At 52.4% G+C, this 129519-nt stretch overlaps 3 protein-coding genes and 1 non-coding gene across 4 annotated transcripts; 1 reads left to right on the plus strand and 3 right to left on the minus strand.

Moving 5' to 3' along the window:
* The first annotated feature begins 38378 nt into the window (after positions 1–38378).
* Positions 38379–69408, plus strand: DIS3L (DIS3 like exosome 3'-5' exoribonuclease). The gene is made up of 16 exons (XM_048482020.1): positions 38379–38530; positions 41475–41603; positions 43260–43395; positions 44047–44223; positions 46228–46306; positions 48141–48320; positions 51949–52118; positions 53603–53764; positions 54996–55243; positions 57359–57451; positions 59211–59744; positions 60926–61080; positions 62527–62705; positions 64731–64876; positions 67033–67207; positions 68641–69408. Exons 1-16 carry the CDS (start codon positions 38487–38489, stop codon positions 68947–68949), a joined length of 2916 nt encoding a protein of 971 aa, XP_048337977.1. The 5' UTR covers positions 38379–38486; the 3' UTR covers positions 68950–69408.
* Positions 69409–71232: 1824 nt separating this feature from the next.
* On the minus strand, positions 71233–89850 carry TIPIN (TIMELESS interacting protein). Its single transcript, XM_048482094.1, has 8 exons — positions 89701–89850; positions 88004–88123; positions 85998–86082; positions 84322–84397; positions 79224–79346; positions 78752–78815; positions 74612–74818; positions 71233–71785 (listed from the first exon to the last, which is right to left on the minus strand). Exons 2-8 carry the CDS (start codon positions 88113–88115, stop codon positions 71664–71666), a joined length of 789 nt encoding a protein of 262 aa, XP_048338051.1. The 5' UTR covers positions 88116–88123; positions 89701–89850; the 3' UTR covers positions 71233–71663.
* Positions 75622–75756, minus strand: LOC125424789. The gene has a single exon (XR_007243288.1). It is a non-coding gene; the product is annotated as a small Cajal body-specific RNA 14 (non-coding RNA).
* A 38760-nt stretch (positions 89851–128610) lies between the features above and the next one.
* LOC125424510 (translation initiation factor IF-2-like) lies at positions 128611–128905 on the minus strand. Its single transcript, XM_048481818.1, has one exon. It carries the CDS (start codon positions 128896–128898, stop codon positions 128611–128613), a length of 288 nt encoding a protein of 95 aa, XP_048337775.1. The 5' UTR covers positions 128899–128905.
* Positions 128906–129519: the final 614 nt, after the last annotated feature.

Consider the following 129519-nt stretch of genomic DNA (forward strand, 5'->3'; position numbering starts at 1 on the left):
TGTAGTCCATGAACATATGGAGTGCCATAGGTTCACCACCACTGGCCTAGCCAGAAGAAACGGCTGCTGACAGAATTAAATATATAAAGATGGATCATTAACCAATGTAGTCACCAAATGGAAGGCACCAATTTTTTGAAATCAATATTTTTGCCAATCCCGAACTCTCAAAAACAACTTTACCAGAGACTCTCCTTTGAGCAGCTGGTAAAATTGAGATTCACCTTCATTAAAGATGCCATCTTTCATCTCTGCCGACGATTAGCATAATTTCATTGGAAAATGATGCCAAATTATGTGAGGCCCTGGGGAAAAGACTCCGGGGAATTAGGCAGCGAACAGATTTGGGATGAAATCTGGAGAGCACAACCATTAACTCTGAGGTATCTCGGTGTTAAGGAAAACGCATTTACCAAGCTATACAAATGGCATCTTTCTTCAAACAGACTCAAAGCATTTTCAGCAAACAAAATGGAGCTGTGTTGGAAGGAATGTGAATGAAAAAGTGCTCGTTAACCATGTTTGGTGGATTGTCATAAAGTAAGAATATTTGATATTAAAGTCCTCAAATGTAAGCGGGGGAAAGGTGATTTGAGCCCAAAAAGCTAGAAAAGGAAGGAAGGAAGCAAGCAAGCAAGCAAGCAAGCAAGAAAGGAAGGAAGCCAAAAATGATTCTTAGAAACATGAAGTTCAGAGTCTCCCCAGGTATGGCTGATATTATTTCCATTTTGCCAATGGCTGTGAAGCTATGGGTTATTTTGGGTTAGCACTGGTGAGCAAGGTGGGATAGAAATGAAGTAAATACCTTAAACAAACAAACAAACAAATAATGGACAATGAAAGGGGTGTATCCCCATTAATCCAGAAATGGGTTAGCAAATGATTCAATTGTCCTTCAGAATCAGCACAGGCCAAAATGAAGAAAATCCCACTCACAACTCTTCATGGAAAAAGAGAATCCTATTTCTTTACCGTTAGCTGAAAACAATCTAAAATTTAAGCAAACTGTGCTGAGCCCGGCAGAGCTGAAGGGGGCGGGGGGGGGGGAGGTCAGGTTACGGCTTGAGGCAGCTCCAGAGCTGGGGGAAGACAGAGTAGACAGCTGACTGAAAGGCTCATTCCGCACATGCAGAATAATGCACTTTCAAACTGCTTTCAGTGCTCTTTGAAGCTGTGCGGAATGGCAAAATCCACTTGCAAACAGTTGTGAAAGTGGTTTGAAAACGCTTTATTTTGCGTGTACGGAAGGGGCCATATGTCACAGATGTCAGGTACTGAAAGCCAGAGCAGGACGGGTCCAGTTCAGGGTCTGGTTGGGGAAGCCAAAGGTCATAAGTCAGTCTGGTCCAGGGGTCAAGAAGTCAACGAACAGCAATCAGGAAGTGGCGAAAGGCACAGGCTATCTGCAAAGCGGTTTCACCGATGCCAGCTTTGCCACGCCCACCTTTTGTGAAGCTTACCTTTTACTTCCTCTTGGGAAAACTCCATCTGCTCTATACAGCGTCTCTGGGCTTCCAGTCGGGCCCTGCGCCTTTTAGATTGTAACTTGCTTCGACCACATATCTGACGTTGCCTGACTGGTTCAGGTGAGCTGGGTGGGCTATTCGTTCTAAGGCAGTGATGGCGAACCTTTTCGAGACTGAGTGCCCAAATTGCAACCCAAACCCCACTTATTTATCGCAAAGTGCCAACCTGGCCATTTAACCTGAATGCTGAGGTTTTGGTTTAGAAAAAAACAGTTGGCTCTCTCTTCCTCCGCCCCACCTGCTCGAGCAGGGGCCAGCCTGCTCTAGCCACCAGCAAGTCCCACGCGCACCGCTCTGTGCCTCTCTAGCATCTCTGCCCCCTCTGTGCCCCCCCCCCCCCCAGGCAGCAGCCACCCGGAGCACAGGCACCAGGCTGCCAGCCGAGTCCTCCTACCTCACCGCAGTGCGCACATGTCATGCTCAGTGGCCCAGGCCAGCCTAGATGTGTGTGTGTGGGGTGGTGGTGGTGGTGATTTTCCGCCCCCCACATGACGAACTCTATGTGTGCGTGCCCACAGAGAGGGCTCCAAGTGCCACCTTTGGCACCCGTGCCATACGTTCGCCATCACTGTTCTAAGGTGTGCAACTGGATCTCTAGATGCAGGAACCCTGACCTCCTGTTCCTTGCTCGCCTGTTGGTCAGCTCCCTACTGAGCTGAGCTACGTTTCCCTTCTGCTGAAGCTCTGGTTGATTTAGGACTTCCTCCAGTTGGGCCGTTAATGAGGCTGAGCTATCCTGACAATAGTCTGCCTCTGAGGATTCCTCGACAGCTGAGACTGGGCCCATGACATAATCGGCAACTCAGGAGCAGCAGTAGCGTAGGAGGTTAAGAGCTCGTGTATCTAATCGGGAGGAACCGGGTTTGATTCCCAGCTCTGCCTCCTGAGCTGTGGAGGCTTATCTGGGGAATTCAGATTAGCCTGTGCACTTCCACAAACGCCAGCTGGGTGACCTTGGGCTAGTCACAGCTTCTCGGAGCTCTCTCAGCCCCACCTACCTCACAGGGTGTTTGTTGTGAGGGGGGAAGGGCAAGGAGATTGTCAGCCCCTTTGAGTCTCCTTACAGTAGAGAAAGGGGGGATAAAAATCCAAACTACTACTACTACTACTACTACTACTACTACTACTACTACTACTACTACTACTACTACTACTACTACTACTACTACTACTACTACTACTCCACCTCTTCTTCTTCTTCTTCTTCTTCTTCTTCTTCTTCTTCTTCTTCTTCTTCTTCTTCTTCTTCTTCTTCTTCATCCTATGTTCATTTCCCTATATTAAGATCTTTTCATTTTCAGCCTGTGTTCAAGATAACTCTGCCAGGATATCCCGAGAGCATATATCATCCCCATGATTACAAATGTATGCATCATTAATGTCTACATACATTTATTTGGTGATGTTAGCATTATTAATTTGTTGGTTCCTTCTTGCACTTATTTTTGTATTAGCACTGTTTATCTGAAAACAAAATTAATTGACAAAAATAAAGAGATGATTTAGTTTCTAGACAGCCACTTCGGGTTTCCATGAAGCATAGCATGTGAATTAAATAAATAAAAACATTTCCACGTGATCCAGGAAGGTGATGCTGACTGAGAGTCACGCTAGCCCTGCGCGCATGTTACGGTGAATGTACATACTGGAGAACAGGAGAAGTCCCAGTGGACTGGAGGAGGGCTAATGTTGTCCCCAGCTTCAAAAAAGGGGGAATGGGGGGTCCAAACAATTGCTACCCAGTCAGCCTGACATCTGTACCAGGAAAGATTCTTGAACAGACCATTAAACTGACAGTCTGTAAGCACTTGGAAGGGAATGTCACGATCACTAAAAGTTAACATGGTTTCTCAAAAACAAGTCACGCCAGACTAATCTCATCTCTTTTTTTGACAGAGTGGCAAGTTTGGCAGATGAAGGAAATGGATGTAGCACACCAAGATTTCAGTAAGGTCTTTGACAAGGTCCCCTATGATATTCTTGCTAAGGAAGCTAGTAAAATGTGGGCTAGACAATGCAATTGTTAGATGGATTTGTAATCGCTTGACTGACCAAACCCAAAGAGTGCTCACCAACGGCTCATCTTCATCCTAGAGCCGCGGTGGCTAACCTTTGGCACTCCAGATGTTATGGACTACAATTCCCATCAGCCCCTCCCATCAGCCCCTGCCAGCATGGGAATTGTAGTCCATAACATCTGGAGTGCCAAAGGTTAGCCACCACTGTCCTAGAGAGAAGTGACTAGTGGGGTGCCACAGGCTCTGTCCTGGGCCCAGTTCTATTCAATATTTTTATCAGTGACTTTGATGATGAAATAGAAGGTACTCTGATCAAATTTGCAGGTGATGCCAAAGTAGGAGGGGTAGCTAAAACCCCAGAGGACAGGTCAACATTCAGAATGACCTGGGCAGATTAGAGCACGGGGCCAAGAATAACAAAATGAATTTCAACAGAGATAGATGTAAGATTCTTCACTTGGGCAGAACAAATGAAATGCACAGATATAGGGGAGGGAACTCTGGCTTGACAACACTACATGCAAAAGGGATCTGGGAGTCCTCGTAGACCACAGACTGAACATGAGTCAGCAGTGTGATGTGGCAGCCAAAAAAGCCAATGCAATTCTGGGTTGCATCAATAGGAATATAGTGTCTAGATCAAGAGATGCAAGTACCACTCTTTTTTGCATTGTCAGACTTCACCTGGAATACTGTGTTCAGTTCTGGATGCCACAATTCAAGAAGGAGATTGATAAGAACTAGCCTGCTGGATCAGACCAGAGTCCATCTAGTCCAGCACTCTGCTACTCGCAGTGGCCCACCAGGATAAGCTGGTGATAAGCTGGAACGGGTCCAGAGGAGGGTAGCCAAAATGGTAAAAGGTCGAAGAGATAGAAAAAGTGCAGAGAAGGGCAACGAGGATGATTGAAGGATTGGAGCACCTTCCTTATGAGGAGAGGCTGCAGCGTTTGGGACTCTTTAGTTTGGAGAGGAGACGTCTGAGGGGGGATAGGATTGAAGTCTATAAAATTATGCATGGGGTAGAAAATGTTGACAGAGAGAAATTTTTCTCTCTTTCTCACAATACTAGAACCAGGGGGCATTCATTGAAAATGCTGGGGGGAAGAATTAGGACAAATAAAAAAAAACACTTCTTCATGCAACGTGTGATTGGTGTTTGGAATATGCTGCCACAGGAGGTGGTGATGGCCACTAACCTGGATAGCTTTAAAAAGGGCTTGGACAGATTTATGGAGGAGAAATCAATCTCTGGCTACCAATCTTGATCCTCCTTGATCTCAGATTGCAAATGCCTTAGCAGACCAGGTGCTCGGGAGCAGCAGCAGCGGAAGGCCATTGCTTTCACATCCTGCAGGTGAGCTCCCAAAGGCACCTGGTGGGCCACTGCGAGTAGCAGAGAGCTGGACTAGATGGACTCTGGTCTGATCCAGCAGGCTAGTTCTTATGTTCTTATGTTCTTATGTCTGGATTCCATGCTCTGTGAGTAGAGACTTAGGGAGCTGGGTATGTTTAGTCTGCAGAAGAGAAAGTTAAGGGATGACATGATTGCCATATTTAAATATTTGAAGGGATGTCATGTTGAAGAGGAAGCAAGCTCGTTTTCTACTGCTAGGACAAGGAGTAATGGATTCAAGGTGCAGGAGAAGAAATTCCATCTAAACTTTAGGAAGAACTTCCTCAGAGTAAGAGCTGTTAGACAGTGGAATACTGTTAGGACTCGAACCATAAGTTGGCCAACCCTGGTCTATAGGCTAACAATAATGAAATATGTAGTTGCACATCAAAGCTGCATGGGTATGATTAATTTTTCTTTTTACTGTATTTACACTTGAACATGCATAACATACATCTCGATAATTCTCCCAACTGTGAACTAATATAAACAATCTTACGCCAATCTTATAACTCTAGCCAAGTGTGCTATAAACTTATCTAAACATCTGTATCAACATCACATGTGATTACAGAATCATACATTAATATTTATCTGTCTATTATTCCTCTTTAGGTAAGTTCTGATACTGTTCTTGAAGTACAACGTGCCTCCGTTGTGGTGTATTTCACAGTTCCATTAATGTACGTTAAACTTTCCGCATGAGCACGGACGGTTTCAGTTTTCCGCAATTGCAAGTTTCCGGACTAGATATAGAGCATCACAATGAGAACACCTCTGTTTCTTTCCTCTCCAAGAGTTTCCAGCATCTATAACCAGGGGAAAGAAGAGCATGATTAGAATATGGGGCAGGGGAGCAACACAACTTCTTCTGCACTCGCCTTCAAAGAAGCGGATCCTTTAAGACATAGGTGTCAAACTCGTGGCCCTCCAGATGTTATGGACTACAGTTCCCATCATCCCCTGTCAGCATGCTGCTGGCAGGGAATGATGGGAACTGTAGTCCATAACATCTGGAGGGCCGCGAGTTTGACACCTGTGCTTTAAGACAACGATTGCCGGGAGCAGGAAACAGATCTTGCAAGGAAAAAATTGTGCTGTCAAGAGTGTCGTTTGGAAAATGCATCAGTTCTCCCCTTAATAAATTTTATCATATCTACAATATCAAAGCAGAAGTGATTAAATACACACAGTTTCTTGAAAGAGCAAATAACATCTGACAATAAAGGAAAGAGAGAAAAACAGCCGGCACAGTCGGGGCTCTTTCCCTGCGTTTTTGCCTTCTCTCTTTGTTTTCCGCTAAGAAAACTCTCTTTATGAATCACTCTATTCTTTCCAATAAGATACCGTCTCTGCAATCGGGGATGATAAATGACAAATAATTGTAAACCTGATATTGGTTTTCAATATTGAATTTATCATGCTGTCCTCTTAACACATATTAAATACTTTAAAGAATTTATATATTTGTTGGATAACTCCAAGAATTTTTCCCCCAATAAGAAAAAAATTATTAGTTTTCTAGTTTGGGGGAATCTAAGAGTAGACAACATCATTAATAATACTGAATAATGGCGCTACTCTCCTTTACGGCTAATCCCTTCTTGCTAATCCAAAGAACCCAAATCAAATAATATATATTAAATTTAGGGGCTGAGACCAAAGGAAACAAAATTAGAAAAGCAAGCTCACTTTCCTCAGAGTTTTTTCCCTGAGTACAAAAAGCAGGATCCTGTGTTGCAAACTGGCAGCCATTGAGATCCGTGCCAGGAAGTTAAAAGATTCCTGATCAGCCATGAAGATCACTAGATGAACCTAGTGAGGAAGCAGTAGGACCAGGGGAAGCAGTGGGGCGCCTCCTCGTATGTAAATTAGGAAATGCAGGCAGGTGCACATTCCTGCTGGTGCCAAATAGTAATCAGGTTGAGGCATTCTGCATGAACTAGAGTTGTCTTCAATGGCCGCTCTACGTTGAATACATAGCAGTAGTCAAGCCTCAGGGTAAATACCAGGATCTTGAGTGATTCAGGCACTACTGAAACAGTACAACATATTTTATTCTTCTATTCCTTCTGTGCTGAGATTCAGGCTAAGTTCTGAGATTCAGGCTAAGGAGCAGCAGTGGTGTAGGAGGTTAAGAGCTCGTGTATCTAATCTGGAGGAACCGGGTTTGATTCCCAGCTCTGCCGCCTGAACTGTGGAGGCTTATCTGGGGAATTCAGATTAGCCTGTACACTCCCACACACACCAGCTGGGTGACCTTGGCCTAGTCACAGCTTCTCGGAGCTCTCTCAGCCCCACCTACCTCACAGGGTGTTTGTTGTGAGGGGGGAAGGGCAAGGAGATTGTAAGCCCCTTTGAGTCTCCTGCAGGAGAGAAAGGGGGGATATAAATCCAAACTCTTCTTCTTCTTCTTCTTAACCCCTATTCTTGCACTGAGAGCCAACTCCTCTGTTGTCGGTTTGACACCCTTTTTATTAAATAGCCCTTCCGCAGATCTGTGAGAGAGGGTTGCTAGTTCCCGACAGGGTGCTATAAACCTTCGCGTTGTAAGGATAAGTGTTAATTTTAGATATTGTAAAATATATATTATATGGATTTGTCTAATTTTGTTTTCTACTCTGTTTTCATAGAATCATAGAGTTGGAAGAGACCATAGAGGCCATCAAGTCCAACCCCCTGCCATGCAGGAACACACAATCATATTTGCTTAGCCATGTCAAGTGCAGCTTGTTTATTTCCCATGCTCTGTGCACTAGTGATAGCAGCAGCAAGCCTTTATTGGCACAGACAACAGTATAACAATAGTAAAAAAACTGATTAAAAACATATACAGTACAGGAAATAAATGTTAAGTCGAAGGAAATCTACTGGCATTTAATAATTTCCAGGAGAAAGTCTGCCACTGTCATACAGAGAGAAGGATCAGGATTGTTCAGCAAGTAGTATAATCTAAATAAATCAGGGAGATCGGGTAAATGTAAAGGAGTAAGGCCCTTTCCGCATGGGCCATAAACAGCGCCCTGGGGACGGCAAAAACGCCGTTCCCAAGGAGCTGTTCGCACAGGGGGCGCAGTTGCTGCGCAGCCGCGCCTCCCGAGCCGTGCGAAGCCTCCGTTTTCTGACCTTGCTTCCCGAGCGAGGTTTACAGAAAACGGCGGCTTCCAGCCGCTGCCGTGCGAACGGTAGCGGCTCAAAGTCGCCATCCCTCCCCCCTGTGACCGGTCGACCTACCGTCTCTGCGGCCGTCTGGTGCGTCGCCGAGGCCTGGGGACACGCCCCCCTGCCCTGCGATGCTGGAGCGGTCGCGCAGGGCAGCGGGGGCGTGTCCCCAGGCCTCGGCGATGCGCCGGACGGCCGCAGAGACGGTAGGTCGACCGTGCGATGGCGCTCCGCGGCGCCGTCTTCCTGGTAGTTTCTGGGACCGTACATGCGAACGGTCCCAAGGGGGTTGGGTTGGTGTCGTGTACGTCGACCCAACCCCCATCATGGTCATGCGGAAACGGCCCATGATTCACATACTTGAATCTGATTTCCTTGAATCTGAAACAGTGTAGTAATTGGTGGGCCAGAGATTCAACTGAACCATCATTACGCAGGCACAATCTATTAGCCTTTTCTTGCTTGTTCGCGCACTAGTGTAGAGACATCGAAAGCCACGGTTCATTCATGCCCTGTGCCTGCTTTATCCCTCACACTGGTGGGTCCATGAACTACTCATTCAGTTCTCTCCATAACCTTTGGACAATAATCTTCAGCACCTGATGAACTCCTGCCCACTTGAATACTGTCTCCCTCCCCAACATAACTCAGTTTAAAGCCCTTCTGATGAGGTTTGTGAACCTCTTAGAAGAAGAAGAAGAGTTTGGATTTATATCCCCCCTTTCTCTCCTGTAGGAGACTCAAAGGGGCTTACAATCTCCTTGCCCTTCCCCCCCTCACAACAAACACCCTATGAGGTAGGTGGGGCTGAGAGAGCTCTGAAGAACTGTGACTAGCCCAAGGTCACCCAGCTGGCGTGTGTGGGAGTGCACAGGCTAATCTGAATTCCCCAGATAAGCCTCCACAGCTCAGGCGGCAGAGCTGGGAATCAAACCCGGTTCCTCCAGATTAGATACATGAGCTCTTAACCACCTACGCCACTGCTGCTCCTCCTCAGCAAAAGTGTTCCTACCTACAGGTGTGAGGTGTAGTCCTTCTTCATGAAACTGCAGGCCGTGATCCAAGAAGCCAAAACGTTCCTGGCGGAACCACCTGGGAAGCCAGATGTTCACCTCTACTATTCTTCTTTCCCTGCTTGGGCCATGTTTTTCAACGGGGAGCAGAGATGAAATGACTACCCGTGCCTCCAGATCCTTCAACTTCCTTCCCAGAGCCTCAAAATCCCTTCTGATGTCCCGAAAGCTATCTTTAGTAGATATGCCCCTGGAGGGGCGGCTTAGAAATAAAAGTAGAAATAAATAAAATAAAGGGTTGCCCTGGACAAAAGACCGGACAAGCACGGGGACAGAAGACAAAGGGACCCAGAGAAAGAAGCATTTCACATTTGCGGCAGATAATTCTGCCCCGGACGAGCCCCGTTTGCTTGATCTTTCCCTCCTCCAAAACACTTGCTGTTCCGCTTGTGTGTTGCCATTTTCTTTTGAGCCTTCAAAGTCCAATTTTTTAAATGTAATGTAAGTGGTGGCGGCGTACAGACTGTTTCAAAGCCTGCTACCCCCCTCCCATCTGCAGAAACCAGATTGCTAGTGTGAAAACAGGTTGCTCGAAAGAAGCACAGTCTTAATATGTGGGAACAACGGTTCATGGTCACTTATTTTTAGCAAGATAGTTTTTCCTGGGGGGGGGGAGGCATCCTCAAGGGAGTTTAAAACCTACGGTGGGACCAGGTGACCCCCATTTTCACTCCCCCCCCCCTTGCTTTAGATCTGCCTGCTCTCAGACAGAAGGCAAGAGCAAACGCTGCCAGGTAAGCCATCTGTCTTCATTATGTCGTAGGATGGATTCCAGTGCAAAGCTTTGGGAGAATAGGCAAGCAGGAAAATCTACATGCAATTTCTGAATGCAACATTCTCACCCACGATACTACCCTGTTTCCCTGAATATAAGTCATCCCCGAAAAATAAGACATAGTCGAGGTTTTGCTGAAGTGCGAAATATAAGGCATCCCCCGAAAGTAAGACATAGCCAAGTTTTGATTTGGAAGCATGCCCGACGAACAGAACACAGGAAAAATAAGACATCCCCTGGAAATAAGACATAGCACATCTTTGGGAGCAAAAATTAATATAAGACACTGTCTTATATTCGGGGAAACACAGTAGGAGCCGTTTCAAAGGGAATTATGGCCTCTTTGCTCTTTTCCCCTTGGATATTTCCCCTTACGTTACATCTGTTTTTTTGCCAGATTAACTCCTCCCTGTCCTTGCAGACTGAACCTGAACGTGAGAAAGCTCGCAAATTACATTGCAGGAGCCAACGTCTCTCTCTCTCTCTTATCTCCGGACGAATTAATTATTCATTCATTTAATTTATTCCAATCCAAGATCAGCTGACACCAGCACAAACAGCACCAGCGAAGCACAAATAAAACATATAAAACAATTATAATTCTTTACTTCTTCGAGCATGACTTGCAGGAACGGTGGTGGGAAAGGGGCAACCAACTTACGGCGTAACAATTTCAAGGCAGGAGACCCTCAGAAGTGGTTTGCCGTTCCCTGCCTCTGTGTAGGCCGAGAGAGTTCTGAGAGAACTGTGACTGGCCCAAAGTCACCCTGCAGGCTTCATGTAGAGGAACGGGGGAATCCAACCCAGTTCTCCAGAGTGCGGAATTTAACCGCAGTTCTCCAAATTAGAGGCCACTACAAATGTGGAGGAGTGGAGAATCGAACCCAGTTCTCCAGATTAGAGTCTGCCAATCTTAACCCCTGCACCAGTGATGGCGAACCTTTTCAAGACCGAGTGCCCAAATTGCAACCCAAAACCCACTTATTTATTGCAAAGTGCCAACACGGCAATTTAACCCGAATACTGAGGTTTTAGTTTAGAAAAAACGGTTGGCTCTGAGGCGTACTTTACTCGGGAGTAAGCTTGGTGGTAGTCGGTGGCTTTGCTTTGAAGCAACTGTGCAACTCTTCCAATGGGTGAATCACAACCCTAGGAGGGTTTACTCAGAAGCAAGCCCCATTGCCAGAAACAGAGCTTACTCCCAGGTAAAGGATCACGCTTTTGTTCTTCGCATGAAAATCAGTGAGGTTTACCAGCGCTTAACAGGGTTACCGACACTGCTTCCCCAAAACTAGGTCTTAGGTTTAATGCTAATAATTGAGCCCAGCGGCCCAGGCCAGCCTAGATGTGTGTGGGAGGGGGAGGGTGACTCTGTTTGCGTGTGCCCACAGAGAGGGCTCTGAGTGCCACCTCTGGCACCCGTGCTATAGGTTCGCCACCATTGCCCTACACCATGCTGGCTCTCTAGCTCCAGCCGTTCGAGGCAGTTAATAAAAGGACAATTGTCTTAAGCATCTGCTTCCTTGTAGACGGAGCCAAAATGCAACATTTGGCTACCTTAAAAGTGGTTTCGTTAAGGCAGGCTGCAAAGAGAATGGTTATATAAACATTTACCAGCTCTACCTGGAAATGTAGAATAAAACAGGGGTACAAGTATCCTTGCAAAACGAACAGTGAAGTAACACGTGTTTAACTGTTTCTACAGTGTTCAGTTTGCAAACTGCGGGAATAAGGGATAGTTCAGGGGCGTAACGAGGCAAAACCCTGGGCAAAACCTAAGTTAGATGCCGCCCCCCCCCCCCCTGGGCAGCCACTCTACCAAGACCAAAATTTTTTTGCACCAGGACATTGGTGCCTGCAGGGGGTGCATTTTTAGACATATCAGCACCAAAATTTCAGCGTATCATCAGGAGAATGTCCTTATTCTACCCCCCAGGTTTGGTGAGCTTTGGTTCAAGGAGTCCAAAGTTATGGACTCCCAAAGGGGGTGCCCCATCCCCCATTGTTTCCAATGGGAGCTAATAGGAGATGGGGGCTACAGTTTTGAGGGTCCATAACTTTGGCCCCCCTGAACCAAACCTCACCAAACCTGGGGGGTAGCATAAGGAGAGTATCGTGATGATACGCTGAAATTTTGGTGCTGCTAGCCTAAAAACTGCGCCCCCTGCAGGCCAAAAATGGAAAACCACTAAAAATACCCCCCAACGAACCCTGCATTTTGATGCCCCCCACAAGGTGGTGCCCTGGGCAGCTGCCCACCTTGCCCCATGGGCATTACGCCCCTAAGATAGTTAAATATTTGCCTTGTATCAGAACCAGTTCTACTGACTTTCTGGAAGGGAGAGGGGAAAAAGGAAATAAAAATCAGACTCGGATAAATCCTCTGTCTCTGCTGCCATTTCTAATGCAAGATCATGGGGTGGGGGGGTGGGGGGGGGACTTCTGCTTATCCACAGCAAGTCCAAGGAGCAGGAAACAAAGCAGGAATGAGGATTTACGAACAGCCTCATGGAAAACTGTGGAGCCATTTGGAAGACTAGACACTGGAGACAGCAGCCCTTAAATCTCCACCTGCTCACAGGGAATTCAATCCCACAGCCAGTTATATTCGCCTGAGTCTACTGAAGTCAGATAGCCTTTAAAGGGGTTAACTCTGTTTAGGGTTGCCTTAAACTGAAGTCGTTACGGACGACACAATGAAGAGACGAGACGCAGCGATATCAGGATCCGGTGGAGAGAAGCCAGTGGCGATCTAGCGCGATCCGTGGATCTGGCTCATTTGCCGTACTGTGGTCCCTGGCACCTTTTATTAGGGTTTGGGGAAGGCGGGAGAGCGGGAGAAAGTTGCGCAATTCATGGCCTGCGGGGGCAGTGTACGTGCAGGAAGAAACGTCTCCGTCTGGGTCAATTCCACATCTGGGGGTCTTGTGACCCATGACTCAGGCATCTGGTGACCTGTGAGTCAGGGGGATCTCGTGATGTGCGTACGTGGGAGCCCAGGAGGGCACAGATGGCGCAGGCATTCCTGTGCACTTTCTAAGGCTCTACTGCAGACCTGGGCATTATATGGCCCGGGGGCCACATCCGGCCCGCCGGATGACCCTGACTGGCCCCCCTGCCTTGCTGGGGAGCAAGGCGCCTTTGAAAGCCCCGCAGAAGCCGGTTGCCTTGGCTGCCGGCTTCTGCGGGGCTTTCAAAAGCGCCTCGCCCCCCTGCCTTTTGGCCTGGCCCTCCACAATGTTTTCTGTTTCTTATGCGGCCCCATGGAAAAAATAATTGCCCACCCCTGCTCTACTGGGTCCGCTGATGCACCCCTACCTTAAACAAGACATTATCTCCTAAGCCAGGGAAATTTTTTGAGCCTGTGGCCATCTCTGAAATTCTGACAGTGTCGTGGGCCACCCCCTGGAGAGCGATGAGTCCCCAGAGGATGAGAGGAGCCCGGTAAGCCCAGATCTGGTTGGGAACCAACCAGCGCTGGGCTTGGAGCAGCCAGGGCCCCTGCAGACTCTACACCAGGGGTGGGCAATTATTTTTTCCATGGGGCCGCATAAGAAACAGAAAATATTGTGGAGGGCCGGGCCAAAAGGCTGAACTCAATTCTGCATAATAGGGGCTGATAAGTGACAGACAGGTGCACAGATCAACTTGGAATCAGTGGCAACGGTTCTGCATACAACACTATTTGGCACAAAGAATCACAGGCTTAACCTACCTGCATAGTTGTCCACTGTGACAATCAAGCAAGTGCGGAAACTTAAGTCCCTTGACCTACTTTTTTCATTGACTGGCACTTTTGAAAGCCCCGCAGAAGCAGGCAGCCAAGGCAACCGGCTTCTGCAGGGCTTTCAAAGGAAGGGATCGCCCCAGAAGCCACTGCGCGAGGGGGGAAGGGAGATGGTTAACGTGAGCAGCGCGGTTCTAAACAGGTCCTCTTAGGCCAGGGCCAAGTCTATCATAAGGGCCGGTCAGGGTCATCCGGCAGGCCGGATGTGGCCCCCGGGCCGTATAATGCCCAGGTCTGCTCTACACGGTGAACAGCAGGCAGGTCAGGACTCAGAACTATTCCGGATCATTTTCAAGGTGCTGGTGATGACCTTAAAGGCCTTTCGTGGCCTGGGGCCATTTCAGCAAGCTGTATTTTCTGCCCCAGCCTGACATCAGCAATCCCACAGAGTTTGGTGCAGGGGTCTGCAACCTATGGCTCTCCAGATGTTCATGAACTACAGTTCCCATCAGCCCGTCAATGGGAATTATATAGCAAGCCTTTATTGGCATAGACAACAGTACAACAATAATAAAAAATGGATTAATGATGCGGCTAGCCTCCACCCGGGCCAGAGCCTTTACAGCTCTGGCCCCTGCCTGGTGGAACACTCTACCTCCAGCTATGCGGGCCCTGCGGGATCTTAATGATTTCCGCAGGGCCTGCAAGACAGAGTTGTTCCACCGGGCCTTTGGAGAGGCTGGCCGTTGATGGCCCCCCCCCCTTTAACATCTGTGGACCCTGCTGTCCCTCTTCTCTTCTTCCCCTCCCCCCTTTTTAGGGGATCTATTAGTAGGACGCCATTGCTTTACCTGATGTTAGAACGCTGCATTTTAATGGGGTTGATTTTAAATATGTATAGAGCCGTTATTTAATGATTACTGATTTTATTGTGCTCTATCTATTTGTTTGTTCACCGCCCTGAGCCCTTCGGGGGAGGGCGGTTTATAAATATAATAAATAATAATAATAATAAATAATAATAATACCTGCGAGACCGCCTTATCCCATATGTCCCAACTCGATCTCTGTGCTCAGCAGAGGCGAATTTATTGGTGGTTCCCCGCCCCTCTATGATGCGGCTAGCCCAGTGGTGGCGAACCTATGGCACGGGTGCCAGAGGTGGCACTCAGAGCCCTCTCTGTGGGCACGCGCGCACGGAGTTTGTCATATAGGGGTGCTTGCTTCTCAGTAAACCCTCCCAGGGTCGTGATTCGCCCGTTCGAAGCGTTGCACGGTTGCTTCAAAGCAGGGGTCTTCAAACTATGGCCCTCCAGATGTTCATAGACTACAATTCCCATGAGCCCTACCACTTGGCCATGCTGGCAGGAGCTGGTGGGAATTGTAGTCCATGAACATCTGGAGGGCCATAGTTTGAAGACCCCTGCTTCAAAGCAAAGCCACTGACTATCACCAAGCTTACTCCCGTGTAACGCGTGCCTCGGAGCCAACCATTTTCCCTAAACTAAAATCTCAGTATTCAGGTTAAATTGCCGCGTTGGCACTTTGCGATAAATAAGTGGGTTTTGGGTTGCAGTTTGGGCACTTGGTCTCGAAAAAAGGTTCGCCATCAATGGCCTAGCCTCTACCCAGGTTTTTTATCAGCCCTGGCCCCTGTCCGGTGGAACACTCTTTCTCCAGCTGTTAGGGCCCTGCGGGACCTGAGTGAGTTCCGCAGGGCCTGCAAAACTGAGCCGTTCCACCGAGCTTTTGGGGAGGCTGGCTGCGGAGCGTCCACCCCCCCCCCCCGGATGCCCCCTGTGCTATCTGAAAATGCCATCTCCGGCAAATTGCTGGCCCTCTCCCGGGGGTGGACCGGATGCTGTCAAATAAATTATGGGGTGGGTTACCTCGGCTGCTATTGATTTTGGTGAATTTTATTGAGTTTTAATGTTTTATTTTCTGTTTATGTTTTTACTTTTAGGTACTTTATTATATATTGTCTGTTTATGTTGCATACTGCACACCGCTCAGAGCCCCTCGGGGGTAGAGCCAGGGGTGGGATTCAGCCGGTTCGCACCACTTCGGCAGCTGTTAAAATGGTGCTTGTAAACAACCAGTTGTTAAATTATTTGAATCCCACCGCTGGGTAGAGCAGGATACCAAATCGAATTAATAACAACAACAACAGCAACAACCAGACGCGCCTCCGGAACAGGCCGTGCTTCCAGCCCTGCTCCAGCTGCAGACACTTCTGTGCCTGGCTCACCTGAGCCCCCATGTCAACAGAGGCAGAGACGCAGGGAGATTTTGCAAGTTAGACGGAGAAGTGCACGCCTGCTAGCTCAAAGAGGTTGCCTACTGGAGCAGCAGTGGCGTAGGAGGTTAAGAGCTCGTGTATCTAATCTGGAGGAACCGGGTTTGATTCCCAGCTCTGCCACCTGAGCTGTGGGTAGCGATTGTAGTCAGAGGTATTGAGATTAGCCTGTACATTGACGTTGCTGGGTGACCCGCCAGTCACAGTTCTTCGGAAAGCTTTCTCAGTTCCCACCCACCTCACAGGGTGTTTGTTGTGAGGGGGGAAGGGCAAGGAGATTGTAAGCCCCTTTGAGTCTCCTGCAGGAGAGAAAGGGGGGATATAAATCCAAACTCTTCTTCTTCTTCTTCTACTGCAGCAATGGGAAGTAGAGTCTTCACAAGGTGAAGATTAATGTGCTATATTGAGCAGGTTCATAGATCGTACCGGCCTGGACACAGCAAGGCACATGACTGGGGCAATGCTTCCTCTGACTTGTTGATTTGGTGTATTCTGACCCTTGGGTCAGACCTGTGATGTTGAAATTGCTTGATGGACTCTCTGCCTAGATCAGGGGTCTGCAACCTGTGGCTCTCCAGATGTTCATGGACGACATGCTGGCAGGGGCTGATGGGAATTGTAGTCCATGAACATCTGGAGAAGAAGAAGAGTTTGGATTTATATCCCCCCTTTCTCTTCTGTAGGAGACTCAAAGGGGCTGACAATCTCCTTGCCCTTCCCCCCTCACAACAAACACCCTGTGAGGTAGGTGGGGCTGAGAGAGCTCCGAGAAGCTGTGACTAGCCCAAGGTCACCCAGCTGGCGTGTGTGGGAGTGCCCAGGCTAATCTGAATTCCCCACATAAGCCTCCACAGCTCAGGCGGCAGAGCGGGGAATCAAACCCGGTTCCTCCAGATTAGATACACGAGCTCTTAACCTCCTACGCCACTGCTGCTCCACAGGTTGCAGACCTCTAGCCTAGATGCAGCTCCCTGCTGAAACTCGATACCTCTGCCTGCAGCCTAATCCAGGACAGGCACAATCACCAAATGGTTGCCACAGGAAGTGGAACCAGCCACCAAACAGATGCCGAAGCTTGCCTTCAGTGAAGATCTTCGTGCTGCCAGAACAGTGCATTTAAAAATCTGCCCAGCTAATCAAATCTCTGGTGGTCAGTCGGAAACCTTGCTGGGTAAAAACGCCAACAGGCGCTGTCCTTGGTGGATGGAAGGAAAAGGGTGGGCAGGGCACCACGTTGGGGGCAGTGGTTCTAAACTACCCACACCTCCCAGCTGTGGTAAAGATGAAGTGAGGAAGTAATGTACTGTAACCCACCCTGGACTCTTGAGATCTGGTTTGATGGAAATCTCAGCCTAGTGAGGTGGGGTCATTGGGTAGCAAGCAACACAGAGGAAGGTCTCAGTGGGAATGAATTCTGCTATAGTTGGTTTGCATTATTGAGAGAGTCCGGGAGAAAACCGCAGAGCTTCTGGCCAACAGAAACCTTTGTACCAGGAGAAAACAGCAATATCTGTACCGCAGAGCGCTTTCCGTTTTGCATTTGCATCAGTGCCGAACAATAATAAAAGCAGACTAACAAAAAATAATAATAATAAAGACCGCAAGAAAATCCTGTGGATACATAATGGAAATGTTGTTATGGACTTTTGTGAATGTAAATAGTTTTCAGAATGAAATTGTCAAGGCCGGATCCGTACTGCACTCAAAGTAAAGTCGTTTTAATATTCAAGAGGGCCTCAGCCAGTATGGATTGCTGCCTTCTCCAGCCCACTGCTTGGTAATTTCCATTTTTTTAATTATCCAACACATGGGGAGCCATTCAATGGAGAAGGAGGGGAGACAGAAGAAGATAACTCTGAGGGTGCAGGGGAACAAAAGACAGGAGAGTATTCTTAAATTCCCGAAGAGGAAAATGGTGAGGATGGGAAACACGGCAAAGAGAGAAAAGGATAAATCTACCCAGTAGTTCTCCCTAAGGGGATTTCTCAAGAGAACATCTAGGCCAGTGGTTTTCAACCTTCCTAATGCCGCGACCCTTTAATACAGTTCCTCATGTTGTGGTGTCCCCCAACCCTAACATTTATCCATTTTACAGATGGAGAACACTGATGCAGAGAGTCTTAGGCGACCCCTGTGAAAGGGTCGTTCGACCCCCCCAAAGGGGTCCCGACCCCCAGGTTGAGAACCACTGATCTAGGCGACCTGGTGCCAGAGAATGGAGAAATTCTCAAGATCACAAACTGCTATTTGGAATGAAATTACTTATTAGTTAATGAATGAATCCGTTTGTACCACTGAGGTCAATTCTGCACAGGCCAAATGTTAGTTAGTTAGTTAGTTAGTTAGTTAGTTAGTTAGTTAGTTAGTTAGTTAGTTAGTTAGTTAGTTAGTTAGTTAGTTAGTTAGTTAGTTAGTTAGTTATACATACATACATACATACATACATACATACATACATACATACATACATACATACATACATACATACATACATACATACATACTTTGGACTTTTATACCGCCCCATCCCCGAAGGGCTCCGGGCGGTGTACAACATATAATAAAATACAATCATAAAACCATCATAAGTCAATTAAAATCTATAATGGGTGTAGGATGCTATATAACCCATCGGGGGGGGGGTTTGCCCTTTTTTATTTCCTGTTACCTGAGATTTTTGAAAATCCCAAACAGTCAGACAGGAGGCATTTTATTTCCATCCCATCCATGGACAAAGAGAATAAACCTGCCATTGCAGGGAGGCCTCATTTTGTTTTGTTTTTTTATTTTGCGGGCTGCATCTGCATAGCTACGCAGATGCAGCTGGTCGTATCATGGAACCCTCGGTATGGCTGTGGGGGTTCATTTCTGCAGGCTTGCATAGCTGCGCATGTGTTGTGAGAGAGAGAGAGAGAGAGAGAGAGAGAGAGAGAGAGAGACATCTCCATGTGAAGGCACAAAAGCGAGCTGGATTATTTCCATGGGCCCCAATCACGAACAAGAAAAAGAAAAACGGGTTCCTTTATAATGACCACAACTTGCTGTATATTTGCTGTGTAGAATCGGCCTGTGGGTGCGGATATAGTGCCCTTAACTTGCAGTCAACTTATGGTGACTCCAGCAAGGGGTTTTAGAGGCAAGTGAGAAGCAGAGGTGGTTTGCCATTCCCTTCTTCTGCAGGTTTTTCCTGAGAGAGCTCTTTTCCAAGTACCACCTTTGCTTAGTTCTGAAGATGTGATGAGATGAACTATACCAGGGGTCTGCAACCTGCGGCTCTCCAGATGTTCATGGACTACAAATTCCATCAGCCCCTGCCACCATGGCCAATTGGGACTGATGGGAATGGTAGTGCATGAACATCTGGAGAGCCGCAGGTGGCAGACCCCTGGTCTAGTTGAAGCCATGAGTTTCCTGGATGCAATAATGTGACAGGGCAGTAAACTAAATCTGCATCCAGGTCAATTGGCCATGCTGGCAGGGGCTGATGGGATTTGTAGTCCATGAACATCTGGAGAGCGGCAGGTTGCAGACCCCTGATCTAGTTGAAGCCATGAGTTTCCTGGATGCAATAATGTGACAGGGCAGTAAACTAAATCTGCATCCAGGCCAATTGGCTATGCTGGCAGGGGCTGATGGGATTTGTAGTCCATGAACATCTGGAGAGCCGCAGGTTGCAGACCCCTGATCTAGTTGAAGCCATGAGTTTCCTGGATGCAATAATGTGACGGCAGTAAACTAAATCTGCATCCAGGTCAATTGGCTATGCTGGCAGGGGCTGATGGGATTTGTAGTCCATGAACATCTGGAGAGCCGCAGGTGGCAGACCCCTGAACTATACCATACTGCCTTCTTTCCAAGGACTTGCTTTCAGCTCCAAATAAAGAGCCCACTCACCGGGATCAGTTACTAAAAAATCAGCAATGTTTCCTAGCCTATGTTTTGCTTAAACAACCAGTGGTAACACGCCAGAACTTTTTAATCATGATAAAAGGACAGCTGTTCTTTCCTCTGTGTTCGACACGTGTACAGAAGCAGAAAGGACAGAAGAGGCGGAGGGCGGCTACACCTAAAGTCATTGTGTAAACAAGGAAAGGACAGGACTGCTGCGGTCAGAGGAAAACAAGACAGAACTTCCCGAGAGAATCTGGTCAGGATATAAAGGCAGCCTCAAAGGCTTCGTGTCATTTTTCATGCGTGTTCCTGGCATTTTGCCAGCGCGCTGTCAAAGCAGCCCTCGACGTCCTCCCTTGGTTTCTTTAAAACAGAATCAATTATTGCCAAACTGCATGAAAACATTTTGCTTTGGGGGATGCGGGACTGATGGGAAACCAGAGACTCCGCTCTGACTCTGATGGGCAGTAAACCTAAAGGAGGAAAACTTGGCTGAGACACTCCGCTCGGTGGATGACCTCCGGCAAGTCATTTGACCTTCACGTGCCTTATCAGGTTCAGCTGAGAGACTGCCAAAAAAAATTAATCCAAACCCCAGGCCTTGGTGAAATGCCCATCCCGCCTCTGCATGAGTGAACGCCGTCCTTAAAAATGCAAGCAGAATGACACAGCTTTTTTTGCTTTCTGGAAAGATCAGCAGCTCAGCCTGCTCATAGGTCACCCTCAAACATTGAGAATAGATGACAGTCTCATTGCTTTCACCAGCATAACCGATGTTTTTATTGCTCTCCAGGAAAGTCCACAAAGAGCAGATGGGGGAATCTGTGTACTGTGAAGAAAGAAAGAAAGAAAGAAAGAAAGAAAGAAAGAAAGAAAGAAAGAAAGAAAGAAAGAAAGAAAGAAAGAAAGAAAGAAAGAAAGAAAGAAGGAAAGAAAGAAAGAAAGAAAGAAAGAAAGAAAGAAAGAAAGAAAGAAAGAAAGAAAGAAAGAAAGAAAGAAAGAAAGAAAGAAAGAAAGAAAGAAAGAAAGAAAGAAAGAAAGAAAGAAAGAAAGAAAAGATGGGGAACCTGTGTACTGCAAAGGAAGGAAGGAAGGAAGGAAGGAAGGAAGAGGAAGGAAGGAAGGAAGGAAGGAAGGAAGGAAGGAAGGAAGGAAGGAAGGAAGGAAGGAAGGAAGGAAGGAAGGAAGGAAGGAAGGAAGGAAGGAAGGAAGGAAGCCAGCCAGCCAGCCAGCCAGCCAGCCAGCCAGCCAGCCAGCCAGCCAGCCAGCCAGCCAGCCAGCCAGCAAGCCAGCAAGGAAGCAAGGAAGCAAGGAAGCAAGGAAGCAAGGAAGGAAGGAAGGAAGGAAGGAAGGAAGGAAGGAAGGAAGGAATCCCCACCCCCCCCCCCCCCCACCCCCCCCCCCCCCCACCCCCCCCCCCCCCCACCCCCCCCCCCCCCCACCCCCCCCCCCCCCCACCCCCCCCCCCCCCCACCCCCCCCCCCCCCCACCCCCCCCCCCCCCCACCCCCCCCCCCCCCCACCCCCCCCCCCCCCCACCCCCCCCCCCCCCCACCCCCCCCCCCCCCCACCCCCCCCCCCCCCCACCCCCCCCCCCCCCCACCCCCCCCCCCCCCCACCCCCCCCCCCCCCCACCCCCCCCCCCCCCCACCCCCCCCCCCCCCCACCCCCCCCCCCCCCCACCCCCCCCCCCCCCCACCCCCCCCCCCCCCCACCCCCCCCCCCCCCCACCCCCCCCCCCCCCCACCCCCCCCCCCCCCCACCCCCCCCCCCCCCCACCCCCCCCCCCCCCCACCCCCCCCCCCCCCCACCCCCCCCCCCCCCCACCCCCCCCCCCCCCCACCCCCCCCCCCCCCCACCCCCCCCCCCCCCCACCCCCCCCCCCCCCCACCCCCCCCCCCCCCCACCCCCCCCCCCCCCCACCCCCCCCCCCCCCCACCCCCCCCCCCCCCCACCCCCCCCCCCCCCCACCCCCCCCCCCCCCCACCCCCCCCCCCCCCCACCCCCCCCCCCCCCCACCCCCCCCCCCCCCCACCCCCCCCCCCCCCCACCCCCCCCCCCCCCCACCCCCCCCCCCCCCCACCCCCCCCCCCCCCCACCCCCCCCCCCCCCCACCCCCCCCCCCCCCCACCCCCCCCCCCCCCCACCCCCCCCCCCCCCCACCCCCCCCCCCCCCCACCCCCCCCCCCCCCCACCCCCCCCCCCCCCCACCCCCCCCCCCCCCCACCCCCCCCCCCCCCCACCCCCCCCCCCCCCCACCCCCCCCCCCCCCCACCCCCCCCCCCCCCCACCCCCCCCCCCCCCCACCCCCCCCCCCCCCCACCCCCCCCCCCCCCCACCCCCCCCCCCCCCCACCCCCCCCCCCCCCCACCCCCCCCCCCCCCCACCCCCCCCCCCCCCCACCCCCCCCCCCCCCCACCCCCCCCCCCCCCCACCCCCCCCCCCCCCCACCCCCCCCCCCCCCCACCCCCCCCCCCCCCCACCCCCCCCCCCCCCCACCCCCCCCCCCCCCCACCCCCCCCCCCCCCCACCCCCCCCCCCCCCCACCCCCCCCCCCCCCCACCCCCCCCCCCCCCCACCCCCCCCCCCCCCCACCCCCCCCCCCCCCCACCCCCCCCCCCCCCCACCCCCCCCCCCCCCCACCCCCCCCCCCCCCCACCCCCCCCCCCCCCCACCCCCCCCCCCCCCCACCCCCCCCCCCCCCCACCCCCCCCCCCCCCCACCCCCCCCCCCCCCCACCCCCCCCCCCCCCCACCCCCCCCCCCCCCCACCCCCCCCCCCCCCCACCCCCCCCCCCCCCCACCCCCCCCCCCCCCCACCCCCCCCCCCCCCCACCCCCCCCCCCCCCCACCCCCCCCCCCCCCCACCCCCCCCCCCCCCCACCCCCCCCCCCCCCCACCCCCCCCCCCCCCCACCCCCCCCCCCCCCCACCCCCCCCCCCCCCCACCCCCCCCCCCCCCCACCCCCCCCCCCCCCCACCCCCCCCCCCCCCCACCCCCCCCCCCCCCCACCCCCCCCCCCCCCCACCCCCCCCCCCCCCCACCCCCCCCCCCCCCCACCCCCCCCCCCCCCCACCCCCCCCCCCCCCCACCCCCCCCCCCCCCCACCCCCCCCCCCCCCCACCCCCCCCCCCCCCCACCCCCCCCCCCCCCCACCCCCCCCCCCCCCCACCCCCCCCCCCCCCCACCCCCCCCCCCCCCCACCCCCCCCCCCCCCCACCCCCCCCCCCCCCCACCCCCCCCCCCCCCCACCCCCCCCCCCCCCCACCCCCCCCCCCCCCCACCCCCCCCCCCCCCCACCCCCCCCCCCCCCCACCCCCCCCCCCCCCCACCCCCCCCCCCCCCCACCCCCCCCCCCCCCCACCCCCCCCCCCCCCCACCCCCCCCCCCCCCCACCCCCCCCCCCCCCCACCCCCCCCCCCCCCCACCCCCCCCCCCCCCCACCCCCCCCCCCCCCCACCCCCCCCCCCCCCCACCCCCCCCCCCCCCCACCCCCCCCCCCCCCCACCCCCCCCCCCCCCCACCCCCCCCCCCCCCCACCCCCCCCCCCCCCCACCCCCCCCCCCCCCCACCCCCCCCCCCCCCCACCCCCCCCCCCCCCCACCCCCCCCCCCCCCCACCCCCCCCCCCCCCCACCCCCCCCCCCCCCCACCCCCCCCCCCCCCCACCCCCCCCCCCCCCCACCCCCCCCCCCCCCCACCCCCCCCCCCCCCCACCCCCCCCCCCCCCCACCCCCCCCCCCCCCCACCCCCCCCCCCCCCCACCCCCCCCCCCCCCCACCCCCCCCCCCCCCCACCCCCCCCCCCCCCCACCCCCCCCCCCCCCCACCCCCCCCCCCCCCCACCCCCCCCCCCCCCCACCCCCCCCCCCCCCCACCCCCCCCCCCCCCCACCCCCCCCCCCCCCCACCCCCCCCCCCCCCCACCCCCCCCCCCCCCCACCCCCCCCCCCCCCCACCCCCCCCCCCCCCCACCCCCCCCCCCCCCCACCCCCCCCCCCCCCCACCCCCCCCCCCCCCCACCCCCCCCCCCCCCCACCCCCCCCCCCCCCCACCCCCCCCCCCCCCCACCCCCCCCCCCCCCCACCCCCCCCCCCCCCCACCCCCCCCCCCCCCCACCCCCCCCCCCCCCCACCCCCCCCCCCCCCCACCCCCCCCCCCCCCCACCCCCCCCCCCCCCCACCCCCCCCCCCCCCCACCCCCCCCCCCCCCCACCCCCCCCCCCCCCCACCCCCCCCCCCCCCCACCCCCCCCCCCCCCCACCCCCCCCCCCCCCCACCCCCCCCCCCCCCCACCCCCCCCCCCCCCCACCCCCCCCCCCCCCCACCCCCCCCCCCCCCCACCCCCCCCCCCCCCCACCCCCCCCCCCCCCCACCCCCCCCCCCCCCCACCCCCCCCCCCCCCCACCCCCCCCCCCCCCCACCCCCCCCCCCCCCCACCCCCCCCCCCCCCCACCCCCCCCCCCCCCCACCCCCCCCCCCCCCCACCCCCCCCCCCCCCCACCCCCCCCCCCCCCCACCCCCCCCCCCCCCCACCCCCCCCCCCCCCCACCCCCCCCCCCCCCCACCCCCCCCCCCCCCCACCCCCCCCCCCCCCCACCCCCCCCCCCCCCCACCCCCCCCCCCCCCCACCCCCCCCCCCCCCCACCCCCCCCCCCCCCCACCCCCCCCCCCCCCCACCCCCCCCCCCCCCCACCCCCCCCCCCCCCCACCCCCCCCCCCCCCCACCCCCCCCCCCCCCCACCCCCCCCCCCCCCCACCCCCCCCCCCCCCCACCCCCCCCCCCCCCCACCCCCCCCCCCCCCCACCCCCCCCCCCCCCCACCCCCCCCCCCCCCCACCCCCCCCCCCCCCCACCCCCCCCCCCCCCCACCCCCCCCCCCCCCCACCCCCCCCCCCCCCCACCCCCCCCCCCCCCCACCCCCCCCCCCCCCCACCCCCCCCCCCCCCCACCCCCCCCCCCCCCCACCCCCCCCCCCCCCCACCCCCCCCCCCCCCCACCCCCCCCCCCCCCCACCCCCCCCCCCCCCCACCCCCCCCCCCCCCCACCCCCCCCCCCCCCCACCCCCCCCCCCCCCCACCCCCCCCCCCCCCCACCCCCCCCCCCCCCCACCCCCCCCCCCCCCCACCCCCCCCCCCCCCCACCCCCCCCCCCCCCCACCCCCCCCCCCCCCCACCCCCCCCCCCCCCCACCCCCCCCCCCCCCCACCCCCCCCCCCCCCCACCCCCCCCCCCCCCCACCCCCCCCCCCCCCCACCCCCCCCCCCCCCCACCCCCCCCCCCCCCCACCCCCCCCCCCCCCCACCCCCCCCCCCCCCCACCCCCCCCCCCCCCCACCCCCCCCCCCCCCCACCCCCCCCCCCCCCCACCCCCCCCCCCCCCCACCCCCCCCCCCCCCCACCCCCCCCCCCCCCCACCCCCCCCCCCCCCCACCCCCCCCCCCCCCCACCCCCCCCCCCCCCCACCCCCCCCCCCCCCCACCCCCCCCCCCCCCCACCCCCCCCCCCCCCCACCCCCCCCCCCCCCCACCCCCCCCCCCCCCCACCCCCCCCCCCCCCCACCCCCCCCCCCCCCCACCCCCCCCCCCCCCCACCCCCCCCCCCCCCCACCCCCCCCCCCCCCCACCCCCCCCCCCCCCCACCCCCCCCCCCCCCCACCCCCCCCCCCCCCCACCCCCCCCCCCCCCCACCCCCCCCCCCCCCCACCCCCCCCCCCCCCCACCCCCCCCCCCCCCCACCCCCCCCCCCCCCCACCCCCCCCCCCCCCCACCCCCCCCCCCCCCCACCCCCCCCCCCCCCCACCCCCCCCCCCCCCCACCCCCCCCCCCCCCCACCCCCCCCCCCCCCCACCCCCCCCCCCCCCCACCCCCCCCCCCCCCCACCCCCCCCCCCCCCCACCCCCCCCCCCCCCCACCCCCCCCCCCCCCCACCCCCCCCCCCCCCCACCCCCCCCCCCCCCCACCCCCCCCCCCCCCCACCCCCCCCCCCCCCCACCCCCCCCCCCCCCCACCCCCCCCCCCCCCCACCCCCCCCCCCCCCCACCCCCCCCCCCCCCCACCCCCCCCCCCCCCCACCCCCCCCCCCCCCCACCCCCCCCCCCCCCCACCCCCCCCCCCCCCCACCCCCCCCCCCCCCCACCCCCCCCCCCCCCCACCCCCCCCCCCCCCCACCCCCCCCCCCCCCCACCCCCCCCCCCCCCCACCCCCCCCCCCCCCCACCCCCCCCCCCCCCCACCCCCCCCCCCCCCCACCCCCCCCCCCCCCCACCCCCCCCCCCCCCCACCCCCCCCCCCCCCCACCCCCCCCCCCCCCCACCCCCCCCCCCCCCCACCCCCCCCCCCCCCCACCCCCCCCCCCCCCCACCCCCCCCCCCCCCCACCCCCCCCCCCCCCCACCCCCCCCCCCCCCCACCCCCCCCCCCCCCCACCCCCCCCCCCCCCCACCCCCCCCCCCCCCCACCCCCCCCCCCCCCCACCCCCCCCCCCCCCCACCCCCCCCCCCCCCCACCCCCCCCCCCCCCCACCCCCCCCCCCCCCCACCCCCCCCCCCCCCCACCCCCCCCCCCCCCCACCCCCCCCCCCCCCCACCCCCCCCCCCCCCCACCCCCCCCCCCCCCCACCCCCCCCCCCCCCCACCCCCCCCCCCCCCCACCCCCCCCCCCCCCCACCCCCCCCCCCCCCCACCCCCCCCCCCCCCCACCCCCCCCCCCCCCCACCCCCCCCCCCCCCCACCCCCCCCCCCCCCCACCCCCCCCCCCCCCCACCCCCCCCCCCCCCCACCCCCCCCCCCCCCCACCCCCCCCCCCCCCCACCCCCCCCCCCCCCCACCCCCCCCCCCCCCCACCCCCCCCCCCCCCCACCCCCCCCCCCCCCCACCCCCCCCCCCCCCCACCCCCCCCCCCCCCCACCCCCCCCCCCCCCCACCCCCCCCCCCCCCCACCCCCCCCCCCCCCCACCCCCCCCCCCCCCCACCCCCCCCCCCCCCCACCCCCCCCCCCCCCCACCCCCCCCCCCCCCCACCCCCCCCCCCCCCCACCCCCCCCCCCCCCCACCCCCCCCCCCCCCCACCCCCCCCCCCCCCCACCCCCCCCCCCCCCCACCCCCCCCCCCCCCCACCCCCCCCCCCCCCCACCCCCCCCCCCCCCCACCCCCCCCCCCCCCCACCCCCCCCCCCCCCCACCCCCCCCCCCCCCCACCCCCCCCCCCCCCCACCCCCCCCCCCCCCCACCCCCCCCCCCCCCCACCCCCCCCCCCCCCCACCCCCCCCCCCCCCCACCCCCCCCCCCCCCCACCCCCCCCCCCCCCCACCCCCCCCCCCCCCCACCCCCCCCCCCCCCCACCCCCCCCCCCCCCCACCCCCCCCCCCCCCCACCCCCCCCCCCCCCCACCCCCCCCCCCCCCCACCCCCCCCCCCCCCCACCCCCCCCCCCCCCCACCCCCCCCCCCCCCCACCCCCCCCCCCCCCCACCCCCCCCCCCCCCCACCCCCCCCCCCCCCCACCCCCCCCCCCCCCCACCCCCCCCCCCCCCCACCCCCCCCCCCCCCCACCCCCCCCCCCCCCCACCCCCCCCCCCCCCCACCCCCCCCCCCCCCCACCCCCCCCCCCCCCCACCCCCCCCCCCCCCCACCCCCCCCCCCCCCCACCCCCCCCCCCCCCCACCCCCCCCCCCCCCCACCCCCCCCCCCCCCCACCCCCCCCCCCCCCCACCCCCCCCCCCCCCCACCCCCCCCCCCCCCCACCCCCCCCCCCCCCCACCCCCCCCCCCCCCCACCCCCCCCCCCCCCCACCCCCCCCCCCCCCCACCCCCCCCCCCCCCCACCCCCCCCCCCCCCCACCCCCCCCCCCCCCCACCCCCCCCCCCCCCCACCCCCCCCCCCCCCCACCCCCCCCCCCCCCCACCCCCCCCCCCCCCCACCCCCCCCCCCCCCCACCCCCCCCCCCCCCCACCCCCCCCCCCCCCCACCCCCCCCCCCCCCCACCCCCCCCCCCCCCCACCCCCCCCCCCCCCCACCCCCCCCCCCCCCCACCCCCCCCCCCCCCCACCCCCCCCCCCCCCCACCCCCCCCCCCCCCCACCCCCCCCCCCCCCCACCCCCCCCCCCCCCCACCCCCCCCCCCCCCCACCCCCCCCCCCCCCCACCCCCCCCCCCCCCCACCCCCCCCCCCCCCCACCCCCCCCCCCCCCCACCCCCCCCCCCCCCCACCCCCCCCCCCCCCCACCCCCCCCCCCCCCCACCCCCCCCCCCCCCCACCCCCCCCCCCCCCCACCCCCCCCCCCCCCCACCCCCCCCCCCCCCCACCCCCCCCCCCCCCCACCCCCCCCCCCCCCCACCCCCCCCCCCCCCCACCCCCCCCCCCCCCCACCCCCCCCCCCCCCCACCCCCCCCCCCCCCCACCCCCCCCCCCCCCCACCCCCCCCCCCCCCCACCCCCCCCCCCCCCCACCCCCCCCCCCCCCCACCCCCCCCCCCCCCCACCCCCCCCCCCCCCCACCCCCCCCCCCCCCCACCCCCCCCCCCCCCCACCCCCCCCCCCCCCCACCCCCCCCCCCCCCCACCCCCCCCCCCCCCCACCCCCCCCCCCCCCCACCCCCCCCCCCCCCCACCCCCCCCCCCCCCCACCCCCCCCCCCCCCCACCCCCCCCCCCCCCCACCCCCCCCCCCCCCCACCCCCCCCCCCCCCCACCCCCCCCCCCCCCCACCCCCCCCCCCCCCCACCCCCCCCCCCCCCCACCCCCCCCCCCCCCCACCCCCCCCCCCCCCCACCCCCCCCCCCCCCCACCCCCCCCCCCCCCCACCCCCCCCCCCCCCCACCCCCCCCCCCCCCCACCCCCCCCCCCCCCCACCCCCCCCCCCCCCCACCCCCCCCCCCCCCCACCCCCCCCCCCCCCCACCCCCCCCCCCCCCCACCCCCCCCCCCCCCCACCCCCCCCCCCCCCCACCCCCCCCCCCCCCCACCCCCCCCCCCCCCCACCCCCCCCCCCCCCCACCCCCCCCCCCCCCCACCCCCCCCCCCCCCCACCCCCCCCCCCCCCCACCCCCCCCCCCCCCCACCCCCCCCCCCCCCCACCCCCCCCCCCCCCCACCCCCCCCCCCCCCCACCCCCCCCCCCCCCCACCCCCCCCCCCCCCCACCCCCCCCCCCCCCCACCCCCCCCCCCCCCCACCCCCCCCCCCCCCCACCCCCCCCCCCCCCCACCCCCCCCCCCCCCCACCCCCCCCCCCCCCCACCCCCCCCCCCCCCCACCCCCCCCCCCCCCCACCCCCCCCCCCCCCCACCCCCCCCCCCCCCCACCCCCCCCCCCCCCCACCCCCCCCCCCCCCCACCCCCCCCCCCCCCCACCCCCCCCCCCCCCCACCCCCCCCCCCCCCCACCCCCCCCCCCCCCCACCCCCCCCCCCCCCCACCCCCCCCCCCCCCCACCCCCCCCCCCCCCCACCCCCCCCCCCCCCCACCCCCCCCCCCCCCCACCCCCCCCCCCCCCCACCCCCCCCCCCCCCCACCCCCCCCCCCCCCCACCCCCCCCCCCCCCCACCCCCCCCCCCCCCCACCCCCCCCCCCCCCCACCCCCCCCCCCCCCCACCCCCCCCCCCCCCCACCCCCCCCCCCCCCCACCCCCCCCCCCCCCCACCCCCCCCCCCCCCCACCCCCCCCCCCCCCCACCCCCCCCCCCCCCCACCCCCCCCCCCCCCCACCCCCCCCCCCCCCCACCCCCCCCCCCCCCCACCCCCCCCCCCCCCCACCCCCCCCCCCCCCCACCCCCCCCCCCCCCCACCCCCCCCCCCCCCCACCCCCCCCCCCCCCCACCCCCCCCCCCCCCCACCCCCCCCCCCCCCCACCCCCCCCCCCCCCCACCCCCCCCCCCCCCCACCCCCCCCCCCCCCCACCCCCCCCCCCCCCCACCCCCCCCCCCCCCCACCCCCCCCCCCCCCCACCCCCCCCCCCCCCCACCCCCCCCCCCCCCCACCCCCCCCCCCCCCCACCCCCCCCCCCCCCCACCCCCCCCCCCCCCCACCCCCCCCCCCCCCCACCCCCCCCCCCCCCCACCCCCCCCCCCCCCCACCCCCCCCCCCCCCCACCCCCCCCCCCCCCCACCCCCCCCCCCCCCCACCCCCCCCCCCCCCCACCCCCCCCCCCCCCCACCCCCCCCCCCCCCCACCCCCCCCCCCCCCCACCCCCCCCCCCCCCCACCCCCCCCCCCCCCCACCCCCCCCCCCCCCCACCCCCCCCCCCCCCCACCCCCCCCCCCCCCCACCCCCCCCCCCCCCCACCCCCCCCCCCCCCCACCCCCCCCCCCCCCCACCCCCCCCCCCCCCCACCCCCCCCCCCCCCCACCCCCCCCCCCCCCCACCCCCCCCCCCCCCCACCCCCCCCCCCCCCCACCCCCCCCCCCCCCCACCCCCCCCCCCCCCCACCCCCCCCCCCCCCCACCCCCCCCCCCCCCCACCCCCCCCCCCCCCCACCCCCCCCCCCCCCCACCCCCCCCCCCCCCCACCCCCCCCCCCCCCCACCCCCCCCCCCCCCCACCCCCCCCCCCCCCCACCCCCCCCCCCCCCCACCCCCCCCCCCCCCCACCCCCCCCCCCCCCCACCCCCCCCCCCCCCCACCCCCCCCCCCCCCCACCCCCCCCCCCCCCCACCCCCCCCCCCCCCCACCCCCCCCCCCCCCCACCCCCCCCCCCCCCCACCCCCCCCCCCCCCCACCCCCCCCCCCCCCCACCCCCCCCCCCCCCCACCCCCCCCCCCCCCCACCCCCCCCCCCCCCCACCCCCCCCCCCCCCCACCCCCCCCCCCCCCCACCCCCCCCCCCCCCCACCCCCCCCCCCCCCCACCCCCCCCCCCCCCCACCCCCCCCCCCCCCCACCCCCCCCCCCCCCCACCCCCCCCCCCCCCCACCCCCCCCCCCCCCCACCCCCCCCCCCCCCCACCCCCCCCCCCCCCCACCCCCCCCCCCCCCCACCCCCCCCCCCCCCCACCCCCCCCCCCCCCCACCCCCCCCCCCCCCCACCCCCCCCCCCCCCCACCCCCCCCCCCCCCCACCCCCCCCCCCCCCCACCCCCCCCCCCCCCCACCCCCCCCCCCCCCCACCCCCCCCCCCCCCCACCCCCCCCCCCCCCCACCCCCCCCCCCCCCCACCCCCCCCCCCCCCCACCCCCCCCCCCCCCCACCCCCCCCCCCCCCCACCCCCCCCCCCCCCCACCCCCCCCCCCCCCCACCCCCCCCCCCCCCCACCCCCCCCCCCCCCCACCCCCCCCCCCCCCCACCCCCCCCCCCCCCCACCCCCCCCCCCCCCCACCCCCCCCCCCCCCCACCCCCCCCCCCCCCCACCCCCCCCCCCCCCCACCCCCCCCCCCCCCCACCCCCCCCCCCCCCCACCCCCCCCCCCCCCCACCCCCCCCCCCCCCCACCCCCCCCCCCCCCCACCCCCCCCCCCCCCCACCCCCCCCCCCCCCCACCCCCCCCCCCCCCCACCCCCCCCCCCCCCCACCCCCCCCCCCCCCCACCCCCCCCCCCCCCCACCCCCCCCCCCCCCCACCCCCCCCCCCCCCCACCCCCCCCCCCCCCCACCCCCCCCCCCCCCCACCCCCCCCCCCCCCCACCCCCCCCCCCCCCCACCCCCCCCCCCCCCCACCCCCCCCCCCCCCCACCCCCCCCCCCCCCCACCCCCCCCCCCCCCCACCCCCCCCCCCCCCCACCCCCCCCCCCCCCCACCCCCCCCCCCCCCCACCCCCCCCCCCCCCCACCCCCCCCCCCCCCCACCCCCCCCCCCCCCCACCCCCCCCCCCCCCCACCCCCCCCCCCCCCCACCCCCCCCCCCCCCCACCCCCCCCCCCCCCCACCCCCCCCCCCCCCCACCCCCCCCCCCCCCCACCCCCCCCCCCCCCCACCCCCCCCCCCCCCCACCCCCCCCCCCCCCCACCCCCCCCCCCCCCCACCCCCCCCCCCCCCCACCCCCCCCCCCCCCCACCCCCCCCCCCCCCCACCCCCCCCCCCCCCCACCCCCCCCCCCCCCCACCCCCCCCCCCCCCCACCCCCCCCCCCCCCCACCCCCCCCCCCCCCCACCCCCCCCCCCCCCCACCCCCCCCCCCCCCCACCCCCCCCCCCCCCCACCCCCCCCCCCCCCCACCCCCCCCCCCCCCCACCCCCCCCCCCCCCCACCCCCCCCCCCCCCCACCCCCCCCCCCCCCCACCCCCCCCCCCCCCCACCCCCCCCCCCCCCCACCCCCCCCCCCCCCCACCCCCCCCCCCCCCCACCCCCCCCCCCCCCCACCCCCCCCCCCCCCCACCCCCCCCCCCCCCCACCCCCCCCCCCCCCCACCCCCCCCCCCCCCCACCCCCCCCCCCCCCCACCCCCCCCCCCCCCCACCCCCCCCCCCCCCCACCCCCCCCCCCCCCCACCCCCCCCCCCCCCCACCCCCCCCCCCCCCCACCCCCCCCCCCCCCCACCCCCCCCCCCCCCCACCCCCCCCCCCCCCCACCCCCCCCCCCCCCCACCCCCCCCCCCCCCCACCCCCCCCCCCCCCCACCCCCCCCCCCCCCCACCCCCCCCCCCCCCCACCCCCCCCCCCCCCCACCCCCCCCCCCCCCCACCCCCCCCCCCCCCCACCCCCCCCCCCCCCCACCCCCCCCCCCCCCCACCCCCCCCCCCCCCCACCCCCCCCCCCCCCCACCCCCCCCCCCCCCCACCCCCCCCCCCCCCCACCCCCCCCCCCCCCCACCCCCCCCCCCCCCCACCCCCCCCCCCCCCCACCCCCCCCCCCCCCCACCCCCCCCCCCCCCCACCCCCCCCCCCCCCCACCCCCCCCCCCCCCCACCCCCCCCCCCCCCCACCCCCCCCCCCCCCCACCCCCCCCCCCCCCCACCCCCCCCCCCCCCCACCCCCCCCCCCCCCCACCCCCCCCCCCCCCCACCCCCCCCCCCCCCCACCCCCCCCCCCCCCCACCCCCCCCCCCCCCCACCCCCCCCCCCCCCCACCCCCCCCCCCCCCCACCCCCCCCCCCCCCCACCCCCCCCCCCCCCCACCCCCCCCCCCCCCCACCCCCCCCCCCCCCCACCCCCCCCCCCCCCCACCCCCCCCCCCCCCCACCCCCCCCCCCCCCCACCCCCCCCCCCCCCCACCCCCCCCCCCCCCCACCCCCCCCCCCCCCCACCCCCCCCCCCCCCCACCCCCCCCCCCCCCCACCCCCCCCCCCCCCCACCCCCCCCCCCCCCCACCCCCCCCCCCCCCCACCCCCCCCCCCCCCCACCCCCCCCCCCCCCCACCCCCCCCCCCCCCCACCCCCCCCCCCCCCCACCCCCCCCCCCCCCCACCCCCCCCCCCCCCCACCCCCCCCCCCCCCCACCCCCCCCCCCCCCCACCCCCCCCCCCCCCCACCCCCCCCCCCCCCCACCCCCCCCCCCCCCCACCCCCCCCCCCCCCCACCCCCCCCCCCCCCCACCCCCCCCCCCCCCCACCCCCCCCCCCCCCCACCCCCCCCCCCCCCCACCCCCCCCCCCCCCCACCCCCCCCCCCCCCCACCCCCCCCCCCCCCCACCCCCCCCCCCCCCCACCCCCCCCCCCCCCCACCCCCCCCCCCCCCCACCCCCCCCCCCCCCCACCCCCCCCCCCCCCCACCCCCCCCCCCCCCCACCCCCCCCCCCCCCCACCCCCCCCCCCCCCCACCCCCCCCCCCCCCCACCCCCCCCCCCCCCCACCCCCCCCCCCCCCCACCCCCCCCCCCCCCCACCCCCCCCCCCCCCCACCCCCCCCCCCCCCCACCCCCCCCCCCCCCCACCCCCCCCCCCCCCCACCCCCCCCCCCCCCCACCCCCCCCCCCCCCCACCCCCCCCCCCCCCCACCCCCCCCCCCCCCCACCCCCCCCCCCCCCCACCCCCCCCCCCCCCCACCCCCCCCCCCCCCCACCCCCCCCCCCCCCCACCCCCCCCCCCCCCCACCCCCCCCCCCCCCCACCCCCCCCCCCCCCCACCCCCCCCCCCCCCCACCCCCCCCCCCCCCCACCCCCCCCCCCCCCCACCCCCCCCCCCCCCCACCCCCCCCCCCCCCCACCCCCCCCCCCCCCCACCCCCCCCCCCCCCCACCCCCCCCCCCCCCCACCCCCCCCCCCCCCCACCCCCCCCCCCCCCCACCCCCCCCCCCCCCCACCCCCCCCCCCCCCCACCCCCCCCCCCCCCCACCCCCCCCCCCCCCCACCCCCCCCCCCCCCCACCCCCCCCCCCCCCCACCCCCCCCCCCCCCCACCCCCCCCCCCCCCCACCCCCCCCCCCCCCCACCCCCCCCCCCCCCCACCCCCCCCCCCCCCCACCCCCCCCCCCCCCCACCCCCCCCCCCCCCCACCCCCCCCCCCCCCCACCCCCCCCCCCCCCCACCCCCCCCCCCCCCCACCCCCCCCCCCCCCCACCCCCCCCCCCCCCCACCCCCCCCCCCCCCCACCCCCCCCCCCCCCCACCCCCCCCCCCCCCCACCCCCCCCCCCCCCCACCCCCCCCCCCCCCCACCCCCCCCCCCCCCCACCCCCCCCCCCCCCCACCCCCCCCCCCCCCCACCCCCCCCCCCCCCCACCCCCCCCCCCCCCCACCCCCCCCCCCCCCCACCCCCCCCCCCCCCCACCCCCCCCCCCCCCCACCCCCCCCCCCCCCCACCCCCCCCCCCCCCCACCCCCCCCCCCCCCCACCCCCCCCCCCCCCCACCCCCCCCCCCCCCCACCCCCCCCCCCCCCCACCCCCCCCCCCCCCCACCCCCCCCCCCCCCCACCCCCCCCCCCCCCCACCCCCCCCCCCCCCCACCCCCCCCCCCCCCCACCCCCCCCCCCCCCCACCCCCCCCCCCCCCCACCCCCCCCCCCCCCCACCCCCCCCCCCCCCCACCCCCCCCCCCCCCCACCCCCCCCCCCCCCCACCCCCCCCCCCCCCCACCCCCCCCCCCCCCCACCCCCCCCCCCCCCCACCCCCCCCCCCCCCCACCCCCCCCCCCCCCCACCCCCCCCCCCCCCCACCCCCCCCCCCCCCCACCCCCCCCCCCCCCCACCCCCCCCCCCCCCCACCCCCCCCCCCCCCCACCCCCCCCCCCCCCCACCCCCCCCCCCCCCCACCCCCCCCCCCCCCCACCCCCCCCCCCCCCCACCCCCCCCCCCCCCCACCCCCCCCCCCCCCCACCCCCCCCCCCCCCCACCCCCCCCCCCCCCCACCCCCCCCCCCCCCCACCCCCCCCCCCCCCCACCCCCCCCCCCCCCCACCCCCCCCCCCCCCCACCCCCCCCCCCCCCCACCCCCCCCCCCCCCCACCCCCCCCCCCCCCCACCCCCCCCCCCCCCCACCCCCCCCCCCCCCCACCCCCCCCCCCCCCCACCCCCCCCCCCCCCCACCCCCCCCCCCCCCCACCCCCCCCCCCCCCCACCCCCCCCCCCCCCCACCCCCCCCCCCCCCCACCCCCCCCCCCCCCCACCCCCCCCCCCCCCCACCCCCCCCCCCCCCCACCCCCCCCCCCCCCCACCCCCCCCCCCCCCCACCCCCCCCCCCCCCCACCCCCCCCCCCCCCCACCCCCCCCCCCCCCCACCCCCCCCCCCCCCCACCCCCCCCCCCCCCCACCCCCCCCCCCCCCCACCCCCCCCCCCCCCCACCCCCCCCCCCCCCCACCCCCCCCCCCCCCCACCCCCCCCCCCCCCCACCCCCCCCCCCCCCCACCCCCCCCCCCCCCCACCCCCCCCCCCCCCCACCCCCCCCCCCCCCCACCCCCCCCCCCCCCCACCCCCCCCCCCCCCCACCCCCCCCCCCCCCCACCCCCCCCCCCCCCCACCCCCCCCCCCCCCCACCCCCCCCCCCCCCCACCCCCCCCCCCCCCCACCCCCCCCCCCCCCCACCCCCCCCCCCCCCCACCCCCCCCCCCCCCCACCCCCCCCCCCCCCCACCCCCCCCCCCCCCCACCCCCCCCCCCCCCCACCCCCCCCCCCCCCCACCCCCCCCCCCCCCCACCCCCCCCCCCCCCCACCCCCCCCCCCCCCCACCCCCCCCCCCCCCCACCCCCCCCCCCCCCCACCCCCCCCCCCCCCCACCCCCCCCCCCCCCCACCCCCCCCCCCCCCCACCCCCCCCCCCCCCCACCCCCCCCCCCCCCCACCCCCCCCCCCCCCCACCCCCCCCCCCCCCCACCCCCCCCCCCCCCCACCCCCCCCCCCCCCCACCCCCCCCCCCCCCCACCCCCCCCCCCCCCCACCCCCCCCCCCCCCCACCCCCCCCCCCCCCCACCCCCCCCCCCCCCCACCCCCCCCCCCCCCCACCCCCCCCCCCCCCCACCCCCCCCCCCCCCCACCCCCCCCCCCCCCCACCCCCCCCCCCCCCCACCCCCCCCCCCCCCCACCCCCCCCCCCCCCCACCCCCCCCCCCCCCCACCAATTCATGAACATCTGGAGAGCCGCAGGTTGCAGACCCCTGCTCTTGTGAGTCTCTAAGGTGGTCCTGGACACCAGTCTAACTGTAGCTCTTGACTGTAACCAAGCCATGGTCCTGTACCAAGCAGAGTTTCCGAATTGACTTCAAGACCAGACCATGATCTCAGAAATGTTGCCAGAACCAGCTTTTGGGAATTTTAGGTTCTCCAGGAGGAGACTGTTGGCTGGCGTTAACAAAAAAAAGTATTTCAGTGGGAGATTTCACTATGAGCCCAACTCGGGTGCCCAGTTCAGAGGGACACCTTGTTGGTCTGCAGTAGAACACCTGGAATCCAGTGCAGGAACACCTTAGAGGTTTAAAAGATATTTTGGGTGTAAGCTTACATCCAGAATATCTTGTAGGTCTCTAATGTGCTCCTGGACTGGAATCTAGCAACCCTAACAACATCCAGGTTATACCTGGAGATCTCCCAAAATTACAGCAGACCTTCAGAACCATAGAGATCTATGACTGCTTTGGAGGGTGGACTTTATGGCATTATTCTTCCCTCCCTAAACGACACCCAGCCCAAGATCCCCCTCTAAAATCTACAGGAACAGAACAGATAACCCCAAGGTTCAGTGTTCAAATACAGACACACAGATACAGGCAGACATAACAAGCACCTCCCCCTGTTCCCCCCCACCCAGCCTTTCTAATGGCCAGGATTGATTGGATGATATTTCTTCATTAGAAATATTTACCTGCTGTCTTTCTCCCTGATACAGAGGCCCAAGGTAGGTCACAATTAAAAAGTGTGCCACTTTATTGCCACAATAGCCCACTTTTCCAGGCCAAACTCCATCGAAATATCTGTGCTGAATATTTGGATTGCGTTCACCAGTGATTGGATTACTGTGTCTGATTTCCCATACAGCTTCAAATCATCCATGTATAGCAAATGATGATGATGATGATGATTATCAATATTATCCTCCTCCTCCTTTATAGCCTGCCTTTCTTCCTAAAGGGGACTCAAGGCAGCTTACATTATACTTGTCGTCTTCATTTTATCCTCACAACATCCCTGTGAGGTAGGTTAGGCTGGAAGTATGTGACTAGCCCATAGTCATCCAGCAAGCCTCCATGGCACAAGTAGGGATTTGAACACAAGTCTTCCAGATCCAAGTCTGACACTCCGACGACCACAATTGGTGCAGCAGTGGCGAAGTGGTTAAGAGCAGGTGGATTCTAATCTGGAGGAACCGGGTTTGATTCCCTGCTCTGCCGCCTGAGCTGTGGAGGCTTATCTGGGGGATTCAGATTAGCCTGTGCACTCCAGCACACGCCGGCTGGGTGACCTTGGGCTAGTCACAGTTCTTCTGAGCTCTCTCAGCCACACCCACCTCACAGGGTGTTTGTTGTGAGGGGGGAAGGGCAAGGAGATTGTCAGCCCCTTTGAGTCTCCTGCAGGAGAGAAAGGGGGGATATAAATCCAAACAACAACTTCTTCTCTTCTCCTTCTCCTCTTTCTCCTTCTTCTTAATTGTGTTGTTTTTCATTGCAGGATTGGTTGACAGCGTCCTATCCGTTCCCCTTAGAGCCCAAAGGGCTCCTGCTACCTTTGTGGTCGCGAAATAAATCAGGGCTGCTGGGTAGTGATGTGAAGAAAACTCAGCATCATCACATTTTAATGTCATACGCTTTAGAACTTAAATAAAACCGCTGCCCTTTCCCCTGAAAATAAATTGATTGGGACTCTGCACTTTAAAGGGGTGCAGGTACCAGTATTTACTAATATGTTTTTTGTTGTTGTTATGGCACCTTCGAATTTGTGTGCTGCCAGAAATTGTTACTGCAGTGCACCGCCCTTCGGACTTTCATCACAAACCATGAAGTAAGAAAAGTGCAGGCCATGCAATCGTTCCCTGATATACTACAGCAGAGGCAGAGCCCAGGGCGTGTGTGCGCCCCGCGCCCCTGCTGCGGCGCAGTCCACCCCATCACATCCGCTCCACCCGGGGTGTCGCGCCCCACCTGGCTCTGTTGGCGCTGCGCCACTGTACTTGAGAAATATTGTGGAAGGAATTTGCAGCCCGTCAAGAAGACAGATTTTTGTCACTCCCAGAGTTTCGTTTTAATGAACTTTGAATTCTGTTTCAGATGGGAAACTGTTGTCCGATGACGTGACTCATTACGTTGTGCCTGACTGGAAGGTGGTCCAAGATTACCTGGAAATACTTGAATTCCCTGAGCTGAAGGGTATTGTGTTCATGCAAACGGCATGTCAAGCTATGCAACATCAGAGAGGCCGCAGGTATCTGACATGTTCCAAAGACTCAAGAGCAGTGATGGCGAACCTTTTCGAGACCGAGTGCCCAAACTGCAATCCCAAACCCGCTTATTTATTGCAAAGTGCCAACACGGCAATTTAACCTGAATACTGAGGTTTTAGTTTAGAAAAAAAGGTTGATTCCGAGGTGTGCGTTACTCGGGAGTAAGCTTGGTGGTAGTTGGTGGCTTGGCTTTGAAGCAACCGTGCAACTCTTCCAACAGGTGAATCATGACCCTAGGAGGGTTTACACTTTTTTGCCTTCACTTGAGTTCCTGTTTGCTGGCTTACACCTGAATGTACCTTGCTCGATCTCTTGCCAGGTGCTTGACGCTCAGTACGTACCTTACCACACCATTCAGTTGATGCTGTAATCCCATGCCTATCAGGCTAGTGAATAGTATTGTTAAGGTGGGATTTTCATGCCTGCTCACAATATAAAGATAACACCTTCTTTGTGCTAATAAACATGGTTCGCGTCACTTGGCTTTTTAGGACGGTTTATATTTAGCCGATTTATTTCAGCTTCACGGTGACATTTTAAATGCCAAACTGTACAAATCGTAAAACATGTTGCTACTCGAGTCCTTTTTTAGACTTCCAAAAGGTTAATAATATGCTGCAGTGATTCTGCGACGACACCAATGGAGCAAATGCCCTGGGACCCCAGAGGTTAATCGGGGATTTCCTCTAGCTGACATTAATTCTAGAGTCATTACCTAAGAATATATTTTGGAGGTAACGGGAGTATCCTAATCCTTTGCTCTAACAAGCAGAGTTAATAAGAGTGCTTAATTCTGTCTTGCTAGCTGCATTAAAAAAAACATGCAAGCCTCTCTCTTAATTGAGGTAAAATATTCCTGTGGCTGCCTTGCTTGGAACCGTCTGGATCAAGGGTCTGCAACCTGTGGCTCTCCAGATGTTCATGGACTACAAATCCCATCAGCCCAATTGGCCATGCTGGCAGGGGCTGATGGGAATTGTAGTCCATGAACATCCGGAGAGCCGCAAGTTGCAGACCCCTGGTCTGGATGAAGAGCATTTTATTCCACTGAAGATTCGCAATCTAGCCCCTGTTTTTCTATGTGGTTTTTGTGCAGTTCGAAACTTGTCACTGCCGTCATCAAACATCCCACATCAGCACTTTTGTTTGATAGAACAACTCCTGTTTTAAAAAAAATTCTGCCCTGACCTGTAAGCTTCTTAACACAGCTGACAAAAAATCAGATTTTAAAAATTGAGCCCAGAAGCACCTTGAAGACCATATTTCCTGGTGTAAGCTTTTGAGAGACGAAGCTCCCTTTATCAGATAAAGGTAGGACAAAGGTAACGTTGACTCTTGAAAGCTGGTACCCCAGAAGCGTAACTGGGCCAAACTGCGCCTGGGGTGGACTTTGCGTTTTCCGCCCCCCCCCCATGTGCCCCGCTCCTGCCCCGCGCCCCCCTCCCCGCTCCCCCCCCCCCCCACTTACTTAGTTCTTAGTTTCAGGCTGAAAAGCGGCCTGTTCCGTTCAGGCTGAAAAAAGTCCGAGTGGGAACTACAGTTCCCACAAGGGCCCATTTCAGCCTGAACGGAACAGGCCGCTTTTCAGCCTGAAATGAAACACTAAGGTAAGGGGGTGGGTGCAAAGGGGGGTCATGGGGGGAGAGAGCGTGATTCCCCCCCCCAGGCATGTGCCCAGTGTGAGGCGCGCCCCACCCTCGCCCGCTTGTAGCCTCGCCTATGTCAAACCCTGAACGTTTGTGGGTTTTTAAAGTGCTCGTGGACTTGAATTTAGTTGACCTCTTGCCGGCCAACATGGCTACCTGACAAAAGGAGGTTTCGACTCTCCAAAATTCATACCCTGAAAATCTTGCTGGTCTTTAAGGTGCTACTGGACTCTAATTTTGCTTTTCTACTCCAAACCAATACGCCCACCCACCTGAAAATATAACAATAGAATAGTGTCAAAATAATATAACTACAGAACGACAGCCAAAACTATTTTTTAAGCAAACAAAAGAGCAATTAAGACCAGAAATAAAACAGATCCATCAAAACAACAAAGAATCAATTACACAGCGCAACACAGCAGACTTAATTAAAATATGAATTAAATGACAAAATATGACAAAACAATAAATAATAAAAACAGTTTGTTTGTTTATTTGGCTTATAGGCTTTCCTTCCCCGTCAGATGGACTCAGAGCGGCTTAAACATCAACACACTAAAAACAATAGTTTCCATACAAAATCCCGGTGCCTTAATTACTACATTAACTCAGCCAAAGCAGAAATGAATTGATGAGAAAACATAGAATCACTAAACTAAGCGCAAAGAGACGAAGGAAAAAAGAGGAACGAAGGACAGGGAAAGGCAGGCCAACCAGCTGGATATCATTGAAGCTCTCAGCGTTAAACAACTGAATATAATCTCAGGTCTTCATCTGATGCTAGAAATTCATTCGATCTAGGACCAGCAAAATAGCCGAGGGGAGAGCATTCCAGACTTTTACGAGCGTAGCTGACTGCTGTACTCAAGGATATCTGGATGAGGGCTGGGCCCGTCATCTGAGCAGCAACTTTTTAATATACACGGGGTGGGCCTGAGCAATTCTGAGCATGAAAACTTTTCTTTATGTTGATTGTGCTTTGCTTCATTGGGTCCATTTTGTATGATGTATGGAAAAATAGACTTCTAATACTTAGTCTAGATTTGGATAATCCTTTTAATTTCATATATTTGGATTACTATATACATGTCCAAAGGGTCTTGTGACACCTTAAAGTCTTACAAATTTTTGTGACATAAGCTTTGATGAATCAGAGGCCGCTCTGTCTGGTGCGTGGGCTCTGCCACCGTGAGCTCATTAGCCTTTCAAGCATCACTGGACTCTTCAGTAGTCTTGCTTCAGTCACGACTCTCTGTTTGTTCTGTTTCTTTCCCAGGCAGTACAACAAGCTGCGAAATCTGCTAAGGGACGCCCGTCACGATTGCGTTAAGTTTTTCAATGAGTTTCAAATGCTTTCTTATTTACCAAGAGAGAGAGGAGAGTCTTTGGAGAAGTGGCAGACGAGGTATGAATAGACATATAACATTCAAGATGTCGTATTGGCGGTTGAAAATTCCAGTAACGCTGAGTGATAGAAATCTGTAGTCAGCAAGTGCCGACATATAGAACAGACCTGGTATGTGGACAACTGAGGCTAAATGGTTAAGAATGGTGGTTAAGAAGGCCCAGCATAGACTGTACTATCTTAGACAACAACTGAATGGAAAACTCCTGGTGTCCTTTTACCGCTGTGCTACAGAGAGTGTCTTAACCTACTGCATCTGTGTATGGTTCTCCAGTTGCACAGTGGCAGATAGGAAGGCGCTCCAAAGGGTGATCACTACTGCACAGAGGATTATCGGCTGCCCTCTCCCCTCCTGGGAAGAACTCTATAATTCCCGAAGCCTAAAGAAAGCCCAAAATATTCTGAGAGACCCGTCTCATCCAGCACACTCTCTTTTGGAACTGTTACCATCCGGCAGACGATGCAGGTCTATCAAAACTAGGACAAAGAGGCTTAGAGACAGCTTCTACTCTAGAGCTGTGGTGATGCTGAACTCCGCGGCTTCGTGTTGATGTGTTTGGGGCTGTGTAGGGATGGGTGGAGGAAGGGGAAAGTGAGGATGGGGTATGAGTCTGGAATTGTGGGCATCGAGGAATGCTGCTGTAAATTTTCGTTGTGCGTGCACAATGACAATAAATGCTTATGCTTATGCTTAAATGAGCTTGGAGGAAGGGAATGCCCTCAAGCTGCAACCAGTTTATGGTGACCTGGTATGGTTTTCAAGGCCGGAGAAATTCAGAGGTAGTTTGCCATTGCCTGCCTCCGTGTCACAACCCTGGTGGTCTCCTATCCAAGGACGAACCAAGACCAACCTTGCTTAGCTTCCAAGAACTCATGAGATGGGCTAGCCCAGGAACAAAGTGGGATCTTGATCTCATAGACCAGGGGTGGCCAACCTATGGCACTCCAGATCAGCCATTCTCAACCAGGGTTCCGTGGTACCCTGGGGTGCCGTGAGCATGTCTCAGGGGTACCGTGGCAACACTACCGCCCCCCCTCATTTTTGTGGTGTCTCCCACTGGTGCCAGCAAGGACATGGAGCTGGCCCATGGAGCAGGGCCTGCCACAAGGTCAGCAGCCACCACCACCCCAATGCTACCCTTCACCCTGGGAGGGGAAGGTGGGGTGTGTGGCAAGCAGGGGCAATGGGAGGGGAAGGTGGAGGGTGGTGGCAGGGGTACCGTGAGATATGAAGAGTAAGGTCAAGGGTACCCTGACCTCAAAAAGGTTGGGAAACACTGCTCCAGATGTTCATGGACTACAATTCCCATCAGCCCCTGCCAGCATGGCCAGTTGGCATGCCATGGCCAACTGGCAGGGGCTGATGGGAATTGCAGTCCATGAACATCTGGAGTGCCATAGGTTGGCCACCCCTGTCATAGACCAATGATATACAGCCTGAGAAAAAAGGCAATGGAGTGTTTGATGGTGAAAAGTGCTATCAAGTCACGTCCGCCTTGTGCCAGAGCAACGAGCTCTTGTGAATTGCACTAGGACAGTGACCTTATAGTTGCTTAAGCTCGCATGTTTGTTCTAGGCTGTTAGGACTGTCAGTGGATGCTAAGAATGGCCAACAGGAAAGACGATGCCAGTAGCTGAAAATTCTTGCTCTCCTAGGAGTATCTACAATGCCTCAGTGTGGTATTACAACCACTTCTCGTGTCAGATGCCAATTGTGATGGTGACAGATGACGAAGATTCTATCCAGCAACTGGGAAGTGAAACCGAAGGCGTCTTTGTAATTTCATTCAAGGTAACTTTTCTGGGCCACGTTTTAATGATAACCACAAAGCAACAGTTAAGGGCTCTGCTCTTTTTCAGGATGGCTTAATGCAAGGGTGCCCACCAACAACTTTTCTGGAGTCCACCAATGTTTTTTAGAACGTGGGTGGGGCCAGGTAGGGCGTTTCTCCAGCAAGGCATCTGATTGGCTGTTGGAGATTTGATTGGTTGTTCAGATTCTTTAAAATGTTGCTTTAGCAACAGCTGTCACCACAGCACAATAACACATGGTGTTATTGAAGTTAAGCTGTGGCAGTCATTTTGTGGCTGGCTTTACCTCTTGCGGCAACCAGGGCCACAGCAAGGGGGAACTGGGCCCAGGGCACATGTGCGCCATGCACCCCTGCCCTACCCCAGAATGCCCCCTCCACGCCTCTACACAGGCGTGCGCCTGGCACATTGCGCACCCCCCAGGCCCCTTGGCGCTTTGACACTGGCGGCAGCCATTTTGTGGCTTTGCTCATCATGTTGCGTTAGAATTCCTCATGTGCCAACAGGCTCAAAAAGGTTGGGGAACCCTGTTGCAACGTCTTTCTGCCTTTTGGAAGGGAGGGGGCAAATCCATGACTCAACAGTGTTGACAAAACCTCTCGCTAGTAACCTTCTTTGTTTGTCTGCGCAGAATTACCTGGACAACTTTTGGCCCGATTTAAAAGCTGCTCATGAGCTCTTCGATTCCATACTTCAGTCACGGCGCGAACGGGAGAGTGAAAGTCAAGAACACAGTAGGAAAGAATACCCTGAACATGTCCCCATGGAATCCTTGGCAGCCGGGATCAAGTCAGGAAGATACATACAGGTTATGTTTATAGTGTATACGTCAAAAAAAATCAAAGCCTGCCCTTAAACAGCTGGGGATGTTTCTATGAGAGTTAAAACATTTCCCAGAGTAGCCTGAAAAGAGTGTTGCCTTCCCAGTAAGTCATTACTACAGTTAAAGCGGTCTAAGTGTGAACATCGCCATAAGATCAGCACATCTTTTTGAACCCCTCTGAGGAGGCCTTATTAGGGAAAAAGTTCTTGTGATATAAGAACATAAGAACATAAGAACAAGCCAGCTGGATCAGACCAGAGTCCATCTAGTCCAGCACTCTGCTACTCGCAGTGGCCCACCAGGTGCCTTTGGGAGCTCACATGCAGGATGTGAAAGCAATGGCCTTCTAGGCATTGCTCCCGAGCACCTGGACTGTTAAGGCATTTGCAATCTGAGATCAAAGAGGATCAAGATTGGTAGCCATAAATCGACTTCTCCTCCATAAATCTGTCCAAGCCCCTTTTAAAGCTATCCAGATTAGTGGCCATCACCACCTCCTGTGGCAGCATATTCCAAACACCAATCACACGTTGCGTGAAGAAGTGTTTCCTTTTATTAGTCCTAATTCTTCCCCCCAGCATTTTCAATGTATGCCCCCTGGTCCTAGTCTCTCAGGCAGCAGAAAACAAGCTTGCTCCCTCACCAACATGACATCCCTTCAAATATCTAAACATGGCTATCATGTCACCTCAGCGAACAATGTAACGAGACACACACTGGGCTCTAGCAATACAATATTATAAACACATAAATCCAGAAGTAAATATAGTGCGACAGCACTTGTAAACCAATTATACAATCATGAATAAAGGCAACTGGAAGCAACAAATAATATTATCATGGTTGAAACACCTGACAAAACATAAATAATACTCCGTCACTGGAGTGTTATGGCCAGCAGAATTCAGTTCATTCACATCAAAGCATTCGTTAATCAGTTCATTCATAAAATGATAAGTAACGTCCGTTCCAAAGCAGAAGAGCTCTTGCTGGGAAATCTTCCAAAAGTAATCAGTTTTAAACGAAGTGAATTAGATAATAGAACCCTTTCTTGGGTAACCTCCAGCACCGTGGAGAAAATGGAAAAGTTTAAAAACCCGACGGAACTCTTATCTGGAGGACTGTACTGTGTGGGTAAGCCTCACCCTAACCCTCAATCTAGACCAGGGGACTGCAACCTGTGGCTCTCCAGATGTTCATGGACTACAATTCCCATCAGCCCAATTGGCCATGCTGGTAGGGGCTGATGGGATTTGTAGTCCATGAACATCTGAAGAGCCGCAGGTTGCAGATCCCTGATTAGACACTATACTCATATTGATACAGCCCAGAATCGCATTGGCTTTTTTGGCTGCTGCATCACACTTTTTAATATTTGTGCATCAGATCTGGAAACAGAAGCAAGTGGGTTGCTTCTTCAGCAGGTAGCCAGGAACCAAAATGCCAAGTCCCCAAAGAGTATAGGACAGTGGTGGCGAACCTTTGGCACTCCAGATGTTATGGACTATAATTCCCATCAGCCCCTGCCAGCATGGCCAATGGGCTGATGGGAATTGTAGTCCTTAACATCTGGAGTCCCAAAGGTTCACTCCCACGGGTATAGGACAAGCAAAGGCCGACTGGCACAGGAGGACATATTCAGCTAGGATCTCTCTCTCCCTCCACTCTAAAAAATACTCAAAACAGTGAGGAAATGTAATTCTAGGTAACGGTGTCACTGTCCCTATTGATAAGATCTTCCCCCTTCCTATCAATATAATGTCTCTTTTTGGCCTTGAAACCATAAAAATAGACATTCTGTCTGTGGGAAAAGATAAAATGTGGAGCCTTTTGCTGAAACGTCTCCAATGGCCTTTAGAAGTAATTACAGGAGAGACCTTCGGTGGTTGCGGGTGGGAGGTCTGACATGACAAAGCTCTCGCACTGAAATAAACAGATGCTGGTCTGTGTGCTGTGGAGTCACATCGTTCGCATGCTAATCTACCACAGGGAGTGCTGAATGTCAACAAGCATCGAGCGCAAGTGGAAGCTTTTGTGCGGCTGCAGGGAGCTGGCCACAAAGAGAAAGGTGAGAACCACTGCAAGTACCTTTGGTTCCTGGGATCCAGAAGAAGAAGAAGAAGAGTTTGGATTTATATCCTCCCCTTTCTCTCCTGCAGGAGACTCAAAGGGGCTGACAATCTCCTTGCCCTTCCCCCCTCACAACAAACACCCTGTGAGGTAGGTGGGGCTGAGAGAGCTCCGACAAGCTGTAACTAGCCGAAGGTCACCCAGCTGGCAAGTGTGGGAGTGCACAGGCTAATCTGAATTCCCCAGAGAAGCCTCCACAGCTCAGGCGGCAGAGCTGGGAATCAAACCCGGTTCCTCCAGATTAGATACACGAGCTCTTAACCTCCTACGCCACTGCTGCTCTACACATCTATGTACACCAGGGGTCTGCAACCTGCGGCTCTCCAGATGTTCATGGGCCCCTTCCGCACAGGCAGAATAATGCACTTTCAATCCACTTTCACAATTGTTTGCAAGTGGATATTGCTATTCCACACAGTAAAATCCAGCTGCAAAGTGGATTGAAAGTGGATTGAAAGTGCATGTGCGGAAGGGGCCATGGACTACAATTCCCATCAGCCCCTGCCACCATGGCCAATTGGCCATGGTGGCAGGGGCAATGGGCTCGTGTGAATCCATGAACATCTGGAGAGCCGCAGGTTGCAGACCCCTGAATTCTACACATACATTTTTATAAAAGATTTCCGGGTGACTTTGGCCAGTGAACCTAACCTGGGCTTCGTGAAAGCTTCTGCTGAAGACATTAGCCTTGCATGCTCCAGAAGCAGTTTGGTTATTAGGGAGAGACCCTGACTCAGTGGTAGAGCATCTCCTTGGCACGCAGAAGTTCCCAGGTTCGATCTTGGGCATCGCCCTTGAGGACTGGGTGGTAGGTGTCGTGAAATGGGTGACCTCAGGCTGAGGCTGTGGAAAGCTGTGACCATTCGGAGCAGACGGTGCTCCTTTCGGCATTGGTCAAGTCCCATGGCTATTGTCACAACCCCAGATTTGCTCAATGAAAAGAATCAGTGCCTTAAAAGTAGAATTCTCCTTTATTGGTGACAAGCATGGGAAGGTTGATGACGTTATTGTCTGAAATGAATACAGGAGAACAGACGAAATATTATATTCCCCAGCAGAGACCCACCCCTCTTAACCACTACACAGCAGTGGCGTAGGAGGTTAAGAGCAGATGTGCCTTAATCTGGAGGAACCGGGTTTGATTTCCCGCTCTGCCGCCTGAGCTGTGGAGGCTTATCTGGGAATTCAGATTAGCCTGTGCACTCCGACACATGCCAGCTGGGTGACCTTGGGCTAGTCACAGTTCTTCTGAGCTCTCTCAGCCCCACCTACCTCACAGGGTGTTTGTTGTGAGTGGGGAAGGGAAAGGAGTTTGTCAGCCCCTTTGAGTCTCCTTACAGGAGAGAAAGGGCAGATATAAATCCAACTTCTTCTTCCTTTTCCAAAAGTGAGAATGCACACGCACACGCACACGCACACACAAGCAGGCATTCCTTGAAGGAAGAGGGGGGATGGATGAGAGAAGGCCGTCACACACACACACACACACACACATTCCAGGGACAGTGATAACACCAGGCAAAGGAAATTTGGAGCTGTATTGTCAAAGGCTTTCACGGCCGGAATCACTTGGGTGCTGTGTGGTTTCTGGGCTGTCTGGCCGTGTCCTAGCAGCATTCTCTCCTGACGTTTCGCCTGCATCTGTGGCTGGCACCTTCAGAGGATCTGCTAGAACACGGCCAAACAGCCCGGAAACCACACAGCACCCAAGAAATTTGGAGCTGCCCCCAGCCCTGGCTCTGCCAAACCATTCTTCTCTCTTTGGAATGCAGATCTCAGAACTGACATCCTGATTCATGGTGCCAAAGCTCGGAACAGGGCCATCCACGGGGACATCGTGGCAGTGGAATTACTGCCCCAGAGTGAATGGAAAGGACGGACGTCTGCCCTCTGTGAGAACGAGAGCGAAGAAAAGGCCTCTGGAGACGTTTGCAGTTTGCCGATGCCGACAGGTGAGAAGTCGTGGCGCTTCGGCAGAGGACCTGCTTGGCACGCACGTCTCGGGTTCGACGCCCAGACTCTACGCTTAAAAAGATATAGGTCATGTGATTTGCAAGATCTCTGCCCGAGACCTGAGAGAGCAGCTGTCCATTAGAGTGGGCAAGATTGACCAAGGGTTTGATTCACTTTAAGGCAGTTTCACACATAAGAACATAAGAACAAGCCAGCTGGATCAGACCAAAGTCCATCCAGTCCAGCACTCTGCTACTCGCAGTGGCCCACCAGGTGCCATTGGGAGCTCACACGCAGGAGGTGAAAGCAATGGCCTGCTGCTGCTGCTGCTGCTCCCGAGCACCTGGTCTGCTAAGACATTTGCAATCTGAGATCAAAGAGGATCAAACTTGGTAGCCATAGATCGACTTCTCCTCCATAAATCTGTCCAAGCCCCTTCTAAAGCTATCCAGGTGAGTGGCCATCACCACCTCCTGTGGCAGCATATTCCAAACACCAATCACACGTTGTGTGAAGAAGTGTTTCCTTTTATTAGTCCTAATTCTTCCCCCCCAACCCCCCCCCCCCAGCATTTTCAATGGATGCTCCCTGGTTCTAGTATTGTGAGAAAGAGAGAAAAATTTCTCTCTGTCAACATTTTCTACCCCATGCATAATTGTATAGACTTCAATCCTATCCCCCCTCAGACATCTCCTCTCCAAACTAAAGAGTCCCAAACGCTGCAGCCTCTCCTCATAAGGAAGGTGCTCCAATCCTTCAATCATCCTCGTTGCCCTTCTCTGTACTTTTTCTGTCTCTTCGATATCCTTTTTTGAGATGTGGTGACCAGAAGAACTATCGAACTACAAGTACTCCAAGTGCTGGAAATTCGCACTAATGCTTTATATATAAGGGCATGACAATCCCCTTGCAGTTTTATTATCAACTCCTTTCCCTAATAATGATCCCCAAAGCGTAGAGCTTTGCCTTTTCACAGCTGCCCACATGCATTGAGTTGACATTCCCATGGAACTATCAACTAAGACGCCTTCAAATCCCGCTTTCCTGGTCCTGTGACTGATAGCACACTGACCCTTTGGCAAATAGCGATGTATGTGAAGTTTGGATTTTTTTGCTCCTATGTGCATCACTTTGCATTTTGCTACACTGAACTGCATTTGCCATTTCTTAGCCCACTCACCTAATTTATCAAGGTCCGCTTGGAGCTCTTCACAACATAACATTATACAGACAAAACAACTGCAGATTAATTCTTCGAGGGGATCAGCCGCTGCCTTTCTCTAATCCACAGGTGTCAAACTCGCGGCCCTCCAGATGTTGTGGACTACAGTTCCCATCATCCCCTGCCAGCATCATGCTGGCAGGGAATGGTGGGAACTGTAGTCCATAACATTTGGAGGGCTGCGAGTTTGACACCTATCCTTTCCAACCCTCTGCTGGCAAGTGGATTACATGAATTGTAATTCTGATGTTTAGCTGTCTTGTGAACCTGAGTGTGCTATCTTTTGTGTCTTTTGAAACAAAGAACCCAGTATAATGCAACCAAACTAAGCGAGAAAAATAAACACAATACGGCTGGCTACAATAATGCGTTCACCATGTGAATATGCGGTTGAAAAATGTAATGCAAAGTGCGGCTAACAAACATGGAATTATTGCGTCAGCATACGAATTGGTCCAAAAATGAACTAACATTTTAAATAATATACTAAATTTTCCTTCAAAGACCAAGAAGTACGATCCTTAAATAGTCCACACAAGACTGGGATGGCTGATCCAGTCAGGGTTCTGTCCTATGAAACAGGGAACTCTTGGGTACCCTGTGAGGATCTTTCATCCTAGTCTTGTGTGGATTATTCAAAGCCTGAACAAAAATTCGGAATCTTTGGTATATTGGTATGGTATGGTATATTTAATTTATGTACCGCCCTCCCCAGAAAGGCTCAGGGTGGTGCACAACAACATAAATAAACCATGTAACATGCGGTAGAACAACCCGCTTTCAACAACATAGGGGTCAATAAACACTTAAACATCATAAAATCCATAACTACGAAGCGTGATAAACATTACATCATAAATCATTGTCAGAATCCCAAAAACTGAAACAAACATGTATAAGAACAGCAGTTTATTGAGTATTGAGGATCTTCTCTGGTCATGCCAGAACTGAGATTTGCCCGCACAAAACCCAATAGTTAAAGTAGCTTGCACCCCCCCCCCCGCATCCTGGGAAAGCACGCCCAAAAGGAACTGTGAAAGAGATAACAGTAAAGACGGCCAGGCACTGACCTTGAGCAGCACCTGGTACAGCATAACATCATACAGAAGACAGTTGAAAGTCAGTTAGAAATGCAATTAACCCATTCCACCACCCCCAGCATACAGAAAGCAGCAATAGCAAAATCCCCATAATAACAGGCCTCCTGACAATCGTAACATCGGACAACAACCATCAATAATGGCAGCTAACCCAATTCTTCCAGGAAAACAAGGAGCATCTTTCACCATTCAGCTGTTCAGAAAGACTGTTTAAGGACATGGAGGTTTGATCTAGTGGCCATTTGCAGACCTCCCTCTCTCTCCAGAACTTATCCAACCATCTGTGAATGTTTCTCTGGCCCAATTATTCTGCTTAAATCCTAATTCTCCACCAGGGGAGCAGAGTTTTAGACATCGAGTGGGAGAATTCTTTCCTCCCCCTTCTTAGTCCACATTAAATTCCCCTTTGCTCAGATGTTTGAGGTCAGTTAAGTAACGTTAAGTAATTTCCTTTTCTCTAAAATTGGTGTTCACTGATGGAAGCCCAAACTGGGTCACATGTACCGTGTTACAGGGAGAAGGTATAGAGATGTCTGCTTGGATCTAAATGACTCAAGTCATGACAAGAGCAAGGTGCAACTCATTCCCCTCTGTCTATCTTCAAGGACGTTTCCTTAACATCCCACAAAGTGAGCGTTGCTGTCGGTACTGTCCCAATGCTATAGACTCAATCCCTCATATCCTGCTTTACTGTTCGAGGTATAATGATATTAGAACCGATCTGGGAGCTTTACTACCTGTAGAATTTATGTTTCTCTCAGACAAACTAAAAATGTCTAAGCTATTGAACAGCCCTAATGTAGAAATTTCTGAAGCAGTTGCTACATTTTTAATCCATGTTCTACATGATATATAACAATGATCCTGTTTTTGTATTTGGAATGTATGGTACTTCTGGTTTAGGCCTAATAAAGGTTTTTGGATTTGGATTTGGAACCACAAGTCATTCATTGGTGCTTTGGGGACTATGAGGACGATCTGTAATTTGACGAAGAGTCCCTGAAGTGATAGTAATCAAAGGCCTGGGTTCAAGTTACTAGACAAGGGTAACTCTAACTCCTAGCCTGCTGGTGGTAGCGGAAACGAATCCTGTACGTGTTGGGGGTGGTGGGAAACATTGCTACTGAGGTGAGCTTCATATTGAGGCCTAGTAGCTTGAGACCCAGGCCAGCTGAGTTAATTCCATATTCCTGGGGCGGAATGAAGTGCCTGTGGGGGTCATTTTGCCACAGATCTCTGTCATTACGGGCTTTGCGTCTCCTTCCCAGCCACTGATGTACAAGCAACATTATTTCCCTTGCAAAGGTAGAGTTGTTGGCATCATACAGAAGAACTGGAGGGATTACGTGGCCACTTTCCCATCCAAAGAAGAAATCCAGTCTCATGGGAAAGCTACCCAGAAGATCCTTGTGACACCTTGGGATTACAGGATTCCCAAGATCCGGATCAGTACGCAGCAGGCTGAAGCCCTACAGGTAAAAACACTTGCTTGGTGCACAGATATCATAAGAACATAAGAACTAGCCTCCTGGATCAGACCAGAGTCCATCTAGTCCAGCACTCTGCTACTCGCAGTGGCCCACCAGGTGCCTTTGGGAGCTCACGTGCAGGAGGTGAAAGCAATGGCCTTCTGCTGTTGTTGTTCCCGAGCACCTGGTCTGCTAAGGCATTGGCAATCTCACATCAAGGAGGATCAAGATTGGTAGCCATAGATCGACTTCTCCTCCATAAATCTGTCCAAGCCCCTTCTAAAGCTATCCAGGTTACCAGCCATCACCACCTCCTGTGGCAGCATATTCCAAACACCAATCACACGTTGTATGAAGAAGTGTTTCCTTTTATTCGTCCTAATTCTTCCCCCCAGCATTTTCAATGTATGCCCCCTGGTTCTAGTATTGTGAGAAAGAGAGAAAAATTTCTCTCTGTCAACATTTTCTACCCCATGCATAATTTTATAGACTTCAATCATATCCCCCCTCAGCCTCGTTCCAGTCTCTGTGTGGTAATGTAGTCACTGTATTGCCAAAGGCTTTATACCTGTAAGTTCCAGTTTGGTTCAACCCATAAATCCCCCCACCCTCGCATTCCCATAATATCAGCATGTGAAAGGACGGTGGGAGTAGAGGCTTTGTTTGGGACAGACAGTTCACTCCTTAAGGAAGGCAGATAAGGATGAACAGCTAAGCTCTATTGACTAGTTACATGCAAGCAGGGGGGAACATAAGAAAGAGCCTGCTGGATCAGACCAGAGTCCATCTAGTCCAGCACTCTGCTACTCGCAGTGGCCCACCAGGTGCCTTTGGGAGCTCACATGCAGGATGTGAAAGCAATGGCCTTCTGCTGCTGCTGCTCCCGAGCACCTGGTCTGCTAAGGCATTTGCAATCTCAGATCAAGGAGGATCAAGATTGGTAGCCATAGATCGACTTCTCCTCCATAAATCTGTCCAAGCCTTTTATAAAGCTATCCAGGTTAGTGACCATCACCACCTCCTGTGGCAGCATATTCCAAACACCAATCACGCGTTGCGTGAAGAAGTGTTTCCTTTTATTCGTCCTAATTCTTCCCCCCAGCATTTTCAATGGATGCCCCCTGGTTCTAGTATTGTGAGAAAGAGAGAAAAATTTCTCTCTTGTCAACATTTTCTACCCCATGCATAATTTTATAGACTTCAATCATATCCCCCCTCAGCCTCGTTCCAGTCTCTGTGTGGTAATGTAGTCACTGTATTGCCAAAGGCTTTCACAGCCGGAATCACTGGGGTGCTGTGTGGTTTCCGGGCTGTATAGCCATGTTCTAGCAGCATTTTCTCTTGACGTTTCGCCTGCATCTTCCAAGATGCCAGCCACAGATGCAGGCAAAACCTCAGAAGAAAATGCTGCTAGAACACGGCCATACCGCCCGGAAACCACACAACACCACATGTTGGCATTCTGATGTGTGAATGCGGTCTTTCTGCAGGACTTCCGGGTTGTTGTGCGAATTGACTCTTGGGAGATGACGTCTGTGTACCCAAATGGACACTTTGTGCGGGTCTTAGGGCGGATAGGAGACCTCGAAGGAGAAATTCAAACTATCTTGGTGGAAAACAACATTAACGTCAGCCCGTTCTCTGAAGCACAGGTTGGTTTTATGATTATTTTGAAAACACGGTTTGCTCAGTTGTTACTGTAAAGTTGCTTTTTTAAAAAAGGCCACTCTTCCTTCCTCATAACGGGTTCAGGGCAGCTGACAGGAAGTACATAACATTAAAACACAGAGTAAGAACATAAGAACAAGCCAGCTGGATCAGACCAGAGTCCATCCAGTCCAGCTCTCTGCTACTCGCAGTGGCCCACCAGGTGCCTTTAGGAGCTCACCTGCAGGACGTGAAAGCAATGGCCTTTTGCTGCTGCTGCTGCTGCTGCTCCTGAGCAGAACAGAGTATCTAGCTAAGGGGAAAGGGAAGGGAAGAAAAGGACAGGGGAAAGATAAGAATCGAGCAAGGGACAGGGGGCAGGAAGACCAGCTGTGCTGCAAACACATAGGCCTGGTGGAATAGTTCTGTCTTACAGGCCCTGTGGAACTGTGACAAGTCCCACAGAGCATTCCACCAGAGCATGCTGCTCAGTGGTGTGACATTAACATCAGTTGGCACCCTGAAGATCAGTTGCAAACAGTTAAGGAAATGTCGCATTATTTTGAGTACCTGGGATGAGGAGACCTAGTGGAGAGGAGCAGCAGTGGCGTAGTGATTAAGAGCAGGTGCATTCTAATCTGGAGGAACCGGGTTTGATTCCCTGCTCTGCCGCCTGAGCTGCGGAGGCTTATCTGGGGAGTTCAGACTAGCCTGTGCACTCCAACACACGCCAGCTGGGTGACCTTGGGCTAGTCACAGCTCTACAGAGCTCTCTCGGCTCCACCTACCTCACAGGGTGTTTGTTGTGAGGGGGGGAGGGAAAGGAGTTTGTAAACCCCTTTGAGTCTCCTGCAGGAGAGAAAGTGGGATAGAAATCCAATTCTCCTTCTCCTCCTCCCCCTCCTCTTCTCCTCCTCCTCCTCCTTCTTCTCCTTCTCCTCCTTCTCCTCCTCCTTCTCCTCCTCCTCTTCTCCTTCTCCTCTCCTCCTCCTCCTTCTTCTTCCTCTTCTCCTTCTCCTTCTTCTGCTTCTCCTCCTCCTCTTCTCCTCCTTCCTCTCCTCCTTCTCTTCCTCCTCCTCCTCTTCTCCTCCTCCTCCTCCTCCTTCTCCTCCTCCCCCTTCCTCCTCCTCCTCCTCCTCCTCCTCCTTCCTTCTCCTCTGTGTAATGCACTCTGTGTGTATGGGGAGGACACAGGATGCAGAGGGTGTGGTTTTTGTATTCACTTCCTTCTCCCAGATGAGCGAGATGCCAGCTGTGCTCCCAGAGAAGCCCTGGGAAGTGAGCCCAGAAGAGGAGCTGAAGCGGGTCGACCTCAGAGAAACACATTTAGTGTTCAGCATCGATCCAAAAGGCTGCGAAGACGTGGATGACGCGCTGTCCATCAGAACGCTGGCAAACGGGAACCTGGAACTGGGGGTCCACATTGCAGACGTCACTCATTTCGTGGCTGCAAATTCATACACAGATCTCGAGGCACGAGCCCGGTGAGCCGTTTCTGGGTAAAGCTGGGGATCTTTTTCTCCACGAGGGGCGCCACTCTTCAGAAATGTCACTTGTGGAGGCGCCGTTCAAAAGGACGGGAACGGTGCAAGAACATAAGTGGCGTAGGAGGTTAAGAGCTCGTGTCTCTAATCTGGAGGAACCGGGTTTGATTCCCAGCTCTGCCGCCTGAGCTGTGGAGGCTTATCTGGGGAATTCAGATTAGCCTGTACACTCCCACACACGCCAGCTGGGTGACCTTGGGCTAGTCACAGCTTCTCGGAGCTCTCTCAGCCCCACCTACCTCACAGGGTGTTTGTTGTGAGGGGGGAAGGGCAAGGAGATTGTGAGCCCCTTTGAGTCTCCTGCAGGAGAGAAAGGGGGGATATAAATCCAAACTCTTCTTCTTTTTCTTAATGATAAACCAGTGAGTTTATGCCAGGGTAGATTTTTTGAAAAAGAGAATTCCACACTCGCTCCCTGTGTTCATTTAAATGTGTTCTATTTAAATTGGAATTAAAATTAAAGCAAATATCGCAAACTTTGAGCATGGTGTAGTGGTTAGCGTGTTGGAGTAGGATCTGGGAGCCCCAGTCCCAGGCTCTGGGGGGCAGAGGCTTATTTGGGGGACCAGATGCGTTTCTGCACTCCTACATTCCTGCTGGGTGACCTCGGGCTAGTCCAGTGATGGCGAACCTATGGCACGGGTGCCAGAGGTGGCACTCGGAGCCCTCTCTGTGGGCATGCGCACAGAGAGTTTGTCATGTGGATGGTGGAAAATCACCCCCCCACACACACACACATCTAGGCTGGCCTGGGTCACTGAGCACAACGTGCACGCACCACGGTGAGCAGGGAAGACTCGGCTGGTAGGCCTGGTGCCTGTGCTCCGGGTGGCTGCTGTCTGAGGGCGGGGGCGCAGAGGAGGCAGAGATATTAGAGAGGCACAGAGTGGTGCACACAGAACTTGCTGGAGGCTAGAGCCAGGTGGCCCCTGCCCGAGCAGGTGGGGCGGAGGAAGAGGGAGCCAACCGTTTTTTTCTAAACTAAAACCTCAGCATTCAGGTTAAATTGCCAGGTTGGCACATTGCGATAAATAAGTGGGGTTTGGGTTGCAATTTGGGCACTTGGTCTCAAAAAGGTTCACCATCACTGGGCTAGTCACAGTTCTTTGGAAATCTCTCAGCCCCACTTACCTCAAGGGAAAGGAGCTTGTAGGCCACTTACAGGATAGAAAGGTGGGGTATAAATCCAAACTCCTCCTCCTCCTCTTCTTAGCTATATTTGAAAGCACTGGATCGCCTGCATTATTAACTTCACAGTTGTGCTGTTGTTCTGCTTAGGATCCCACTGTAAATGTGAGAGTTATGTTATTTCTCTTCCAGAATTTTCCCCTTCTGTTGAATTCAATGGGTTTAGAAGGGTGCAACTCTATTTGGAGTTGCCCTGTTTCCTGCCGAGGGCTATTATCCTGAATTAACAATGGATACTCTTGTAAAGGAGCAGCAGTGGCGTAGGAGGTTAAGAGCTCGTGTATCTAATCTGGAGGAACCGGGTTTGATTCCCAGCTCTGTTGCCTGAGCTGTGGAGGCTTCTCTGGGGATTTCAGATTAGCCTGTGCACTCCCACACATGCCAGCTGGGTGACCTTGGGCTAGTCACAGCTTCTCGGAGCTCTCTCAGCCCCACCTACCTCATAGGGTGTTTGTTGTGAGGAGGGAAGGGCAAGGAGATTGTCAGCCCCTTTGAGTCTCCTACAAGGAGAGAAAGGGGGGATATAAATCCCAACTCCTCTTCTTCTTCTTCTCTAAATAGCCCCACAGCACATAAAGAGATTAATCTTAAGTGGGTCTACTCAGAATCTCACCTAGGCCAGTTGAATTAAACACTCCCAGGAAAGGGTTCTTGGGGTTGCTCTGTAAATCTCGATCCAGCGTAATGGTGTAACTGGAATTAATGGCTGTTGTCGCTGTAAAAACATTATGGGAAAATGGTTCGTCCTAAATCGTTCTGTTGTTTACACCAGAAAAACTAACCGTCTGTGATACATTTTCACGTTTGCAGAAGCTTCAGTGTGTTCAACGCAAGCAAATTAACCGTAATTATTTGCATGTATCTTAGGGCCACCACTTACTACTTAGCTGACCGTCGCTACGACATGTTACCCGCAGTCCTCAGCGCCAATTTATGCTCCCTCCTTGGCCTCGTTGACAGGTGAGCTGATTAAGTCCGATCTTCAGTTTCTGCAACTGTCCTCCTGCTCAGCATTAGCCCTCCAGGTATCACTGGTGTGCATATATCCCCGGGCCTATGAAGAGAACCAAGAAATTTTATTTTTATTTATTTATTTATAATTGGTTTTATATACCGCCCCTCCCCCGAAGGGCTCTGGGCGGTGAACAACACAATAAAACAATAGTTACAATAAAACCCCATTAAAACAGCAATTAATAATGTTACATTGGCGTCCAATCGTAAAAACATAAACTTCATAGATCCACCCTGGAAAATTTAACAGAGAAGCGGAGAACCCAGAGTGTAAAGGAAAAGGAGGGGGAAAGGGGGGGGGCATCAGCGGCCGGCCCCTCTAAACGCCCGGTGGAACAATTCGGTCTTACAGGCCCTGCGGAACTCTCCAAGATCCTGCAGGGCCCAGATAGCTGGTGGTAGAGTGTTCCACCAGGCAGGGGCCAGGGCTGTAAAGGCCCTGGTCCGGGTAGAGGCCAGCCGCATCATCAAGGGGCTAGGGACAACCAGCAAATTGGCCTCTGCCGAACGCGGAGGCCGCACAGGGACATATGGGGTAAGACGGTCCCGAAGTTACGAAGGTCCCAGGTGCCTCAGCACTGTTTATTCATAGTGCATTTTATTTATACTCTTCAAACCTGAAGAATTATTTAAAAAAATCTAATGAGTTTAGGACGGATGCCATGTGTGCTTCATGGTGAAATGTGTCATCAAGTCCAACCCAGCTTATGGAGACCACATAGAGTTTTCTGTGCGAGAGGAGAATGGAGGTGCCATGGTCTATCTCAGGGGCCATGCTGGCAGGGGCTGATGGGAATTGTAGTCCATGAACTTCTGGAGAGCTGCAGGTTGCAGACCCCTGGTCTATCTCTACATGGCAGTCATGGGCTTCTTTGATTGGCTGCCATCCAGACACACTGCTTAGCTTCTGAGCCTGGGCTAAACCCTACTCAGCGAAAAATAAGTGGGTCTCCCTACTTGTGGCCATCCAGTGGTCCAGGCGCTGCCTAGGCTGTTTTCTTTCAGCCCACGAAGGTGCAAGGGTCTTGCTGTCCGCACCAGCTGTTGTATGTATCAAAATGAATGTTAATAGTAAGAAGCAAACAACATTCTCTTTTTCAAGGTGTCTCAACCTCAGAGGTGGAGCTACAAGGGGGGGAGGGGGGTGGGCATGCCAAGTTGCACCAGGCAAAGCACGCTCTTAGGGCGGAAATGGTTCCATGCCTCCCCATTGGCCTGCCCTGCCCCCCCTTAGTAAAACAGTGCGGGCTGGAGAAGCGGCCTGTTCTCTTCAGGGTGAAAACGGCCTGGTGGGAACTACACTTCCCAGGAAACCTTGCAAGCCCCAGGGTCTCATGGGAAGTGTAGTTCCCACCAGGCCATTTTCAGCCTGAAGGGAACAGGCTGCTTTTCTAGGTTGAACTAAGGGGATGGGGGCGCAGAGGGGCAGTGCACTGCGGAGGGGGGGGGGTAAGAAAACACAGAGTGTGCACCGGGCACACTATAGCCCAGCTATGCCTCTGCTCAACCTTTACCCATTAGAGCATAGGTGTCAAACTTGCGGCCCTCCAGATGTTATGGACTACAGTTCCCATCATCCCCTGCCAGCACCATGCTGGCAGGGGATGATGGGAACTGTAATCCATAACATCTGGAGGGCCGCAAGTGTGACACCTGTGCATTAGAGTATATAATGATCAATTAAGCAATTGCTTTTATTTTCAAGGTATGCTGTGAGCGTGATGTGGGAACTCGATAAAACCTCTTACGAAATAAAAAAGTTTTGGTACACCAGAAGCATTCTCCGCTCTTCTTACAAACTCTTCTACGAGGCCGCCCAGGCGCTGCTCGACGGGGACCCGGCCCCCGCAGCCGAAATCCCCGAGCTCCAAGACCTGGATGAAAATGCAAAGAAACGAAAGCTGGACGAGCTGATCTGGGCCATCGGGAAGTTGACGGACGTCGCCCGCCACATCCGAGCCCAGCGAGACATCTGTGGTGCTCTGGAGCTGGAGGGGGTCGAGGTCCGGGTGCAACTGGATGACAAGAAGAACATAGACGACCTAATTCCTCGGCAGCCGCTGGAGGTTCACGAGACGATAGCCGAGTGCATGATCCTCGCCAACCATTGGGTGGCGAAGAAGATCTGGGAGAGCTTCCCCTACCAAGCTCTCCTGCGCCGGCATCCGCCACCACGGCAGGAGTTTTTTGCAGAGCTCCAAGAATGCGCTAGTGCAAAAGGTTTCACAATCGATACGCGGTAAGTAGAGCAAGCACTCTTTAGGCCGAGGCGTTTGTTTGCACAGCTGTATTTTTGCAGCGATTTTCTGGGTGCGTTGCGTTGTCTGTGCGATCGGTGCTTTCCAACAGTGAACAACTGACGCTGCAGCATTACGGAAGCTATGCAGGATTTATTGTCGAAGGCTTTCACTGCCGGAATCACTGGGGTGCTGTGTGGTTTCCGGGCTGTATGGCCGTGTTCTAGCAGCATTCTCTCCTGACGTTTCTCCTGCATCTGTGGCTGGCATCTTCAGAGGATCCGATGGTAGGAATGGAAAGCAAGTGGAGTATATATATGTTTTGACCTCACAGTATATATACTCCACTTGCTTTCCATTTCTACCATCAGATCCTCTGAAGACGCCAGCCACAGATGCAGGAGAAACGTCAGGAGAGAATGCTGCTAGAACACGGCCATACAGCCCGGAAACCACACAGCACCCAATATGCAGGATTTTCTCTGCAGGAGTGGGTATTCTTGTGAGGAATGTCTCCTTGTAGTGTTTTCAGGCTCCTTCTGACAAAGTCCTAAAGGGTTTTGGCCTGGGGGGCAAAGAGCCGTTTTCTTCTATTAAGCAAGTTACAAGGGGGGTGGACTCCTAGTCGTAACTAAAACAGCAGCCAGAAGCCACTAGGACAGTGGTGGCGAACCTTTGGCACTCCAGATGTTATTGGCCATGCTGGCAGGGGCTGATGGGAATTGTAGTCCATAACATCTGGAGTGCCAAAGGTTCGCCACCACTGCACTAGGACAAGGCTACCCTCTCTGGAGGCTGCCATAGGGAACTCCACTGGAGAGAGCAGAGGGCAGTGGCGTACGGCCCTAGGGACATGGGATACCACAAGTCCCTGGGAGCATGCCTTTTGGTCATGTGGGGGGGGGGGGGGGCCAGATGCGTAGTGACATGGACTTCCTTGGTGGTCTCTCATCCAAAATGCTAACCAGGGCCGACCCTGCTTAGCTTCTGATGAGATCAAGCCAGCGTGGACCACGCAATTCGGGGCTCTTTAGTGGCGTACGCAGGGATTATCTGAGTAAACAGAATTTGCGGGGAGGGTGTTACATCTAGAAAGGCAGCTGTGAGAAACTTCTGTGCTGCTGAGAAGTGCCAACTAGCGGGACGTTTTCTGTAGTAATGAGTCAAACTCCATTTTGCCTAGGTCTAACAAGGCACTGGCGGACTCCTTAGACAGAGCTGTCGACCCCTCCGACCCTCTTGTGAATAAGCTGCTGCGCTCGATGGCCACCCAGGCCATGTCCAACGCCCTGTATTTCTCGACGGGGTCCAGTCCTGAGGAAGAGTTCGCTCACTATGGTACTGACTCTCATTTGAAGAGGTGCTCTTTCCGCACGAACGTCCTTTTAATGCCGTTCCAGGTTCACCACTGGAGTCGGTCTGTTTTCATTTCTTTGTTTTGAATCAAATTAGGGGGGGGGGGGGTAGAGAAGGGAAAAAACCCTCAAAATCTAATAACTAATTCAAAAGGGGTACATATAGAGAGAGGAGAAACAAAAAGTACATCGGGAACATTAGCACATGCATTTTTATAAAAGATTTATAGGTCAGTGGGCTCAGAAATGGCAAATGCAGTTCAGTGTAGCAAAATGCAAAGTGATGCACATAGGGGCAAAAAATCCAAACTTCACATACAAGCTACAAGGGTCAGTGCTATCAGTCACAGACCAGGAAAGGGATTTGGGCGTCTTAGTTGATAGTTCCATGGGAATGTCAACTCAATGCATGGCAGCTGTGAAAAAGGCAAACTCTATGCTGGGGATCATTAGGAAAGGAATTGATAATAAAACTGCAAGGATTGTCATGCCCTTATATAAAGCAGTGGTGCGACCGCACTTGGCGTACTGTGTCCAGTTCTGGTCGCCACATCTCAAAAAGGATATTGAGGAGATAGAAAAAGTGCAGAGAAGGGCAACCTTGAGGGATGATTGAGGGACTGGAGCACCTTCCCTATGAGGAGAGGCTGCAGCGTTTGGGACTCTTTAGTTTGGAGAGGAGACATCTGAGGGGGGATATGATTGAAGTCTATAAAATTATGCATGGGGTAGAAAATGTTGACAGAGAGAACTTTTTCTCTCTTTCTCACAATACTAGAACCAGGGGGCATTCATTGAAAATGCTGGGGGGAAGAATTAGGACTAATAAAAGGAAACACTTCTTCACACAACGTGTGATTGGTGTTTGGAATATGCTGCCACAGGAGGTGGTGATGGCCACTCACCTGGATAGCTTTAAAAGGGGCTTGGACAGATTTATGGAGGAGAAGTCGATCTATGGCTACCCATCTTGATCCTCCTTGATCTCAGATTGCAAATGCCTTAACAGACCAGGTGATTGGGAGCAACAGCCGCAGAAGGCCATTGCTTTCACATCCTGCATGTGAGCTCCCAAAGGCACCTGGTGGGCCACTGCGAGTAGCAGAGAGCTGGACTAGATGGACTTTGGTCTGATCCAGCTGGCTTGTTCTTATGTTCTTATGTTCTTATTTCCAGATACCTAAAAATAAGTCCATATGCAATTATCATCTATATGCCATGTGTTCAAATATTGATTAAGTTGTAAGGTCTCCAGTACAATGACTTAAAGGAAGTGGGCATTTATCTCTCCAGTGTCGCAATACAACTCTTAGCTGCAAACAAGGGTATGGAGAGTCCATGCTCATTTACTGTTGGTTAGCCTCCAAGAGATAGGTAGAAAATTTAGATGTATGCCATCAAGCCTTTCAGTTTTGTGTTTCTACTTCAGGTCTTGCCCTGGATAGATACACCCACTTCACTTCACCCATTCGAAGATATGCCGACATCATAGTCCACCGTCTGCTGTTTGCAGCTGCTTCGAAAGAGGACAAATCAGGCGCCAAGGAGAATTTACTTGGCAACCAAGAACTTGAGGAACTGTGTAATCACATCAATAACAGAAACAGGGTAAGTTGTGATATGAATAAATCCATAAGTTGTGTGAGATTCATAAGTAAACAGAAAATGGGGGGGGGGGATTTTATAGAGCTAAGCATAAAAGAGAAATCTGCAATAGCTGTGCTGCTTGGAACAGTTGTTTAGACCGGATGTTAAGCGCTTAACCGCAGTTGGACAGTGAGCGCACGTGGCCACGGGCTTCAATAAAAATGTCTGCATTGGGCTTTCCCTCTCATAAGAAAATCCTTTGTGGATTCCTTGATAATCTACCTGGAAAACTGTTAGGTTTTGAACCTTGAAGCAATAAACAAACTCTGTATTGTTGATAGTCATCGAAGCACCCAGCTTATCAAAGCTAGTTCTGCCGAACCTGACTTTTGCTATCTCCTTTATCCCAGAAGTTGATCCCCCCTCTTGTTTTCCCAAAGAATGTGAAAAGTTATTTGGAGCTGAGGCGCCCCAAGGTCAGCGATAGAGAGAGATAAAGCCACCTGGCCTCCTGCCCCCACAGGGCAACGAAAACCATTCTGTTTCCCATGAGACCAAAAGTGTCAGGGGTAAGCCTAGTTATCTACTCGGTGTGTGAAGCCATAAAGCAAAGATCAAGGAAAGAATGTCCCAGTGCAACAGTGGTAACATACAGCAGGCTGGCTACACATATCTTGTAACAAATACATTGGGTCAGGAATGCATCTCTATCAACTAGACACAACCCCTGACAAAAACAGAGACAGAAAAGGCCGGAGCTCCACACCAAGGCAACAGTCCCCACGATTTTTGTGCTAAAGTTGGTACGGGGGATTTTTTCTTGGTGGACACCTGTGTTGTTAATGACAGATCCGAAAGCTACCTTACTGTGCCTGGATTCTTGAGCTGTGGAGGCTTATCTGGTGAACCAGGTTAGCTTGTGCATTCCAATACACGCCAGCTGGGTGACCTTGGGCTAGTCACAGTTCTTCGGAGCTCTCTCAGCCCCACCTACCTCACAGGGTGTTTGTTGTGGGGGAGGGGGAGGGAAAGGAGTTTGTCAGACCCTTTGAGTCTCCTTACAGGAGTTGGAATATTGGTCTGCAGTGTCGCCACTTTCAAAAGCATGTAGAGTTTTTGTGCAGCCGTTTTCAGTTCTAAGGATCAAGCATCACTTGCTAGAAAAGAACCTGCGCAAGCAGTTCAGCCAGTTTGGATGCAGATGGGAAGGTGGGAAATGGCAGCCCTTCAGACGGGGCTCCCAGTTTGCAAAAGCTACAATCCTGAAACAAGCTGTGTGCTCTGACCTGAATGGTTTTAAGAACATAAGAACGAGCCTGCTGGATCAGACCAGAGTCCATCCAGTCCAGCACTCTGCTACTCGCAGTGGCCCACCAGGTGCCTTTGGGAGCTCACATGCAGGAGGTGAAAGCAATGGCCTTCTGCTGCTGCTCCCCCCGAGCACTTAGTCCAGTGGTGGCGAACCTTTGGCACTCCAGATGTTATGGACTACAATTCCCATCAGCCCCTGCCAGCATGGCCAATTGGCTGGGGCTGATGGGAATTGTAGTCCATAACATCTGGAGTGCCAAAGGTTCGCCACCACGGACCTAGTCTGCTAAGGCATTTGCAATCTCACATCAAGGAGGATCAAGATTGGTAGCCAGAGATCGACTTCTCCTCCACAAATCTGTCCAAGCCCCTTTTAAAGCTATCCAGGTTAGTGGCCATCACCACCTCCTGTGGCAGCATATTCCAAACACCAATCACACGTTGCATGAAGAAGTGTTTCCTTTTATTCATCCTTCCCTCCAGCATTTTCAATGTATGCCCCTTGGTTCTCATATTGTGAGAAAGAGAAAAAAATGTCTCTCTGTCAACATTTTCTACCCCATGCATAATTCTATAGACTTCAATCCTATCCCCCCTCCGACGTCTCCTCTCCAAACTAAAGAGCCCCAAACGCTGCAGCCTCTCCTCATAGGGAAGGTGCTCCAGTCCCTCAATCATCCTCGTTGCCCTTCTCTGCACTTTTTCTATCTCCTCGATATCCTTTTCTTTGTTCAGGCTGCCCAGCATGCCCAGAAACAGTCAACGGAGCTTTTCCAGTGCATGTACTTCAAAGACAAGGACCCGGAAAGAGATGAGCTTTGCACTTCCAATGGGGTTATCTACTCAATAAGGACAAATGGGGTGCTCGTCTTCGTGCCCAGGTACGACTGCTGACACTTGTGGCAAATACAGCGTGCCTGTATGCTTCTGAAGAAGAAGAGTTGGATTTATATCTCCCCTTTCTCTCCTGCAAGGAGACTCAAAGGGGCTGACAAACTCCTTTCCCTCCCCCCCCCACAACAAACAGCCTGAGAGGTAGGTGGGGCTGAGAGAGCTCCGAAGAACTGTGACTAGCCCAAGGTCACCCAGCTGGCGTGTATTGGAGTGCAAGGGCTAATCTGAATTCCTCAGATAAGCCTCCACAGCTCAGGTGGCAGAGCGGGGAATCAAACCCAGATTAGAGTATACCTGCTGTTAACCACTACATCACTGCTGCTCCCTAACTACAGGGCTAACTCTTGCTTAAGGTTAGAAATCAGAGATGGAAGATGTGATGGAATAGTACTGTAAAACTAGCAAAGTCACATATGACTGTGAAAAGCATCTTTGCCTTTTGATCTCCTGGAGGGAGGACAGGAAACTATGCAGAGGTGCTAGGATGAAACTTCAAAGGCCTAAGTTACCTCGTGGCCTGAACAGAGTTTTCCTGAGAAGGGGAAAACAAAGGTTTTAGAATTCCATCTTGAGACCTGGTCAGAGAAGCATCTCTGGGCCATGGGTTCCCGGAACGGGGACAAAGAACTAAAAGGGACATAACCACCTAAGCAATCCCTTAACCTCAATTATGTTTTATTTCTTTTATTTCTGTTTTTCAATAAAAATCGTTGAGACCTCAGCTGGTTGGAGTTATTGGAGAAAAGAACCCAGGTTTTAATGAAACAAGCGTGGCTCTCCCAGGCTTGCTTTCATGATAGAAGACTTGGATTTAACCCCTATAGGAGTTGGGTGAGACACATGCATAGGTGTCAAACTCGTGGCCCTCCAGATGTTATGGATTACAGTTCCCATCATCTGATGATGGGAACTGTAGTCCATAACATGTGGAGGGCTGCGAGTTTGACACCTGTGCGTGACTCGAGAGCTGGTTTTTATCCTGTTGATACATTTTTCTTAACAAGGGTTGTCTAACCTGCGGTTCATGTTTGTAAGGAACTTGCAAAGTCCAGGCCAAAAGTAACGTTTTAGTTCTTTCTTGATCCGGCTTTCTAAGTCAAACACACGCAATGCGGGAACTGGCCTCCCAACGCAAGAGCAGCTGCTTTTACAGGCTCACCTCCCAGTTCCCGCCAAAGTTAGATAAACACCTGCAGTTCTCATCCGAAAACTACAGCAAGACAGTTTCACTCAGACAGGCATGGGAAACACAGAAGATATCACAGCTAGAAGCTACAGATACTGAAAGCACTCCCCAGATCTGGGCTGCGCGCCAACCTTGGCAGGCGAAAACTCTCCAAGGTTAGGCAGCAACCTTACAATGTTGCATTGGCTTGCAAAAAACCCCAAATTATTGCTTCACACTTTTGTAGCATCTTAGAGAGAGACCAAGAAGAGTTTCAAGGTATCGGTTTTCAGGCGTCAAAGCTCCTGGACTCCAGTGTAACTATTCTACTGGAGACCAACATGGCTGCCCTTTGAAATAGGTTTATGGTTTACTTATTAATTGCATCAGGGGCACCAACATCCTCCACCCTGCGGCATCCTAAGAACAAATACTAGCTGGGTTTCCCTTAACAGTGGTGGCGAACCTATGGCACGGGTGCCACAGGTGGCACTCAGAGCCCTCTCTGTGGACACACGTGCACGGAGTTCGTCATGTGATAATAGTGTAATTATTTCAGGGAGATTATTAGCATTAAACCTAAGACCTAGTTTTGGGAAAGCAGTGTAGGTAACCCTGTTAAGCGCTGTTGAACCCCACTGATTTTCATTCGAAGAACTAAAGTGCGATCCTTTACCTGGGAATAAGCTTGGTTGCTGGCAATGGGGCTTGCTTCTGAGTAAACCCTCCTAGGGTCGTGATTCACCCGTTGGAAGAGTTGCATGGTTGCTTCAAAGCAAAGCCACCGATTACCACCAAGCTTACTCCCGAGTAACGCACACCTCGGAGCCAACCTTTTTTTCTAAACGAAAACCTCAGTATTCAGGTTAAATTGCCGGGTTGGCACTTTGCGATAAATAAGTGGGTTTTGGGTTGCAATTTGGGCACTCGGTCTCGAAAAGGTTCGCCGTCACTGCCCTTCATATCTTTCTGCGACAGGTATGGAATTAAGGCAGCCGCCTACCTGAAAAACAAGGAGGGCTTGGTCCTCTCTTGCCGAACTGACAAGACCTGCAGCTGGAGTCCAGGCTGCCTCCAGCGGTTTCCCGACAGGATTGGCTCCATTCCCACAGTTGGCTTGCCGGTTACCCTGAAGCTCTTTGACCACGTGACAGTAAGTGACAGATCCACCTGAGCAATGTTATCAGTCTTGGTAAGAAATGAACGAACAAGAATTAGAAAGGGAAATGCTGGAAATGCAGAGAATCCTTCGAAGAGATAGAAAAAGTGCAGAGAAGGGCAACGAGGATGATTGACGGTTTGGAGCACCTTCCTTATGAGAGGCTGCAGTGTTTGGGACTCTTTAGTTTGGAGAGGAGACGTCTGAGGGGGGATAGGATTGAAGTCTATAAAATTATGCATGGGGTAGAAAATGTTGACAGAGAGAACTTTTTCTCTCTTTCTCACAATATGAGAACCAAGGGGCATCCATTGAAAATGCTGTGGGGAAGAATTAGGACGAATAAAAGGAAACACTTCTTCACGCAACGTGTGATTGGTGTTTGGAATATGCTGCCACAGGAGGGGGTGATGGCCACTAACCTGGATAGCTTTAAAAAGGGCGTTAAAAAGGACAGATTTATGGAGGAGAAGTTGATCTATGGCTCCCAATCTTGATCCTCCTTGATCTCAGATTGCAAATGCCTTAGCAGACCAGGTGCTCAGGAGCAGCAGCAGCAGAAGGCCATTGCTTTCACCTCCTGCAGGTGAGCTCCCAAAGGCACCTGGTGGGCCACTGCGAGTAGCAGAGTGCTGGACTAGATGGACTCTGGTCTGATCCAGCAGGCTAGTTCTTATGTTCTTATGAAGCCGACGGCTCCTTTTCCCATATATGGTGGACATGTAAAAAGGTGAAAAAATACTGGAACGAGAGACATGCAGAAATACCAAAAAAATGTGAAAATTAAATTCGATATGGAGGCCAAGAATCTTATTACCAAAGAATCTTATGAGAAACTCTGAAAAGCTGTTCAATATTTGATGACAGCAGCTAGAATAGTGTTTGCAACAAATGGGAAGCTGGAAAAGTACCCTGCCCTACAGAACAGAGAAAACCAATCAAGGGAGGAGGCAGCAAGCGTGGGTAAACTAACAATTTTGGTCAATTAAAGGCCTAAATGTAAGGGTCTGTTACTCCAGTTAGCAAATAAGACTTAGGAAAGTTTCAAGAGCTTGAGAGAGAGAGAGAGAGAGAGAGAGAGAGAGAGAGAGAGAGAGAGAGTTATTAGTACATATAGGTGTTAGTATTGTGATAGGTGTTAGTATTGTGATATTTGTGGAAGATAGAGGAAGCTTATAACTTGATAGATCTTATAATTTTTTGGGAAAACATCTTTTGGATACAATTGTAATTGAATATCAGTTGAATATTCTATGCCTTTATAAACATCATTTAACTTTACTGGCTCTCTTCATATTGAGAATTGTAATTAAGCAAAGTTTTGCTCTCAGTGTTTAACTGGTATGATGTTTTTATGAAAAATAAAAAAGTTACAAAAAAAGAGGCAAAATTGAAGCATTTTTTCTCTTTCGTCCTCCCCCCTGCAGGTACAAATATCTGTGCAGGGTTCCCGGTGCCACGCTTTTACCATCCGGCTTCAAATCACAAACTGTGAGCCCTACAAGACATCAGAACTGGAACCGACACAGAGTCACCAGGTCTCTAAAACGGATTTGGTAAGGGAAGTGACGAAGACCGCAGAGGAAGCCCAGCTGGCGCAAGACAAGGCCAAAGCAAAGCCAGTAGAGGAAGAATACGAACAGTACTGCCAAACCAAGGGCACCAGCCTGTATTGCTTACTGGAGGAAATCAAGGACTTGGCTTTATTGGATGTCTCTGCGGACAGTGGAGCATGAAATCTCCACCCACCATTGTTTTGTAGGACTCTCCAACTGGCTTTTTGGTTTAGAAATAACAGGGTGTGGATAGTTTCTTTTAAAAGTGCTAGCGGGCTGGGCTCAACTTGTTGTGGTATTCATGGCATCTGATAACATGTTAAGATCTTGCTTTTAAACTCATTTGTAGCAGTTAATGTACATTTTAAAGTAACTCAGGGAGTCTGTTTCCTACACTGAAGGTGATCTCATTCCATTGGCTTAAGTAATTCTTAAAAATCTGCTGTCTTTACCACACCAGACTATTTATATCTGTATCTATTTTACTGAACTGTTTAAAAACATCTTACATCAGCCTGCTTTGGATCAAACATTTGAGCATTCACAGTGCGTTCCATCTCCTTGACAAACGGACTGTAAAGTTCTACAAAGTGCCCGGCAAGCTTAAGAAATCACATTAAAGTAAAACAACGCAATGAAGTTTTGACCTTTTTCGGAATCTGAACTCTGGCGGTATGGCTGAAAGAGAACGAGAGGAAAGAGTTGTAATTTGGATCAACTCGGTTTTCGCTTGTGAAACAGATGGCTTTCTTATGCTGAATGCAAAATACCTCGAGGGAGTTGAGTCATCTGTCTCTGCTAGAGCAGGAGCAGGAGCACCACAAGTTGTGTGACAGTAGGGGTGGAAAGAAGGTAGAAATAATATGCAAGTGGATGCTTAGCAACCATTAACATTCCAAAAGGTACTGAGGAAACGACTTCTCTTCAGTGGGGCGAAGTCATTGTCAGGAGGGTGCTTCTCTGAGGTACTCTTGAGTCCATGTAACCAGCCATATGGGGTGACTCAATGCCTCTTTTGATATATGTAACCAGCTCTGTTATATGTAACCCCTCTGCCGTCTATGCATTCTTTCCTTGACCTATGCTATATGGCTTTGCATGCTTTGTAGTGAAGCAGGCCTCCCCTGCCTCGCCTGTCCCGTGAGAAAAGAGTTACAACTCTGTATTGTCAAAGGCTTTCACAGACAGATTCAACTGGTTGTGGTGGGTTTTCCGGGCTGTGTGGCCGTGGTCTGGTGGATCTTGTTCCTAACGTTTCGCCTGCATCTGTGGCTGGCATCTTCAGAGGTGTATCACAGAGAGAAGTCTGTTTCACACTGTGTCTAGTGAGAAGGGAAAGTTTAGTGGGGTATATTGTCCATGTCCCAGGGTGGGGAACCAATCATTAAGTGTTTGGGTGGAACTTGCTATGCAAAGGTGTGGTTGAGCGCATTGTATTGCGGGTGGGGTTATCAGTCCATTTTTTAAGTACTGGGAGCCACGCTTTGCTAATTTTCAAAGTCTCTTCTTTCTTATTGAAGTTGTCTTGGTGTTTGGACTTTCTCTGTGATACACCTCTGAAGATGCCAACCACAGAACGCGAAACGTTAGGAACAAGATACACCAGACCACGGCCACACAGCCCGGAAAACCCACCAGAACCAGTTACAACTCTTGTTGTGGGCAGAAGACCAGGTGACTCCTCGGCTATCTGACTTTGCGGTAGTCTTAGTTCCAGATGCTGTCTCTGGGAAGTTGGGGGGGGGTGTCTTTGGAGGGATATATGGGGCCTGAGGTGCCAGTTTTGTTAAAGCTGGCTTTGCCAAGTTATTGTGCTCATCAATAACTACTGCTGGATAAACTTCCAGAGTTCATTTATTGGGTTACGATCCAGAGACAGTCATTCACACATGGTTTCGTCACGCCCCCTAGTGTCCAAGGACAGCTATAGAAAACCTGCTGCTCCCTGGAACTGCAGGGGCTGTCCTTCCGCCTTCCCTCTGGAGCAAAAAGCTCTGCAACATCTGCAAAATAAATCTCACCTTTTAAATTAACCTTAAAGTGGTCAAAAGTGGATGATTTCACCCGACTTAAGAGGAGACACCTTCACGGCATGTTCCAATTTGTCTTTCTCCTTCAGTGGGGCTGCATCATTCATGCATCATTCACACACGGTTATACGTCAAATTGGCCATGCCAGCAGGGGCTGAGGGGAATTGTAGTCCATGGACATCTGAAGCGCCAGAGTTGGACACCCCTGACCTAGGGAGAGAAACCACGATCTCCTCTGAACATCTCCGTATTCCTAGCTCAGGAATCTGAAAAGATCACCTACTGGAGGACTCTTCGGCCGACAGCTGCTTCTGCTGACACTTGTTCATCAAGCCTGAAGTGCCGCACGGAAGTTGAAAAGGATGACCAGGTGCCCCTCTGCATATTGCTAGCCTCCCCACACTTTCCTTTGACACTGCACAATGGCCAATATTCCCTTCAGAAGCTTATTTTCAAGCTTTATTGTCATCACGAGTACAAAATAAAGACAGTTTTTGAAAAGACAGCAACCTTAGTGACATTGTTTGGGTTCTGTTTTTCGAAGGCAGTGATCGGCGTCCACGTGACCGTGCTGCCTTCAAGCTGAAAGAAATTAGGGCTGTTACTTTCACACAACCAGTTTCAAGTCATGGCTGCAGAACTGCCAAAAGACCGCCTCTCCCACCCCTGGTTCTTGGTGCCACGATTCAGAATCTGCTTTCTCACTTATGAAGCTAGTAGAACAGCCCAACGGGGAGCATCCAAAATCCATTCAGTAGGTCCTCCGTGCTAATACTCCCAAACTCATCAACAGCCAGAAACGGGGGCCTCTGCTACCACTTTTTCAGGGTGAGATGGTTCTCTGATCCCAAGCAGTCAAAAGTTCATTCATTATCTTCTTCCCATCCACACTGAATCTCGTTTTCGGATGCTTTAAAGGATGAGTCTTTTGCTTCTATCACTGCTGGATCATCGTATTCTTCCTTTGGCTGGGACGCAGGCAGCTCTATTAAGAAACAAAAGATACTTAATCTGCAACTAGTCTAGTAACAGTTGAAATACTTTATTCCAGCAGCAGCTTTTGTGAACAAGAGTCCACTTCTTCAGAGACAAGATAACAGCTCCTTTTTAAGCAGACATTTATATAGGAGTTTTGCAAAGTCCCTATTGTTACATTAATTCTCTTTGTGACTTAATAGCTTAGGCTTCTATTTTCTAGGCCAATCAATAACTAATTCTAGGTGAAGAAAGAGCAAAGCAATCAATTCCTCGGAGCTGAAGAAAGGCAAACAGTTTTCACCAATGCCAGAGTTGCAGCTGCCAGGTGAACAGACATTAAGAAAAATAAAAACAGACTCTGGAACTGAAAAACAGCACACTTGAGATAAAAGCCACCACAGTCTTCCATTAAATGTCTCTCTGGTGATATCTTAGTTATGTATCCATTTCAATTTTTTATGAATTATTCTCAAACTATTTAGCATTCAGTTAGAAGGGTTCTGCAGATCTGTCACCAAACGCATACAACAAACATTTTTTATTCAATTATCCTCTCCGTTCTCTCTGTAAATACTTTACTGTTGGGGGGCACAGCGCCTGGGAGGCTCCTGAGTACGGCAGCCATTCTGCTTGGAAAGGGGTCTCACAGCGCCCGGGAAGCTCTCGAGTACGGCAGCACATTGCTTGGAAAAAGGCCCCCCAACATCCGGGGGGGCACCTGTGTACAGCAATAGACTGCTTGGAAAAAGGCCTCTCACTTGCAACTGACCTCTCCTTCCAAAGGTGGTTTCGAAGAAAACTGCTGACATTGCAGACTCTCTGGCCCCAATGTGTGTACGTGCAAATACTTAATTCTCTACTCTAACCCCCGTGCCCTTTGCCCTGTCCATTGTGCCTGCCTGCCCTGTTTGTTTTTCCACTTGTAAACTGTCAATAAAAAGGCTTGGAGAAGGATGGGACGGCAGAGTTGCCCGCTGCTTCTCTCACTCGCCGAAACAACATGCTGCCTCGGTTGCTGTAAGACAACACTTTACAAACTCTACCAAGAAGGTGGGATGGAAACCCATGTGCTCAAGCTTTCTCTATTTAGAACAGGGGTGTCATGGAAGATGCTATCCCTACAGTAAAGGGAAGTCACATATGACTGTGAAAAGCATCTTTGCCTTTTGATCTCCTGGAGGGAGGACAGGAAACTATGCAGAGGTGCTAGGATGAAACTTCAAAGGCCTAAGTTACCTCGTGGCCTGAACAGAGTTTTCCTGAGAAGGGGAAAACAAAAGTTTTTGAATTCCATCTTGAGACGTAGTCAGGGAAGCATCTCTGGGCCATGGGTTCCCGGAATGGGGACAAAGAACCAAAAGGAATGTGACCAGTTGAGCAATCTCTTGCTGCATTTTATGTTTTATTTCTTTGTTTTGAACTTTTACAATAAATCCTTGAACAATCAGCTGGTCTGGAGTCATTAGGAGGGAAAAGAACCCCAGACCGAGGTGAGATAAGAGTGGCTCTCCCAAGCTTCATCTCAGCCTCAGTCGTCATAAGGGGTCTGCAACCTGTGGCTCTCCAGATGTTCATGGACTCCAATTGGCCATGCTGGCAGGGGCTGATGGGAATTGTAGTCCATGAACATCTGGAGAGCCACAAGTTGCAGACTCCTGGTTTAGAAAAACGAAGACAGCTTTCTGCAGATTTCAAACATGTCCTTAACACAGTGCAAATACCTGAAAACTAACGCAAGAGATTTCCCATAAGCCATCAAACCATTGGGACCAACAGGACAGCAGATATTCCAGTTTTTTAAAAGAACTAAAGTATACCAAAATACTCGTCAAATTCTTTATTGCAGTCAAAGACCAGCACATAATAATACAAACTGAGAAGTGCACTTATACACAGTCGGTGACTGTTTACTAAAAGGTCAACTCGCGAAAAAGCAAGTAGTAGGTAAAATACATTTGATTATGACAAAAGATTAAAAAGTTAATATAACAACACTTGTAAAGTGCCTGTGCAGTCTTGCTAAAACCTATAGTGACATTACTAGAAAACTCCGGCCTCCGACCATATCTTCTAAGGATCACAATTTATTCAGTCTTTCCCTCCCTAAACTATTCAGCCGGCAGATGTCTCTTATTGTGTTTGCAGATTAAAGAACAAAAACGGGCTGTTGCCCGTGTAATTTTTTGGTCCCTACCTGTCAATATGTAGGCCAGTACATCTTTGTAGTTTAGGCCTATTAGACCTGTCATGGCTGGGCTGAGGATTTCCTTTCGGGGCTTTTCAAAAGTGGGACATCTAAATAACATGTGTTCTAATGTATCTATTTCTCCTAGAGGGCAGGGGCAGAGCCTCTTTTCATAAGGGATTTTCTTGTATTTCCCCTCTAACAGCGAGGAGGGAAGAGAATTACATCTGGCCAATGAGAAAGCTCTTCTTGTGTTGCTGTTTTCAAGGAAAAACAGATATGGTGCTGTTGTTACTTGCCATCTTAGGTGTTCCGGTGCAATGTACTTAGGTGTCTTTAGGAGATCTGTTTGTCTCTCAATATCAAAAATTCTCTGCTTGACCTGTATATGGGCCCTATCAGCTCCCATGGCTATTAGAGCTTGTATGGAGAGTCCCATCTGTTGTATGGTGGTTTGGACTTTCTTATGCCAGCTGGACTGAAAATTATCCTGAAGGATTAATGGGAGAAGGCCTTGTGGGTTATGAATGCAGCCAAGACATTTTTTAATTGATGATAGGCTGATTAGAGCTTCAACTTTTAACATCCCGGTTTCAAGCCTAATCCATGAGTTAACCAAAATACTACTATCTATACTTAGGAACTTACCGTTTTCTTGTGACTGACTGTTAAGCTGCAGTTTTGCTTGTCTTCTCTCAAGCGCTATTTGTTTGTTCCTTTCAATTCTCTGCCATTGCTCCTCTGTCAGAGCGGCACTTGGAGAGGCAACCATTTCTTCTCTTGCATTCTGGTTCTCAGAAAAAATATCTAGTTCTTCAGTAGCTGCGTTAAGTCCATTCCTTTCACCATCATCACCTGCATCGGAAGTGCAAACACTTTACAGGTACTGTCGAAGACTTTCATGGCCGGATTCAACTGGTTGTTGTGTGTTTTCCAGGCTGCGTGGCCGTCGTCTGGTAGATCTTGTTCCTAATGTTTCACCTGCATCTGTGGCTGGCATCTTCAGAGGAGTATCACAGAGAGAAGTCTGTTACATAGTGGACACAGTGTACAACAGACTTCTCTCTGTGACACACCTCTGAAGGTGCCAGCCACAGATGCAGGCGAAACGTTAGGAACAAGATCTACCAGCAGCAGCAGCAGCAAGCCTTTATTGGCATAGACGACAGTACAACAATAGTAAAAAAACTGATTAAAAACATATACAGTACAGAAAATAAATATTAAGTGGAAGGAAATCTACTGGCATTTAGTAATTTCCAGAAAAAAGTCTGCCACTATCATACAGAGAGAAGATCTACCAGACCACAGACACACAGCCCAGAAAACTCACAACAACCTTTACAGGTACTTTCCAGCCACAATGTTCACCTCAGCTGGGCTATAGTGACAACCTACTTCAAAAACAAGCATGCCTCAAAGATATTCTATCCTTTGAGTGTTGCTGCCTTGCTAGAACTAGCAAAGTCAACATTCACTCATCTAATGTAATAGTTAGAAGTATAATTTTATATGAAAGTACACAGAATTGTATATATAGTTACTAGACTCACAAATTAGTAAGCAGCATGAAGCACAATCAGGAACAGGATGAACGTTCCAGTATCAAAACTGAATTACTCTTCTCCTAATCTTTAGCTATCCTGTTATTTACTACTAGTGTATGGAACCATCGCACAGAAAATCTGATAACTCGGCAGACGCTGTCGGCAGGAACCATCTTGTTAATGTCTGTGGCTGCAGAGGGATGCACTGTATCGATAACAAATGCAACCTACATTAGTTGCAGCCACATTTATCTAGACCAGGGGTAGGGAACCTTTAACACTCAAAGAGCCATCTGGACCCGTTTTCCATAGGAAAAGAAAACACTTGGAGCCGCAAATAATTTTTGACATTTAAAATAAAGATAACACTGTATATATTGGGGTTTTTTACCTTTTACTCCGCTCATTCTGAGAAGCGCATGGATGCGTTCGCCCTGCTGCCTGCAGGGCGGGCAAGGATGGGGCCAGCGGCTCGGCCTTGCCGGCCACCGGGAAAGCGCCTGCCCCACTCCAACGGGGCAGGCAAGAGGGGAAGCCCGCAGCGTGGCGCGGATGGGGCCAGTGGCTCGGCTCATGGAGCCGCAGTGCAAGGGCAGAAGAGCCGCATGCGGCTCTCGAGCCGCAGGTTCCCTACCCCTGATCTAGACGGGGGGGGGGGGCGGCGGGGGCAGGGGTGAAAGGAAGGCAAAATAATCTCTTTGCTGCAGATAAAAGTTTTAAGCTTTTGGAACATATTTTCATGGTGAGAAATACGCAAACTGGATTCTCTCTCTCTATTCTACAGTCTTGAGTGCATGCTTCACGGCAGTCAACAAGGGAATCCTGGACAGCTGAGTTTCTTTTCTTCTTTTTAACTCAGAGGCAAGTGACGAATTTTATCACTGGTGACGCAACTGCAATGCTCCCCAGAGAAGAGAAAGGTTTACTGTGAACATGTCACCACAGAAGTTCACTTAATTATTAGGGGAGTTTGGTCCCCACAGCAGAAGACACATTCTGTGTAAATTTATTTCTAGCCCAAGGGCAAAGTAGAACCCAGTACTTTTATTGGATATGGGTCCCCCACAAGTATGTGGAACTGAATTATTTTTCTTGCTAAAAATAGCACCAATTGCAGAATATCGGGTGCAAAGAAGGTAATTTGGTTCAAGAGCCAGTTTCTACCAGGGGTCTGCAACCTGCGGCTCTCCAGATATTCATGGACTACAAATCCCATCAGCCCCTACCACCATGGCCAATCGGCCATGCTGGCAGAGGGTCCATGAACATCTGGAGAGCCGCAGGTTGCAGATACCCTGTGTGGACCATCTGGCACCTACTGATTTCTGGCATTGTTGCAAAGAACACTGCATTAGGTGAACCTTGCTCTAATCCACTTAGGCACTCCTGTCTGAAATAAGAGTGGATCTTTGCAAGCACTTGATGCCAATTAGTTGTCCTTTTAAACCAGGGGTCTGCAACCTGCGGCTCTCCAGATGTTCATGAACTACAATTCCCATCAGCCCGTCTGCATGGCCAATTGGCCATGCTGGCAGGGGCTTATGGGAATTGTAGTTCATGAACATCTGGAGAGCCGCAGGTTGCAGATCCCTGTTTTAAACAAAATGCCATGGTTACATCAACTATTTGCTACTGGTATACAGTGCCTACCTCTGCCAGTAACCTGTGGGTTCATGGTCATCCAAAGTCAAATAACCTGTGGGTGATTCATAGAGAGATGTCGTAGTTTTGTTATTGATTGCCAGATGGTGTGACAATTGAAGGCTGTGGAAACCTATTGGAGTCAGATCAATTGTTCACCCATTTCCTTGTCCCCTATCCCTTGTTCTGTGTTTGGCGCCACCCCCGAACAAACTCTGTTTTATAGTGGCGTGTTGATACTGTATGTTGTTGTGAGGCCTGGGTTCTGTTGGTGGGTCTTCAGTTTGGTCTGTGGAGAGGTGTATGGGAATGGCACTTTTGATGAGTTCATTTGGACCACGCCATTGATACGACTCTGAATGTTTGTTGCATTTATCTGTCTTTTATGGACAATTGTTTTATTGTAATTTGGTATGCCAATAAAGGCTTGTCTATGTCTAAAACAAAATGCCATCAAGTTGCAGTTGACTTACAGTGACCCCTTAGGGCCAAAGACTGATTGATATGGAATTTCAGTCCCTTCACCCAGTACAACCTGCAGTATGCTCTCCAGACTTTCTAAACCTACCCATCCTACATGGGAAGATAGCAAAATACCTCTGTAGTCTCGACAGTCCATCTCGTCGCAGAGCATTTATGCTTGCCAGAGTAAATGCCTTTCCTTCCAAAGTTACAATCGGGAGATTTCAAGGTGTTTTATTTGCTGACAGACGATGCCCATGCTCTGTAAATGCCGTGGATACAATACAGCATATCCTCCTAGAATGTCAGCTTCACTGCACTACGTGGTCACTATATAATCCCGATTATCAAAGATAAAACAAATTTGCCTTCGGCTTATGTAGTGAAGTATTTACTCAGTGATGCATCTTCTGAGATAACCTTTAGGGTCGCTACGTATCTAGCGGAAGTAATATCTCAAAGACGGTACTAAAATGTGTCCCTCGATGTATCAAATCATCTAAATTACATTGATTTAATGTCTGAGGGTCATGAGAAGTTGTTCATATCAGCTTTAATTAACATATGGATATCACAATAGGTCTCCAGAAAGTTTGTGTATAATTTATCCTAACTTAGTGTATTGGATGCCTTGTTGTATTGTTGTTTATGAAACGAACATACTGTATGTAGAATTATTTATGCCTAATAAAGGTTTACTGTACTGTACTGCTTTCAAGGCAAGAGATGTTCAGAGGTGGTTTCCAATTGCCTTTCCATAGTAAACCTGGCCTCCCAAGGGAGTCTTCACACCTGAGTACATGGACTACAAATCCCATCAGCCCCTACCACCTGAGTACTAATCAACCTGAGTACACCTGAGTACTAATCAAGACAGACTCTGTTTGGCTTCCAAGATTAGTCAAGCTTGTGGTGCCTGGGCTATACGACAGCTGGTAAAAAAAAAACACAATTTTGCCTTGCAGGCCGCAGGAATTCTAGTGAAGGGGAAAAAAGGGCACTAGGCAAGACTACAGCATGAACGTAGCCATTTTTCACAGACGTGCATAAATGTTCAAGTATTAACACTTTGGAAGGAAGCAACGCTAAAAAGGCCACCGGATCATTCCCCAAGCACACTGCAGAAAAGGACACCTACCTTCGTTACCTGTGAAGTCTCCGTGCAAAATGGGCAGGTCAAGTCTAATTCGCTTTAAGCACGTCTAGAAACGAGAAGACATTTGGTTTATCACCAGTCAGCATCTCCTCCCAACTACATTTGGGCTTTCAATTACGAACTGTTTCTTCTCAAAACAGACGTTAGGAAGAAGAAGAGTTTGGATTTATATCCCCCCTTTCTCTCCTGCAGGAGACTCAAAGGGGCTTACAATCTCCTTGCCCTTCCCCCCTCACAACAAACACCCTGTGAGGTAGGTGGGGCTGAGAGAGCTCCGAGAAGCTGTGACTAGCCCAAGGTCACCCAGCTGGCATGGGTGGGAGTGTACAGGCTAATCTGAATTCCCCAGATAAGCCTCCACAGCTCAGGCGGCAGAGCTGGGAATCAAACCCGGTTCCTCCAGATTAGATACACGAGCACTTAACCTCCTATGCCACTGCTGCTCCTCACTCACCTGGACTTCCTTCTTACTTCCCAAACGCTCCACTCTCTCGACGAAATCTTCAAACTGGAGTTTGGGGAACAGCCGGTGAGCCCAGTGCTCCAGGTGCCTGAGAAGCATCTTCAGATCTGCCGCCTGAACAGAAGAACAAAGCAGTGCTCAGCCACACTGGGCACGCTCAGTACAAGGCAGGCTTTGGCGACATAGGTAGCTTTGAGCATTCGATAGTTTGAAGATTGCCGCTGTGGGCATAAGAGGGCAGCTGGACTTTTTTTTTTTTTGAAAAAACAAAAACTTTCACAGAGGCACGGGTTGAAGCCAAAAAAATTGCAAGCACAAGCAGCAGTATAATGTAGCACTTTAATGTAGCCCCCTCCCCCTATACTTCATGCACATCTTTATGCACTTACCATCTTTATAACCCTCCTAGAGAGGAGTCTAGCCTCTCCCTCTTCTTTCTTGGGGAGATTTTAATGAAATTGGCTATAAGACGCCTGTCACTGTTATATATGGTGATGGCCACTAACCTGGATAGCTTTAAAAATGGCTTGGACAGATTTATGGAGAAGTCAATCTATGGCTACCAATCTTGATCCTCCTTGATCTCAGATTGCAAATGCCTTAGCAGACCAGGTGCTCAGGAGCAGCAGCAGCAGCAGCAGCAGAAGGCCATTGCTTTGACCTCCTACATGTGAGCTCCCAAAGGCACCTGGTGGGCCACTGCGAGTGAGCAGAGTGCTGGACTAGATGGACTCTGGTCTGATCCAGCAGGCTAGTTCTTATGTTCTTATATTAACCAGTGTTTTAAATAGATTTTAAATAGATTTTTAAATAGATTTTAAATAGATTTTTTAAATAGATTTTAATGGATTTTAGTACTATATTGATTGTTGTGTGGTCACTATTGTGAACCTTTATTTAATTGTGTATATATTAATGTTGTGCACCGCCCAGAGCCCCTTGGTGATGGGGCGGTTTATAAATCGAATAAATAAATAAATAAAACATGTCCAGGCCAAAAATACACAGTTAATGCAAGGAAGCTGTTTGCGCCACTGGTACATTGATTATTATTATTAATATTATTATTACTATTTATTAAATTTAGTATACCGCCCTATCCCCGAAGGGCTCAGGGCGGTGCACAGATAAAACATCAGCTAAAAACATACATATAATTAAAACAACAGTCATATCTTAAAAACATCGCCCGCACCCTTACGAAACCCTCCTAATGCGAAATAATGGGTCCTGATGGTATTAGGGCCCATGGGGGTAAAGAGGAGGGAACAGGGGCACCCTCAGCGGCCGGTCTCTCCAAAGGCCCGGTGGAACAACTCGGTCCTACAGGCCCTGCGGAAATCCCCAAGGTCCCGCAGGGCCCGGACAGCTGGAGGGAGTGTTCCACCAGGCCGGGGCCAGAGCCGTGAAGGCCCTGGCTCGAGTGGAGGCCAGCCGCATCATTGAGGGGCCGGTAAATTACAATACAATACAGAGCAGGGCGGCGGTCCTGTCCTCTGGATCCGTGCCCCTCCTGGCTTATTAGAACGTGCCGGGCGGAGCTACGACCCCATCTGTTGAATATCATCAATAACTCCCTTGAGCAAGGAGTTTTTCCGGATGGGTTGAAGGAGGCAGTGGTCCGCCCACTTTTGAAAAGACCATCTTTAGATCCCGGCGATCTGGCCAATTACCGCCCCGTTTCGAATCTTTCGTTTCTGGGGAAGGTAATTGAGAGAGTGGTGTTGGAGCAGCTTCAGGGTTTCCTGGATGACACATCGGCTTTCGATCCCTTCCAGTCCGGCTTCCGTGCTGGGCATGGGACGGAGACTGTTCTCGTCGCCGTCACAGATACACTCCGTATGCAGCTTGACCAAGGCGGATCGGCGCTGCTGCTTTTGTTAGATCTAACAGCAGCGTTTGATGTGGTCGACCACGACCTTTTGGCCCACCGCCTGGCCGCTTCCGGGGTGCGGGGCACTGTCCTTCAGTGGATTGCCTCGTTTCTCCGGGACCGGAGTCAGCAAGTGTGGTGCGGGGATCAAGCCTCCCGGAAGTGCCCGCTTCATTGCGGTGTACCCCAGGGGGCGTTATTATCCCCGCTGTTGTTTAACATCTACATGCGACCACTTGCTCAGCTGGTACGGAGTTTTGGGCTGATCTGTCATCAGTATGCTGATGACACTCAGCTCATTCTGTTGATGGAGGGGGGAGCAGTCGCTGCCCCTGCAGCTCTACAGCATTGTTTGGAGGCGGTCGCTGGTTGGTTGAAGCAGAGCAGGCTGAAACTGAATCCATCGAAGACGGAGATCCTTTGGCTTGGCCGCAGGGGGGAGATTGGGGATTTCCAGCCGCCGGTGTGGGAGGAGACCATATTGGCGCCGGCCTCCTCCGTTCGCAGTCTGGGGGTCCACCTGGATTCGTCTCTTTCAATGGAGACCCAGGTGGCCCGGACTGCATTTTTCCATCTCCGTCAGGCCCGACGGCTGGTCCCCTTCCTCTCCCAAGCAGACCTGGCCACAGTGATCCATGCAACGGTCACCTCCAGGTTAGACTATTGTAACTCGCTCTACGCGGGCCTCCCCTTGCGTTTGATTCGGAAATTGAAACTGGTCCAGCACGCAGCGGCACGCTTGCTCACAGGGGGCGCCTTTTGCGATCACATTCAGCCTGTGTTGCGCCAGCTGCACTGGCTTCCGGTGGAATTCCGAATCATATTCAAGGTCTGGGTTTTGACCTTTAAGGCCTTACGCGGCCTGGGACCCTCGTACCTTCGGGACCGCATTACCCCATATGTCCCCACTCGCCCTCTGCGTTCAGCAGAGGCGAATTTACTGGTAGTCCCCGGCCCCTCCGTGACGCGGCTGGCCTCCACGCGGGCCAGGGCCTTTACGGCCCTGGCCCCGGCCTGGTGGAACACTCTTCCTCCAGCTGTCCGGGCCCTGCGGGATCTCGGTGAGTTCCGCAGGGCCTGTAAGACCGAGTTGTTCCGCCGGGCCTTTGGAGCAACCAGCCGCTGAGTATGGCGCCCCTGTTCGATACCATCAAGATTATCCTCCTATGGAGGAGTCCGATTACTCCCCAGGGGAGGGTTTTAAAGGAAAGGATTCTCCGGGTGCCTTTATTATGAAATTACCGCTGTTTTAATGAAATTCAGTATGTTTTTATGTCGGAGTTTTATGGGCTGTTGTTGTTTTATTTTATCTGTATTTATCTGTATTAATTGTTGTACACCGCCCGGAGCCCCTCGGGGACAGGGCGGTATAAAAATCGAAATAATAAATAAATAAATAAATAAATAAATAAATAAATAAATTGGCCTCTGCTGAGCGCAGAGGTCGAGTTGGGACATATGGGGTAATGCGGTCCCGAAGGTACGAGGGTCCCAGGCTGCGCAAGGCCTTAAAGGTCAACACCCACACCTTGAAGATGATTCGGAATTCAACCGGGAGCCAATGCAGGCGGCGCAACACAGGTTGAATATGCTCTCGATTACAGGGGGATGCTCTTGTCTCAACTGACAGCACTTTGTTGCGGGAAAAAAGGGCTAGCTCCCCAGGTCAACACAGTCTGAAGTGCTGTGTGGAATGCGACTGTCAAGCGCCTGTGGCATCCCTGGAGAGGCAAACCGCCCCCACCTTTTTTTTCTATACGCTTTAATGTTATCTTTCAGCTGCTCACCACGGCACTCATCATTCTTGTTTCAAACATACAGCACCTTTCCGGTGCTTGAATTAGTATCTCCATGCTTTGTTGTTTTTCGAAACTGCTAAATCGGGGATAACCTGCTGAGGGTAAACCTTGAACCTTGCCACATGATTACTGCTCCCAACCCACAACGTTAGAATAAGAATATACGCTGCCGGAACCTTGCACGAAACAGCCTTTGAAAAAAAAGGATCGCTCAGAGCAGGGGTGTCAGACAGGCAGCCTGGGGCTGCATGTGACCCTCCCCCAACCAATTTGGCCTGGCAAGTCCCCTCCCCAGGGCTGATGAGCCTGTTGCAGGTTTATCAGCTGAGGGAGCCACCCTCCAGTGCCAATCTGGGGTAGCTCCTCCCCTCCCCAGTGGTGATCTAGGCAAGTGAGGTCACCAACTGAGGCAGCCACCACTGTCCCAGTGCTGACTGCCTCCCCCAGTGTTCTGTTATGAGCTGGCAAGCTCACTGCAGGCTCACCGGCTGAAGTAGCCACCCCTCAGCCAAGGCAGTTACCCCACCCCTATTGCAGGCTCTCTGCTGAGACAGCCAACCCCCCCCCCACCCCCATCCCAGTGCCGACCACATCCCCCAGCCAAGGCTGCTGTGGGCATCCCAGTGCCGACCACATCCTCCTGCCAAGGCTGCTGTGGGCTCACCAGCGCAGACCCCTTCTCCCAGCGTTGTTCTGGGGTGCTTACCCCACTGTGGGCTCGCCAGCCAAGGTAGCCATCCCCTAGTGCAGTGGTGGCGAACCTTTGGCACTCCAGATGTTATGGACTAAAATTCCCATCAGCCCCTGCCAGCATGGCCAATTGGCATGCTGGCAGGGGCTGATGGGAATTGTAGTCCATAACATCTGGAGTGCCAAAGGTTTGCCACCATGGCCATAGTGCCAACCTGGGCTGGCAAACCTAATGCAAGCCCACCAGCTGAGGCAGCCGTTCCCCCCCTCCCCCCGAGGGATGATCTGGGCTGGCGGGCCTGCTGGGAGCTCGCCAGCCAAGGCAGCCACCCCTGTGCCTGGGATTGGCCCGACCAAGTCACATTTCTGTCATACCTAGCTCTCATTACAAATTAGTTTGACACGCCTGACTTAAAGTGGATGTGGACGACCATTTCTCCAGCAACAAAGCAGCCTATCTTCCCTACCTCAGCCTTCTCTGTACGACGACTGAACTTAAAACACCAGATGAAGGCATGTGACCAATTTTGTGCAACCGGCAGGACAAGAGTCGCAAGCCAAAAGCTCAAAGAAAAACATTGGTATCAGAACCTACCGCACTTTTCCTTCAGTGACAAAGATGCTCATATTGGAATGATCTGGCTCCAACATTGTTTGCATCTCAGAATACATAAGAGGCACGCACAATGGCTACAAAGATCAGAGAATACTTCTAAGTGTGGCTTACCTCGTGACCTTTGCCTTTGAATTTTACATCATCAAACATATCCCGCAGAGCTGGAAGTCCTCGTTCTGAAATTAATCTGTGAACGTTAGAAGTGTTTCCAGTTACTTAAAGCATTTCTCACTTGAACATAAGAACATAAGAACATAAGAACAAGCCAGCTGGATCAGACCAGAGTCCATCTAGTCCAGCTCTCTGCTGCTCGCAGTGGCCCACCAGGTGCCTTTGGGAGCTCACCTGCAGGAGGTGAAAGCAATGGCCTTCTGCGGCTGTTGCTCCCGAGCACCTGGACTGTTAAGGCATTTGCAATCTCAGATCAAAGAGGATCAAGATTGGTAGCCATAAATCGACTTCTCCTCCATAAATCTGTCCGAGCCCCTTTTAAAGCTATCCAGGTTAGTGGCCATTACCCCCTCCTGTGGCAGCATATTCCAAACACCAATCACACGTTGCGTGAAGAAGTGTTTCCTTTTATTAGTCCTAATTCTTCCCCCCAGCATTTTCAATGAATGCCCCCTGGTTCTAGTATTGTGAGAAAGCTAGCTTGGCTAGCTATTCTTTCATATGCTCCGAAATCCAACACAAGGGATCTGCAAGTCCCTTCCAACGACCAAGCAGTGTTTTTACAAGCACTGAACAAGGCACTTTCGACCCACTCTGGGGACTGTCTGCCATTTCACCCAGTAAAATTCAGCTGAGGAGCACAATGAAAATCGACTGAAAGTTCATTATTCAGTGTGCGCTGAGACACCACAAAACAGCAAAAGTCTGTCTTGGGACAGAGTCAGTCCTCTGACCTCATTGGAAAGGTGGAAGCTCCCAGACTAGCTGCTGCCCACAAGCCAGAAAACGTGCTAAAGCAGACCTGGTCATTATATGGCCCACGGGCCACATCCGGCCTGCTGGATGACCCTGACTGGCCCGTCTAGGCTGTTCCTGCACTGAGTGGGGGGTTGGGCCAGAGGATGGCCCATCTGGCCCCTTACGACTCTGTGGTCCCCTACGGGCGGGGCCTTAGCGAACGGTGTGGCGAGCGGCCAATAGGAGCGCGGGGCCCCTGGGGGCGGAGTCGAGGCAGGCCGGGCCAATGAGCGGGGCAGCGTGCGCGTTGAGGTCAGCGGTGCTGCCGCCGCCACCCATGGGGGCAGGCGCGTAAGCGAGCGAGCCTTCCCCCTCCCCCCCTCAGGCGATGCGCGCAGCGGCCTTGGGCGGGCGGGCGGGCGACTGCGCGGAGGGAGACCGACCTCTGCAACTGGGAGGTGGCCATCTTCGGGGGCCCCAACATGCTCTACGAGGGCGGCTACTTCAAGGTGAGCCCGGACAGGTAGGCATGCCCGGCCCGGCGTGCCTGAGAGGGACCCCTCCCCACCCGATCGCCCTGTTTCTGCCCTGCACTGGCCTATCTTCCTCCCTTCCTGCCTACTTGGTGCTCACAACAACCCAGCGAGGTGGGCCCCGCTGGCTCAGGTTCACCCAGACACCTCCATGGAGATTTGAACTCTGGTCTGGTCCAATTACTATACTTCTTGACACTCCAGTTGCCACGCTGTATTGGGTCGTTCGTCCCCCTTGTGTCTGCTTTATTGTCACAGCAGCCCTGTTGGGTAGGTCAACCTGCTATTGTACACAAGTAAGCGAGCATGCGCGTGCATGCACTGATAGAATCAGAAACTTATTACCTTTGAGCATCTAGTTTAGGTGCTGGTCTTCTAACACCTTTCCTGGGAATCCCAGAGGGATCCTTGGGTTCGTTCCCCACTGGCTCTGGAAAATACACAAAATGTAAGTGGAAATGCAAATAATGCCAACACAGAATGCTCACCGTAATATTGCTAGATTAGATATGCATATAGCTAAAACAGATCCACTGCTAATCTGAGACTTTAGCTTTTGCACAGTTACCTCTAAGCTAAATTATTTTATGATGCAGTGACAAAAAAAAAAAGGCTTCTGCCCTCTTGGGGCATATCAACCGAGGCATCACATCCAGATCACAAGATGTCATAGTTGCGCAATATACTGCAGTAGTCAGAAGAAGAAGAGCTTGGATTTATATCACCCCTTTCTCTCCTGTAAGGAGACTCAAAGGGGCTTACAAACTCCTTTCCCCCCCCCCCCACAACAAACACCCTGTGAGGTAGGTGGGGCTGAGAGAGGTCACCCAGTTGGCATGTGTTGGAATGCACAAGCTAACCTGGTTCACCAGATAAGCCTCCACCGCTCAAGCGGCAGAGTGGGGAATCAACCCCCGGTTCTCCAGATTAGAGTGCACCTGCTCTTAACCACTACACCACACCAGTTCTCACCTGGAGTCTCGTGTACAGTTCTGGAGGCCTCACTTCAAAAAGGATGTGGACAGAATGGAGCAGGTGCAGAGGAGAGTAATGAGGATGACCAGAGGCCAGGAGACCAAACCCTACGAGGAACGGCTAAGGGACTGGGGAATGTTTAGTCTTTAAAAAAAAATAGGCTGTCCTTCCACATGGTGTGCTCAGGGAGGCTTACAACGAATACGTAGATTAAAACAGTGTTTGGTGTGCCTTCCCAATGTGGCTAAAACCAACTAATTGAGGGGAATGGGGAAAATGAAGGGAAGAAGGGAAAGAAAAGGGACAAGGAAGGGGATAGGGATAAGGAAAGGGTAGGGGGAAAGACAGGGAGGCTGGCCCTGCTGGAAATACTGTTGCTGCCCTCAACCGTACGCCTGAAGGAATAGCTCTGTCTGATAGGCCTTCCGTCTTACAGGTCCTGCGGAACTGTCCAGAGAACAGGCGATTGAGAGGGGGACATGATTGTTCTCTTTAAGTATTTGAAGGACTGTCACTTAAAGAAGGGAGCTGTTCCTGTTGACAGCAGAGAATACGACTCACAATAATGGGTTTAAACCAGAAAGGTTCTGACTGGATATTGGGGGGAGGGAGGGGAAAATGTGCCGTAAGAGATGTGTAACAGTGGAATCAGCTACCTAGGGAGATGGTGAGCTCCCTCTCACTGGAAGCCATTAAGCAGTGGATGGACACACACTGGTCTGGGATGCTCTAGAGCTAGGCCAGGGGTGGCAAACCTATGGCGCTCCAAATGTTCATGGACTACAATTCCCATCAGCCCCTGCCAGCATGGCCAATTGTCCCCCAACTGGCCATGCTGGCAGGGGTTGATGGGAATTGTCGTTCATTAATATCTGGAGCGTCATAGGTTCACCACCCCTGCTCTAGGCCAGGGGTCGGCAACCTTTACCCCCCAAAGAGCCATTTGGACCCGTTTTCCATGGCCCCAAAAATCTACTGAGCCGAAGAGGCAGCTCCACATGGAGCCACCTCCAGTTTGGCCCCTCCACTCACCTTTCCTTTCAGCGCTGCTCTGGAGGGCTGGAGGGACATGCCCATGCTACCCTCCAACCTCCAGGCCATGCAGAGCCACGGTATAAGGCTGAAAGAGCCGCATGCGGCTCCGGAGCCGTGAGTTGCAGACCCCTGCTCTAGGCTGATCACGCATTGAACAGGGGATTGGACTAGATAGCCTATGTGGCCCCTTCCAACTATATGATTCTACAAAACACAAACAAATAAATCTCAAAGCCACTATCATTGCAGAAGGTAATTTTTCCTTAAGGCTTGAATAATGGGTACAATATACATACTGATCTTACTACAAGTGTAGCAATAGAAACAAGTGACTAAGGTACCTTCTTCATTATCTCTCCCTGGGGACACTGGGGGAGGTAGAGGTTGAAACTCTTCATCCTGGATGTGTTCATAATCAGGAATGTCAAACAAATTGCCCTCTTCTGGATCCATCAACTGGCCTGCAAAAGAACACTATAAGGTTATTTTAAAGTGCTTCATCAAGAAGGACGAGAATACCAGGGAAGAGGCTGACCATTTCGACACATACAGCTTTCAAAACAGTTCAAGGAACTTCTCTCCTCTTTCATCCCCCAATGAATTCAAAGATAAAGATGGGACCCGTAATTTGGCAAATATACCTAGGTATCAAGAATGGACCAGCTCTATTCCTCTGCTCTTTACCAGTTCACACAGACAACCAATGATTAATGGGTGTTTACAAGGAATTAGCAACAGCAGTATAATACAAATTGCATTTAAGCCTTCAACTTCAGGATGCCACAAAATTGAATTATTTTTAAATAAATCCAAATGCACCTTAGAAGACAAGAGGGGCGTACTAAACCTAAGGACAAAAACTGCCAATGGACGTTACATGACTGCCCATAGGCAATAATGAAAGGCCCATAAAGAATGATCAAAAGCACTGAATGGGCAAGAGTACCTTCCATTATTCCCAATGGCCAATCAAAGGCCGGGATACAAATGTAAGGAATAAATAAGTAAATAAATTGCTGTCCTTGGTTTTAGTACGTCCCAGGGCAGGATGAGATTCCCTCCTCACCATTTCCTTTTATCTGCTCCTAGAAAGAACACTTCACCACAAAGTTTTCCTCCAAAGAACTACAAATCTCTCCTACCCTCCATTTTATCCTCACAAGAACCTTCCAAGTAGGGTAGGGTAGGCCAACGGTAGGGTAAGGCAGGCCAAGGGAGATTGTTTGGCCCAAAATCCCATAGAGCATCTCATTGCCGAGTGACAACCTGTAAAATGGTCTGACTGCTGAACCACAGAAGCTCCCTCTACTCCCTCACATCCACACATGTCAGCATGGTGCCGTAGTTAAGAGCAGTGGACTCTGTTCTGGAGAGCTGGGTTTCATTCTCCACTCTTCCACATGAGCGGCAGACTCTAATCTGATGACCAGATTTGTTTCCCTACACATGAAGCCTGCTGGGCGACCTTGGGTTTGTCACAGTTCTCTCAGAACTCTCTCAGTCCCACCGACCTCACAAGGTGTCTCTTGTGGGGAGAGGAAGGAGTTTGTAAGGCGCTTTGGGACTCCTGCCAGGAGAGAAAGGCGGGGTATAAATCCAAACTCCTATGGTTGAGAACAGGAACGGGGCTGACGTAATCTGGCCTCCCCACTTCCCCGTTGTTTACCTTTTTCCTCTCCTTCCCTTCACCTTCTGAGTGACATATTTGGGGGGTAGGAATGGTATTTTACTAAAAAAAAATTATCCCCAAAGGAAATATAAGGCAACGGAAATTGCACTGCATTATTGCATTAATACTGTTAATGCAATAGTATTAATGAGCCCGTTGGGGAAGGGCGGCCTAAACTCGAACCAAATGACCTCAGAGCACTGAAAAAGGCCGAGCCTGCACAGGAAGAGGGCTGAGGCTCCCCATGCAGAGATCATCCCCCATAAACAACTAGAGAAAAGCAGCTTTCCCGCCCGGACCGCTCCGGATGTTTTCCACACGCGCTGTGGACCCGGGCCCACCACGCCCAGGCCTCTGAACCGAACTAACCCCTTTTCCACCGACGTTAGGAAGCAGCCGGTGAAGTCAAGACAGCTCGAACAAGGCCGACTGAGAGTCACTTCCGGCGCTTCCGACGACGTCACTCACAACGGACCGCCCGAAGAAAGCCTAAACCTCGCGACAAAACCGCGCGAAGAGACCACGCATGCGCTCAGCGCGAATATCTCGCGAGAACTGGGGCGTGTTTTTTCCCCGACCGTCTTCGCTGACGTATGAATCGCTTAAAAGAAATCAGTATCTGCGAGGTCTGCGGGGGAAGGTGGTCGCCTTTTTGGGCATGCGCATTCTGCCTCCTCTAGCTTGCCCGCGATTGGCTGCGCGCGCATTTTCCCCCTGTTGTCGGCGGACGTTCGTTTTTTTGGCGGCAAAACAACTCCTGAGGGAAACTGACAAGAAAAATAATACCCAGAGATGGACTTAACAGACCTTTCTCGTTCCCTTCAGTGCAAATCGCCAAAGCCAAACATTTATTATAACTGATACTGCTTTATAAAAGTGAGGGAAATTTAAAGATGTTTCCTTTGAGTGATACCAGAGCCCCAGGTTTTGAGCGCTGGGAGCGTTTTTAAACCTCAATAAAATGAGATCTTTCCCCCATTGGTACCATTTACATAGAAAATATAGGTGTCACTTCTCCAGACACCTGCTTGAGGGGGGTTCCAAAATAAAAAACAGTATCAACATAATGAGAAACATTTTTGTTTTACTCTTATTTAATCTGTGCCCTGCCTGTTCTCCAAATTCTTGGATCATGTTTCTAGGGCAGTGGTGGCGAACCTTTGGCACTCCAGATGTTATGGACTACAATTCCCATCAGCCCCTGCCAGCATGGCCAATTGGCCATGCTGGATCTTGATCCTGAATCAATAAAACAGGCTCTGGATTGTTGTTCGGTAGCATTTGTCTCCCCTTCCTCATTTTCCCAAAAGAAGAATGTGAGAAGTGTTACATCGAACCTAAGAGTGCCTAAGGTCAGCAACAGATAGAGATTTGGCACTTCCCTATCCCCCACAGAGCAATGGAAGCGTCCTTCCCATGGGAGTAAGCTCAGAGACAAACCCAGTGATCTGCAAGCATATGAAACCATAGAAATTAAGATCAAAGGAAAAATGTTCCATTAACACAGTGGTTGTGAGCAAAGTACATATATCTAGAAGCAGTTACATTGACGAGATGCATCTGCCAGATGCAATCTCGTCTATATTTATTATAGCCATGGCCTGAGTTAGGAGTCATCTCAATCAACTAGGTTATATCCCTGACACCCTTGGTCACCCATAGGTATATGCAATAGTAACCAGTGCAATGACTAATATTATACAGAAACAAAATGTGATGCACCTTTGCACCTTTGCCCTTTTACAATTATATTATTATATGAAACATATACCAAGTGAAAAAGACACTACACATGCCCATCAAATACAGTGCTCTTATCTATATATAAAAAAATCTATCAGTGCATTTTTCTGCTGACAGGTAATCTCCCAAACTACTGGACTGATTGCTTTGAAATTTTCCTTAATGTAGCATTTAGCGTCTTGACAGGATTTCCATACTGTTCCACACACCTCTTGTTGTGTACATGTCACAACTGTGCCAGTTATTGTGTACATGCCACACCTTCGACAGTTGGAACCACAGTTCTGTTCATAACAGAAAGCCATCTTTGACCGTCGAAAGCAACACCCTCTCTGATACAAAGGAAACAACCATGCCTTCCTTGAGAAACCATTTGCCTTATGGAGTGAAAGGGATGAGCGAGCCATCTGCACATGGCCCACACCCACTTAGCGAGGAGGAAGGGAAGTGAGGGGCCGGGTCCAGGGTTTGCTGGACCAAGCGGCTCTGAAATTTGAACTGGCGTCAGCTCATGCCTCCCAGGGTTTTGCGTAGATAATTTGCCTGCAAGGGAGGGAGTGAAAGGGACAGGACCAGCCACCTGCATGGCCACCTAGCAGAAGGAGGAAGGGAGCGTTGAGGGAGCAGCCGGCTGGGTTGCCATGCAGGGGAGCCGAGGGAGAGGGGGAGGGAGCGAGGGCCCCTCCCTCCCTTGCAATCATTGATGCAATGACATGTTTGGGTGTTAAGCACCCTTTCTTTCTTTTCCCTTCACCAGACTCCATACAGCAGCGTGGCAGACCTAGTCCTATATATATATAACATAAGCATATATTAGAATTATTACAAAACACAAAATGCAGAATAGTCAATAAGAAAGTCTTCCAAGTGTCCAATAGGGCGTCCGCTATATTGGTAATAAATAAATGCAATCTCAAAGTGCTTATTTGTGCAATTATCCTCCTTGCTACTGAGTTTTGAGGCGGATAGCGATGTGACTGGAGGTCACCTTGAATGAATACCCATATGAGAGGCATGTTAGGATGAGAACCTAATATCTGATGAAGGCGGAGTTTGAAAGAAACAGTGAAAAAATAGCATATCCAGTTCATGATCTTCATTCATAAAATCTCTGTTCATGAATTCATCTTCCATTATTGCTTGAGAACCCGGCGAATTCTAACCATCGGATGTAAACTTAGTGAGGAACATCGCATAAGGAACAAGAATGGTATCTTCGTGAGTGCATATAAACTCAGTTTATGTTTATGTTTATATTACATATAGGATAAGAGCACTGTATTTGATGAGCATGTGTATTATCTATTTCACTTGGTATATGTTTGAACAATAATAATATAATTTGTAGATGCGGCAAATATACCCTGAGGTCACCCAGCAGGACTTGTGTGGGGACAGGGGAAACAAACCCAGTTCTCCAGATTAGAGTCCACCACTCGTATAGAGAGGTGAATCAAACCTGTGAACTCTGCTCATATGCACTGCACACCATGCTCTCAGCTACACCACAGGAGGGCTGTGACAGTGTGGAAGCATGTCACCCTGCCGAGTGTTAGACATGTCATCTGCTTGACATGTGGGTTCAATCTTCAGAGTCTCCAATTAGAAGAACCAGAGTTAGAAGACCTCCATATCGGAGAGTCACTACAGTGGTGGGATCAAAAAATGTTATTAACAGGTTCCTAAGCCAGCTTCCCCTCAACCGCCAAGGGGGGCAGAGAGCGTGCCTAGGCAAACCTGAGCCCTGAGCCAAACCTGAGTTGGATGCCCCATGGGCAACCACCTCACCGACCCAAAATTTTTTGCACCGGGTCATTTCTAAATCATTATCACACATTATAGAAAATGCTCCCCAACTCACAAATCTGAACAGCAATGGTGAAACACACACAGGTTCTTTGATAGAGACTGGTGAGATAAAAGATGCGAAAGGCTGAGAATCAATGGTGCAGTGGAAGGGATTAACCCAGTTCAGGGAGTTGCGGTAGTAGTCTGGTGGTATGTATGGAACCTTCGTTCAAAGGCAGTATGCCTCTCGAGGAGAGCTAGGGAGATGGAAGCGGACCCAATTAGTAACCCCCTCTCGGCACACACAAATAATTAGTAGCCCCTCTTCGGGAACTGGTGAGAACCTGCTGGATCCACCTCTGGTCACCTGATCCTAAGTTTATTAATGGAGACCAAGGCAGTTTCACATTTATAAGGGAAGTAAGTAAATAAATCAACAGACCATTAAAGTCCTAGTTCAGTATGAACCGACTCCACTCACTCGGTGTTTGGGGCTATTTTCAAGGAAACTTCAGCCTACAGTCGGCCAGTCAGTCACCTTGGAGGAACATTCATCATTCTTCAACCTGTTGGCAGTTTAATGCAATTCAGGCAAAGTCTGCTTATCCCAGTCTCTGTTCTTGTTCCTGTCTGGCCCAGAACAATGTCATGCGTGAAACCAGCGTGCAAATCTTCCATTGTGGATGGAGAAAGAAAAAAACAGAGGCAGGCATGCCTTTCATTTATTTTTTCTAAAATTAGTCTAAATGATCAATCAAGGTTATGCATAATGCGTGGAAGCAATCAGTAATATAAAGCTTTGTAGCGCACAGAAGGGCAAGAAAGGTGAAATGCAGAGCATGTTTTGCTAAGAGGACATGTCTTGAATCAAGGCACTAATTTTTCGGCCTTGTTTTCCAAGGCTCAGGAGAATTTTACGCCAACCTAGGTCAACATAATACGGAGATATTCCATTTACAGCCATTTGCTCTGAAGTTTTGCCCAGGTATAGTTAAGAAAAAAATTCTCTCTTGGTTGCCCGTTTTCCCCACAGAACTCAAAGAACACATTAATCTTCCTGTTTTTTAGGAATTCAGTAAGAGCCTGTTTTCCACGTTGATTCCATTTTTCTTGAAAAGAAGATTAATTTTCTGATTTGTGGCAAACCAGGCAGAAGTTCATCTGGTGTTGTCCCAGAATGTGGAACGATATCTTTAAACAGAGTGGCTAGGTGTCGCCACAGATCTCCTCCACCGACCGCAGGTTCCTTCTGCAATGTGGTAGCAGTGGGGTAAAAAATCCAGTGTTGCAACAACAACAGTGTTGCAACAATAAACAGAAATGATGTCGCCTCCTGTTACCTACCCAGAAGTGATGTCATGATGTTGTGGCAATGCTCTGGGCAGTGGTTCCCAACCTGATTACCATTACACTTTTGTCTCTTGATTCCCAGCCATTTCCATTGTTCAGGACCACACCATGCAAAGTGATTCAGGAAGCTGAGGTTTTTTTCTTAGAAAATGTATCAGTCGAAGGTCGAGAAACAACATAGAAGCACAAATAATTTGGTGCATACAGTAAGCTTTTATTCCACCTGGTCCGGCAAGGCTGCCACTATCAAAGGTAATAGCAATTAAAATAGTAAAATAACGAGTATCAACGAAACATCAATGAAATCATAAAGCAGTAACCCAAAAGCAGAAATATCCGCCATCAGTAAAATAACCCAATCAGCCATCAGTAAAAAACACACAATAAAAATTGATTGCAGTCTCTTTCAAGCCCACAACTAAGCAAATAAAACTTAATAATAAAAAGATAAAACTGAAATAATCATAGCCGATTGAATATTTAAAATGGGGTTTGCAAACCCAAGGAAGCCTTCCTATACAGAATAATGCCCTTTCAGTCCACTTTCAATACGCATTTGGATTATGTGCGGAATAGCAAAATCACTTTCAAACAATTGTGAAGTGGTTGATCTTCACGATATTCTGGAGTTGGCAACATGTTCAAAGTGCTTGGACGGGTAATGAAAAGAAAAAAAGAATTGTGAGGTGTATATATCCATCACCGAAATATGACTTACTGTATATACTGGTATAGGACTGCTTTTGAACCACAAATCATCTGTAAAGTCTAGAGTGCGTCTTATACGCGGGTACTCTTATGGTAGTATCCCAAACTCTATATTTTAACTGGAAAAGTGGGGGGGGTAGATCTCTTATACACCCGAATGCATTAGCATCGCGGTATATCTCACGGTAACAGTGAGAAACTGTCAATTGCCTTGGAAAACTGTTGTTGTTAACCTGGTATTTACACTTGTGACATCCCAAAATCCGTGGAAATGGCTGGGAGGAGTCAAGTCAAAGTAATTGATAGAAGTCCCCAGGTCCAGAGTGAAGGATGCAGTTAAAGTAAAAGTTCATTGTGTGATGGGAGTAATTACTTTAATTACTCATAACATGTCAGTTTTATGGAAATGGGTTCTTGGGCTGTTTATTAGCTGGACTTCTAAGTAAGAGGACAAACAGAGTTGCTGTGTCCTCTATAAACCAATTAATGCCCTCTGCTTGATTTCAGAGAGTTTGTTTGAAATCAAATAAAAGAGAAATGAAGAGAACAAATGCATTTCTCAGTTCATTGCAAGAGAGGCTGCCTGTAGCCTTTGGGACAGAGAAACCGTAGTCAGGCAGGGAGACAAACCACTTCCGAATTGAGCTTGCTCTTTTCTGCACACTATCAGGCTGTTGCTTCTACCATTAAGGTCAAAATTCATCAATCGGCACATGTACCCCACATTTTTAATGAGCTGTAGCTAAAAGGCACCTGATGCATCCCCCATGCTGAGGCTTCGCAGGTATGAACTGATCATGTGATATCAATTGTGGTGTCTCCTACCCTCAAGATGCCCAGGTTGTCTATTTACATCCCAACAACCGTAGGTGCAGGTTAAAGAAGACCTCCGAAGAGTGAGCATGATGGCAAAGTAAGGACTTGAACCAGCGTCACCTATACAACACTCTGATCATTATGCCGCATGGCATGGATGGAATGGATGGAATGTTTCTTCAGTAGCGTGTATGCTGCCTTCTGTTACATACTGCCATTTGTGCAGTGCCACATCATTGATCAAAAGCAGTGATACCACCCCATCATCAGATGCTCTAACAATTTGCGAGAACTACTTGGTTTTATGTGTTAGTAGAAGGCTTTCCTGGCCGAGGTGCCCTTTCTGGGGTGCTGTGGTTTCCAGGCCATCACGACCCGATGTTCTAGCAACATTTTATTCTCTCCTGGCGTTTAAGCCTGCATCTGTGGCTGTGGCATCTTCGACATCTGATGGTAGGAATGGAAACAAATTAAGGTATATATACTGGCGGGAGGTCAAAGGTGAGCCATCTGAATAGAGTAGCCTGGCATGTGAGTCTGAGAATCATAGCATGGGATGGCAATGTAGAAGATAGCAAAGATAGGTGAATAGATCTGAATAAATTATCTGGTCTTTGTTTCTTGGTTTACCATGAGATCTTAGCACAAGTGTCTCATGGCATGGTGACATCACTTCCAGGTGTTTGATTAGCGAGGAATGATGTGGCGTTATCTCCCTTCCACCTTTTCTGTTTTGCCTTTGCTGCTTATTTAGTTGAATAATGGCTGGCACCAGAGGCAAAAGGTCAGGACAGTGCCACGTAAAGCAGACCACCTGGCCATCCTAGGATCTGGCTACTTTGCCTCCCAGATTCAGATGTGTTAGGGATAGCACATGGATTCAGGGTCTGCAACCTGTGGCTCTCAGATGTTAATGGACTACAATTCCCATCTGAAAAGCCCTGGCATGAGGGAATTGGCCAAAATGCTAACAGAGGGGTGATGGGGAGTTCATCAGTCCATGAACTCTAAGGGAAACCACAGGTTGCAGACCTCTGACATGGTTGGTTGAGATGCATTCCTAGCTTAATAGGACATTACAAAATATGGGCAGTGATTGTATCTGTGGTTAATTGAAATGCATTCCTGCTTCAATGTAAGCAATTGCTGCAAGATATATGTATTCAACCTGCTATATGTTATCACTGTGGTAATGGGACATTCTCGCCTTGATTTCTCCTTTATGGCTTCACACAATTTGTAGATAACTAGGCTTACCCTGACGCAGCCCTGCTGCTATTGCTCTGTGGGGTAGGAGGCCAGAGCTTTGTATCTCTATCTGTGCAGCTGACCTACAAGGCACCTGGAAACCAGTAGCGTTCCTCCGCGTTCTTTGGGAAAATGGGAGGTAGGATTATTTTTGAATAGATAGGTTTGCCAGAACTGGCTTTTTACGACTGGGTGCTTCGTTGCCTTCCAATAAACTCTGTTGATCAACAATCCACGGTTTGATAATTGATTCAAGGTTCGAGACCTAACAACATGCGCGTGTGTATTTTATGTGCCATCAAGTCCTTTCTGATTTGTGGCAGTCCTACGAATGAATAACCTCCAAAATGTCCTCCCGTTAGCGGCCTTGCTCAAGTCTTGCAAACTGAAGGCTATGTTCAACCAATCCATCTTAATATTTGATTCTCTTTCCTTCCAACATCTCATTTTCCCAACGTTATTGTCTTTTCCCGTGAGACTTGTGTTCTCCTGATGTGACCAAAGTACGATAGCCTCAGTGAGTCATTTTAGGGTTGGTTTGATGTGGCACCCACTTATCTGTCTTTTCCCCCACTCCATGGCATCCAAAAACCATCCAGCACTATATGATTGGGTATACTCCGTTATAGCGTCTGTGATTTGTGTCTACCGCCTCTTTTATTCTAGGCACTTTCAGGCAGGTTGATTGAGCTAGGGCAGCTGCGAAAGGCGACCGGTTTCCACACCAATCCCTCAAACTTGCTTTCCGATGTGAGTGTCCCTTCCTTCTCAAAATTATTTCATCCTCTGGCCGCTTTATCTTCCTAAGCTGCACAGCATCTTGAACAAAAGTTTCCCCACAGGCACTGACAATACTTGGGAAGCCCTGACCTCTCAGATTAACTGGCAGTTAATTTAGAAGCTGACAATGAGCCGTGAATTGAGCCTTTCAGCAGCGCTCTGCTTTCCATTCGTCAACAGCAAAAGTTCATTCTGCCAGGTTACCTCTTTTGTTCGACCCACCACCTCCTTGCAGTATGTTGCTGATGAAGAAGGTTGGATCATCAACTAATATCATAACGTCAGCAGATTTCCCCCTGCCTTCTCGTTTGCTGACAGTCCCATATAATTAAAATTACATCAATTTTCCAGCTTGCAGGCCTCTCTAAAAGTGGATGCTTTCTTCGGTGATCAGGGGTCTTCCTTCACTGTTTTATTTTCCAGGCAGTTTCTTCCCGTTAATCCTCTGCTAGTGGGACAGGATATATTTTTTCCTCTATAGACTGTTGGTACTCTACTGTCAATAGATATCAATAGATATCTGTGATGGACTGCTGACTAAGGGTTCATTTTATTTATTTATTTATTTATTTATTTATTTATTTATTTATTTATTTATTTATTTATTTATTTATTTATTCAACTTATATACCGCCCAACTTTAAAGTGCAGTTCTGCCAGAGCAAAAGGAAATTAAGGAGTTAACTCGGAGCTCCATCTGATTGGCTAATGGAACTGCAGCATTCCCAAAAGGCCAGAGGGTGGGTGTTCAACAGGGTAGAAGGAGGCTGCAGAACAGGCCTTCCTGTGTGGGAACTACATTTCCCAGGAGACCCTGGGAAATGTAGTTCCCACCAGAACAGGGGCGTAATGCCCATTGGGCAAGGTGGGCAGCTGCCCAGGGCACCACCTTGTGGGGGGCATCAAAATGCAGGATTCGTTTTTGGGTATTTATTTATTTATTTATTTATTTATTTATTTATTTATTTATTTATTTATTTATTTATTTATTTATTTGTCTCTTTTATGGGCTTCTAGACGCCCCATCGGTTTTTAGTGGTTTTCCATTTTTGGCCTGCAGGGGTGCAGTTTTAAACTGGCGGCACAAGATTTCAGCGTATCATCAGGAGACTGTCCTTATTACTACCCAAGTTTGAGGTTTGGTTCAAAGTTATGGACTCCCCAAAGTGCCCCTATCCCCATTGTTTCCAATGGGAGCTAATAGGAGATGGGGGCTACAGTTTGAGGGTCCATAACTTTGCTGACAAATGCACCAAACAGGGGGGGTATCATTAGGGCAGTCTCTGATATAGACTAATTTTGAGACTGTGCCTTCAATGTGCCCCTACTGCAGGCATATCTAGTGCAAAAAAAAATTGGTCTGGTGGTGGGTGGCAGCCACGTGGGGAGAGGGCATCCAACTCGGGTTTTGCCAGAGACTGGTTACGCCTCATGCAGCCCCTGCAGAACAGGAAGGCCTGTTCTGCAGCCTGCCTCGGTTTCCTAAAGAGTAGAGTGGAGGGGTGCTGTGAGGAGGGTGGCACCCCGTGACCGAGTCCGTGCACCCAATGTGTGTGGCGCGCCTTCCCCTGGGGCAGCCACTGTTTGCCAGTGCCTGCTGCCGCAGTGACCTGGACAGGTGGTCTCCCCATCCAATACTAACAAGACTTACCCTGTAGCTTCTGAGATCTGATGAGATCAGACTAGACCTGGAGAAGCAATAAATGACTGGAATACATATCTGGTCTAAAATCTTCTCTAATGTTGCATCACTAGATCAGAGGAGAATTTTATGATGTTCAATGCTACAACATATTTATAATCCAGTTTCAGATATATGGACATCGTCAGTGCCGGTGCACTGATTTCTACCTACTTCTTTTGGTTTTCCTGGAAAAAGCTCTGACTGGAAGAGCATGAGAATATTGATCTGAAGGGGTCTTCAAACTATGGCCCTCCAGATGTTCAGTTGATTTCACATCAGCCTACCAGCATGGCCAAGTGGCAGGGCTGATGGGAATAACAAAGCCGGAGGAGCCATAGTTTAGACTTGAAAGAGCCTTTTGAGTTTGATAATTGCCATTACCATGATATTGCCTCATATGGAGGGTGATATTGACCTCGCTTTAATGGAGCTGGTCTGCAAAGGAATTCAGGACTTTGCGTGTCATCCTAGCTAATTAGGGAGAAAGCAAAGAAATGAAAGCACAATCGCACGACCTATCACCGGCGGAATAATGAGGATTATATGGAATGTGCCAAATAACAAATATGAGGATAACATTCAACCCTGTGCTGGTTTACTATGCCAACCAGATGGGCAAGGGGGCAACTAGATACAGGGGGGCATTTTCTGTGGTGTGGCACCTTGCCATAAAGGCCTCCTGGCCAGTCTAGTGTCAGCACTACTTTCTATGCAGACACCAGGCTAAAATCTTTATCTTTGCTTAGCCCAGCACAATTAGGGGTTTTTAGTGCATCAACTTTCAAACGGTCTGCTTCTTGTTTATGGACAGTTATGGACGGGAATTCAGATTAGCCTGTGCACTCCCACACGCCAATGGGTGACAGGCTAGTCACAGCTTTTCAGAGCTCTCTCAGCCCCACCACCTCACAGGGTGTGTTTGTTGTGAGGGGAAGGCAAAGTAAGCCTTTGAGTCTCAACAGGAAAGGGGATATAAATCCACTCCTCCTCCTCCTCCTCCTCCTCCTCCTCCTCCTCCTCCTCCTCCTCCTCTTCTTCTTCTTCTTCTTCTTCTTCTTCTTCTTCTTCTTCTTCTTCTTCTTCTTCTTCTTCTTCTTCTTCTTCTTCTTCTTCTTCTTCTTCTTCTTCTTCTTCTTCTTCTTCTTCTTCTTCTTCTTCTTCTTCTTCTTCTTCTTCTTCTTCTTCTTCTTCTTCTTCTTCTTCTTCTTCTTCTTCTTCTTCTTCTTCTATTTCTTCTTCTTCTTCTTCTTCTTCTTCTTCTTCTTCTTCTTCTTCTTCTTCTTCTTCTTCTTCTTCTTCTTCTTCTTCTTCTTCTTCTTCTTCTTCTTCTTCTTCTTCTTCTTCTTCTCTGCTTGTTTTTAATGGCTTGTGTTTTGATGCCTCCACCGTTTTTTAAGACTGTAGTTAGAGGGTAAGTCCTGCGTCAAAGGGTTGGCAGAAATAGTCTAAATAATGACGGTCTTTTTTTTTGTACGTTTGTAAAATTGTGCTTTTTTCAATTTTAAAAGATTCTTCTAAAAGCTCCTGAGGAAAACAAGCACAACAAATAACAAGAGGAAATGTCAGAGACTGAAGCTAGCAAAATTTGGGTGTTACAACTGAGCCAGAGTCCATCTCAACGCTAGGAATAAAGGTTCTGGGGTTTAGGGACCAGTATGCTGCATTCAGGAAGGGGCGATCATCGGGGACCTGGGATATCCTGGACTTACCCTCATCTCCAAGCTACAGAGATCCGTTCCCCCTGTAGAAAATGGCTGCTTTGGAGCATGGACTCTATGGCATTGTATCCATTGAGGTCCAAAGAATGCAAAGTACAGGAAATGAGATCCCACCTAAGATTGGTAAGAACTTTCTGATGGTGAGAACTTCCAGGCTGTCAGGGCTGATTGACAGTGGAATACACTGCCCTGGAGTGTTGTTAAGTCTCCTTCTTTGGAGGTTTTTAAACAGCGGCTGGATCATAGGTGGGATCCAGTTCTCCTCCAGTTCGAGTGGGTTACTAATTATTTGTATTATATTGTATTAGAGAGGGGTTACTAATTGGGTCTGCTTTTCCATTAGAAATTCCATTAGGTCCAAAAAATCATAAAGTCCTATTATTGTTCTATGTGGCTGGTTAGCGAAGGTAGAAAATGGGGAGATAATTCTCCCTGTTGAGCTGTTTTAAAACATGTTTGAGAAATGGTAAAGTTCACTTGTTTGGAAAGTCTCCTTCTTTGATTTCTAGAAACAAAATTAAGTATTTGAAAGTATGATATTTGACATGCAGCCAGTGGTGGAGAAGTAGTTGTTTCTGTTAACTGAAGCGATAGGACTTGCTATGAGTTTAAATTATGGACGAAAGATACCAGCTGGAAATTGGAACTTTTGTTTTTTACAGTAGAGTTTTTTACAGTAACAGAGAAATTATTAATGCCCAGCGGAATGCCCGACCATGCCCCGTGTGCCCGCCCAGCCTAGTAGGCGCTCGCCACTGTTTGAAGCCCACAGGAACCTGTTACTAAAATTACGGATCCCACCACTGGGTGGGAGAGACCATCAAGAGAGATCCAGGGTTGCTATGAAGAGGCAGGTAATGAAAACCACATGTGGTCTGTGATTTGGCATTTCTATCCCAGCTTTGTAAGACCAATGATTTCTAGGGTGTAAACCTTTTGAGGAGGCAGAGCTCATTTTATCCGATGAAACTGCCTCCATCAGGCCCTCGGCTCTCAAAGTTTCTACCTGGCAATCTTGTTGTTCTTCAGACACTACTAAACTCTCATAATGTAAGTTGAATTTGACTGCGAATTGCTGCTGTAAGGTGATGGCAATTTTGTTTTCATACTTGAATCACGTATGTGTGAAGAATTGGGGATATTTCTGGCTGTCATCTCTTAAGCACCGAACAACACCTTCTGTTTATAGAAGTAGCCATAAAATGCAAAAACAAACAGAAGGAGGAGCTAATGGATGAAAATAGATTCATTAGTTTCGGGTGTTTCCTATGACTGCAGGCGCCGGCCATCTCCTGTCTGATTTGGAGCCTTCTTCCAGCTAACAAATCTGCCATTAATAAGGGACTTGCAGGTGAGTCTATCACAAGCCTTAGATTAGTGGAGAGTTTAATGGCCATTGAAATCCCCTGCTGGGTACTCATTATTGTTTTATTATAAGGAATGGAAGTGAAATCAGCGGCGAGGAGAGGCTTACGGGGGGAGGACAAGGGAAGGCGGCGAGGAAATGAATCTGCACGTTGGGAAGCAAATGAGAGGAGAAGGCGAGGCCAACAAGAGGAGAAGCGACAGGCATGGAGCCTGAAAAGCAGAGATGACTTTTCTTCGGCGGCTTTTGGATCTCCTCCATGTCTTTATAATTAAAGTCGCTACCCCCTCCCTTGGCCACAGATCCCACTCACTCTTCCCAATCACCATTCTCACCTCCCGCCCCCCGCCCCCAGGTCTTGTAGACTTGTGCTATTTTAACCTGAAGAAAAGGTGGTGTTGCTTCAGGAACCGAAGAATTGCCCTGCTGGGCAAGGAGGAATTCCATCTATGCAGCTGTCTCAGAAAAAATGTTGCTTAGGCGTAGCTCAAGGGGACAGATGGGGAGTGCGTATTGTTGACACACCGATGTGGGCACCCTGTGAGAGCTGGGGGGGGAGCATGCCAGGGCCGGGGTGGAGTATGCACCCGCAGTGCACCGGCCTCTCCTCGCCTCTGAGGTCATTAGCATGGTCAGTGGAGGAGCAGCGATGGAAGTTGTATCTCCACACTAAAATAGGCCTGAATGGATATGAGAATATGATTATCATTTATTTTCCTGCATTAGCATTTGTCAAATGTAGGTGCCCATATGTTGTATAATTAAACTCAATGCCAGAATGCATTTTTTACTTTCACACTTTCAGTGGTTGGGATATAGGGTGAAGAGCAGGGCTAGGTAGGCACTGGACATTCAACAACAAGAAGGTCTGGCATGTGTGTTGGTTCATAGCAGCTGAGGGAATACTGCGCAGCCTGACTAATATCTTTTCTGAGACAGATTATAGTTTAGAATAGGAATATGGCTACCAATCTTATTGTAGCTGGCAATCTTGACACTTAGCTACCAATCTTGATCCTCTGATCTCAGATTGCAAATGCCTTAGACTAGGTGCTCAGGAGCAGCGGCAGCAGAGAAGACTGTTGCTTTCACATTCTGCATGTGAGCTTCCAAAGGCAACTGGTGGGCCATTGTGAGTAGCAGAGTGCTGGACTAGATGGACTCTGGTCTGATCCAGCAGGCTCTTTCTTATGGTCTTATGAGTACCCAAATGGTGACAAGTGAGATGCAACTGGGATGTTCACAAGAAGGGGTTCATGGGCAGGAGGTCCGTCAACATCTACCCATGGTGATGACTACAAAAATGGGGGTTCAGCTCTCTCTGGGTTGGGACATACCTGGACATTTTTTTTTTTGGGGAGGGGGGAGCCTGAAGAGGAGAGAGGATGGGGTTTGGGAAGGGACCTCAGCAAGGTATATAAAAGCCAGAGGTCTACCCTTGACCCTTGACCCCTCAGACCCTTGACTCTACCTTGAAGGCAGCTTCTGTTATCTCCAGGGGAGCTGATCTTGGTCATCTGAAGATCAATGGCAGCACCCAGGAGGTTGGCAACTGCAACTCAAAGGAACTCCATCATCTACAGATGCAGCAAATCTCTGACTACCAGAGCTAGGAGACAGCTTCAGGGAATGCCACAGCTCCTGTTCCCTGACTGTTTGGATCTCCAATGCAACTGTTTGGCCGCTATGTGAAATGGGATGCTGGAGCTAGATGGACTGCTGGTGGATCAGCCAGTCTGCTCTTATTGGAGATGCGGTGATTGCCTCCTCAGCTATTTGGACCAGTGTTGCCAGCCCCCACGGTGGGATCGGGCATCACCCACCCTTAGGTCTCATTCCTGACACACCAAAAAATGTGGTCATTGGAAGTAGAACAGCATGGTCACTTCTGAGGGAAAACCTGAAAGTGAGTCAGTCCTCTCCTAGGAACTGCCAGAAAATTTTGGTTTTCCCAGAAGAGTTTCTGGTGATTTCTAGAAGTGTGATGTCACTTCGGGCTGCCCCTGTCCCCTCCCATTGTCTCCTGCTGTTATCAGGCTATCCTAATTTAGGCTCAGCATTGAGCCTCAAATGCTTCTGAACCTGGAGGCTCAATCTGGCTATCCTGCCTAACAGATGTTGATGGACTTATCGCTTCATTAATTTGCCAGATCTTTTAAAAAAATCTATCTAGCCTAGAAACCAAGACTACAATTTTTGATTCTTCCATGTGAAGAAGCATCGCTTTGTGTGTGCCAACAATCTATTACAGATCGTGCTAGATTGTCCTAAGTTCTAGTTTACCTGAAGAAGAGATATCATTATGAATAGTAATTCACACCTTTTTTCCCAATCGTCAAATTGACAACAACTCATTTTAAAGAATCATAAAACAGGTACATTAATAGCTAAAACAGACATTCCAAGTGCTCAAACGTTTTAAAAACATGATCTTATTAATCATGTTGAAAAAATGAATAATGAAATATGCTAAATCTCAGCATCACAGAATTAAATCCGGAGAAGACCCACAGTGTCGAGACTTCAAAAAACATAACTGGAGGAGGTAAATAAGCATAAGCATAAGCATTTTGTGTCATTGTGTGCCGCACAATGAAAATTTACAACAACATTCCTCGATGCACACAATTTCAGACTCATACATCATACTCATACAATTTCTTACTCATACCCCATCCTCTTTCCCTTCCTCCACCCATCCCTACACAGCCCCAAACACATCAACTTACAGAAACCCAGCGGGTTAGCACTAGCCACAGCTCTAGAGTAGAAGCTGTCTCTAAGCCTCTTTGTCCTAGATTTGATAGTCCTGTATACTAAAAGCCTACCAGATGGTAGCAGTTCAAAAGAGAGTGTGTCAGATGAGGCAGGGTATCTAGAAATATCTAGAGAAAGTATTCATAAACCATGATGAAAATGAGACAAAGTAGCTTCAGAAACGCCTCTGATCTTTCTCTCTCTGTTGTAATTTGTCAAGACCCTGTGGTGTTCTTCATTCGTGCCTTTTTCTTTTAAAACAAAAACAAACCTTCAAAAATGCTTTCCTTAATACAAACCATACACCCATCCAATTAAACCCCAGAAAACCATTGTGTGATGTGGTGGTGAACCCTATGGCCTCCAGATGTTCATGAACTACAACTCCCATCCCAGCCCCTGCCAGCATGGCCAATTGACCATGCTGGCAGGTTCATCCATTAAATCCTGTCCTGTAATGAGGTCGCTGACTAGAGTGCCCCAGAGCTAGGTTCATGCAGAATCACAGAATCATAGAGTTGGAGGGAGGTCATGGCAGGATCCTAGAGAATCCCAGACAAATGTTTGTCGACCGTTGCTCGAAGACTGCCAGGGAGGGAGGCTCACCACAGGCAATTCCATTACTGAACTATTCTCACTGTAAAAAAGAAAATCCTAGCATCCAGCCAGTACCTTTCCACCTGTAATTTATATTCATTATTGCAAGTCCTAACTCACTTATAACCGGGAATATGACTCCCTGCCACTCCTCAAGTGACAGCTCTTCAAATACTTAAAGAGCACAATCATGTCCTCCCTCAACCTCCTCTTCTCCTGATGGAACATCTCCAAGTTCTCAGCCACCTCTATCTATAGGGCTTGGTCTCCTCAGACCCGATCATCCTTGTTGCTTTTCTCTGTTACTTACTAACCGTTCTATGCATCCTTCCTTGAAAAGAGGTACCACAACACAGCAGTACCCCTAGACCAGTGGTTCTTAACCTTCCTAATGCCACGACCCTTACTTAAACATTGCTATTCCATTACTTTAACATTGCTATTCCAAAACACCTTCAGTTCTGAAAACAAATCCCACCCATTCTAGCTTGATTCCATACAGCCTTCAGACTACAAAACCTTTGCTCCAGTGCAACAGCTAGTAAAAATCCACTCGTGAGAACCTCTGGAAATTGGCGAGCCTGAGTAGAAGTTGGTCTCTGTAGACATTCACCATGCTGACCAGCACTGAAATGAACATTGCTAATTACTATGAAGGACCCATGTGGAGAGCACATGAAATGTCATCACAGGAGCCATAGGATGTGAAAAATTTCTTAGTCAATATGATGTCTCTTGAAACCACGAGAAGACCCATACCGGGGCTTTGAGAGAACTTAAGAACACATAAGAACATAAGAACAAGACAGCTGGATTAGAGGTCCATCTTCTAGTCCAGCACTCTGCTACTGCGGTGGCCCACCGGGTTCGCTGGAGACTCAGGAGGTGAAAGCAATGGCCTTCTGCTGCTCCTGAGCACCTGTGCTAAAGCATTTGCAACCTCAGATCCAAAGGATCAAGATTGGTAGCCATGGGTGCTTCTCCTCATAATCTAAGTCCCTTTTAAAAGCTCTCTGGGTTAGTAGCCATCACACCACTTCCTGTGGCAGCAGCATATTAGAAAAAACACCGTCCTGCGTTAGCGTGAAGAAGTGTTCCTTTTATTAGTCTAATTCTTCCCCAGCATTTTCGTGATGCCCTGGTTCTATTGTGAGAAAGAAAATTTCTCTCTCTGTCCAGCATTTTCTACCCCATGCATAATTTTATAGACTTCAATCACATCCCCCCCCCTCAGACATATCATCTCCAAACTAAAGAGTCCAAGCTTGCGACTCTCTCACCTTCAGGAAAGTGCTCCAGTCCCTCAATCATCCTCGTTGCCCTTCTCTGCACTTTTTTTGCTTTCTTTCATGTATCCTTTTTTGAGATGTGGCGACCAGAGCTAGAACTTCCTAAAAGTAGGAAGCATTATTCACAAATGGAGAAGAACGCATTGTTTAGCGGCGCTTCATCGTTGTGTCAGCCTCTCATCCTTCCTCGAGCGCGCTGTCTTCAATTTCTGCCAGACAGATGCTTAACCCCGACCGCCTCTTTACCTGAGACTGCTCGTGCAGGGTGTGCCATTGAAGCACGGTAAGGGAACATTTAAATGAACAAGGAGCTTGCGGTTCAAGGTTATGATGTTGGAAGCTGCCGGATGATATTTTGGCTGATGCGATGCTGAGAGGAATACAGAGATGGGAAAGGGGCTGTAACAGATATGCTCATTAACAGATATTTCTTCACGGCTGTGTAAGTGAACTGCTACCAAATGCACAAACAGATGGGGTGGTGGAGCAGCAGTGGTAAAAGCTCTATGAATTAATGGAGAAACCACATTCAAACTTACCATCAACAAAAAGGTTGCATTTACATCCATCTCTGGCATAGGGTTCTACCACAGCATCCAGGTGAGACATGGAGCCCACAGAATACAACCCCGACCTCCAGAACAGCAGGCCTCGAGATCTCAGATAACCAAGATTTCCAGAGCGATGAAGAGATCTGGAGAACATGGCCCTTTGGAAGCTGACTGTCAGCATTATACAGCGGATCCTACCCTTCCCAAACCATACTCGCTAAATCTCAGAAATTTCCCCAGAGCTGGCATCTCTACATGGCTGAACCACTCTGGTGGTGGCTGCTTCAAGGTGGGTACCATAAACCCCTTAAACAAGGGACTTGGCAGCTTTCTGAAACACAGGGCTGTGTTGGGAAAGAAGTGCCCAGAAACCAAGGTAGCGTATCAAAACCCACGTAAAACCATGGCCCTACTAGTATCACCATCATAAAGAAGGTTGCTGTCCCAGACTGCGGGAGACCATTGAAATCCCAAACACCAAGTTAACCTTCAACAGGAAGAAAGAGACTCTGAGAATTAACAAAGCTTGCTTCTGGTGTGCCAAAACACCAAGCATGGAAACCCCAGGGGCATGCTAAGTTCGCGACAATGGACTCCACCCAAACACAGGATTTGCATTCATCAGTACTTCAGAAGGAATCATTTCAACTGTGTAATCCTAAGGATAGTTACTCCATTCTAAGCTCATTCATTTCAGTGGGTGTAGACTGGAGTAACTCTGCATAGGACTGCACAGCAAGCAGAACATCTGGGGAAAATGTGGCCCAACCCGAGGTGCAAAATCTGATGACTTTCCATCCCCTCTTGTGACCACCCTACCCCACCATGATCAAATAAGCCTTGCAGAAGTGCATACTCAGCGGGTGCCACACGGCTGCGACCACCAGCGTGGTTACACCAAGGTCGTCCTTGTCTTGAAGAGTTGTGGGGGGGGGGGAGGAGGAGGTGTGAGGCAATTTTTCTGGCTCCAGCATGTGACTAAATGGCTGATCTGAACATTTGACCCGTATATACCCTGGGTGGTACGCCCAGCAAGTCTTCTGGTTTTTTTTGCCAGTATGTACATATCTTGGATTTACCCTTCCTTCTACCAATTCTCTCTTTGCCTTCATGTAAATCTGAACCATCTTTCCTTATGATAAGGTCTGCATATAGATCAGTGATGGCGAACCTATGGCACGGGTGCCAGAGGTGGCACTCAGAGCCCTCTCTGTGGGCACACACAGAGTTCATCATGTGGAGGAAATCACTTACCTCACACACACACACACATCTAGGCTGGTCTGGAAACACTGGGCTCGATTATTAGTATTAAACCTAAGACCTAGTTTTGGGAATCAGTATAGGTAACCCATTAAGCATACTGTTAAACCCCGATTTTTCATGGTGAATTAAAGCATGATGATCATTACCTGGGAGATGAGCTGACAATGGCATGGCAATGTGGATTGCTTCTGAGTAAACCCTCCTAAGTCATGATTCATCCGTTAGAAAGAATTGCATGGTTGCTTCAAAGCAAAGCCAACAACTACCGCAAGCTTACTCGGTAACACACCTCAGAGCCAACCATTTTTCTTAACTGAAACCTCAGTATTCAGGTTAAATTGCCGTGTTGGCACTGCGGTGATAAATAAGTGGAGTTTTGGGTTGTGGCTTGGTCACTCGATCTCTCAAAAGGTTACGCCATCACTGATATAGATGATAAAGAGATGGGGAGATAAAATGCATCCTTGTGTGACATCTTTGCCAATTGGAAATCTTCTCTTTCTTCAAATTCTGTCCCAACAGTAGAAACGATCACCTACAACTACGCGGAGAAATTCACGGGGAAAAATCCTCTTTTGAAAGAGAAATAAAAAGAGAATGAGAGGAATCAATGGACTTAAAAAGAGAATGAGAGCCAATGTGGTTAAAAGCAAGTGGATTCTAATCTGGAGAACCGGATTTGATTCCCCACTCTTCCACCTGAGTGGCAGCGGCTTACCTGGTGAACCAGATGTGTTTCCTGCTGGGTGACCTTGGGCTAGTCACAGTCCTCTCAGGACTCTCTCAGCCCCACCTACCTCACAAGGCGCCTGTTGTGGCAGGAGGAAGGGAAAGGAGCTTGTAAGATGCCTTGAGACTCCTTAAAGGAGAGAAAGGTAAGGTATAAATCCAAACTCTTCTTCTTCTTCTTATTCCAAGAAGCAAATTCTGGAAAAAAGAAACCCCTCTCTTCATCACAACGCTAACAGCGGGACTCAGAGGTCTGCAGCAGGAAGGGGGCAATTGGTAAACATTGCATCTCCTTGAGCGGGAGGTATTTACAGGATCCATCTTAGAGGGACAGCAAAGCGACAGAGACCTCCCTCCCCTTTTCAAATTGGAAAGAATTTGATTGACTGGTTTGAGGTTCTCCTGATGGACCTGGGTATCAATTTGAAAGAGAAAACCAATCCATCAGTTGCTGGAGGCTACAAGAGCCGGATTTGATACATGGGCCACAATGATCTCTGAATTGAAATAACATGCTCAGAGCTGCCTGGATGTGTTTTCTATCATAACGGCTGTCACAGTTTTCAGTCAGAGGCTGTCAAGACGTTCCCTGCATCACTCAGCACTTGAACTAGAGATGGGATTACCAGGTGGTCAGTGTACTGAAAATGATCCCATAAATGAACTGACCCCTGTAGCGTGTATGTGAAGTTTGGATTTTTTGCCCCTATGGGCACCACTTTGCATTTTGCTACATTTTGCTGTGCAAGTTTCATGCTTCTGCACACAGAATCTTACAGCATCTTCTATTTTAAAAAAATCAAAACCAGAATGAAAGTTGCACAGGTAGCTCCCGATCAAAACACAGAAGCTTAAGAAGAAACTACATATGCCATTAAAGGTTGAATTGAAACTGAAAGAAGAATCCAATCCAATCCAATAACCTTTATTAGGCATAAACCAGAAGTACCATACATTCCAAGTACAAAAACAGGATCATTGTTATATATCATGTAGAACATGGATTAAAAATGTAGCAACTGCTTCAGAAATTTCTACATGAGGGCTGTTCAATAGCTTAAACATTTTTAGTTTGTCTGAGAGAAACATACATTCTAGGGGTAGTAAAGCTCCCAGATCGGTTCTAATATCATTATACCTCGAACAGTAAAGCAGGATATGAGGGATTGAGTCCATAGCGTTGGGACAGTACCGACAGCAACGCACACTTTGTGGGATGTTAAGGAAACGACCTTGAAGATAGACAGAGGGGAATGAGTTGCACCTTGCTCTGGTCATGACCCATCTGCACTTATAATTAACAAGCTGTTCTGAATATATACAGCAGAGCTGTATTTTGGGGATGTGATCCCAAAGTATAGAGAGGAACATGAGCTTTGTGCAGCACTCAGGATTGAAAGAAGAAACTGAGGTGGCAAATCACCAATGGCAGCAAACGCTTATTTCAGAGAGCATCACCAACTGTTCAGCCAACCCAGGCGTAACTCTTTGCCCTCTCCAACAATGGGAAATTAGGACATATACTGGACATAAGGTCCCCGAGCATTTCAAATAAGTGAGGACCACGCTTAACCTTTGATCTGGCAGCCCATCCCTCCACGCCAATAGGGGTTCCTTTGTGTTGCTTTCCCATATACTGGGACTGAGTCTCGAGAAGTCCTTTGACAAATTAAACCCAGACAGAGGCTTCCCAGTCCCTTGACATTCGTTCATCTCTCTCAGTAACTCAAGTATTGCTTCCGGCACAATCCACGGATGTAACAGCACCAAGCACAAATCACTGTCTGCCACTGGATCAAGTTTCATCAGCGTTCGGTAATCTACCAGCTGCTAAACCAAAAGACAGCATCCTCACTTCTGGGGCACTATAGGTTTTTCTTTAGGGAGAAAAATGATTTGGCACACAATCAAATGTTTTTAATTGGACAAGTATTAATCCAGGACATAACCACCATCCAATTTATAAGGGGAATTTTTGCCTAGATTGGAGATTCAACAACAGATTTTTATAATCTCCAAGCTGTTCCAGCAAAAAATATGTCATGCTGCAACGTTATATAATCTGGTTACCCCAGAATACCCTTCAGTGGTAAACAAACATCTGAGTCATTATCTGTGATGAAAGAATTACAGAGATCTTTAATAAAGACCAACAAAGCATTAATAACAATTCAAATGTATCCTGCTTTATAAAAACTTATGGACTGAAAACATCCCAAGTTACCTGGGCTCTGAGGAATTTTGCTCTGGACAACAGGGATGTATACGTTTTCTCAAATGATACTGGCTGTCTCTAAGAAATGTATTTCTCGTTCATCAGGAATTTGAAACACTTTTCTACATCTGCTTAAATGAAAACCTTCAAACTGGGATGGCAGATTAAAGAAATCCACTCTCCCAAGTGTTTTCCCAGTCATCAATATGAGAGTACTCGAATTTCTATGGAGTGAGGAAATCTCTCAGAGGTCATAATGTGTATCTTGCAGCCACAGAGGAATGCCAGCCAACAACGTTCCGATGGAATTTGCTCTTTTCCTGTTCAGACAGGGCTGTTGGCAGAAGCAAGCAGATGTTTGCTAGGAATTTCTGTGCGGCAAATGGATCTGTCCTCCCCAAACAGCTGTTGGCTTCTAGCAGGGTCCAGCTGGCAATGTGTTTTTCCACTGCGGGGTGTCCTCAGACGGAGCTCAGTTGAGCACTAAGGAACATTTACCAAGTTGGAGAGGAAGAAATATCTTGAGCGTAAAAATCTGTACGCTGTTCAGAAGCTTGCTCAAGCTAAATGAAAAAAGTTCCTCTGCCAAGACAGAACATATGTTGGCTGTGTTAAACAGAGCAAGAGACCAGAGAAATATATTTACACTATTCACAAGAGAGCTTGGCACAGATCAGGTTCAGTACCTGCGTGACGTAGGGCCTTTCCCCACTTACATTAAGCCCCGCGCTACTCTCCGAAAGTAGCGCAGGGTCCCCCAGCACTCCCCACGACAGGGGCGGCAACAGCACAGCTGCCCCAACGCTGCCGCTGCCGCGCCCCTTCAGCGCGCGGCATCCCTGGCGCTCTTTTAAATGGCGCCTTGTGATGACCCCGCGCAGAGTGTGGGGTTGTGGGGACGCCCGGGCACGTGCCAGGGATGCCACGCGCTGAGAGCAGCGCGCGGCATAGGGGGGATTAAGGCAGGGGTGGGCAATTATTTTTTCCATGGGGCCACATAAGAAACAGAAAATATTGTGGAGGGCCGGGCCAAAAGGCAGGGGGGCGAGGCACTTTTGAAAGCCCCGCAGAAGCCAGCAGCCAAGGCAACCGGCTTCTGCGGGGCTTTCAAAGACGCCTCGCTCCCCAGCACAGTCAGGGTCATCCGGCGGGCCGGATGTGGCCCGCGGGCTGTATAATGCTCAGGTCTGGATTAAGGTAAGTGGGGAAAGGCCCGTAGTTGGTGGAGGACGGCTGAAACCCATACCCAAGAAGGTCGCTTCCAATGAGCAAACTCCAGAACCCCAAAGAAGCAATTATGCCGCTTCCTCAGCCTGTTGGGCTACTACTGCAAATTCATAGGCCATTTTGCCACCTGGGCCAGCCCCCTCACCAACTGCCTGAAAAAGGACCAGCCTCAGCACATCCAGTGGATGCTGGCCCCTCCGTCAAGCCTTTCTGGACCTGTGGGCCATCCTGTCTTTGACCCTTTTTGGGAACCCTGACTTCAGCCCCCCTTTCGTGGTCCATACGGACGCATCTGATAACGAGATGGGCGCAGCACTCTCGCAAGTGAGCAAAGGGAAGGAGCACCCCGTCCTCTTCTTGAGCCAGAAGCTCCAACCCACCAAGATGTGTTACACCACAACAGAGGAGGAGGCATTGGCCATCAAATGGGCAGTGAGGACCCTCCAATATTACCTCACCAACAATCCTTTCGTGTTGGTCACAGACCATGGCCCGCTCCAATGGCTGAGCCAGATGAAATGCCAACACCCCTGAATAATGCGTTGATATCTCCCCTTGCTTCCCTTTCTCTTCACCGTGTGTCAGCGCCCCGGATGTTTGACCAATGTCAGCGTTATGTCCCAGATGTTTGACCAATCTGACAGAGACGTCTTGTGGAGGGGGGGTGTCCTGCTCTGGCTGCGACCAGGACTACCAGTCCCCTGCTGGTCCCACCCACTCACCAAGCTGGTCCTTTGCCTCCTGCCTGAGGCCAGCCCTTTCCCCACAACCTGGGCCTCCAGAAGACCCCACCAGCCAGCGAAGGAAGTGTCGCCGCCATCAAGGGACACCACGCAGAGCATCTGCTTGGCATGCAGAAGAACTCTGGTTCAATTCCCAGCCTCTCCGTCCAAAAGGAACAGAAAGTGATTAGGAAGGCTTCCAACTGAGACCCTGGAGAGCAGCTGCCAGTTGGAGTAGGCAATATTGACAGTGATGACCAATGAGATTAATGCCCTCTGGGACCTATCTGGAACTGTTCTGCAGGGTCTGTAAGATGGAATATTGTTCCACCAGGTAAGAAACTAGGAAGAGTGTGAAAATAAGTAGAAGGTACCAAGAACCTGTTCACACTCTATTAAACTGAGTGGCAATCTTGGAATGTTTCAAAATGTATAGGCATCTAGTCCAGGGGTCTGCAACCTGTGGCTCTCCAGAAGAAGAAGAGTTTTGATTTATATCCCCCCTTTCTCTCCTGCAGGAGACTCAAAGGGGCTTACAATCTCCTTGCCCTTCCCCCCTCACAACAAACACCCTGTGAGGTAGGTGGGGCTGAGAGAGGTCCGTAGAGCTGTGACTAGCTCAAGGTCACCCAGCTGGCGTGTGTGGGAGTGCACAGGCTAATCTGAATTCCCCAGATAAGCCTCCACAACTCAAGTGGCAGAGCTGGGAATCAAACCCGGTTCCTCCAGATCAGAGTGCACCTGCTCTTAGCCACTGCTCTTAACCACTATGCCACTGCTGCTCCAGATGTTCATGGACTACAAATCCCATCAGCCCCTGCCAGCATGGCCAGCATGGGGCTGATGGGATTTGTAGTCCATGAACATCTGGAGAGCCACAGGTTGCAGACCCCTGATCTAGTCAAATAGTCAGTGTGGTAACCTATATATAGGTTCTGTTTATGGAATATTGTTCCACCAGGCCCATGGTTGAGGACAGCAACGGTAGTCTATCTAGCTGGCCTCTCCTCTGTCTGTGTTTTTATGTTTTTTTACTTTTTATGTTCTTATTGATTTTTTTATTTTTATTAACTCAGGCGTAAAAAAGGGAACCACACTGTAGGAACTGTGGTTTTTAAAAATTTTATATCTAATTCGCATTAGGATGACACTCCAGAAATTGATTGTATCTTAATTTTATGTCTCTCCATAAGCCACCCTGTATGTATCAATCCAAAAAAGAAATTATGAATGAATGAATGAATGAATGTGTAATTTTAATTGTATAAATTGTTCCGCACTGCTCTGAGCCCCACTCGCTATGGCAGAGTAATTTCTAAACTAAATAAATTAAAATGGTTTGATTCAAAATATGGTAGGAATACGTGTCTTACTCATATTTTGCTACTGTTGTATAGATTTCCAGGTCACACAGAACAATCTCCATGTGACTCACAGACATCACTGCTGTTTTAAATGGGATTTTATAGTGATGGAGCGTAGATGTTAATTATAATTTTGATTCGCTCCTCTAGCTAATATATTATGATGTTTTATGTATTATGTTTATGATGTACACCGCCCAGAGCCCCTTCGGGATGGGGCGGTATATTAAGTTAAATAAATAATAATAATAATCAATCCTGATATAACTTACAGTGTGTTCAAGTTCTGTGTAACAGCACTAGAAACACATCACAGCATGGTCTGTGCAACACAGTAGGTTTAATGATCTGGTTGCTATAACCCTCAATTTAACAATTTCACTGTCGACTTATACCTATCCTTCTTTAAGTTTTTACTCTTTTTAGTACTTATGCTTTCTGTTTTAATATGTTTTATCCTTTGTATACTACCCTTCATTCCATTTCTTTTATTATGGTCTGTGACCATAATAAAGACTTGATTTGATTAAGAATGAAGCAATCACATCCACGATGGCTTATTTCCTGTCTATAATAATGGTTGACAGATCTCACTACCTCTACCATGACAGCAACGTAAGTTGCTCCCTTGCCGTAAACAAACTTTTAACCTGTTTAAGATTTTCTTCTATGCTAATTATTTATAATATGCCATTAAAGGTTTTTGATTTGATTTGACTTCATTTGATTCAAAATTAGGCAGCTGCATGCGTCTTCACCGTGAGACCCTGCACCCTTCTCAAGATGCATGGGGGAAGTTCTGCTGGCATCCATGCTTACAAATTCATAGAATCATACAATTATAGAGTTGGAAGAGACCTCCAGGGGCATCACATCCAACCCCCTGCCACGAAGGAACACACAATCAAATTGGGCCCACCACAGGGAATGTGCCCCAGGGCGAGGAAGATGCTTTCTTGGACTGTGGATGAATTCCCAGAAGGCCCGATGAGAAACCAGACAGCCTCGCTGGGCTGCTGACCGGATGCCGCTGCAGCTGTTTGCTCTCCTTATCATCTCTGTGGGTGGAAAGAGGCCTCGCCTGCAGATTCTTGCCACTTGCGTAATATCAACAAAAGGAAAGAGGAGGTTTGGGTGCCAACTGTCCTGTGTGCTTCCAGGGTGGGTGAAGAGCAAATGCTTCCCTTTGCTACCACAAGCCATGCAAGATCAGTGACACACGGGGACAGCAAGATCAGCTGGATCCCCAGAAGTCGCCTGCAGTATTCTCGTACTCACTTTCTCAGTTTGAGGAATCTGATGAAGCTAAGTATTCTGCAAAATTATACGTCCCTTCTCCTGAGACCTGATGGAAGCAGCTCGCCCAGCAAAAACAACTGAACAAAATCATGAAAATGTAATAATCTCCAATACTGGAATAAGCAAAAAACAACATTCCATAGTTTAAAGTGGAAAGGCAGCATGGTATATTTATTTATTTATTTATTTATTTTATTTGTTAAATTTATAGGCCGCCTCACCCCCGAAGGGCTCGAGGCGGCTCACAATGTGGCTGTACACTAGGACAGCAAATCAATACAACACAAACTTAAACCCATTAAAACTTAAGCAGCAGTTACTAACTATAATATAAGTTAAAAATTAAAACAACAGAAGTTGTTTAAAAACATAGTGGTTAGAATGTCGGACTAGTATCTGGGAAACGCAGGTCTGAATCCGCACTGGTGCCATGGAAGTTTGCTGGGTGATCTTGGGACAGTCTCACACTCTCAGTCTAACCCACCTCACAGGGTGGTTGTAAGGATAAAATGGAGCGTTTGCACTTGAAAAAGGACAGCTGTATAACATCAAACCCCCTCAGTTGAAAGTTGAAGTAAATGAAGAAATACTTTGGCCTGGTGCCTGAAGGAGAGTAACGCAGGCAACGCTCAACAGGGAAGGCATGCCAAAAGAAGGAGCCACCACTACAAGAAGGCCTGTCTCCGGACACCACCAGCCTCACCTGTGCAGGCAAGGGGCACATGGGGATGGAAAGTGTTGTCAGGTCCATCGGGTTTTCAAGGTAAGAGAGGTCTGGAGGTAGTTTGCCACTGCCTGCCTCTGGGTGGGCTGGGAAAGTCTGTGACGGGCCCAAGGTCACCCAGGAGGCTTCATGTGGAGGAACAGAGAATTGAACTCACTTCTTCAAAATTAGAGTTCGCTGTTCTTAACACTACACCACGCCGGCTCTCACAAGGACACTCAGAGGATCTAAAATAGGGCAGAGTATCTTCAATGGTGGGTTGGACTGTACAGAAAAGGGGGGAAGGGTAGGGAGGGGGAAGGGGCCCATCATCTGGTCACAGCCCACCCATCCTTGGCGGAAGGGGTTGGGAAGTAGGGGGAGGGGGGAAAGTGTAGGGTGGGTGGGGGTAGAGGGCCCAGCGTTTGGTCATGGCCCACCCACCCTTGGGAGAAGGGGAAGAGGGAAAGGTTCAAGTACTCCAGACTACAAAGGCAAAAGCTACAGAACAAATGAATTTGTCTCTAAGATCCCACAAGACCACTGCTTGTCTCCCCTGAATTTGGAAGCTGTGTCTGACGGACAGGACCAGGCAGGAAAGAGAACAAATCCCCCCAACTGACCAGAAGTGCTTCTCCGGTACATCTGACCCCGTCCAAGCCCTTGTAACTAATCAAAGTACCACTCTTTCTATGGATGCTGAAAGACAGTGCAACTTTGCCCAGATGTGATGCGTTGCTAGGGATGGTGCAAGAAAGAAGCAAAACACACAGAACTTCTCCTGCGGTGTGGAGTGCTCAGAGAACAAAACACTTCAGGCAATGGTTTGTTTTTTACCTTAAAGTCTTCAAAGACCCTGGTTGCTTACACACTTGTGGTCTCCTTTGCTTTGAGTGTGCATTCCCTTTAGGCTTGATTCTTGGTCATGCACACATTTCCCCACTTCAGGACTCACCATGCTCTCAGATCAGAGAATCCCCACAATTTTTTTGTCAAAGTGCGACCTTTCCCCCCCTTTCACAGGGAAAACGAAAGAGATCACAATGCATTACAGTTTCATCGGGTTTTCCTGCTCCTCACTGCCTTCCCTCCCCCATCCTGCAGTAGCTCCTCCCACTCTTCAGAGCACCATTTCAAAATGATTGAAAGGGCTTCCCTTTTTAAAATTTAACACTGAAGGTTTGTCACTGAAGCCACGGGCCCTGTGTGAAATTGACATGGCCTAGCAAAGTCATGCTAGGTCAAAGATGGCAAGGGGGGGGGAGTGGCTGTTAGGCAGGGCCGGAGCGAGAGGGAACGGCACCTGGGGCTCGAGTACATCCTGATCCCCTGCCCCACCCCGGGACGCCACCACCACACCCCCAAATGCCCCCGCCACTCCCCTGCACTGGCACATGCCCGGTGCGTCACACCCCTCACCCCCTTGGTGCTACATCATCGCTGTTAGATCTCGAACCTTAAGCCAATAAGCAAACTCTGTATTGTTGAATGGTAGCATTTATTGATAAGCATCAGAGCACCAAAGGTTGGCAAAGCCAGTTCTGACAAACCCTTTAACCCGTTGTCAGCCCCCCGCCCCACTTTCCCAAGAAGTTGTGAAAAACAGTTAGCAGCAGATAGCGGCAGGTCAGCGGCACATAGCAAGAGAAGCCACCTGGCTGCCTGCCCCCATGGGATAACGGATACAGCCCTGTTTCCCATGGAACCAGGGTGTCAGGGGAAGCCTAGTTGTCTACAAAGCGTGTGAAGCCATAAAGTAAAGATCAAAGAAAGAATGGCCCAGATGGCAGTGGTAACATATAGCAGGCTAGTTACATATATCTTGTAGCAGAGATGATTTGTAGTTACAAGCAGTTACCACGCGTTAAGAATGCATCTCAATCACACAGATACAATCCCCCTGACAGTGGAAGGTAACCTCCCCTATTGAAGGTTGCACAGAAACAACAAGGAAGCAGTGGATGGGTGGGCAAAATGGTGGATTGGCTTGCCCAGCGACAATTTGCATGATGGAGAATCTGGTGTAAACAAAAAAATGTAGGAAAACTCCACTGCGAAGCAAAAGCCACGGGGTAAACAGTGCGTGCATAAATGCTCCCTGAAATGGAAGAAAAGGACAATGGCTGCTAATCTTTGAGCACTCAGCTTCAAAGCAGAGCTGACATTTCCATATTGTGTGCATGTGCCATCAAGTCAGAACCGACTTACGGCAACCCTGTAGGGTTTACAAGGCATGAAAGTCACCTAGCAGGCTTCACGTGGAGGAGCAGGAACTTAATTCTCCAGGTCAGAGTCAGCCACACTTAACCAAGACACTAAAACAGGCAAAATTGCATTATTTGACTCAGATTAGCTAAAGGGTTTGGGTGAGGACCACATGGAGTCATTCCCAGAGTTCAAAGCCAGGCAGGAGGCTAGTTTTTCAGACAGGATTTAGTTTCCACGGTTGCCAAGAGGAAAACGAATTAAAAGGGAAGAGGGATGCATGTCTAACAAGAGGAAGCAAGCAGAATTATCCCATCAACAGATGGGTTACTTCTCAAATATCGAACATCACAGTGTAGTGGTTTCTAGGAGCGGACTCTTATCTGGTGAACTGGATTTGTTTCCCTGTTCCTCCACCTGTAGCCTGCTGGGTGACCTTGGGCCAGTCACAGTTCTCTCCAAACTCCATCAGCCCCACCGATTTCACAAGCTGTCTGTTGTGGGGAGAGGAAGAGAAGGTGATTCCTTTTGGTAGAGAAACAGGTTGTAAAAAAACCATTCTTCTTCATCACGTGAATATGGTAGAGAACAGAGCGATGGTTTCTGGTATCTGGTGCAGAACTGAGCAACCTAAGAGCTTAACATTTTTCTAAAATTAAATTTCCTTAAGGACATAATCAAGGAACTGTCGGATATGCACAGTAGTGGGAAAGCCAGCCAGATGTAACAATGCTGACAAATTGGTTTACATCAAACATGTTGTGAAATAACCAATTAATGTACTTCATTTATACCCTGCCTTTTTCTCCAAACATGATTCAAAACTGCTCCCATCATTCTCTTCTCCTCTACTTTATCCTCAACAACCTTTATTGGTAATAAAACTTTATTGGAAATAAAGATTGTCATGCCCTTATATAAAGCCGTGGTGCGACCGCACTTGGAGTACTGTGTTCAGTTCTGGTCGCCACATCTCAAAAAGGATATTGAAGAGATAGAAAAAGGGCAGAGAAGGGCAACAAGGATAATTGAGGGATTGGAGCACCTTCCTTATGAGGAGAGGCTGCAGCGTTTGGGACTCTTTAGTTTGGAGAGGAGACATCTGAGGGGGGATAGGATTGAAGTCTATAAAATTATGCATGGGATAGAAAATGTTAACAGAGAGAAATTTTTCTCTTTCTCACAATACTAGAACCAGGGGGCACCCATTGAAAATGCGGGGGGGGGGGGAATTAGGACTAATAAAAGGAAACATTTCTTCATGCAACGTGTGATCGGTGTTTAGAATATGCTGCCACAGGAGGGGGTGATGGCCACTAATCTGGATAGCTTTAAAAGGGACTTGGACAGATTTATGGAGGAGGTTGATCTATGGCTCCCAATCTTGATTCTCCTTAATCTGAGGTTGCAAATGCCTTAGCAGCCCAGGTGCTCGGGAGCAGCAGCAGAAGGCCATTGCTTTCACATCCTGCACGTGAGCTCCCAAAGGCACCTGGTGGGCCACTGTGAGTAGCAGAGTGCTGGACTAGATGGACTGTAGTCTGACAGTCTTATGCTCTTATGTGAGGTTGAGAATGTGTGACTGAATCAAAGCCACCCAGAAATCTTCCACGGTAAACTGTGGATTTGAACCTGGGTCTCCCAAGATACTAGTCTGACACTGCACTGTCCCCAACTACGAGCAATATAGCAACCATAGCACAGTTAAAAGCTAAAAAAAAACCCCTGTCTCCCAGGGTTGCCTTGACTTCAAGGGAATTAAATTGCAAATTTCAAAACTAAAACGCTTTGCATGGCTGGCATGGCACACCCAAATTTAAGCCTAGAGAGACAAACACCATAGTAAGAATCTTGCACAACATGGCAAAAAAAATTATCACCATCTCAGGCCATCAAAGAAAGCTGCATGCCTCAGTAATCTTTAAAAGGAACGCATCCTCTTTTTATCCTCACAACAACCTTTTCAAGTATGCTGGGAGAATATGACTGGTTCAAGGTCATAGTTTCATAGCCCAAGTGGGAATTCAAGCCCAGGTGGAGCAGTCTTCTAAAGCGACCCTTCGCACCACTTGGTAGAACAGACCTGGGCATTATACGGCCCGCGGGCCACATCCGGCCCGCCGGATGACCCTGACTGGCCCCCCTGCCTTTTGGCCCGGCCCTCCACAATATTTTCTGTTTCTTATGCGGCCCCATGGAAAAAATAATTGCCCACCCCTGTGGTAGAATTTAAGGCCCCGGGGAGGGGCGGGGGTTGGAGCCGGCTTCTGGAATTCAAGATGCTCCTTCAAAAATGCAATACTTTCAGCAACAAATAGTACAGTACTGGTACCCATGTTTTGATATTAAAATGCTGCCAGTAAACACAGGTAAACTTCCAAAGGTCAAGAGTCAACAACACGCATGTTGACTTGAATACCCCAAACATGTTCATACTTCAAGACATATTTTGTTAAAACATCCCAGAAGGCAGGCTGGATTTGAATACTGAATAAACAACCCACCCTGATACCTGAAGCTCCAGCTTATTCAAATACTCAGTTCCACCCCACCCAACCACCCGGCACACACCCACGACTACATTACCCAAATGAAAATAGATTGGGCCTCATTTGCAGATAATGCAAAAGGACCTAATGAACAGCTTATATGAAGAGGGCTCGGAGCAGCTTTTCTGCGTCTGGTTTCCCCAAGTCTTGGAGAAAAAAAAGGTGGGGGGGTGGATTGACAGAAGCACTTTTGCAGCTTCCAGGTTGAGCAAATTATGGAAAGAGAAAAATTATCAAGAAAATAGCAATAACAAAATTGATCCTTTTTAGAACAGGTCAGCAATTATCCATGTGTCACCACCAACTGCCAGCATCACCCCCAGCAACTGCAGCTGGGAAATCTGCAAACGGCAGCCTGAATAAATCACTCTTCGTTCCCTTTCCAAAGTGCATTTGAGAGGAAATCCCAAGCCAAACCACGGCTTCGTCAGGAAATGTCCAGGACTCCCACTTGCCCTGGCTCAGAAAATTGCAAGCAAAGGAGCATATGAACACGCCCGACACAAGTTGCAGCGGCTGCATCACTCAGGTTGAAGTGGGGTTCCTGCCTCTCTTTCCCAGGGGTCCCATGGGGAAGGATCTCTGTGGCCATGACAGTTCTCCTTGCCTTTCTACCAGTTCAGCTAAACACTTGCCCAAGGCGTAAAGAAGAAGAAGAGTTTGGATTTATATCCCCCCTTTCTCTCCTGCAGGAGACGCAAAGGGGCTGACAATCTCCTTGCCCTTCCCCCCTCACAACAAACACCCTGTGAGGTAGGTGGGGCTGAGAGAGGTCCGAGAAGCTGTGACTAGCCCAAGGTCACCCAGCTAGCGTGTGTGGGAGTGTACAGGCTAATCTGAATTCCCCAGATAAGCCTCCACAGCTCAGGAGGCAGAGCTGGGAATCAAACCCGGTTCCTCCAGATTAGATACACGAGCTCTTAACCTCCTACGCCACTGCTGCTCCTAACAATCTCAAGATCTCCAAATTTAACTAATATATGTATTAGGACGCTTATGGCAGGGGTCTCCCAAGGTGGTGCTTATGAACACCAATGCACCCACAGACACCTTTTTGGGATGCCTGCCAAGTGTTTTTAGGAAGTGGGCGGGGCCATGGAAGACTTGCCCAGCAAGGCTTTTGACTGACTACTGGAGATTTGATTTGCTCCAATAGAATCCATTGCCTCTGTTTCCAAATCAACATTTTCCTCTCCAGAAGTATCTTGGGAGCCATCGGTTGTGTGGCCACACTTTGCATCAATGGTATAATTATACATGCGTGGAACAAAACAGAGGAGAGGCTCAGTGGCTCAGAGGCAGGGCATGTGTCGTGCTTGCAGATGGCCTCAAGTTCAAACCCACCCACCCCCAGCTCCAGTCTGGAGAAAGACCAGGCAGCAGGTGATGGGGGAAAACGGAGGTCCTGAGCAGCAGACAGGTCCAATCCGTTATACGGCAGCTCCATGTGTTCATGGATATGACATATTGCAGGGGTCTGCAACCTGCGGCTCTCCAGATGTTCATGGACTACAATTCCCATCAGCCCCTGGCAGGGGCTGATGGGATTTGTAGTCCATGAACATCTGGAGAGCCGCAGGTTGCAGACCCCTGACATTTGGAAACAGCAAAGTATACAAGAACTAAATAATATTAAAGGACCAAAACAATTTCATAGAGCAGCGCTATCACAGAAAAGCACAGTTGACAGCCTGTTTTTCTTTCTCCCTAGCCATCTCTAGTTCCACCCTTTCTTAAATAATAATTCTCCAAAATCAGATTAGTAGACTACAGTCCCAGGTCGGAAGAGCCAAATGTCTCTTGTGAGCCAGATATGAAGCCAGTGATCTAGCTGAGTATTTTTTTCAAAAGATAAAAGAAGAAAGGCCCTGACCAGGATAGTCCAGGGCCAACCCAATTTCACCTAAGCAGGGTCTGGCTCTGGCTAGTACTTGAATGAGAGACCACCAAAGAAGTCCAGAGTCGCTACGCAGAGTCAGGTGCCGGCAGAGGCGGAACGAGGGGAAACTGCACCAAGGGCGCGCGCATGTCCTGCCGCCCCTGCCACGCCCCAGAACGCCACGCCACGCCCCCTTGACAGCCCGGCCACACCTCCGCTGCTGCTCTGCCCAGGGCATTGCGCCCTCCTGCCCCGTGGGAGCTACACCACTAGGTGACGGCAAACCACCTTTGAACTGTCTCTTGCCTTCAAAACTCTATGGGGTCACCGTAAATGGGGTCACTGTAACTCAGCTGTGATTGGATAGCATTTTCCACCACCAGAAGAAAGAGGACAATGCCAATTCCACCAGTATTTCTGCTGAAAGCAAAAAGTCAGCCTGTTGCTGTTCTGTTCTAGATTGGAACATTTTTTTGTGCATACCCAAAATGCACACAACTATTCCCTGGTTGCAGGTCATGATCTCCAGACACACACCTGTCTGACACGAGGTAATAATGATTATATTCTCTTGAGCTGCCAATTATTTTTTTCAGGGGGAGGTACTGGGAAATGCTATTGTCATTTCCTATGTCGCAATCATAACTAATTTTATTCTTCTGCTATTAATTTATTTGTTTTATCCTGTATTGCTTGAATACAGCAACCTGAAAAATCTGAATTAGGGATTGAAATGAACATTGACATTTAAAAAGCAACATTTTAAAAAGAAAGCAGGGAACGAATGGTTCCCCTACCCCCCACCCCCGGTGAAATTTGCAGGTTGAAGCGTCAAAGTTGCCTCATGACAAAGCCTACTTCGAACCATAACCACAGGATGCAAATTAAGCAGCTGAAATGACAGAACAACATATTGAGCACTGGTGGGGGAGGAGGCCTCTTGAGCAACACAGACTTAGGTATTAAATGAGCATGAAAAAAACATAGGAAAGCTCTACTGGATCAGATCGAAAGGATCCATTTAATCCAACATGTTGGAAGCTCTCATGCAGGGAATGAAAGCCACAACCTTCCATTTCCTGTCTGCCCCTCAAATCTGGTATTCAGAAGGTATACTGCCTCTGAGCAAGGAGGTTCTGTTTAGCTCTCTGGGTTAAAAATCGTTAATAGATCCAATCTCTAATTGCTTTTTTAAAAAAAGGTATCTAAGTTGTACCTCGCGGCTGCAAAATCTGTTGGTTAATTACCCTGTTGTGTGAAACCGTATCTCTTTTATCTGTTTTGAACCTACCAGTGCCAGTCAACATTATTGGCTGACCTGAGGCACATGATAGATTCTGATGGGTAGGCTGTTGGTCTGAAGCAACAGAAAAAAAAGTTTTATTCTTAGTGTAAGCTTTTGTGTGCATGCATCATATTAGATACTTCATCTACTCTCTCCCCAACATGGATAATTTTTTACACTACTTGCATGTTGTTTTTCCTTAAAGTTATGCGGACGATTTTGAAACCCTTGCATTATTCCCACTGCCTTTTCCAGCTCTGTCATCTTCTTTTGAAGACCGGTGACTGGTACTGAATATATCCAACAAATGCAGAAAGATCGTTTTATTTTCAATTCCTTTCCTAATCATCCCCAGTGTGAAATCTGCTTTTCTTGTTGCCACTGTGCACACAGAGTAGCCTTTCTCACTGCATTTGCCAGCACAATCCCCAAATCCCTTCCTTGTTACTCACAGCCAGTCCAGTATATGTGCCTGGGATGGATGTCAGGCATTTCTAGCCTGCCTTTTTTGTGGGCTGACAGAAATCAGCTTACACTTACTTACAAAAAAGCCCTTATTTGCAATACCGCTGTCCATTCATGCCGCTTGGAGAAATCCTTTCGGAGCTTAGCGGTGTGCTTGATTTTTCACGATCCTGAATAATTTGCTGAGATTTTAACAAACTGGTTACTTTTGTCTCCAGATTACCTATTAATAAATTAAATAGTGGGGGGCCCCACCACTTTCCACAGTGAAAACTATTTATTTACTTGGGGATCAGAGCCGATCTACTCGTTTGAGCTCGGACAATTTCCCACATTTGACTACAACCAGATGGCAGGGTTTCCTGTTCCTACGTGCCATCTCACCAAATCTGCCACTGTGATTGACCGCTACTGACATTATTCCCAAGGAAGAGGAAAGGCACACCTTTCCCATCTAAGTGGATTGTTTAGGAAAGGTGGGCTCCTTCCTAAAAAGTCACGAGGATGCACATTTATCTACATGTATGCTTGCAAAGGAATTGTTCACAAAGAAAATCTTTAATCAAAGTGAAATGTTATTCAGAAAGTTGCTATGACATTTGGATCCCACCTCTTCTTTCAAAGAGCACAAAGGGGTTCTTCTCACAACAACCCTGCAGTGTAGGTTACAATGGCAGACCCTCACTTGTCAGACTTGATGTCATGGCACCGATCGAGGCCTGGGGCTCAGCACACAAGTCCAAAAGTCTACCTTAAGGGCCTGCAACCTTTCATAATTAAAGAAACAAAATGCTAAGTATTTCAAAGCACAAGATCAAAAAGGAACCAGCATAAGAAAGCTTAGTTGCATAATTGAAGCTCTATCACTGAACATTAGTAATAAATGACTTAAGAACATAAGAACTAGCCTGCTGGATCAGACCAGAGTCCATCTAGTCCAGCTCTCTGCTACTCGCAGTGGCCCACCAGGTGCCTTTGGGAGCTCACATGCAGGATGTGAAAGCAATGGCCTTCGGCTGCTGCTGCTCCTAAGCACCTGGTCTGCTAAGGCATTTGCAATCTGAGATCAAGGAGGATCAAGATTGGTAGCCATAGATTGACTTCTCCATAAATCTGTCCAAGCCCTTTTTAAAGCTCAGGTGAGTGGCCATCACCACCTCCTGTGGCAGCATATTCCAAACACCAATCACACGTTGCGTGAAGACTTGTTTCCTTTTATTAGTCCTAATTCTTCCCCCTAGCATTTTCAATGAATGCCCCCTGGTTCTAGTATTGTGAGACAGAGAGAAAAATTTATCTCGGTCAACATTGTCTACCCCATGCATAATTTTATAGACTTCAATCCTATCCCCCCTCAGACGTCTCCTCTCCAAACTAAAGAGTCCCAAACGCTGCAGCCTCTCCTCATAAGGAAGGTGCTCCAGTCCCTCAATCATCCTCGTTGCCCTTCTCTGCACTTTTTCTATCTCTTCGATATCCTTTTTGAGATGTGGCGACCAGAACTGAACACACTTGCTGATTAATAAGCCATTGTTTCTGCAGCCCAAATCCCGATGGTTGCAAGGAACACCTTGCAAGACCGTTTTGGCATCTCCGCATAAATCTGTGCAGGGTTAGTACTTGGATCAGTGGCATCTAGCATTTCCCTCTATCACTTCTTTTTCTGCTAAGCAACGTAGGAATCTTTGCCTGCCCTTCCTCTCATTGGTGATTTCAGTCTCCTGCCTATCCATACAATGTACCTTTTTAAATATATCTTTTTTTTCCTTTTCAAAAGAGCCAAATTTGGCTTTGGCAGCCGACAGGTTGCAGCTCCCTGCCTGACCTGGCCACTGTTCCACCCTGCCTCAGAGAGGGTGGTCAAAGCCACCGCTGATTCTTCAGGCAAACCACTTCAAAATCCTGCTGAGATCTCAGCTTGGCAACCAAGCGGGACCTGTTGCCAAGCGCTCTTCCCACTCTTCCTCACCACGGCAGCTTCTCCAGTTCAGCGAAGCTCGTGCCGACGGAAGTTCTTTCTGATGGTCTGTCTCATAACAACTTTGGCTGTTATGAAACAATGCAAACAGCAATAAAAAAAATAAAGCACTGGAGGAAACAAGTTCCACCAACTTCCAGACCAAGCAAAATCGGCTTTTACTAACCCCCACAAGCGGCCAGCGACCCCTTGATGATATTTTGCACACAAGGAAAAGAACAGCTGCATTATGTCCCACCTTATTTTGAGCCAAAACACCCACCGCCGTTTTAAAAGGCTGGCCCTCAAGATCCTTTCCCCTCGGCTTTGGCATCCCTAGGGTCTGCAACCTGTGGCTCTCCAGATGTTCATGGACTACAATTGGCCATGCTGGCAGGGGCGGATGGGAATTGTAGTCCATGAACATCTGGAGAGCCACAGGTTGAAGACCCCTGCCCTAGATGTTCATGGACTACAAATCCCATCCGCCCCTGCCAGCACGGCCAATTGTAGTCCATGAACATCTGGAGAGCCACAGGATGCAGACCCCTACCCTCGATGTTCATGGACTACAGATCCCATCAGCCACTGCCAGCACGGCCAATTGCCCATGCTAGCAGGGGCTGATGGGATTTGTAGTCCATGAGCATCTGGAGAGCCGCAGGTTGCAGACCCCTGATAGACTCTCGGCCGCCCACTGCATGAGTTTGTGCCTTGCTGGAAGGACGGAGCCCCAATGCTGCCGGAATCGTTCAGCCGAGAAGAGTTCGGGAGGGCCGGCTTGCCCGTGCTCGGCTTGGGTGTGTTTTGCAGCCCTTCTTCTTCTGCCAGTATTGGAGATCGCGGGAAGAAGCCTCTCTGTGAGCGAGCGAGCGGACGGGCTCTCTGCCACCTCCCATCCTGGCAGGAGGAGGGCTCGTGGGAACTTCCTGCACAACCCTCCCGCACCCCCAGCAGCCCAGTCGCTGGCGACCCCCCCCCCCTCCCCGGAGCCCGCCAAGCCCGGGGGCCGGAGGGACTCACTCGGCGGAGCTGGTGCCGTTGATGGAGGAGCCGTCCGGCGCGGGGTTGAGCTGGATGGGCATGGGCTTCTTCTTGGGCATGGTCGGTCCCGCCGAGCGCGCCGCCGGCGGCGAGGCGGGAGAAGCGGGCAGCGGCGGCTGGAGGGGCGGGCTGGGGGTCCCCCTGCGAAGGCGGCTGCCGGGTGCCTGCAGAGCCAGCGAGGAGGCGCCCCAGCTGCGCGCCGCCGGCCCCTCCCTTGGCTCGGGACGTGCATGTGCAAAGGGGCCGGGGCGCGCCGCGCGCATGTGTGCAGCGCACGGCCCTGGCGCGCTGAAGCCGCGCCGGAGCCGCCGTGCCCTTACTTGGGCTCTGCCCCGCCGCCAGGGCTGCAGCTGGGCAAGAGGGGCAGGGCGCTTGCCGAAGTGCTGGCACGTGCGCGCGCGCGTCTCTCGGGGCATCTGGGCCAAAGGGGGCGGGAGAAAGGACCCTCGAGCACCCCAGCCGCCGGAGCAGGGGTCTGCAACCTGCGGCTCGCCAGAGGTTCATGGACTACAAATCCCATCAGCCATGCTGGCAGGAGCTGATGGGAATTGCAGTCCATGAACCTCTGGAGAGCCGCAGGTTGCAGACCCCTGCTGGAGTGAGTTCCTCTCTTCCTTCGGCCCCCGACGGGGGCAGCGAGACCCCCGAGGCAAAGGGAGGGTGTTAAGACTCGCAGCTCAGCACTGGACAGCGCGCTGCGCGTCAAGCACGTGTGAACCCAGTCCCGGGAACAAGCGTGGTTTTGCCACGGTGCAGAGCAGCACCAACCATTTCGATTATGAGGACAGGCGCACCCCTCGGTAACAATCCCACCCCTCTGCGCCTAAAAGCTAAAGGATGAAAACTCCTGCAAATTCAAAACTTCTTTTTTACATACCGGGGTA

This window comes from Sphaerodactylus townsendi, linkage group LG17 (assembly GCF_021028975.2).
Source record: "Sphaerodactylus townsendi isolate TG3544 linkage group LG17, MPM_Stown_v2.3, whole genome shotgun sequence".
Classification (NCBI taxonomy): domain Eukaryota; kingdom Metazoa; phylum Chordata; class Lepidosauria; order Squamata; family Sphaerodactylidae; genus Sphaerodactylus; species Sphaerodactylus townsendi.

Excerpts from the sequence above, each read along its gene's own strand:
- DIS3L (XM_048482020.1), top strand. The coding sequence starts at position 38,487 with ATGCAAACGGCATGTCAAGCTATGCAACATCAGAGAGGCCGCAG. Across the intron at positions 41,604-43,259 it reads TTGGAGAAGTGGCAGACGAG|GAGTATCTACAATGCCTCAG; the intron begins GTATGAATAGAC and ends TTGCTCTCCTAG. Across the intron at positions 67,208-68,640 it reads AGCTCTTTGACCACGTGACA|GTACAAATATCTGTGCAGGG; the intron begins GTAAGTGACAGA and ends TCCCCCCTGCAG.
- TIPIN (XM_048482094.1), bottom strand. The coding sequence starts at position 88,115 with ATGGATCCAGAAGAGGGCAATTTGTTTGACATTCCTGATTATGAACAC. Across the intron at positions 78,816-79,223 it reads GAAGTAAGAAGGAAGTCCAG|ACGTGCTTAAAGCGAATTAG; the intron begins GTGAGTGAGGAG and ends TCTCGTTTCTAG. Across the intron at positions 71,786-74,611 it reads CAGTCAGTCACAAGAAAACG|AGCTGCCTGCGTCCCAGCCA; the intron begins GTAAGTTCCTAA and ends GTTTCTTAATAG.
- LOC125424510 (XM_048481818.1), bottom strand. The coding sequence starts at position 128,898 with ATGCGCGCGGCGCGCCCCGGCCCCTTTGCACATGCACGTCCCGAGCCA.